This window comes from Anoplopoma fimbria, chromosome 13 (genome assembly GCF_027596085.1).
Source record: "Anoplopoma fimbria isolate UVic2021 breed Golden Eagle Sablefish chromosome 13, Afim_UVic_2022, whole genome shotgun sequence".
Classification (NCBI taxonomy): domain Eukaryota; kingdom Metazoa; phylum Chordata; class Actinopteri; order Perciformes; family Anoplopomatidae; genus Anoplopoma; species Anoplopoma fimbria.
The window spans coordinates 7765363-7909541 of record NC_072461.1 but is presented as its reverse complement, the minus strand read 5'-3'; the positions used below and the strand labels follow the sequence as shown (position 1 = coordinate 7909541).

Genomic DNA, 144179 nt, shown 5'->3' with positions numbered 1-144179 from the left:
TTTCTCTTGCTAAAAGCCTTAACAGGATCAGACTACAGCAGCTTTATATTATTGCAAAACACACATATACACAATCACAACAAATGGTAAAATGGTGATACACTCAGACAACACGAGTAGATAACAAACCTGATTATATGTTCCAAAGCTCTAAAAACTTTCCCTTTATTGCCAGCTTAGCATTAAACATGATTACATTGGCTGGTGACCTCCGTGAAGCATTTAGCAGCTAAAGAGACAAATGTTCTCCTCACAATTTGGTGAAGACCAAAAACCGAGCAAAGAAATGAAAGGAGAGTGATGTTGGATTTACATATTAAATAATCTTGGTGAAATTACTGTAAATTAGAGGTAGAAATGAACGTAAAATGATGGTTGCACACACAGACTTTATAGGCAACAATGTTAGGCATAAATCTTGATGTTAAGTTAAGTTAATAATATGAAAATGTAACATTCCTCAGAGTTTTGGCCTATATTGACATGACAGCATCACTCAGTTGCTGCAGTTGTTTTTTTTGCTACATCCCAACGGTGCTTTATTGGTTTGAGATCTGGTGACTTGGTGGCAGCAGGACATTGTCATGTTCAAGAAACCAGTTTGAGATGTTTTGAGCTCTGTGACATGACATTCTATCCTGCTGGAAGAAACCATTAGAACATTGGTACACTGTGGTCATAAAAGGATGGATTGCTAGCAACAATGCTCAGGTAGGTAGGCTGTGGTGTTTAAATCATTGCTCAAATTGTGCCAAGAAAATATCGCCCACATCATTACACCACGACCACCATCATGGATTGTTGATACGAGGGAGGATGGATCCATGCTTTCATGTTGTTAACGCCAAATTCTGACACAGGTGTACCTAATAAAGTGAAGCTTTTGGATAAAAAGATCTCCAAGGACGAAGTTCAGACACCAATGTTACATACAATACTGATGTATACACATTATAATGAGCCTCAACTGAACCACAAGGGCTTTTGGGCAAATCAGCATTGAAAGTTCTTGACATTTTCATTTTAGCATTAGGAAATTGATTGCATGTTGCTCCCTTAAGAGCAAGCTGGCATTTTCATATCATGGGAGCTGAGAACTCTCAGGAATAATTTATAGTCCGTTGAGACGCAATCTCATTATAACCAAGAGATGTTGATCTTCGGCAAAGTTCAACATGAAAAATGAATTACAATCTTTTTCCCTGCTCAGTTTTCCAGAATCAGAATATTTTCACATGGGTGACAGAACCTTTGGAAAGTGACTAAGTGACAAGGATGCAGAGAATTACTGATAACCAAATTGATTTGCAGTCACGGGGGCGGAGTAAAAGAAAAGATAAACCTGAAGTACAGTATCACTGCATGATAGACTATGGAGAGCAGTTTGAATGGGGGAGGAGGTCAGAGCTCAGATGGAGTCAGAAGAAAGCCAAATAACATCAGCCAAATATACAACTGAAAAAAGTGCAACAGGAACTGCAGTGTGAGAGGAGAAGTAAGTCACGTCTGGGCAGAGCACAGTTGTTGTTGGGAAGAGAGCAGGGTTGAATTTACTTTGTCCTCCCCAGAAAAACCACAGCATCTGCTGTTTGTTCACTTAAATGGCAAAAAACAGTCCTGACAAGCGACCTCTTGTGGACATAAAGATAATGACTGTCCTCAATCAGAAGCTAAGGCAGACATTGTGCAATAAGGTTTATTCTTCCCATTCAAGTGTGACCATTTGGAACATGTATCACTACTAGAAGTGGTCGGATGACACATTGTACAAACAGGTTTGTTTGAAGTATACTGAGACCTTCAAAGCCAACAATGTGTGGCATTGTCACAGTTTCTCTAATCATGATATCTTGCTAACATCCCTAACCAAGGAGTTTTAGTCACCTAAACTTCACCAAATCTTAACCATAAATCTTGACCAAAGATGGCAGATCAAACCATACTCTGAATACCAAATCGTTTTTATAATATTCATATGGGTTGTTTGGTTTTGTTTTTTTGTTCCAGGTGTGAGGACACGTTGGTTCAATAATGGCCTGGATGTATAAGACGACATAGCCTTGGTCACTTATAGAGTGTTTTGTAATGAATGCAAACAGGTGATGGAAGTCAGAGAATAACGTATGAAAACGTAAAGCCCAATCAACAGTTTGTGTATGGCATAGTTTCAGACCAAAAAGTCTACATGATCAGCATTCCAACAACTGCCTGTGCAGTTAAAATGTGGAGTCCATTCAAGGACACCAGTAACAAAGCAGTAACAGTTGGCCAACCAGTAATCGGTAAAAACCTTGAAGCTGGTAAAAGGTGAAGCCATAAAATATAAATCAGGATCGGATCCAAGAGGAGTTGAAGAGTGCAGCTTTAAAGGAACAAGCAGTAGCTGTAAAGTGGGCCTTGTGGGACAGTTAACAGCAAAGTTTGGGCAGATGGGGAATATTTACATTCAAATTACATTTTATAGCTGTATAAGGAGCAGGGAATATTTTATATTTCAGGCTGTAAATGGATGTGTAGAGTGTGATATATTGTGCATTGGTCCAGGGCACCGCAAGGACACTTCACTGAGTGCTATCACACTTTTGGAGTGAATTGGGAAAGTTGGCATCGACATCATATTTTTGTGGCTTAAAGTGTCATATAGTATAAGGTCTAAAGTTCACAGGGTTGTGCAGACACTGTAGCTTTTCAAGTATGGGCTCAGGTCATGATAAATAGCATGTTAATAAATGGTGACAAAACCATTTTATTACATAACAAAGAGGAATCCAGAGATTAAAAACAATGTCTAAAGGATTCTCAGCTGTCGAAATGATGTTCAGACTGAAATGACCATCTAAATGAAATTCAAGTGTGTGATTTGAAGTTGTACAATCACTTTGAGAATGTGCGAACAAAACTTAAGAAGAAGGCATTTCCTATCTCATAAAACAAAAAGAAAAGCTGAGTGCGATAACAACTTGCGAGTAGGCAGACATGGTCATATTTATTCGCGCAATTCATAACGATGAAAACATAATTCAAGAGCAAATTATGTTCAGTTATTCATCTTTTATAGTTTTATAGTGAGACTTCAAAATGAATCATTTCGCTTCAGTGCACAACAGTGATTTACATCTCTTCTTGGAGGGTTGCTGTGTTTGATATTCTAGTAAACCAGGCTATTTAGCACTGCCTTGAAATAGTTTATTATTCATCTTTGATGTTTATGTTTTGTGTGTGTGTGTGTGTGTGTGTGTGTGTGTGTGTGTGTGTGTGTGTGTGTGTGTGTGTGTGTGTGTGTGTGTGTGTGTGTGTGTGTGTGTGTGTGTCATTTTGCTGTCGGCTTTCTGGCAAAAACGTTTCAAACCGTTGTTAAAAAACGATCCATTTATGGCGGGCTCCAACAACTCCAGTGAAACAGAGGATGAAGCCCGGGAATATCAAATGTAAATGAGGCACCTGGAGAACAACTTGATAGTCACAGTGTGTGAACAAAGGCGGAGCTTATGATGTACTTTCAGTTCAGTTGGCCTCGAGTCCAGGACCGTTTTGAAATGCTGCTCAGAGGTCCAGTGTGTCTTTGAGCTCGAGTTCTGACACTACACACAAAAAGCTGCCTGTGGTGATTCATGGACCGACAGAGCTCCTGCTGCGAACCGAGTTAGAGAAGGCCGAACATTAAATAAACTGAGCATCACAGGCTATTTCTTCCAGAGGGTTGTGTGGTGTCTCTCGGTAAATTCAGGTCTAAACAATTATATCTAATCTGACAGATGTTTTGTCTCTGAATCTAATTTTAACTTGTATCTTCTATTTTATCATCATCATCATCATCATCATCATCATCATCATCATGTCAGCATCACTCTTTAACCTTCTACTTTCTCTTCTTTTTCTGGGAGGAGAATTCTAGAAAATACTCACTTTCTTAATATTTTCAATAAGACCGCTGGATTCAAACTCACTGGTTGTTCCTTTGCGAGATAAGATTGTCAACATGATTACTGGTCAGATAACTTTTTTCTTCTCCTTCTTGCGTTAACCTCTTCTGCTTCTTCATTTGCTTCTTCTTTTCCCCTGATCCATTTCTCCTCCTCCTCACCCTGATTGTCTCCTTTTCCTGTTTACTTCTTATGATGCAATTTTTCCGGCTTCTTCCTTGTAATTGTCTTTCTTCTACTCTTCTGCTGCTGCTTTATTATTCTACTGGGATTTCAAGTTGCATAATATCAAAATTGAAAAGCTGCAGGGGATGTGAGTCATTTTTATAGACACTGCACCATTGGACGGAAAGAAACACACTTGGTTATTAAAAACATTAAGACAATGAAAGATTTTGAAAATATATTCAAATATATCATACTATTATGATGTATGTTACTGCTTAGTATGAATCATTTTCAAATGCTTTTCTCCTTGCATGTTACTGTCCCCCCCCCCAGTTTCCTCCCAGTTAGAGTCCATGTCTGATTAATAATTAATGCATATAATCTCCTCTGCTGTCCAATACAGTTAACGAAAATACATTACATGTTACTGGATAATGACAATATCTGCCATGAAGCACTGATAATCCTGCAAGTGGACCGATGCTGCTTTCTAATCCTGTCGCTCTTTGATGTCTAATCCACGGCTTGTTTTCATAGTTGTAATACACACTTTTGTATTTTACGTGTGCTCGCACACGAATGCAACTAACCATCTGCTCTTGCGCCGCAACTTCATCTGGACCCCTGCTGTGTATTAAGCTCCATGTTCAGGAAAATATCATCCCACCACCTTGATAATCTTACCCACTTGCGGCAAACATAACATGTAACTAATTTGGTGCCCTCAGCATGATAATATTGTATACGTTTGTCGGATTATTCTGTAATTTATGTGAAATTTTGCTGGTTATTTTTTGTAGAAAAAAGTATTTAGAGTTAAAGGGATTAAAGTTAAATCTAGATTTGCAGAAGCACATATGAAAGAAAATCCTTTGACAGCAAGCTGTGTTCCATATCTTTAGATCTATTCTGGTGGAGAGAGTCTCAGCATACACACACGTTTAAAAATACTGTGGGAATTCTTTACCCCTTCTTATACGCAGAGGAGTACACCTGCAGATCATTGTCTATTTAGAAACAAGTTCATAAATAACTGTGGAGGGAAATGATCCACGTCCAAGGCTTATATAAACCTCAACCCTCCTTTGATAAGAAACTGTAAAGCTGAAAGCAGGGAAACTCAGACCTTGGGGGATTTTTTTACAGAGTGCTCTATATATTTCAAGTACAGTTGTTCTCCAGCTTCATACACACTAATGCATACATAATTCATACTGTAGATATGATGAAAAAAAAACATCTGCATACAATCTTCTCCCTCATAAGTACCATTCAGTAAATATTCTCCATCTAGGGATATAAGAGAACGAATAAGTGGAAAAAGTGATGGCTGTTTACTTCACCTGGATTATTGGATATTGAAAAGAATGTGTGCTTAGACACACACACACGTTTATGGTATATGGGCGATGCATGCACATAATGTACAGTACATGTATTGTATGTACCGTGTAAAGGCTCACACCCACTCACAAAATGCTGACATGTGGACTAAATAGTAGATAATCTATATACAATACCTTAACAATTAAACAAGAGACATGTTGGAGGACTTCCTTTATCACTCCTTCCTCTTGATTCTCACTCTCCTCCCATCCACCATCCCTCTCCCCGCTCCTCCCCCGTGGGAATTCTTCTTCAACAATCCTTTCATCTTATCCATGACTCAGTCGTCTTCTCCTTTTTCTCTCATCTGTAATCTTGGATTACTTTTTATATTCTTGGCCCCAGTTGCTTGTCACATTGTATCTTCTCTTCTCTTCCTCAACAGCTCAGGAAAAGAAAGAGGAAAGAGTAGGAAGAGATCTCATGCTCACGTTGCATTTCTCTCACAAACAGGCGATGGATGTTGAGGAACACACACGTCGAACTGCTCCAGAAACTGAGACACGTGGTGTGCTCCCATTTACTGTGTTATTACTCTGAGAGGATGTGTTACATCTATGAACTCATCTAAACTCATTGGTAGGACTTCAGTTTAATGCAGTTAAAGTTGTTCATGATATAAATTATTATTTGCTGTTAGTCCATCATACTAAGACTAGTTCTTGTAGTCATGATGTCACAGATTTAACCATTCTTTATCAGGCTCATTCAAAGACCTCTGCACATTTTGAAAGGAACTATGGTGCAGATGTTTCTTAAAGGTGCAGGATCTGAGACTGGGAGCATGTCTATGGCCTCTGAACAGTCGCTAAAGGCTCAGAGTGCAAACTACGGCGGAAGTGCTGACTTTAAAAGCATGCACGACCAGCCCGGCTACGTCAACAAAGTAAGGAGAAGCTCAGTTTACAACACACAGAGGGAGAGCAACTTCATTCTCTGCTCAGGGAGACATTACTCCACTATATCTTTACATATTAAATAGTTTTTTGCTGCTATGTTAATGCTCTCAATGATAAAAAATAAATATGTTTAATATAAACAGCAGTAGGTGCACATAGCTTAAACAGTTGTTAAAATTTAAGGGATGTTTGCACTCGTCCCGAGACAGATTTTGTTACGAAAGGGATACTTTGCTGATTTCCAACCAGCTCTTTGCCATTACGGTTTGTGCAGTGTGTGCAGATGAATGGCACCCAGCCTTCCCACCTTCCGGGGGGGCAGCCTGCACATACTGCACACACTGCCATGACACAGAGCTGGTTGGAAAATTGGTCGAGTTTCCCTTGAAGAATCCCCTTTCCCTGCAGGAGATCCCTAGAATCCCCAAGCTTCATTAAGTTGGACTACACAATATGTCCGAAAGCAATGTGGTTTACCAGATCATGTCAAACTTTCGTTATGTAACGCCTAGAATGAATGCCTTGCGGTTGTATGCCTCCGTCAACCAGTGTCTCAAGTGGCAGTTTGCTCCCATGTCTGTGCAAAATGTCACAAATTCATCATTTTATTCTACTAGACATTTGTGTGAAATTGTCATAGAGTGGACGTTTGTGCCAAATTTGAAGAAATTCCCTTCAGTCGTTCCTGAGATTTTGCGTTTAAGAGAATGGGACAGACGGACAAACGGACAACCTGAAAGCATAAAGCCTACGACCCCGACATAAATATAAAGTTTTTCTTCTTTCTTAATGTAACTGAAATATAATATTCCAATCTCCTGACACAATTCTATCTCATTTATTTTATGGTACGTTCTTTAGATCACACAGTGCTCCAATCTTTAATAAAAGCAGACTTCACTGTGGGGTCGTCCCTCTTCTTTGTTAAAATCATTTACTGGATGAATTAGCATAGCCGATTTCAAGAGTGGCTCACAGGCCCAGCTCATCTGATTATTCACATTATCAAAGTCCTGCCAAAATCAGAGGGGACTGAGTGAGGCAAAGTGAGCGGAGACAGGCTGGAAAGAAGCAAAAGAAATGTAAAGTATTTTTAAACCATCCCACCCACAGAGAGTCAAGCGGTTGACAGGTTTGAGGAAATGATGAAGTTCAATCAAGAATAGATTCTTTGGTCTAAAAATGTAGGTTTTATAATAAACTGATATATTATGGAATAATGATGCTACAATTAGTTTTGAAATCTTTCTTTCTACCTTCTTGACTTTTTCTGTGAGTGCTTCATAGTTGTTGTGAAACTCAGTTTAAAATTGTATGTCCTTTTAACAAAGTGCTGCAAAAGGCAAAGACACCAATACTGTACACAGCTATGAATATATGACTGTAATCTAAATGTAGGACAAATATACCATAGTAAAACAATTAAGGACTCAGCTTGTCTGTCAGTAGGTGAACAGAGGAATAGAAAGAATAGAGTGGATAATGTAATTTGGACCTGCCCTTCATAAGTCTATTCAACATTCCTCCAGAGCCATGTGCACAAAATGAGGTTAAAACACACACACATACACACGTACACACACACACACACACACACACACACACACACACACACACACACACACACACACACACACACACACACACACACACACACACACACACACACACACACACACAATTGTTTTTGATGAGTCAACCAATCAAATCGTAGTGTTTGAAAGTTGAGTTGATATTGATAGTTCATGTTTGACCTTAGAAACAGCAGACTGTTTACCCAGCATTTACCCAGCTGTCATTGATTTTTTTAAATGTTCAAATTGATATTTTTCTGAGCACCTTAAGGACTTCTTATTAATAGCGACTTGAATTTTGACATTTAAAATTCATTCTTTACCTTATTAAATGTTTTTTTTGTGTGTGCTTGTCATTTTTTATTTGTTTCAAAGACCAAGAATGAACTTTCAATCTTTAATCTTAAGCCAACCTGAATGAGAGCCTGCGTCATTTGTAATGTTAGTCACCTATCATAGCTAATGAATGCCTCACATTTCATGGTAAAATGACCTCTTTTTCTCTCTTTCCTGCTGTCGGGTTGAGGCTCTCTCTTTTCTGCTTTCTTCATATCTTTTTTCCTTTCTTTCATCTAAGAGCGTAATAGCTTTTTGACACTAGCGCCATGTCTCTGTCATGGTAGAGGAATGCATCTGTCATCTGTGATATGTCATTTTTTTTTGTGTGTGTGTGTGGCTGTGTGTCTGTGTGTGTGTGTGTGTGTGTGTGTGTGTGTGTGTGTGTGTGTGTGTGTGTGTGTGTGTGTGTGTGTGTGTGTGTGTGTGTGTGTGTGTGTGTGTGTGTGTGTGTGCCAAGACAGCATATGTTGTTACCAGCCAATTATAGAAACTGCCAAACATTGTGAACTCTTCATGTGCAATTTATAAAATGGGTTTGAGACCTCACACAAGTGTATTGAGCTTCAGGTGGCAAGCTTGAAACTAGAACCGGGCTTGTGTACATTTGCTTTTCCTTGGATTTTGCTCCCGTCCCTCATTTTTCACATCTCATGACTTTACATATTATGTCAGCACTTTATATCAATATTTATTACTGCTTTAGATTGAGAAATTGCTTCGGAGCAACAGCCTTGGATGAAACCATTTCTCCTTAAAATCCAATCACTTCGCCTAGTTATCATTTCGTGTGAGCGTATTGGAGTTTGAGTCAGGAGGGTAAACCAATTTGAAAATGGAGAGAGGCCTTGGTGGAATTGTTGATGTGTGTGAAGGTTCGGTGTGGGTGTGTGTGTGTGTGTGTGTGTGTGTGTGTGTGTGTGTGTGTGTGTGTGTGTGTGTGTGTGTGTGTGTGTGTGTGTGTGTGTGTGTGTGTGTGTGTGTGTGTGTGTGCGTGCGTGTGTGCGCCTATGCATTGTTCACCACAGTCTTTATCAGGGATTATCAGTCAGATGCGTGGCCTACTGTACCGGCAACTCTTCCAGCTGCCTGGATGGTTGGTTTGATTGTGATCAATAAGCAACCAAACCGTGGCCCCTGTGTCACTGCAGACTTTTCTGTGACTGATGAACCGAGGTGTGCGGATGTGAGTGTGAGTTGGTGGTGGACGGGGTTGGAGATTTGGCGGTGGACAGGCCTGTTAAGATCATTCTCCTGTGACAGACCACTCGCTCTCATCCTCAATGCTCTAAAAGACAACTCATAGCGCTTTCATTTCACACTTGGTGGCGAATGGAAAGGGGGGGACGAGGAGGAGTGAGGAGTGAAGAAGAGGTGGGGTAAAGATACTTTTGGACAGTGGGGAGGAAAGATGGGATGGACATGAGAGGGTCAAGAGGGGTCACAGGAGGACAAATAAGAAAGGCTGTTGGTGGTCTGGTGGGATGAAGAAAAGAAGAAATGGATCAAAACTGAAAAAAGAAACTTGAATCAGAGCAGCAGAGCATTTTTTTCTTGTTGCTTCTAAGGATGTGATTTTATCGTTCTGCATTTGTAAGCAGACATGGTAACACCAGCGTTAGTGGTTACGCTCTGTGCTGTTAGCAGAAAAGCCAGTCACTGCGATCACACTGATTAGTATGCATGGGATAATAATAAGTGTCTGTTTGAGTTTGTTGTTCCCAATGTTTTAAAAGTTTTTCCTCCAAGGTTTATTTTAGACCTGTTTCAATCTGCAGCCGAACACAAAACTGGAATTACCGCCTCACAATTTAATGCCTCCATCAACCAGTTATGTTGCAGTTTTTTCATCCATGTCAGTCCAAAATATCATCACTTCATTATTTTATTCAATTGGAGATTTGTGTGAAATGATCATTATTTTGCATTTGTATTCTTGAGTTATGGGCAGAAACGTGTTTTTGACCCTTGACCAACAAATTCTAATCAGATCATCTTGACAACTGAAATACACAATGCCTCTGTCCACAGCTGTTGCCGTGCGGTGGCATAAAAAAAAAAATCTTCATTGTGTGCACTCCCTGGGGCCTTAACTAAACATCTAACCAAATACTTCAACTACAGAGTCAAAACTTTTGCTCATTAGACATGCTATGCAGACTGGACTGTATCAATAAAGAAAAGTGCAGTCTCAGCATTTTCAAAAAAGAGTTGCTGAACTAAACTTTAGATATCACATCACACATTTATCATAATCAGGATATATGATCAAGCACAGAAAATGATTATAGCAGAGCATACCGTGTAATGGTATAATTCATTAACATCGCTCGTATAAGGGTCCTCCCCCAGGACATTTTTAAGGTAAAACACATTTCCTGCATTCTGGTGAATTTGTATGCACCAAATTGTTGCACAAATCTCTCTTTAATTATGTAAAGGAAAACAGAAAATAAGGTGTTAGGGGACAATTCAAAATATAAAAATACATTGGAATATGATGCAGTAAGGCTATCAAGCATTCTCTATTGCTTTCAAGCATTTATTCTCCTGTAGATAAACAACTATTATTTTTCTCTGATGAGTCAATACACATGCAGGAATGATTCTGTCCCTTTTTGGCTCTTTTTCAAGGGTTTCCTCTTTAAATGTGCACGTGACACCTGTTCACCTCTGTGATAGCCTACATAAATTAATTTTAATTTGTTTAATAATTACGTTTCCCACATATCTGTGTTCTCTGAATTCCCTCGAAATTGTTTGGCTTATTGTTTAAAAAATAATATTTTTACTCCCTCTGATAAAGTGTAACTCATAGCAGATTCCCCAAGTTTTTCAGTGGGAAGCACTGGGAGCAACAAAGAGCTACGAGTCAGAAGACAGCACCACACTCAGTCCAAACTGTTAACAAGTCAAAATAACTTTTTTAAGTCTTTGGACTGTCAAGTAATGCTAAATAATGCACACATGACTCAAAGTAACCTATTCTATCATGACATTATTCTCAAAATATTAGGCAACAATGTTTTTTTCACCATAATATTTGGACTAAAATCATATATTGAAATATCCTAATACAATATAACGTTGTCAAATCCCCCAAATTATGCCCCATGGTTTAGCCTGCTTCTACTTTATTAACAGTGACAGTAAAACATTTAATTTAACATGCTGAAACATTTTTCCTAGTCTCCTTGTCATCCTTAGATAGAAGGTTGACGTATGTTAAAGCTGCTTTCGTGTTTGGACATGGTGACACACAGAAATGACAAGGCGGCTGCCTCCTTTCATTTTGTAAAAGAGACAAAAAGTGTGTTGTGGCAAACTGTAAAACATCAGGATTCTTTTCCCCCCAGCGGAGCTCTTTTTTATATTGAACTTGTGTATCCGTGGAGAAAGTCAGAGATGAGAAAGAGAGGAAGGGGCAATGGGAGCAAGAGAGGGTGGATAGTGTTTGTGTGTGAGTGTGAGTGTGTGTGAGTGTGTGTCTGCAATTTTCCACCAAAAAAAGGAAGCGAGACTGTGCCAAGCTTCAAACGACAGGGCCGGTTCTTTGTTCTGTTCCGTAGTGTTTGCACTAGAAGCTTTTTATGAAAAGTCTCTCTATGACTGAAGAGCTCCCACTCTGCTCTGCGCCTCCATCCACTTCCATTTATTACAGGGTAGACTGACGCCACTCCACTTGATCAAGGGATTCAGACCGAAACAGAACAAATCAAAGAAATTAGAAAATCAGCTTTTTTTTTGAGGAGCATTAACTTCAAACTATGTGTCATCCGCAAATGCCACTTTACTTCCCGCACACCTTCCGGCTGGAAGTGCAAGATATGAAAGCTGCGTCTTTGTTGTCGAGAGATACAGACACAGACATTTAGACAGAGATGCAGAGAGGGACGGAGACGAGGAGGGGGCACTGCTGCCTTCCCTCAGCCAATGCTTTTAGTGAGTGCGCTATAATTTTCTAAAAGAGGAAGAGTGACTGCATCAAGCTTCAAACAGCAGGACCTGCTCTTTGATCCTTATCTTTTCATGAAAATACTTCTCTATCTGTGCCTTAAGAGTTTCCAATCTGCCTCCTGCCTTTATTAGGAACATTTAAATGAATAGAAAAATAGCTTCAGATTCGGCGCTTTAAAGCGCACAATTAGACTTTATGTTTATGCATTTAGATGCAATTTGCATATTTGCCTCAGGCACCAAAAATTACCTGAAAGTGTTGAACCCAAAAAGGTTCAAAGAATAGGATGAGTCATTTGCAAATCAGGGATCAGGAATGCAAGAGATAAGGACGGACACAGGACGGACACTGAGGGTGGATTCAAACTCACATGCTTTGTAGTCTCATAAAAGGTAGGGGCCGGGGAGAACCACAGATTTTCTTTTCAATTTGTAAAATCGCTTGTGATTGGCCTTTGATTTACAATGCAAAAAAAGACATCATCGCATGCCAATCACATTCACCTCACTGCGGGTAATGAGCAGACCGGGGCTCATCTGCATATCATGCCAAAGGTGATGAGAGGTAGTTGGCAAGATATGTGAATGAGTGAGTCCCAGTGAACCTTAATGAACTACTCTCCAATAAAAACAATACTGTTCCAAAGGTATCTCTAAGAGGATAATCAACCTTCAAGAATCAGGAAAGTCCTATCCTATCAGGGTTGTTTTTGTTTATTTTTTTGTGTCTGAAACTGTTGCTTGCTTGGTGGCTCAGTGTGTCCACAGACTTGAGAGGCACTGATCGAAAAACAGCTCAGTGCATCTTCACCCCTGACCATGTATCAATATCTCTAGAGTAAATCAAACATCTTGTGTCTGAAAGACTAATAAATGCACAGCACATGTTTCCCCTGTTACGCCTCTGTAATAGCGCTCTTAGCCACAGTATTATAATCAACTGCAGGACTAAATACATCATTTTTGGAAATGTTTTCATCTCTTACTCACTCCATCAGCGTAATATCTAAAAAAAAACATGCATTTCCCAAAAACATGGTTTGCATAAATGTTTAAGAGAAAATGAGTTCAGGTGGTAATCTTGATTTAGGAATTCACATGTGATCACTTTAAGCCATGATGCCTTGACTCTACATCTTATAATCTATTGTATGTATTGAATGTAAGCAACATAAAGTAGGAACAATTCCAAGTATGAGTACGTTATAATTCAAGGATGAAATTTAATTTAATCAACACAAATCCACAAATAAAATGTGCATTCTAAGAGTTTTATATGTTCAAATTAAACGTGCATGAGCAAAGTATAAATGCTCAAATGTATATGCTCCTTTACAAGGCCTGCTATAACTGGCTCTTCATCTCAATGTGTGATTTATGAGAGGTATTTAAGTGAGAATGATGACAAATCAGAAGTGTAATTTAACCTTGTCAAAGTGTGCTGCTGGATCTGTAAAGAATCGGATTGATTATTATACGACAGTCAAGAGTCTGAGACTAATAAACGTCCTTAATCATTCTGAATTACACACAAGTGACAGGGTGTAAATCCGAGGGTAGAACAGAGACGTAGTAATCACACCATGCTGTGGTAGATTTGCCAATCACTGATTGGACTGTAATTTAGAGGCGGCCAAGCCACAGTACTAATGGCACTGCGTCAGCGCTCGAGCATATGTGCTTGAAAGGCAGCCTCGGATTTAGATTTAACGTCTTGGCTGGGAGACGTCAGAATCAAGTCTCGTCTCTTTACCAGTGAGGTAATGCCACTGGTGTCAGGTTGGAGATCTTGTTATCTTTCATTATTTTTCCTTCATGTAAAGATGACTTAGATGTTACATGTTCCAAGGGGCCAAGTCAAGCCTCTAGACATGTAATTAATAATGTCAAAAAGTCTTTTATGTGTCTTGAATCCTTCTGTTATATGTGAAAATGAAAGGGTAATTGGCATGAAGAAGACACTGCACACTTTCATGTTTCTCATCTTTTGCTTGTGAAATTGCATTCATTAATTCATCCATTCGAGTGACAGAGGTCTACTGTATTGTGTATGGAAACACAGAAGATACAGAGAGGGCCATTAAAGTCAGCAGCTTCCAGCAGCCGCTGACAACTGATCCGTCATACTCCGTCATCTAGTGATGGAGTTGGAAGAGAAACCAAGCTGGTCAACAGCAATTTTCATCGCATCATTTCGGTCTCTCACTAGAAGCAATGCACATATACACGTAATAGACACAACATTGTCATACATATGTACACACGTGCATGATGGAGGACGCGTACAAATACTTGACAGACGTGCCATTCTCAGCATGAAAAAGCAAAGACAATCATCCAGTAAAAGAAAAACAGAAGGTAGCTGGTGACTGACAGGTTGGGTTCTCTTACTGATCCACTCAGCATATCATTTCACACATAGCTCACAAAACTCCACAGGGGCTACGTATCTAAATCTCCTCCACCCAGCTTCTGACTCATAACAACAACTTAGACATTAAATCTGTTTGGAAAATGGGATCTAACAGCGCAGGAAGCCTGTAAAAATCAATGGGGATAAATTGCAGTCAAGGACACACTGTGTTTCCACAGTACCTGAGGCAAACTTTTGGAGGGAAGGTTTTTCCTCTTTGCTGAATAAAAAAGGAAACGTCTATGACAAGATTTTATAATATGTGTCCCTTTGGCAGGGCGCCTGACACTGGCGCATTAGATAACTCAGCAGTTCTGGCTTAAAGCCTCGATTATAGTTTGGGGGAGCAAAGGTGAAAGTCTGAAAAAGTTCAAAAGAAGTTCATTTTAAATTTTACTAACTGGAAATAGCCCCCAGGACAAGGAGTGTTTTCATTATATAATGATTAAAATATTCCTCAGATGCAATGACTTTTCAGGGAAGCCCCACCTGATGACTGAGGCAGCATTTAGTCACAAAAATGTAACAGAGAGCCTCAAGGGTGCTTTCAGACCTGTAGATCAAGTAATCTGGTCCCAGCAAAGAGAAAAGAAAATGCATTGATGCGTTTAAGTTTTGCTCCGACTCGTGTTCACAATGTTTTAAAAACAAACCAAGAGCAGTTAAGGTTTGGCGATATGACCTGAAATTTATTTCACAGTATTTTCTTTTGGCTCGAATTATAGGCTCAAATTTTAAACTGAAATTAATTATTTCTAATACCTGAAAGCTACAACTCCCCCTTACTACTGTAGCAATGGCTCTAGCATGTGTCATTATATTGCTCAGCCGGCTATGTATATGGAAATATACTGCAGTGGTTCTAAACCCTCTAGTCTTACAGACTCAAAACATAGACGTTATGATAGGCTTCATACAAATACACACATACAAATTCACCAATTTAAAATAGTAACACATTTATTGCCAAAACAAAAGCATGGAGGAAAAAAATCATGCAGATTTATGCTGTGAATGACCATCCATTTTGTCCCCAATGTAGGTGACATCTGTCCTCAAAACAAGACATAAAGAATGTACAGACACTCACATTACATATATCTATTCATATGTGTGTTTGTGTGTCTCTCTGGGACTTTGTTCTTGATTCAATCATTTCTATGGACACAGGATCCTGCATTTGGGATCAGTTGAGTTACACATAAGAGTCCATGCTGCGAAGGGGCGGCAGCGGGTCACCAGGGAGGGACAGCAGGGGTCTGCTGCTGCATGATGGCAACAGGAATATGATCAAATGAGAGGGAAAGATCCTACAGATTCTACAAGATAATGCGGACAGTATTATCAAGAACTACCAATTCAACAATCACATCGGGAAGAAAGTGAAAAAAACATCAAAATATAAAGAGGTTTACGTTATTTTGAGACGTTTCCCTTTGCACTTTCAACATCTGAAGCTAACAAAAAATTGGGTTTGCATAAGACATGGTCTGACCAAGAAGACACAAAAATGCAATTTCTTATGCCACAACAAGATCCAAACTCTACCGTGCAGTCTGATTTCCATTAACACTTCCTCATTTGTGTCGCTCCACTCCGCTCGACACAAGTTTGGTTTGAGCTACGTGGGAAATTACCAGTCAGGCTGAAGTAGCTCTGTGAGCTCATTACCATTAATGCTGGCTTTAGAGCCTGTATCTGAAATTAGAGGCCATTGTTATCACACATAAACACACACACACACACACACACACACACACACACACACACACACACACACACACACACACACACACACACACACACACACACACACACACACACACACACACACACACACACACACACACAGACCTTACAGAGCAGCTTGTGTTAAAAGCAATCGGTCTAATGGTGTGTGTATGTGAGTGTGAGCTGAAGTTCCTATTTTTCCAAATAAGACTTTTGGACTGTTCATTTATTTGCCACCAGCTCTGTTGTATAGAAAGTAGGTGAAGATAAATACCCATATGCACAAGAAGGGACACACTTCTTTACACCCACGTACCGTGTAGAGTAGCTGGAACCTGATTCATCACTGTTGATTGATATTGAGTCTCACACACACTCAGGTCTCGGTGCATGTTGAATACAACGGATACACTTTTAATGCATGCACCTGTCTGCACCTGCCACGTGCAGCTAAACAGCAGTTCACTGTGTAACACTTAATGTCCACTGAACGGAAACTGTCAGTAGTGCTGTGTGTTTAGTTTCATCAACTGTCAACTATGTTGTCACCATAGGATAGCTGCTAACGGCTAACTAGCTCTCCTCCTACCGACATGATAAGACGCACTCCAATATAGTCATCTCTCATTTTGTTAATTGCTATGCGATATGTATCACATCATACATATAACATACATACATAAATAAGATTGTCTAACCTAAGCGTGCAAACAAAGAAAGGAACAATTCGTAAACTTTTGCTAATAATAAAACATGTTTCAAAAATGTTTAATCATAAACATCATAAATTAGCACAACATCTTATGACTGATTGGTCCAGCAGTATGCGAGATGAGCCGACAACAGACAGACAGTCAGATGCACACCGAACGAACGCTGGACTGGTTGCATAATCTCCTGGAGGAGATATTGACCAGTGCATCAGAGAGGCACCAGGCATCCCAGATAATAAATGACTGCAGGTCCTCTAAACCAGGAGAGATAAATGAGCAGTCAGCATGTTTATCTGGAAAGCTCTTGAAACTGAACACTATTAATATGCTCCTCTAGTTCAAGAAAATATCACCACCATCACCAATGCTGTTGTATGTACAGTCACAAACATCCTTGGTATTCCATAATCTTTTTTTCCCCACCAAAATAGCTCTCTACTTGACAGAAGAAAAAAACACAACACTTCATCATTTCAAGAGCAGCGACAGCCATACAAGCACCACCATCAAACCATTTAGCTCCTGCAGGTGATGGAGCATTCCCTGTGATGTACAGCTTTTCGCCACCATCTATCAGGCAGTAGTTACAATTTGGCATAACACATTGGACTGGAATTGCATCCAGCAGGACTGATTGTGAACAATCTCCTCAGTGAGTAAAGATGCTTTATGTCCCTGCTCTGACTGAAGGTCAGGTATGAGGTTCCTCCGTCTAAACTGTTGTACGATACTCCTTTCATAATGACACACCTCAGCAACATAGAGGAGGTGCAGATGGAGAATGATGCTTTGGGGATACCTGATGGACTCACATCTCATATGTTTATAATGATAATGATAGGGTCAGCTTCTCCATTACCATCAGTCACAATTACTGTGATGGTGATTAGATGTCCATGTGTGCTTCAGATTGTCTGGAGGAAGAAGACGAAGTCTAAACACAGTCTGGCCAGACTTTCAAGGCCTCTTCTGTCACTTATCTGCACCTGCTGCCTCGCAAAAGCTAAACCTATCCCCATCTTACTAAAGCAAGTGTACAATGCATTCTCAAGGGAGAAGCCAGAGAGGTAGTTGAGATTACAAAGCCAAGCCAATATTGATCTGCTTATTTTAAATGCAAATTTGCACGAAGATGGTACGACCCTGAACATTGTGCTCAGGCCTGTCAAAAGCATCAGACGCTGCAATATGCTTTGACTCTAATTCCGCCCAGTAGAGATTTAAGAGGACTGCCATGGTTCTGATTATGATGTGGGTAAGGACCTTTTAACCGAAACAGAAGGGGACGTTTGTCCAACATGGTAGTCTTTTGGAATATTTGGGTTTAAAACAATTGAAAAACTGAAGTTTACATCCCATAGATGAAAAGGTGTTTAGACTATCCACACTACTTCGTGTGAGGGTTGCATATTGTAGATTAATTTGACTAAAACACTTGTATGATATAGGTAATGTAATTCAATTTAAAAAGTCTTAAAATACTATTTTGGTGTTTCTTCAAGAGCACAAAAAACACACTCTGTTTCTAACCTACAGGTATGTGTGTCAGAGACATGGGCAGGTAATGTGAATTTTGACAGGAAAACACCAGAGTTGCCCGTGTGATCCGTAACACATTAATATGTAAAAGCCAAGTCCCCACCAGCCGTGTTCACATTACAGTAGGGAAGCATTTTTCACCTTCTGAAATTCAAGGCACAGCTGTACCAAACACATAGACAGAATAAAATATGGATGTAGTCTCTGTGAGTTCATCCATAGGTTTCTGAAGAGCCGTTGTGAAGCTCAAAGTGGATGGCTATGGGTCGTCTCCATCTTGACAGCGACGACACAGCCTAATTCCAGGCTAATCCCAAAATGGGCAAGGGGGGAGGATCATCGGTGGAGCTAAGGCAGGCACCCTGTGCTGACCTACCAGAGAAGACAGCTATCGGCCGAGAGACAGCAATACCTGTTACTCAAAGCAGCCACGCCCTTGTCTATGCATAACTTTAAGCCTTAATATAATTTAAACAGGTTAGTTTCATAAAAATTCACCCCTCATACAGTTTAAATGGGCAAATTAGCTTGAGAGATCCAAACCTTTTTTGTTCCAGGTTGTTAACAGCTAAAGAAATACTTCTGTGTGCATGCATCAGAAATACATCTGTGAATCGTATTGTTATATACCTGGATTCTGTAGACATTAACATATAATGATAAAAATAAAATTGTGCATTGAAAAATATGTTTGTTGAGAGAGTTGATATATAAATCACAAAATACATTTGTGAATCCTTCTCTGTGCATTCATAAACACTGAGACTGATCTGACCCTGTACATTATTGATGCAGTCTCTACTTGGAGCCACCATGCAACAGAGTTTTATAAAAATGAATAAAGACTTTGTGATGACGAGCAGCATTCCTGCTACAGCACTCCTATTACATTCATGTTGGTTTATTGTCAAAAGGTGTTTCTTTGTGCAAGCTGATCAAATGGGCATACACATAAACCTCAAACACATTAAAAACCACTATCCTATTGTTACAGAATATGGCCACTCTGCTCAGCCATAACAGAGTGGGGCTACAGTCACTGTAAACATACTTTAGAGAAACTAGTTATGGACAGTATTGCTTTCATTGTAGGGAGAGAGACCAGTGACTGGAATTATATTGATAACTAAAAAAACCTAGAAGGTCTTATGAAATAAACATGTCATGAGACGTAACATTTTTGCCAAAAAGCCCATATTCATAACCTGAGAACAGTGTCTGTTTATCTTGGCTTTAATACAGTCTGTGTCTGCGGATGGTCTGAAATTGTCAATTTGTCTAGTAATTTTGTCTGTATCCTCCCAAAGCACAAGTGATTATTGTCGCAGTAAAATCCCGAGGGAGAAATAATGCATCTAAAGGCCAGCAGCAAATACCAAGCCAACTAATATCAGCAAATGAGTCATCTCAAATCCCACGACGGTGCGGGTGAAATTTCTCTTCCGATCCTGTTTGTGTAAACTCATAGACCATTTTTTTGGCACATTTCACACCACACATATATGAATGTAAAAAAACGCACACACTCGAAAACCCTGCGACACATGGATGCACACATAAATCTAGTACATATAACCACCTGCATGTGGAGGCCCACATTCTGCTTGTATGGCACAAAAAAAGCTACAGACTAATTTGAAAAAATGACAAGATTATGAAATAAATAATAAAGCTGGAACCTTAGGCGGAGTCCAACCCATGAACTGTACCAAACGTGCAAAATTGAGATATAACAATTTGCAGGGCTGCCATTTCACGGCTGCAACACCAGCGCAACCACATGCAATCTCAACATGTTGTAGGCATAGGAAATATGGGATGTGTGAAATCTGATGGAGTCAAAATATAAGAGCTACTGACATTGCACCACTATCTGGTTGAACTATGAAAGTTATTTGAGAAAGATTTATTACTTATTCTGCTATCTGTATGGCTTAGTTGTTTATGGTAGTCGACAGCTCTACCTACCAAACACACTGAGGCTTCTTGCTGCGACCTAAATGCTCTGCACAACTGTCCACCGTTACACTTTGTTAGGATTTCTGGGTTTTGGATTGTGTGTGTGTGAGATTCTGTATATGTATATCTAATATAAAGCATGACAAACAGTTATTTCCATCCCTGTGAAGCATTTTGATGACGCCCACACCCTCCAAACAGGCCGAGTTCAATATCAAATTCATATTTCACACCAGGTTTACACACACACACACACACACACACACACACACACACACACACACACACACACACACACACACACACACACACACACACACACACACACACACACACACACACACACACACACACACACACACACACACACACACACACACACACACACACACAGCACAAGACCCATTGAGTGTTGTTGTTTATATAGATTATGGAGTAGCAGCTACTATGTTCTACTGTAGTAAATTGAACTACCTTTAACCAATAAAGAGATGAACACCAAACACACACGAACACGCACACACAAAAAGAGACAAGAAATTGATGGAAAGCAGTTCATGCATGTCTGTGGACTAAAGTCTTGATTTCCTCAAAGGCTTACTTTGTGATTGTTTCTTAAATCCTCTAAAGCTGATTTGACCCAAAGCTGCCCAAGAAAGACCAATTGCCACTAACCTTCCACTGTGAATGAGTGTTTTATGGAAGTATCAAAGGAGAATGTTGATGCAGGGGATTACTGTATGGTTGCCTGAGCAAAAGTAGCAACAAAAAAAAGGGAGGGAGAGTGGGAGTCTACATGCACAGTGCAGTTATAGTTTATTGTATAACCGAGACTAATACCAGAAGTCACATGGGCATAGAGCTTCTTTTCACTGTTGGTTCTGCGTCCATATTCCTGCACTTGAATGACAACTTCAACGGCTGTATCTGTAACCAGCAGCTTCTTATCATTTCACTCAAAATTGCAGCAGAGGGTCAATTACACCACTCAAAAAACACAGAAATCACTCAGCAGGAATGCATGTTGTTATCACTCGAAAAAAAGAGATGCTTCCAAATAACACCATTAACAGTCACCTTGCTTTTTGTTTATGAATCTCTTATGATAAGCAACACAAAGAGCTGCAACAGCGACTTATGCATTTCATAGCTTCTGACAACTTTCATCAAAGCGCTTCGGCTCTTAATGTATTCACTTCTGAGATTGCCTCTCCTCTTATCTCGGGCCTCCTTCTTCTTCCCTCTGCCCGCATCTTACCAGCATCACAGATGACTGTCTGTGAACTCCCTGCTAACAACTTCCTTTGCCGTCTGCCCTTGCTTTGCAAAACACTGTCAAATCATTTGAGGTTTGTTCTCTTTTTTTTTTTCTCCACCTGTCAGTCGTAGAAGAGAAGGGGGAGGAAGAGGAGTAAAGGTGTGGTGATGAATTCTTTCACAGACAATGTAATCAGAGAAAGGACTGGGCTGCTAATTGAGTGGAAGGGAAAAAGCTCAAAGGTTGCGTGGTGCGTTTAGTTTTTCGCCACACCTCTCTGCAATTAACTCCCTTGCAGTAATCCTCCGAACATGTCACGCGCACTTTTCTAGCAGGTGGGTGGCCAGGAGCCGTGTGCAGAATTAACATATCTGCTATCAAAAAAGGCTTCAAAATAAAAGACGGATACACAGAGGGATAGGATGGAAGACAATGAAAAGCGAGGCAAATGCAAGGGGGAGGTGGGAAGAACAGAAGGAGAATGATATCAGTATTCAACACATGGATACACATGGAAAATTTAAAAGATGATTAAGTAGAGGCGAGTACAAGCAGATTAAGTGGTAACAGTGACAGAGGACTCTGTGCGAGCAGCTCTCCGCTATGATCTGTTACACTATATCAGATGTCAAAAGGTGCCATTCATTTCAAACGCTTCTTTAACCTGTCGTTCTTGATAAAAATAAAAAACAGCTATATTTTATTATGTCATCCCACTTTTAAACAAGCTTGAACGGTAAAATGTTAAGAGGATTCCTGTACAGGAATAAAAGTCTCTAGAGGGTGATGATATAAAAATAATAGTCTTTTTTTCCCCTCCTCACTGCTAACCTAGGTACATACAGGTGGGGTGTCGTTTTCACAATCTTTTATCCGTCTAGTCGTTCTGTACACGCACCTCAGCATGCCATTGTTTTCAAACTAAATGGGGGACAATCCACAATTCCACAACAAAGCTGACTCCACGGCTCAGTTAATACGATGCTATAGGAGCCTTTCATACCAAATTCAAGTTGTTGCTTCTAATCTTATAATATCACTCTTAGATTTGACTATTTTTTCAGCATCCCTCTGTTGCCCTTCCTCATCCATATATTCTGGTTTATACTAGCATTAAAAATGACAGCAACGTTTTGAAATTACCACTCTAATGCACCATGACAGACTGCTGTAGCACTTCTTTTTAGTGAAAAAGGATTGTGGAGTCGTACCCAATTAACTACTTTGAATTGTGGATAGCAAGCTGAGCTGGAAGATGTATGAAATCGAAATGATCTTCATACTTCAGGAGGAAATTATCTCCATAAAAGCATGGAGAAATATTAGATTATTTCAAAAATCAGACAGAAGGTGGTTCCCAACTGTACAGCAATGCATGCATTCCACAAATATGTTGAATATTGATGTTTCTGAACATCAACATTTATAAATATTTGTGTTTCTGAACCAAAAGTGATTCACTTTTCTACATACATGCATCAACGTTAAATCATTTAAACCGCTCGTGGTGCTTTTTTCCGTTTCAAACCTGCATTCTCAATTACGTTTAGGTTATAAAACTACCTGGTTTGGTTTAGTAAAAGATCGTGTTTTGGGTTTAAATAAATACGCTACCTTTGGCCCGACGTTTGACCCACCCTCCCTGACTTCCCTACTCAGACTCCTGCAGACTTTCATTAAACGCATTTGTGATATGTCAATTCCAAACGTAATTGCACAAAACAAACCTTTCCTCACGTCATTGATAATGCAGTTCCGTTGTATAGAAACCTACTTTATAGGTCATTGACTTGTTGTGGACATGAGATATGAGCAGTTCAACCAAAAAGTGAATGTTTCATCTGCATGGTTTTGGGGGATGAAAGTATCCTGTATTTCACAAGAAAAAAGTAAATATTAGAGAGAAAAAATATAAAGTATATATATATATATTTTATTTTTTCTTTATTTTTTTTCTCTCTAATATTCTATCTTTGTAATCCCTTTAATCATCTTGTGACCCCTTAGACTAGTCTTGGGACCCTATAGGGGGTCCCAGCCTCCAGGATATCTGATGCACAGAATAAAGCCGATAACTCCCTAACTAAAGAGACTGACAGATCTAAGAAAGGAACATGATGCAAAAATGGAGCTGCATGTCAGAAACATAATCCACCACCATGTTCTAAAAAATAAGACTTACATACTGAAGTATGAATTTGCAAAGAACTTCTAACAGAGTGAATACATTCAAGATTAATCACATCCTGTGTGACATATACTGTATATCAAACAGGCAGCTGACAGAGCCATAATATCATAAGCAAATGGTGTCACTGATGAAATCCTTTTCTCAATTTGTAAATCCCCTATAAATCGAGATTGAAACCACGGGCAATCAGGTAATCCAACAAGGTGTCTGGACCTCCAGGGCACCCATAAATCTCTTGTTGAGGATTCCTCCCCGTTGTTGGGAGTCTGACAACTGACATGCGGGAGCTGGAGGCGGCACACAGTTTTTGGAGTGCTGCTAACTTCATAGAGGGGAAAATTGGACGTTTGCCATGCTGTTTCTGATATTAAAAAGGGGTGACGAAGTGAGCTTATTCTTCACTTTGAATGCTCATCTCCTCTCAAGCTGCAGTAAAAAGAGAGGAATTATAATACGTGAGTCCTACCATATTATTAGTGACATTGTGGACCTGCATTCAGATGTGGTGCCTTTGTAGAGAAATGCATGCATGCAATTCATATATGCAACCTTATGTTCTTTTTCCCTGCTGGAGGAAACAAAAAAATAATGACAGCTTTGCCATCCAATATTAATCAGCCACCAGCAGGGAGAGACAGAGATTGAGTGCGATAGAGGGTTTGAGGGGGAGAGTTCGAGGAGGGGAGGATGTGGTGAGGGGTATGTTTGTGTGGGTGATGATTTAACACTCCACTCACTCTGCTCTCTGATCACACACTCCAGTTACTCGAGTGGACCTGTAACCACGCTGTCAAACACCTGTCGAAAGGCTGACAGCGTGATTATCACAAGATAAAAAGAAATACAGTCAACATCGCTGATGCGCCGTAGTTTAACTCGCAGCCTATTGGGTGTTGGGAAATGAACCAATGACCGTTTCGTATCGGGCTTTAGTGAGAGTCGTCCAGCTAATTATGATAAACACACACATGGATAAAGAAGTGCAGATTAAAGCCGTGTTTTGGCTGCGAACACTCCCTCAGCTATGACATAGAGCTGTGCCAGCAAAGTCTGTCAGTTACAGCAGCAGCAGCTGAGCAGAAAGTAGATTATCCCTCTGCTGATCCGTTGTTTTCTACACGGGGTGGACACAATAACATGAACACCTCTGTAGTGTTAAATCAATCCAGCACAAGGGCTATGGCAGATAATACTAATAAACCTTTGCAAAGCTCACAATGTTCAACTTCTGTAGAGGCTTTGTCTGATAGGTATTGATTCAATTCTATGGGGATATTTCAAATATAAGGGTTTGATTTTATCATGTCGAGTAAGGTGTTCTAGTAACTGTGTGTGTGTGTGTCTCTAAGTTGATAACCGAACGCTCAAGGGAAATTTCCCAGTTGGTGTAAACATGGGCAGGGAATATTGCCGGTGAGATGCAACTCAGCTGCCAATGTCTGTAACAAAACACAGAAAACTGCATGAACACAGATCTTGTTTTGATGTTTATATTACTGTAGGTAACATATAATGTGTTTTCTATTTCACTGCATGTGTGATCATTCTGATACATGTTTGCGTCTGTCTGACTTTGCTCCTGAAATGATGTTTTCCTCATTGTGACAATGCTTTCATATTGACTGGGTCGACTGAAGTTGCTGCTGCGCTTGAGTTCACCTGTGTCGTGTGAAGCACAGATAGTTGAGGGGAGGAATTACATTTAAGACTGTAATTCAGGGTTCACTTAATTCATGTACCCTTTTTTCCTAATCTTTCTCTTTACTAATCGCCCCTCAGTCTTGAATTGCAAACACACACAGAAAATAGACTATGCACACACACACACACACACAATCACAGAATCAGTCTTTCTGTGTCCTTCACATTCATTGTTACAAGGAACCGGACTGCTCTAAAGTCTCTGTGCCTTTCTCCCCCTTTTATTCACCTTGCACTAAACAGTGAATAACCGATAAGAGCATGTTTTAGTTTTATAGTACCACTGATAAGGGGCCATTGCAGTCTTTTCAGATACAGGCCTTATCTACTTTACCTTTATGGCTACCGCTTATCAATGACTCCTTTCCAGACATTTCAGGGGATTAGGCCAGATTTACTTTCTTTTACGGAATTCCATCCGTTTGCGCTATCATGTAAGGGACAACATGATAACACTGAATGTCGGAAACATCTATTTGTGGGCCCAGGAACTTAAATAAATTCCCACTTAAGGTGAGCACGCATCAATTAAATTTCCCATGTGTAGAAAAAAACGTTGTTAACCCTTTAATATGTAGACAATAATGGACAGTTTCTCAATTTTTGAAGTGATTGAGTGTAATCAATGGCGTCAGTGGTGACGTACACTACGGAGCACTATCAATACGCTTTTAATTGTTTGTAGCTCTTGTTACCATTGAGTTTAAATGCACTTAATTCAACACATTGAAACTAGAGTATCTGCCAAATATTTTATAGTGAACACCTTCTTGTCTTTGCTTCTCATACAACGGCACAAAAAAAACATGAAATATAGATAAACAACATATAAGGCGGATGATGTTTTTGTCGGCAGACACTGCAGATGCTCTCCACTGACTGCAAAGTGCATGATGGGAAATGCGTGGCTATCCCCTGATCTAAGAGCTGATTGGTTTCGATGTTTGATGAACAAAATACTTTATTTTGTTGATTGTATCAGTCTGATTTTGCAATATGCAGGTTTGTTCAGTTTACTGAATAAATATCACTCCACATGTGGGATGTGAGGATTTTTGAAGATAACATCTGATGTTAAGCCTTGACAATCTAAATATCTCACAGCTCAATAATAAAAGCTAAAGTCTGCTTTCCTCTCCAAGTGTATTTTTTTTACTTTTGATTCATGTTTTGAATCTCTTTAGATTTAGAGGGACAGGCCCAGCAATTAAGTTTGTAAAAGAAACAGCGGCCAATCAACAACAGTCACACATGTGCAAGAGCATAACTAGCTACGCATTTGCATAAAATGTGCATCCATGTGCACAATATCAGCTAAAACACAGCGGAAAAAAATTATGTTATGACTTACCTGTGATGACTGCACGTCAGCAATGACATCATGTCACTGTAATCCAATGATTTAGTCAGTTGTGTTTCAGGGAAAGCATGAAGGAAGTTCACACAGTGTGTCACCACTTATGTAATGTTGCCAGGTTTTATACGTTTAACAGTAGAGTTTTCATGATGGGTGGCCCAGCTGTTTAGGACAACACTCATCTTGGGAAGTATGTCACTGGTGCTTAACTTTAGGTCAATTAGACTTTCCCAAGTCCACCGCTGAAAATCTTACAGCGGGTTGATTTGGGGCTGAATTAGCATTCACATCCACCTCCATTCTAACTGTTATCTAATGAGGTGGGTCGCGGCTCAACTTTTTCTGTTACTCGCGACGTTACTAGGTGACATAACGTTATGTTCATAATGTGCCTTGTTGGTTCTGACGTTATTTAAACCTGAGGCTAACTAAAAGCAGCTAACAATTAGCTTGTAAGGCTCCAATTTCTCTGCTCTGAACAGTAATGCATGATGAGACAGAGGAGGCTCATGGACCTGACAAGACCCATATTAAATGTTTTCTTTTCCGGCTCATCATCATGGTTGTAGTCCTGACTGTATAATGAGCGTGGGAAACAGCTGCATAATGTATGACTGCATAACCCTGATGATAGGCTTTGGACATTACACATTCTTCACAGAAAACCGGGGTCACGAACTTGGGGTTTGGAGTTTGAAATACATAAGCCTTTATCAGGTAGAAAGGGGCCCTATTCCAAACCACTTCCTACACCTCCCGATCCACTTCCACTAGGCTTGCACGTTAGATTGGAAGGCCCGCTATAAGATTGCGAAATGTCCCGCCCTTACTGACTACGTGTAACGCCGTTTTGTGGTCGTCAAGGAATACACTCCGTACAAATGTAGTTCCTTGCGACTAGCCGTAAAAAAAATGTATCTGCTTGTAAACTGCTCAAGCAAAGATATACATTTAATTGAATCATTACTATACACAAGTAAACATCTTATAGGTTATATTGTATTAAGGATAAAATATACCCTTGTCTAGTCAGGAAAACAGTAGATGTGGTCATTTGATTTGGCTTGTTTTTAAAAGGAAAATGAATAACGAATAATATAGATAATGATTTGGAAGACTGTTATTATCATTATTATGTTTGCTTTTGTGCTTAGATTTTGATGTAATGATGATAACGATCATTTATTTTTCACTGTGTGTCATGAGCAGTATTAAAAAATATTTTGCCATTGTTCACCAGTCCACCTTCACCAAATATATCTTTAGAGTCAGCTGATGAGACGAAAACTTGTATCAAGGCTAATTAAGACTGACTACTTCGTCAATATCTAATTCTGTCGAGTGAAAGCTGCATAACAGGTGTTATTACAGTGCATTACAGAGTTTGACATTAGGACAAAAGAAGAGGAACACTGTGCTCAAAGCAGATATCTTCTCAGGGACTCAAGGGAAATTAGCTTTCTCAGTTTGAAAGAAAAAAAGACGAGGCCTACTGTGAACAACAGGACAGTTCATTGGTTTCTGCTCAGGAACACACCAACAGTTTAAAGGCATCATCAGTCAGACGAAAACAAGTAATCTTATAGGTCACCAGGACCCTCTGTCCTTACGGATGATCAATAAAGTGGTCGATTCCATACATCACCTATATCCTGTTCCAGGAAAACCTTTACATATGGACCCAAAGACACACTAAAAAGTGCAATAGTACCCAGCAGAATCCAAAACTATTGATATCGTTTGAGAAAAAAAAACATGTTTTCTCCGTCAATGCAACCGTAAATAATGTGAAAATACACACAAAGCCTTGCAAGATATTTGCCTAAATGATCTACAGTGTGTGTAGAGTATGTGTGTCAGCTCTTTCACAGACAGAAGATCAGGAAAGAACCGTATTATATTCATATTTACACCTATTTTTCAGTATTTGTGTACATAACAGTCCTGTCTGTTCTTTAACTTTATCTGTCCAGCATTTTCATCCGTGTCCCTAGCTGTTATTCCTCGTGTGTGCATGCAAATTGGCAAAGAAATGTGATTACGATTTTGATTCGGTCTAAAATGCGCAATATCCTGATTTACATAAAAAGTAAAGAATAATTTTACAGGATTAAAAATCTGAAAGAGCATGTCAACGTAACTTTAGATATTTTAAATGTTATTAATATTCAATTGTTACAGACTTATTTCAGTTGGAACTGAGGGTTGATATGATGCCCTTCACCTCAAGAGGTGCTGAGTCATATTAGTGAGACAACTGACACTCTGGTGATAAAAGGGAGAAAATGCGGCAGTAATCTGATTGGGCTAAAACTCTACACTATAAGAGCAGGCGGGAGACGAGAGAGAAACAGACTACATTATTACCAGTGGAACCTAGTGCCCACCTGTCTGATTAGTATCGGCTGCACTCCCCACAGCCTGCAGCATAATAAATACTGTGATACTCTGAGATGGGAACTAGATTCAGAGGGCAACTCCATTTTCTGTGTTCCTATCTCTGTTCTCCTACAGACTATGACATTTTATTTTCCTTGTGCTCTCTCATCTCCCAGTGTTTTATTTTTCATCAAATATTAATTTGCATTTGCAAACATTTGCGATGCTGCTGATGGCCGTGCCTTGTGCAAAGAACAGGTTGTCTGGCAGCATTTTTTCACTTGCATCACGGTAATATATGAAAGCATTTACTGCTTCTGGCAATTGGATGAGTGTTAAATACCTGCCGAGGAGCCCCCAAGGACTTAAATTTTACAGCTCAGAGTACATAAAAGTAGGTTAACACTATGATTTTTTTTTTGCAGATGAATCTGCCAAATATTTTCCAAATTGGTCAATTCAACTTTTCTTCTATAAGATGTCAGAAAATAGTGTAAATGCCTTTTAAGGTTTCTTAAAGCCCAAGGTATGTTATTTCATTGCTGGTTTTGTCCAACCATCACTCCAAACCCAAATTGTATTTGTTTTACTGTCATATAACTAGGGAACGCTAAGTATATTTGTTTGTAAATGTGAATGATTAATCATTTATCAAAATAAGTTTTCTGTCCGTCGAAAAATGGAGATTTTCCCTACATTTTTGTAAAATTTTGATGTGGCAAATTAATTCTAACCCTTTTATTAACATTAAGTAATTGCTGGCTTTGTCTGTCAACATTAAACACACATACGCACACAACATGGTGCCATGTACCACCATCATCTGTCTCATTGTCAGTGCTCTTTGAATAGAGTGCCATTGGGTTAAGGAGTTTTAAAGCCATTCTTAGTTGCCGCTATACAACTCTCACCTGCTCTATTAAACTCATTAATCAGTGGACCAAAGTGTGACACTTTAATCATTGGACTTTTCACATTCCTGCAGAAGCGCTTTGCGATGAACATGGACAAAGTGCTATAGACATCAAGCTTGAATAGCCGTGATACCCAAAGACATGCTGTATGGCCACGTACAGTAATGATCGCACATGCTCTGAACCTCAGCAAGCCTGCAACAGGCAGACAAGAGCCGCCACTTCTAATCACAATCTTTGCACAGAGCCACATGGGCACTCACCCACACACTGTCACTGATACTTTCCCGCAATAGCAGCATTCAAAAGCCCTCACACAATCAGAGTGACAGGTAACTGTCAAAGCACAGGGAAGGAGGGAATCAAAGTATCCTTCAAGCATGAGCTTTTCTACAGGTTTGATCTACGAGGCATTTTACCTGTCATTATGTTTCAAGGATCAAATGAGAATGGCCTGTTTAAGCCTGGATGGCTCAATGAAAAGATCTCAGTGACTTTGAGAGATGTCAGATGTTTTGCTGATGCGTGGCAGGAGTGCAAAGGATCAATGGGGGTAAACTTGCTGATGCTGCTCATTGACCAGTGGTTGAGGAGGCAGACATTGCAGAGATGCTCTAACACGGCCAAGGACACACTATGGATTGGAGCTCAGTATGTAGAGACATCACAGATATTTGAGTGCAAGTCAACTGTTTTGACTGTACAGGATTGTTGCATTCATATACTGTATATACTTAATCCTTATACAGCCTATTCATCAAAAACAATCAATAGATCATTACTTGAAACGTGCTGTTTAAATTTACAAATTATAAGGAATTTTAATGGTGGTGAAATGGATCCGGACATTTCATGTTTCTGTTGAAAAGTCTTAAAGAAAGGAATAGTTCAACAGTTTAAGACTGACTTTCTTGCCAAGAGTTAGAAAAGATGATTGCACCATAATCATATCAGTGTCATAATTGTAAATCAAGCAGTTCTTTTAGCACAGAGACTGGAAACAGCTCTCTTGGCTCCGTCTACAGGTAACAAATTGGCAGGAAATAGAGTCTGTGTATATATCCCAAACTGTCCTTTAAATGCTTGCCTAAATAATGTAGCCAGCTATATGAAAAGTGTTTAATGTCTAGTTATTAATTACTGACTGTTGTGTCCTTGGAATTAATCAAGATATTCATTTATTGTATACTTATTGTCAAGTTAGTAGTGTCAGCATAACAACTAAGTGTACACTCCTTTATTTTGACAACTACCCTGAGCAGCTGTCTTTTTGAAGAGCGACCTCACAGCAAGGGTGACTGGACAGTTATTGGGAAGAGCATGGAAAAAGAAGTGTAACTACAAAGGGCTCCATTTACATCTTTTTGGATGGGGGTTATTGATATTTTACTTCCCACATGCCGAACACTTACATCATCCTGGAAAATGCTTTGACAAAAGTCTATAAATGCAGGTACATAAAGAAGAGAATTGACAATTACCTAAAGTTTCAGAATAAGGAACATGCTGCTGTGAAATGATTGCTTTAAAGTGAGGAACTAAACCAACGAAGGATAAAAAAGTTATAGATTAGCATTAATCCTCCTGCTCTCCTCAATCATGCATTCCACAGGATAATTAACACACAGCCTGGTCGAAAGTCTACCTGTGGCTCTTATCTGTCTCTAAAGGACTACACTGGTAGTCCGTGCAATAGCAGTGAGGATGAAAGATGAATGGCCGTGTCCCTTGGATTAATAGCGTTGGAGAGGGAGAAAAAGCCGGGCGGGAAGTGAAGAATCCTTAATCGTTTCTTTGCACTCTATAAGCTACTCAAGTGGCCGGTTGCCTGAAGTACATTTATTCTGGAGCTCTTAAAACGAGCGGGTCGATGCTGGCCACTGCTGCCTGTTTTCTTGTCCTTTAGCGGAACTGGAGCCAAACTTTGAGTTGTCAGTCTGTGTGGAGCCAGCAGGAACTGAGCAGCACCGCCGGTACAAAAGCTACATACTATGTAGCTTTTGAAAAAAAAGTCTCCCCACTTGTTTATTACTGCAACATTTGCTGACTGTTGCAGAATTTATAGAATTCCCCAGGAACAACACAATGTATGGTGAAAGCAATATATTTCGCTTTGAGGTAAAAACAAAAGGGTCATCTTTTGTTGTACAATACATTAATCTCTACTGTGTCATATCCAATGGTTGCTTATGTTATTAGTAGGGGAAAGTCCCTAAATAAGTGGGCAATATCTTTGATGGAAATAAACTTAGATCGTTCCACTAGGACAGAAAAATGGTTTTGTAATTGGTTTTAATATTGAAAGTAGCATAAGACAGATGTAAAACCTTGCCTAGCACTTTCACATGGATTTATTTTCAGTATCATTTTTTACACACACTAGGGCCGTGGCTTTAGGGATGACAATGTTGGTTGTTGGTTCCATAACTTTGATACAGACTGAAAAAGCTCAATACCTATTGAATGGATTGCCATGTAGTTTTGTACCAACATTCATGCTCTCGATTACTTTGGTGATCCCTCGACTTTTCCTCGAGTGCCACAACGAGTTTGACAGTTTTGATTCAATGGGAACTGTCATGACATTTGGTACAAACATTTATGTTCCCCAAAGGATGAGCTGTAATCACTTATGTTAACTTTTCATTTTAGGAGCATCATGAGGTCAACATATTGTCTTTGTGATTATGTTTATGACCAAATAAGTCTAAAAGTAACATCAATCCCATCAGTCTCGGCTGTACTTTACACCTGCCAGTGTTAATATAGTCATTATGTGCACGTTAGCAATCCTGATGTTGGCATTTTGCGACAGTGTATGTGTGCCCTGGTATTGCGCTCCTCCTTCCTCTTTACTCTGCGATCAAAGTTGAGTTCTCAGTGGTGCAGTAATGAGGGTAATAGTCTGTCTTCAAGACAGTTATTATGTTAGTGCCATTACATTTGCTTGAAATAAACACACTCCAAAGACGAGTACAGCGGATAATATACACTTTGAAACAGCATGAAGGATTAGGTGTTTTCAGTTGCATGCATCATTAAAGTAACAGAAATACACAGTATACCATTTACGCTGATAACTGCATTTTATTAAATGCTTTGGAAAAAGCAACAAAGATCATTTCTCATCAAAGCATAACCAACTTGATAGCCCAGAATCATCTCTCTACTGTACTTCGCGTTATGCTCTAAACTTCATAATTGCAGTCTTTAACAGAAAACGAGCTAAGAAATAATCTGCTGTTTAACTAGTCAAGATATTAACGTAATCGTAAGAAAGCTCTTCATGAGTTTCATGGATAGGTAAGGCTGAAAGCGTAAGGCCGTAACTCTGACTGCTACTCAACTCTATCAGTGTGTGAAAGGAGCTAGTGTCAGGATTATCTCCCTCCCAGGGAGGTGGACCAACCTGATGAAAGCAAATAAAATAATAGCAATCTAGGAATTTCAGATGAATAGATTATGAAGGCAGGGGGACTCCAATTAAATCACATTTTTCTCTCTTTAAGAGTTTCAAATTATAACTATAGATCCTTTTTTTTTTTTTTAACCCAACTTCAGATTTGCGTGAAACAAATCCACATGCCACTACAACCTATTGGAAAAACTAGTTCTTCTGTAAAATCAAATATAGCAAAGCCTCCTCTCTACCACTAAAATCTCATCAATGATTGGTCAAATCAGAAGGAAAAAACGGAAGAGCAGCCGCACAGCTACACGCGACACAATGTATGTCAACTCATAAAGTCACAGTGGCTCACAATAGGACTTCTTTAAAAGCCACTGAGGTCATAACTCATGAGATAATTTCTAATTGAATTTTTAAAGACCCAACCAAATGGCATGTTACGTTTGCAGTCGGTCAGTATTTTGTACAAGTTAGCACTGAGTCATGAAATATGGCAATGGTTCAAGATCAGGGACTAATTTGAACAATCCTGTTGTGGTGCTCCAAGGCCTTCTAGCCTGGTGTTAAAGAAACAATGGTGAGAGAAGATGTGCCACTGAGGAAAAAAAAGATGAAAACAGGTGAAACAGTTTTTGGTTATTAAAGTGCTCTGACACACCATCAGTTAGCAGCAGTATGTATATACATATGAATGTGGTTCAGCACAAAAAATTAAAAATCACCCATTTTACAGTCGAAAACAAAATTCCCTCTAAGCCACCTAAAAACGAAAGAAAAAGTTCTCTCAGTAGTTACTTCAACTTGACCTCTGGTTATGACAAAATTATCTTTCTTTTTTTTTTCCAAATGGAAGAGAATTTAACAAAAAGTAAAAACAAACTAAAAGGTAAAATATCATCCATACTTTACATACATACAAAATTACATATCTTTTTTTTCTCCTCTTTTTAAGAATAGATTCTGTAAACACTGCTTTAGGTCCTTTAGGTATGGTTTATCCTCATTTCTGCTACAATCTGTACCTTTCTCCGTTGAAAATAGTCCGAGGATCCTGCTCTGGCATCTGCAGGTGATTATATTTCTTCTTCTCTGACTCATCAAACCCCCAAACTTTTGTACCATCCATCGTATATTCTACCAATTCTAACTTAAAACCACAGAAAGAGAAGAAACTACAGAACAATTGAGTGGAAGCTCTGGTGTGGTCATGTTTTAGTGTGGGTAAAGGTACTTTGACATTTTTCAGTACGCACATGGACCCCCACCTTGATAAAGACGGATGTAAAGGAATCCAGATAGTGGAGAAAGGGATTCAGGATGTAAGCTGAGGACATTGGACAAGGCTAGGTCTGAATATAGATAAGGCAAAGCCTGGGTAGAGGTCGGGAAGGGTTGGATTAAGAGTCCATGCGCCGGAAAGATTATTAGCCTTTCCGGTACATTTTTAAAAAAATTGAGAGGGTGGGTGGGGGTTGTATTGGGCAAAGATGTTTGTGTAAGGTAGAGAAGGATTTATAGATGTGATTCAGAGGCCTTGGAGGAACTCCTGGAGCTGCCTGACAAGCTCTGTGTCCACGGTCTCCATCAGGACCCCGAAGCTCTGGTCCCCCATCATGGCCTGCTGCGCCTTCAGCTTCTCATACACAAACTGCTGGAGGGACACGCTGTGCACCGGGTCCTCCAGGGCCAGCTGTAGAGGGACAAAGAAAATAGAGAGGTTACAGTTAGGACGCCAACGGACGAATGTGCACTCAAGTCAACTTTTTGGTCGACGTTTTGTCAATTAAACCACGTTTAAAGCAAAATCATGTCTCTGAATATTTAGTCATCAATTAAAGGTTTGATTCTTCTTGGATATGACTGCAGTGTTGAAGCAGAGATGGATTTTGGGATTTCCTTTTCTCCGCTCATGCTTTTGTTGCAGATTTGCTTAAGCTCACCCAAGTTGGAGCATTGTGTAAAGGGATTCAGATCTGGTTTTGGCTGGGTCAGTGTGGGATTTCTACATGATTGTTCTGTCGGTGTTCCGGGCTTGATTCAGTGCTGTGCTCTCCCTGCAATGCTTCACAGTCTGGATACTATGCCCAGCTTCCCTCAAACTAACACTTTGCATGGCAGCTGAAGATTCATTCTATGTTGACAGACTCTTTGACTCATGCTGTCAAGTTTTTTTTTTTTTTTTTGTTGCAAACTCTGGTCCACTGTCAAGTGGAGTTTTCTGTTGTTGTTCTGGCACTGACTGTTGTCATCCCAGTAAGATTTCACATGTAATACTGGTGGGTCAACTGACATGAGGGCGAGAATATACTGACACCATCTTTGGGTGATGCTTACTTCATGGTCTATGAATGTACAGAGTCTTAAGCACAACTACCCACCGCATTCCCATCATGCAGCATTTGTGGTGTAAATTCAATTTATATTAAATATGAAAAGAAATGGCAGAAATAAACATATAAACTAAGCCATATCAATAAAGAGGTGTTCTATCTGAGCACGAATTAACTTAACTTAATGTTAATTAAGTTAATTTATTTTTTATAATAAACAAATAATGCATTTAAAACAATTTAGACTGCTTAATGAAAAAGGTAAATAAACCAATCATTTTTAATTCCATTCATTTCTGCTCAGGTTGGCAATACAATGTATAGGCCCTGCGAAAGAAGTTGAAAAGGACATTCACTAGTAAAGCTCTCAAACTGTTTTAAAGTTGCTTTTGACAAAAAAGGGGAGCAAATAGCAACTCAGACATGTTACCATTTCCAACTTGGACAGATTCATCAAACACAAACCTTGCGCTACAGAAAATGATTCAGTATATTCAGCCGCTGCCATTCATCTTACGCCGACGACAGAGCTGGAAAAATAATCCCTGACAATAGAGTAAAAAATGCGAGGGGGAAGTTGGATAGCTTACTAGAGCCGACACATTGCTGTGGAAAAGCGCACTGTCATTTATTTTCTGTGGACTGAAGCGAGGGCGGAAGAAAACAACACCACAGAGAAGTTTGAACGCCTGCAAATAAATAAGAGGGGCGTACCATGAACATCATTACACAATATATAAAACTTTGCCCTATTTTAACACAAATTGATGCCTAGTAACATCAATTAAAAGGGTATTTATATGATTTTATTTTTGAATAATGTAAACGGTACTTTCTGTATTCCGCGTCATGAACCTTTACGTCTTTTTTAAAGTGATATTTGTGTCATATGTGTGTGTTTATGTGCACCTGTATGCCTGAAGTTTGATGGCTCTCTCACTTGCTTGTATTTCACCACAGGATTAATTATTGCTATTATGTGATGCTGATTGACCCTCCTCCTCCAGCGGTTTGGAAGCAGTGTGCTGAACTACAAAAACACCCTTAGTGACTTAATCTTTATAATCCAGCATACACACACTTGGGCGGCTGTGGCTCAGTGGAGAGCAGGGTCGTCCCCCAATCAGAGGATCGGCGGTTCGATCCCTGGCTCCGGCAGTCCATGTCGATGTGTCCTTGGGCAAGACATTTAACCCCAAATTGCTCCCGCAGGCTGTTCCTGCGGTGTATGTATGTGTATGAATGTTAGCTAGGGTCCTGATGGGCAGGTGGCACCTTGCATAGTAGCCCCTGTCATCAGTGTATGAATGGGTGTGAAAGGGTGAATGATCAGTAATGTAAAAGGGCTTTGAGTGGTCGGAAGACTAGAAAAGCGCTATACAAGTACAGTCCATTTACCATTTTTACTTGACATTTGGGCAGGCTTGTGCACTCCTACTCACGTATATTGTAATGGAAATCCTGGTGTCTAGCCAACCAACCACTGGAGGGAATACTTGTCATGCTAATTAGTTCTTTGTCATTACAGTGCAATCAAACTAGTGAAGAGTGGCTGTTGGAGAGTGGCTTAATGGAAACGCTGTCATCTAACCCGTGTAATTACATTCAGCACAAGGACCTGCTGGATGTGTGTGTGTGTGTGTGTGTGTGTGTGTGTGTGTGTGTGTGTGTGTGTGTGTGTGTGTGTGTGTGTGTGTGTGTGTGTGTATAGGCCTGTATCCTCTGTTGTCTTGTCAGTTTAGGTGTGTTTGTGTAGAACCGTAGTACCAACAATTGATGTGAGTGAGCCAAATAAAAAGGTTTTGTAAGTATTTCTTAAACACTATAATCCTCTTAAATATCTAGAATAATAAAACACATTTGCATAAATCCAAATAAATACCAGTGGTTAAACAGGCAATTACAAGTCTGCTGTAGGTACGATGTGTTATGTCTTAACCAAAGAATTAAAGTATTAAAACAGACATAAGAAAATGTGTGCGTTGACGAGCACTTCCAGAAGTGTTGTGTAAATTGAAAAAGGATAATGCAAGATGAATATGCAACAGATTAAGAGACAGTTAAATAGAGAGAGACAGCAGAGTGTAAACAGGATTTTGTGAGTAGAAATGAGCTTAGAAGGCAGCATGTTTTAGATAGCCGACAACTCTGAGCGCTGAGCTAAAGAGCAATATACTGAGGACACCTGCTGTGCTGTGCACAAAACAGCAAAGACACAAACTAATCTGAGTGGAAGCTACCAATAAGAACAATAAGCGTGATCCTGTGTCATCCCCCGGGGAAAAACAGAGGCAGAGATGAGAAGACAAGAGAGAACAGAAGAGAACAAAGGAGGCGAGAGGCAAGAGGAGGTGAGGATGTGATTGCTAAGCAGAAAGGAAGGTGAAGAAAGAGACGACGAGGGAACACGAACACAACAAGAGACTAAGGAGTATTGTCTTGCGAGGGAAGAGGTTACCAGGAACCGGCACCATGACGTTGTGGCAGAGAACAACAGGAATATATATACTCAGAGAACAACATGAAGACAGCTGTTGAAGGTTAAACAAGGTGACGTGGGACGCTGTGAGAGTGGGCAGCTGTACCCCATTGTTCAGGACGGAGAGGAGGAGGTGGAGAGAGGAGTGGGCAACATGAGAGGAGGCAGAGAACGACGAAGAGAGACAGATGAAATGACGGGGCCTGTGAAAGCCCTCATCTCTAATGCAATCCCTGGACTACTGCTGCCCCTTTAGAAAGCAAACAAAGTAAAGGGTCCCATGCCATTACTGTAAAAACAACAGCGCTGTTCAAAATGGGCCTCTGCAGGGGGTTTCAAACATCTCCCACTACAACAGACACACACTAACAAGTGATATGGTTATTATTATTATTATAGCTGTGGGGCTGTATGATATACTGAAGTGTAAACTAAGAACTGTATTGTGCAAGGGGAAGCTGACAGCGTGGGGTTGAGAGGATTACGCTGGGGGCAGATCTTAATTTCATCAGCTAATTTATGACACATCATCGTCAGGACGTCGCCAGCCAGTCGCCCTCGGCGACGGGGACTAGACTTGCAAGTGGCTCCCAAGTGGTCAAAAATGACACAAAGCTTCATATTGTTCAGAGACAAGTTATTCTCAACACAGGTTTTAGCATCTCCATGGTTATACAAGACTGAAGGCAGAAGTGCTGCTTGAAAAATGGAAAAACTTTTCGATTTGGGTGTGAAGACTGATCGGTTGTGATCACATTGTATGCCCTTGCCATCCAGTCATGTTGCATCCATGTGTGTCTAAAACTTCATCACTTCGTCATTTTATCCTATTGGACTATATTATGGGAAAGAAGTATGCTTTGTGAGGTAACAGTGACTTCAGATCAGTGTTCAAAGTGGAAATTTGTGCTAAATTTGAAGAAATTCCTTAAAGGCGTTCCCGAGATATCGCATTCATATAAGCGGAGCCAAGTCAAGACCAAGGCGGGGCGAGACAGAGTCAAGAAAATTACCAGACCAGTGCAAAACCCAACAGCATGACGCACTGTATTTAAAAAAACAGTTGATTCCTAGACGAGAGCAAGACCTTTAAGACCAATCTCTAGTACTTCAACACTGCTTCTTGCTGTATTTCGGTACATGCCTAGAAGAGCAGTGGGTTTTCTTTCTGTTCTAACTCAGTCGATGTGTATTTGCACCTTCCTGACTGTCAAAAACTTTGGAAGTACCACACAAAGCACTAATGGAAGCAATGAGGTTTCAAAGAGTCAGAATGGCACTGTCAAGAATTTCTATTTACGTCTTGTAAAAGATGGGCTCGCTGTCTCAAACCCACATCAATTAATCAATTACCTAATTGAATGACAACATGCTCAACACAGCATACTTGCTGCTGTCACACATGGATACCATGGTTGCCATAGCGTCTGCATAGACATTTCTCTATATGTTTGTTGACACAGAACAGATACTGGAACAGGCTCTTTCCATGGGGCACAGGGTGGATAGTATGAATGAACTTTCTTGGGGTGCAAACAATGTATTAACACCCAAAAGCTTTACTTTATAGTAGGTAAATCTCTCTTTGGGATGGTTTTTGCATAACTTTGACAATTATTTATTTAATTTTATTTATTTTGTACAGGCATTAACACAATCGTGAGACTTAAAATAGCCATTACTTTACCGCTAATTAAATGCTTTGGTTGGAGTTTTGCATTTCATGATTTGTATTACTGTGAACAGTTTATTTGATTTATTTGGGCATTTTCAGAATATGTGGTTGTATTTATAAATTCTTCAAACTCACCAGTCATGTTAATTGGCAATAGAAATAGAGTTTGAAGAATTTATAAATACAACCACATATTCTGAAAATGCCCAAATAAATCAAATAAACTGTTCACAGTAATACAAATCATGAAATGCAAAACTCCAACCAAAGCATTTAATTAGCGGTAAAGTAATGGCTATTTTAAGTCTCACGATTGTGTTAATGCCTGTACAAAATAAATAAAATTAAATAAATAATTGTCAAAGTTATGCAAAAACCAGTTAGTTAACTATCATGCCCTTAAATGAAAAGTTAATACGAAAATAATTGACTATAAATCTAAACTGTATTCAATGCAAAACCAAAGAAACAGGAAACGAAGAACAGGACACCTTGGTTAGTAAGGAAGCATTAAAACATGAATCAACAACTGCTAATAGACTTATAGTCACTTTTTCTGTAATGAATAAATGTGTTTTTGAGAGCAACGGTATATTTCCACGATAAATTATCTTGGCAGCAGGTTCAGTCCTGACGGATCAACCAAAATCTGGCTAAAATATGTTGATGTTGGATGCCCACGAGGATGGAACAGGGGAGAGAGACAAAAAAAAGGTTGTAAAAATACCAATGTTTTGGGATGAAGGTGATTTTATAAACTATTTTTGTTATTTGCTCTGCAAGTTAACGGGAAGTTTTGTGTTCAGTACAGGTTATTTGAGGTAAGTTGTATAGAAGAGAAGTAACAGTTTTACATTTAATGTTTTAATGTTCCCCTTTAATGTTCGGAGTGTCAGGAAGATGAAATGGGAAAGTAATCAGGGCGTGTGGATGAACGGGGAAAAGATAAAGGCAACAGGAAGACAGTAGAAGTGCAATAAACAACATACTAAGTTGAGTGAAAGCAAGGGAGAAGGAAAAAAAGGACAGAGTGATGAATTGAAGGACAAAAGCAATCTGCATGAAGATTAAGAGCACAGCCAACCTGATGGTGCAGAGACCAAACATTCCTGTCGAGACAAAAATGAAGGCAGAGGACAGATGAGACCGGTGGAGGCTTGAGGAGGAAAATATATGAAGTGATGATGAGAGGAAAGGATGGAGGGAGAGGGACATGCCTCCTGCTGCGGCCCACTGATAAAGAACCACTGGTCCTCATGCCTCGGAGAGAGTGGAAGATAAATGAGAGGCAGGATGAAAAGAAGTGAGACAGATGAGATGTGAGGAAAGTGGAAAGGGTTTAGGTAGTTGCCAAGCAGGAGGAAAAATAAAACAGCGCAAAATAGAAAAAGTGGGCGAGATCGGCTTAGGAGAAAAAATAAACTATAATTATGAGAATGATTATAATAATGATGATGATGATGCTGTGCCCCCACAACTGTGGCCACTTTTACCTCACGTAAAATGGCCATTATAGAAAGATTCAACTTGCGCCATCTTTATTGACATGGTCAAGATGTTGAAAAACATTTCTTTTTTGATGCTTGTATTTATTCAATGACCAGGGTTGTCATGCAACAATTATCAAAATTGAGTAGAGCCTCAATTATTGTCATTAATTACACTAGACCACACTGTGGTTAGAACCAAGTGGCTTCATCACATAAGGGGACAAGTGTACCTTCCAGAGATAAATTACAACAAAAAATGAATCACAAATTAGAGTTTAAAGGATAAGTGTGGTGACATACTATATTTTTCTATTCAACAAAACCCAACAATTGATTTATAAGGTATTGTCTTTGTACCCAAAGCCTGATAGAGCTTGTTCATCTGTGCAACAGACCTCTTTTTGATGTACTGGGCGAGCAGTTCCCTCCTAACCATTTTGAGCGGATTCCACGCCATCCTACTGCCGTATACTCATGAGATCACTAAATTTGGTGGTGAAAATAGTCCCCAACGAGGGTACTATTTACTCCTGTTTGAGCAGCGCTTGCTAAAAACTACAGCGCAGCAGAGCCGTTTAGGGAAAATTATTTGGCCTTTTTTAAAAAGTGTATGCTCGCGAAGAGTTATCAAGGATATGTGTCTTCAGTAGGATTAGATTACTTTGGGAGTTGGGAAGTACTGAGAGACGGACACATTGCTAGTTTTGCTTTATTCATGGTATTTCTAGCCAATAGAAATGAAAATGTCAAACCTCACCCTTTATGTTCTCTCTAAAGCCATCACAACCTAAACATTTGAGGTGAAATATGAGCAGAACTTAACAGGCATGACTGTCTGTGATTATAAACGTCAAAGAATAAGGGATGCAAAGGACTGTTTGAATGCGTGGATGCCAGTTTTTTTAAAGGAAGCATATGTGAGAGTGTGCCTAATGGATATTATGCATGCGAGTGAAAGTCTCTCTATATGTGGGCATGTGTTGGCAGAGATGCACTGGTGGGAATGGGCCTGCTGAATATCCGAGTCTGACACTAATCCAATTACCTCAAGCTTCTCCTACTCCAACTCCTGCAGATACCAGCTATCTTACTGATATCCCCATTTACATTGCCCTGATTTAAGGACACGTATATATGTATATGCATATATATATATATATATATGAAATGCTGATTAAAAGTGCTTATCTATTATCATATCCCTTATACTTTCAATGTAAAAGATATGACATGAGTCTGGTATTCAAACTGTGTACCCCAAGTTAGTAACTTTTTCTGTTGTGGTCTCCGAGGCCTACCTAAGGTCATCCTGATGACATAACTGGGGTCATTTCTTCAGACTTGACAAAGATTCTCCAAACTCATAGATCACATTTTACAACTGTTTTCACAGGCTGTGTGATACTAATCCACATGAACTGATCTTAATCTGTGAAAGTGGTGGAGTTCCACTTCATAGTTAATCTATTTTGTTTAATTGCAATAAGCACCAGAACCATCATGACTGCGTTACAGGGCTTCGAAATTGTCCAAATTATAACTGAGATTAACATTTCTTAGTCCATGATCATTTAAATGATTGCTATTTAAACTAATTTGGCTACGCAGACCCATTTTTGGCTAATTACATTGTGTATGTGTGTGTAACCAAATCTCTGGGGCTAATTAAGACTGTCTGACTAATATGTGTTTATTTATAAAAACTGGAATCACGGTTGTATACCTCCGCCAACCAGTCAAGGTTGAAGTTTACATTGATGTTTGTCCAAAAGAGACATCACCTTATCATTTTGTCCTATTAGACATTAGTGATTAATTGTCATAATTAGCATATGAATTCTTGAGTTATGACCAAAAACATGTTTTGTGACACCAAAAACTGATCAGTTAATTTTTGAGTCCAGGTGGATGTTTGTACTAAATTTGAAGAAATTCGGACAGACAGACGTATGCCTCTGCCCTCAGCTGTCACCTGGTGGACATAGACAGCAAAATATGTGTTTTTAGCTTTAAGGTCTTGATATAATTGTCCTATCTGATCAATACAGTCAGGACCTCTAATAACTGCGTATAGACCCAATCAATGGCTTAGCGCGACTGGACATGATGAACAGGTTTAAATGTGAGGGGGCCTGACCTAAACACTAACTTAGAAAATCCTCCAAACGGGAGGCAACAACTGCAGGACTGAACTGATCCTGCATAGTTCTCACCAGAATCACAAAACAACAAGCACGGATGTCTGTCTAATTTGAAATCGGAAATGGGAAAAGTTATTCATGTCGGCGGTTGCTGCTGGTGCATCCCCCATCCTTTGAGGCTACCAACACACTGGATAGCAGAGCTACCTAAAGGAATATCAATAAAATAGGAGGTGGTCGTGGAGGAACTTCTTTCCTTGGGCAGTAAATTAAGTCCAGGATAACGAGCAGTGTTTTACTGCGGAAGTGTGTTACACTTCAGAAAAAACTCAGCATCACAGCTGGTGTGGTTAGAAGTGTGTTTTGTTGTACCTGTAACCAGAATTAACAGTAATGTCACAATGCACTAGAACACTCTGGAGTACACTTCTACATCACTGCAGCAAGGTGAGAAGTTAAACCACTTGAGGTCGGCAAAAACTATAATAAATGTTGTTTTTTTTTGTCCTCCCAATCAAATAAAACCTGCATTTAGCACCACTCATCTTAAAAACAGTAAATACATCAAAAATGCTGGTCCTGCATTGTAATGTGGACTCCAGGGTTTTAGAGAGTTTAGAGTAATGACTTTCAAAAATCCCCAAAATAATTCTGCTTTGCTGCAAAAATGATACAAAACATATCCACAATACAGGTTTTGAGTGTTTCCGTTGTCAGATGACAGCACAAGAACATGTAATAGTGATTTGCAAGTACAAACTCGTAGCCAAATAACAATTTTTATACTTAGACTTGTTTTTATAAAAAACAAAGACAGAAAAAAAACAGCCATTAAAAGACAGAATGATATGTCGGCGACAACACCTATAATTTGTGATTATACTGAAACACAGAACAGGCAATCACACAGTTGGAGGCAACAGAACAAAGCTTTATACTGCTAAGACCAAGAAGAATAACCTCCCATGTTTGTCAAAACATGCTCTTTACGAGACGGTAACAGTAACGCGAGACAAGAAGTACAGATTTAACAATGTTTCCTTTGTTGTGGTAGTGTGATGGCAAACTTTACAAAGACACCCTGAAATTGCTAGTGTGGATGCAAAGAATTTCAATGTAACAAGCGGGTCCTTAGCTGCACTGCCAAAATAGAAGCCAAACCAAACACAGCGAGACAGAACAGTGAGCTAAGAGATAAGGTCATGTACATTCGTCAGCGTTATTATATTCAGGGACAAAGATTGATCAACCGTACAGAAAATAGACAGCGCCATTAAATAGTCATCAAGAAAGACACAAGCGGAATTTAAAAAGTTTAAGACAGGAGAGGTCAGAGTGACAGTCGTAGAGAAACAAGGGCCAGGAAATAAAGAGTGTGAAAGATTGCCCCCTAAAACACAGAAAAAACACACACCTCTATCAACCTTTCCTTTTCAGAGGTTTCATTAGTTCATGGTCTCTTGATTTAGAGGGAGGATCAGGACTTGATTGCAGTAATTTCCTCACTATATGAGGCGGCACAAATGGTAATACCCTAATTAGTATTGTTCTAGAGGGCGTAAATGTAAGAGCCCTTTAGCAGTCTGTCATAAGGGTGCATATTACTAAACACATACATCTAAGTGTAGGAGTCTGCACATGTATACGCACAGTAATGTGCATAGTAAAGAGAAATTAGGAAAACATTGGAAGAGCTGTATATCTGCCTAGAGCGAGCCACTCTCAATAAGTAGGGAACGGTGTGAAGAAGGACAGTAGCGAGGTCTCGGCCACTGAGAGGTCCACAACAATTCTGATAAGCTGTGAGGTTAGTGAAAGTCGTGAGGGCAAAGTGGAAGAGGGCTCCATGGTCTGATTTGACCAAAAATTCATAGTTTCTCATAATCCTACTGAACAAACACTATGTTTTTAGGGACTGTAAATGCCCATGTTTAACAGTGCATGTGGACTAAGTGTGTGTCAACATACTGTAAAAATAATGTGTGGAGTCCTCAGCTCCATCATGTATTCTATCAAAATCCAATCAAATTGAAACAAAAAGGACTTTGCTGATGTCCTAGAATGTAAGAACATGTTGGATGGTCCTTATTGTTTGTCATAAATAAAAAGGCCTATAAATACTTTTTGTCCTTTCAGTGAGAACGTCCACGGTGCTCTGGTGGATTTGGCTGATGGATTGGCTGTGACTTGGGAGACTTTTGCAACTAGGGCTTTGGGCGACAAGCTGGGTCAAACGGTGATACGCAACATCCTGTCTGAAATCGTTTGTGCCGTCTGGCAGGCACTGAAAGACCAATTTCTGCAATTTTAAAACTCCGGAACGGAAGGATGCAGTAAGCAATTTTTGCACTGTGGAGTCTTTAAAATGTTATAACTTGGCTGTAGTTACACTTCTCTTTCCAATGAGACTCTCATGATCGGATGGGCCAGATCGGAATTTAGGTGTGTCCACACTTGACACTTGAATGCAACCTGACCGATAAATCCGATATATTTCGTGGTCAATAGAGCAGCTGTTTAACATTGAATAAACCCATTTCATATATTATAAATCCCTCACAATGAAAGTTCCCCGATATTTTTGCTGCTTACTTTTCCTACCTGCAGTATTAGTAGACTTGTTTTTTTATTGAAGATAGCTGCAAACAGAGCTCTGCTTATTTATATATAAACTCTTCACAATAATGTTACAACAATGTTATTTCAAAGCTTTTATACATTTAGATCTGCAGTAACACGATTCCTGCCTAATTTATACTTCTGCATAAAAGCTTGAACAGAGCCGCAGGGGTTCGCGGACACTGCAAGAGTTTGATTGGACATTGGAGCTGGAAGGTTGGTTTTTCAGAAAAGTACCTTACATATGTTACAGCAACAAATGAATGGTATAGGTTAGGCTATAAACAAATATATGGTAAGATCTGAACACCTAGAGCATTTGTTTTCCATTTCAGGCCAGAGTCACATCGTACTGAGGATTCCACTGAGCTGGTGTAAAACACTTCATGTCAGATAGAGAATGTGTGCAAATCCCATAGGCTGGCTCAAAAATGGACAAATCTCAAGTCATGACACAGACTGAATAAAAAAATGTAATAAATGTGACAGATTTTATGCATGAGAATCTGAAGAGGAACCAACATTAAAAAAGATAAGGTTGTTGTTGCTTTGACTTCTGGAATGTAAAAAAATGTCACCATCATGACAAATTTAAGCTTGTGCCCTAGTAGTTTGGAACTAATGGACGGACTAATTTACTGTTCACTAGTTTGGTACAATCATCAACAAGCAGCTAAACAATGCAATATTATCTACAGGCATGCGATCTTGGTTGCTTGCAAATTATTCAGAAAAAAATTGCAACATTTTGCTGGATGCCTCACACTTGGTAGGCTTTCTGTCTTAGCAGCATCTGTTGTTAAGTGCCCCTCACTATTGCAGCTCAATACTTAAATAACTTTATTAATGGGCCAGTTTATTTGCCAATCCAAGCTTCACCCATCACAGCTGGATGGTTTTGCAAACAGCATCAAGAGAACATTGAATGCTTGGAATCCCTCTTCAGACAATACTGTTAAACTGCCAGCATTATGACATTGGCTTTTCTCTCAGTCAATCATTGTTAATGCTTTATTTGATAAACTAATCAACCTGTCATGAGCAAAGACCAATAAGAAAAATCATCTTATTACTAGTCTGACAAGCCCTGGATTTGAGTGAATAGGACTTAGTGTCTAACAAAATGGGATGTGGTGTGAAGCAGACCGATTTTTCAGCTCTCTAAGCAAACAATCAAAACCAGTGGTTGGTTTCCAATGTAATGAGTCACAGAATGAATAGGATTCACACTGGTAATTTAACAGCTATGAATAGTGAGACCAAAGATCAATTATTCTCATTACTTGAATCACAATAATTAACTCCTAATAAATCCAATGAGTTGACAGTTAAAAATAATAATAAGCACACTTTTGGCTGCATCATCATCTGATCTACCTAGCTACAACTTGAACACAAAGAGCAGAGATGTAAGAGGGTAAAATGAGTCAAGCGTTCCCTGAAGTGAACAGCAAAATAAGTATAGCAACACTAACGATATATGTTTAGTACTACTCTGCATTTCATGGCAGGCATACTGACAGAGCAGGATCAGCACAGGTATATTTAATAACATGAATTAGAAAAGTGCACTCAGTAGAGTGGAGAACTCTTCCAGGTTTGTCTACCACAATGACCACTGCTGTAACGTTTGATTGAACAAATGCAAACCACAATCCCTTGTAGTCAGTGCTCGGTTGAATTTGTCGTTTGTTAGAAATAGAAAGAAAAAAAAATCAGCGATACTGCCTAGTGGTTGCTAACAGCTAACTAGCCGTCTTCCTGCCGACATTCGGAGACGCCCTCGCTCTGTTGTAGTCAGCGCTCGGTTGAGTCAGTCATTTGTCAAGTTGCAAAGTGATGAACAGTTTATCGCTCCCGGGATGCCGTTAGTCTCGAGCACTGCTTTAAACAATCACTGCTGTAATGTTTGATTGAAGAATCCAAAGACGAGTCTGAAATGAGGCCGTTGTTGATCATTTCTGACACCTTCCAGACGGTTAAGAGGAGTGAGGAGTCAGTATTCAATGAAAATATGTTGTCAAAAAGTTTGTATCACTGCAACCACAAGAGGACCTTGAGCATACAATGAGCACAAACAATGATAATGCTGATGGGAGCAGCAGAATGGGAGATTAGCTGTGGACAGACAGACAGACAGACAGACAGACAGACAGACAGACAGACAGACAGACAGACAGACAGACAGACAGACAGACAGACAGACAGACAGACAGAGGTGCACGCACACACAACCACACACTCGTGACCAAGGTCCTGGTATTGTGCATGCTTGACTGAATGGAATAGCGCACTGCTGGAGTTAACATAATGGAGCCATTGTTAATCTGATTAATTACGCCTGTTCTTTTCCTGCTATGACCAGTCAAAATGTTTTCATGTTACCATGAAGAGAAAAGAAACGGTCATGGTTGTGAGACAGCTGGAAAATACAGTGCGCTTCAATAACCAGAATTGCATTGCATTGTATTGCCTGTTCATTATCTTGCTCCCTGTTCTCCCAGGGACACTCTGTTAAGGACTTCTTGCAGATATAAAACTGTGCCATATTTTTCCAGTATTATTGGGACTGCACTTTGAACTACATGAACTATATTCACTAAATTGGAAATGTTCCTGTATCCTTCACCTAATTGGAACTGGCCACAAATTGCCAGTTACATTGCCAAAGACTATTAGTGAATACTCACACAATCAACTCATTTAGATTTTATTTGTGTATTTAATTTACACCAAACCAACGTGTAGATTTGATTCAACTTTGGTATTAAAATACATTTTCCTTTAATGACATCAGCAATCATATCATTCAAATAATAAAACATGAAAACTTTTATATTTAGTATATTATTCCCATCCCTCTAGAGGGGAATTCAATCTAACTCTACTGACACAAACTACCCACTTCACAACTTTCTAACAGAGGCTTGAGCCCCTTCAAAGTACCTCCATGTAGTATACAAGCATGCTTTACAGGCTCTACTTAATTTTCTGCTCATTAAAAAAAAAAAAAAAAAAAAAAAAAAAGGTAAACTACAACATATTTGCCATCCTGCCGCACTCTAAGAACCCACAACTCCCAGTGCTCTCATGGACAAATGGCTGTAAAGCTCAGGAGCGACAGAGATTGTTAGCTCTGTATGCCGTAGGCAGCACAAAGGAGAATCTCTATATCTTGTGGTGCAAAATAACACTGTCAGAGAGGTCTGTTATTCAACAAAACCAAATTATGCTGACACTGATGGTCTGCTTGAGACTGGAGCAATAATAAAGCTGGAATGGCAAGCCTTCATTACTACAGCTTTGTGTGGCCTGGAGTGAATTGATAACACACTGAAACTCATTTCCTATAAATATACACCTTTACCGGATCCCGGGGTCAGGTTGATTGTTCATGAAAATGAAATAATGAAAAAATGTTAAATGACAAAAACCATTTCATGATTAATGGGTACTTTATCAAAGCTTCAAAAAGCATTTTTGTTTCACTCAGCAACGACAGCCCATGGGTAAAAATAATAGATATCATTTTCTATAATTTTCTTACTCAAACATCAAAGCACTCACATTTAATGGAATTGTCATTTAGGGGGAATGTAATCAGATTTATTGCTAATCTACACAAAATAATGAAAATGAGGGAACAATTTCCTGACTAATTAATAAGTGCTGGAAAATGTTTTCTATTCACTCTGAGCAATAACAGCCATGGGGTAACAATGTCTTAGGTATTATTCTTTATCTTTCCCTTCTCAAATTTCAAGGCTCGCACGTTTAATGGGGTGCCCTTTCAAAGCCATTCCATCAGCAAAAGTTTTACTGGAGGAGGTCTTTTTACTTAAGCCCCAGTTGGATTACAGAGGGGGAGGGGGAATATTTGCCATTCTCCATACTTGGTTATTCAGATCTTAAACAATACTGTTCAAATTCCTGTCAATATTTCTACTAAAATAAAGTAAAATGTGTTGAAGTATAAGATAAGATAAGATAATCCTTTATTAGTCCCGCAGCGGGGAAATTTGCAGGCTTACAGCAGCATAGGGTAAAGTGCACACAAGAGACATAGTAAAAGAAAGACAAGATAAAAATAAAAATGAAATAAAAAAACAAGTATTATAAATAAGCAATAAAAAACAGTAGAAAATCAACAATAACTGAAATATTATATTTACAGACAGAAAAAACTATTAAAGCTATAATTGCACAGTGTATTGAATTGCACATGTGTCATGTGGTCTATTTGATAGAAGGGTAAAATAAAGCCAAAAGTTGGATATTTGCTATCTTATGCTTGATTTTGACAATTTTATTAGCTGACTCGGTAAGTATTTTTGTACAAAAAAAGCAGCTAATGTTTCTTGATTTTAGACAGACTACCTACCTACCCTTTTTTCTGACAACATTAACCTTACCAAAATGGCACAATTCAGAACGAAAAAAGTTATCAATAGCCTTTTTTGAGTATATTATTATGCCAACACATGGACGGTTCATAAGACATTCATAAATGTGGTTCAACAATTACTTGACTGAGAGGGACAAACAAAAGCTTACCGATTCCTGTAACTGTTTGTGTAAGGGCGTTTTGGTCTGAGCTGCAGTCATCTACTGCTGCTTTCAGAATCACCATATGTAAAGTATATATAAATCTGACAAGAACAGTTCTAACTGTGAGACTAATGTTTATTTTTACTATCATGTGGATCCACCATTACGAATATCAATGGCAGAAAGACGCATTTCTGAAAAACCAACTCATTAGCCTAATTGTCATCAGTTACACATCTTGAGCACATGCTATAAATGACTAAACCGAGCATTCTGTTCAAATAAATCGAAACTACATTAAACAATAAACAGAGTACACCAAATGAGGCTATGTAATTGGTCTACATCTGGGAGGCTACAATATATAAACCAAAAGAAGTAATGTGTCTGATTGACATGAGGTTTATGCCAACACGTGACACAACAGAATAAATGTAACTTTCTGGAAAAAGAACTCCATATCTAGTCTTTTGTCATTTTTGCCATGGGGGTTAGGGGTCAACATTAACCAATTAAGAAGTTTAGACTGAAGAATAATTCTGTGCAGGTACATGCATTAACATAGACGTCCTTAACAGCTGCTGCCCTTGAGAAAGGCACTTTACTTTTTTTATTTTTTAATGCCCCTTTACTGGGCAAGAATTATGGAGGTAGCGTTGGCAATTATAAAGTTACGTTTTGACAGCATTTTGCATGCAAATTAAGAAGGATCGTCTTGCTACACAGCAAGAAGACCCATTCACACAGGCACCAGAACAAGAGGTCTTTGTAAATATCATAGAAATATAGCTTTGAAAAACTTGCCACGTTTTTGTGCTGCAAAGGGTTGCTCAAAACACCTCTACAGCAATGTGTCTTCCTAGAAAGTTCTGTAAACAGTTTTCATTCATTCATTTTGACCCGTTAAGAGTCGCGGGGGTGGCTGGAGCCGTTCCCAGCTGTCATTGGTGCCCTAAACAGCTTTGAATTTTGTAATTGTATTTTCCCAGTTTCCAGTTGGAAACATTAACAAGTAGTTACGTAAATTAGACAAGGAAAGAAAACATTGACTTGGGAATTATATGCTGCTTTTGATAATTTTTTTAAAATGTCATTTTACAGTGCTTCTTTTACCACAATATCCCTTTACTACATCATAATGGGGTGGTACAAGAAGTTCTAAAGGCCAATTTCTAAAAGACAACAAAACAAACTAATGATCTAACAGTATCTGCATTGCTGCAGTAGATACCACTAAAAGTGTGAGAGACATTCGTAACTGCTCGTTTCAAATCTCCCCATTCAATCAGTTTACACTTGCCTTCAAGCTTTCATGCAAGTCATGTAAACCATGATAAATGCAGCACAATACTATGTATTTTTTGCCAGGATTCAATAAATTGTACCACCTCTGGCCTCCATCACTATTCACTACATCAGGTTTGGCAACCCACCCCCTCATTGTATCCCTGTTGCACAATTGTGTGTAAAATAGGGCACCTTTGTTTTCCATTTTCATGTTTGAGTCTAATCAGTCATTGGCCCCTTCTCACCGCACGAAAAGATAGGTATGTGTGTTGTTCATGTACATTAGTGTGTAGTCAAATAAGAATAGCTGTGTGTGTAGGTGTGTACCTCCACAGCAAAACAAAAGGAGCCCATGTCATTAGTACCCAGTGAAGATAGTCTTTGATGTCGCCTATCCCTCGTCTTGTTTGATGGCGCTGGCCTTATAGATGAAGCACAGGAATCAAATGATGCTTTATGTACCGAGGCCAAAACACAGCATCAGTTAGCCTGGTCTAGTTGCCTGGAACACTCAGATCAAAGTGAGGGGCCCTTATAAATGCCAGACAAGATAGAGTGGAACAGTCAACAGCTTCCAAGACACAAAACAAACTCCCGCTTCATGCCAAGAAAAACATGGCAAGTCAAATTCAGGGACAAATCAGAAGACAGCAGCAGCGGAGAGGCATCCTCTCCCATCACACAGACTATGAATCGTAGAGCTGCACCCATGAGGAAATCCTCTGAATGGAATGATGGATGGAGGGGATTGCTGAGCAATCCGGGACATCTTAAGATAAACCAAGCCCACATATTTAAAGGTTGACGCTTTCATTCTATGTTTATCAAATATCAAACTCACGTCATGGGATATGAATAAATGTGCAGTGAAAGAACAGGTCCTGCTATTCACATCTGACAACACAAGTCCCTTCCCTTAACACACAGATCTACAATGTCTTCCTGTTTAAAAAAAGAGTGAGATTTTTTTAAAGAAAAAACCTGCTATAGTCCAAATTTGTATTTATTTGTACGCATTTTTAGGTGTAAATTTTTAGCTTATTGAATGTTTCATGATCTGCCCAGAGCAACTTAACACACAAACTAAAAGTTGACAAGTAGAAAAAATACATGTCTCTGAGTTTTTAAATAATAACAAAGGCGTACTAACAAACGCAGCATTTAGCTATTTAAATGAAACTATAGCTAAAGCTATTAAAATATTGTACATAATAGCCAAACACTTCAGATTCAAGTCTTCATAATACAGTGTAAACAACATTTTTCTTGGTAAAGAGAAAATATATGAGTCATGATTTCCATAGACACGGTCAATAGTGGTACTTACGGACAAATGAACGCTAAAACAAATCTGACTGTTTGACAAGTGCTAAAGATACAAACTGACACCACATGAACTCAGTGGCTTTCAAAGTTAGCACCCCCACCAACAGTTAAGTGACTGTCACTTCTAGGCATGGTGCCAAAATGATCTTTTGCCCTCTACATAATGCCTAACTTTGATAAACAGAAGGGCAGCTTTGAAGGGCAGCTGTGGCGTAGTGGAGAGCAAGGTAGTTCTCCAATCAGAGGGTCGGTGGTTCGATACCCGGCTTCGGCAGTCGATGTGTCCTTGGGCAAGACACTTAACCCCAAGTTGCTCCCGAAGGCTTGCCATCGGTGTGGACTGGATGTTGCATGAATGTTAGTTAGAGTCTGATGGTGGCACCTTGCATGGTAGCCTGTCATCAGTGTGTGAATGGGTGAATGATATGTAATATACTACTGATTGTAAGTCTGCTAAATGACTGTAATGAATGTAATGTAATGTAATAAACCTTTTATTTGATTTATAGGTTTCACTTGAGTTCCAATTATCTGGGGAACATTTCAATTGGGACAATAAAGAACTTTATTGTATGAGGATCTTATAGGGTGTGTCATGTACGAATGATAATAGAATGAGTCATACATCCATTAATCTTACTTCTAATGACTATCAAAGCTCCACTGGACTCACAATTTATGGGTGAATTCACAAAGTATGGATTGAGGGCACCGATTGCACCATGAATTTAACACCACTATCTTCCCCATCTCAAGGTCCGATTCACAAAGGGTATTAATAATTAAATAAAATCATTAATAATTTGCTTACAATATTACAGCAAAAACACCCCATCAAGTTTGCAGCCGAGTGGAATTTGCCCCTTTTCTCCTTTTCCCCTGTTTTCACTCCATTCATCTTTTATGTAAGATTGCAGATGCCCGCAAGGAAGCAGCAAAATCTAATTCAACAAGACAAACCAGCACGGTCACACAAATATCACCTGCGGGCAGAGACACTGTGATGAAACTGCTTGACAAAGGGAGGCTACATGGGTAGAAAGTGACAAAGTCAGATAAGGAAAGATGAGGGAAAAGGAGGGATGGGATGGACCAGAGTTAAAAGGGATGGACCAGAGTTAAAAGAAGGAAGCAAGGATGCATAAGGTATTATTTATGGACATGTGTACTGGGTTAGAGGGTTTATATAAATTGAATCTGTCTATGCCACCTTCCACCACTTTCTACAGGGCTCAACAATAAAGCATCTCAGGGGCTGCAATGAAACAAAGGGTGAAAAAAATTTAAAGGGCAATGTCTGAAAATACTTTTTAAATCCGATTTATTCTTTGAAGAGTCACCCACTGTATATCCTGTCCATTAGAAAAATTCTGTTGTAAGTCGGAAACTTGCATTCAGGTCATCAAGACAAGTGCATGATTACAGAATTGGTTGCTTGAGGATTAAAATACTATGCATTAACAATAAAACACTTTATATATTTTCGATTAATTACATTGAACTACAGTCTTTCACTGATGGAGACTTCCAAATTTGAATCAGGCACTTCGGTATTAGTACTTGTTGGATACAGTGGGTACGGAAAGTATTCAGACCCCTTTAAATTATTCACTCTTCGTTTCATTGCAGCCATTTGCTAAAATAGATAGGTGTGTGCCTTTCCTAATCAAGTCCAATCAATGACAATAATTGGCTGCAATGAAACAAAGGGTGAAAAATTTAAAGGGGTCTGAATACTTTCGATATAACAGAAATATAATAGAATTACAGACAACAAGTAAGTAAGTGCTCCACAGTGTAACTTTATCATTAATATGCAATGCACATAAAGGGAAAACATAGTAGGGCTCAGTCTGGGAATCGTGACTATTCATACACCTGCCTGGAAAAGGAGGGAGAGTGAGTCAAGTCTATATCCAGGACTTTGGTTCTAAGACATAAAGGTGAGCCCGACTTTATCTATTTGGTATTTCTTCACTCCCCCACTCGCTCAAGTCGCTCCATTCCCAGAGGGATGACATTTCACGTAGCCAGGCTTCCTGCCTTTACCTGCTGCCTGACTGGCAATGCAGCAGACCCCGAAACCTTACAAATGGCTGAACAAAAGTTTCATGCCACTGAGTGCAAGTACACTTAGAATGCAATTAAGCGACGTGGATGCGACTGCATTTATTATAAGCACAAAAGTACGATTGATTCCTCTCAGACATGTGCATAGTTGTCTCAATAAATTCATCAAAGTGAGGCATTAAGTAAACCATTTGTCATGAGAAAGTGCTAAAAAACAAACAATATCCTATGTCTCTCTCAAGCTCTTTCATACTTGCACATACACACACATTTGTATACACATAAATGCCTCTGCACAGACATGCACACACCTGCAAAGGAAAGAAAACACAAGAAAGCCAAACTGGAGTCAGACGCTCAAAAAACGCCACGGGTCATCTTCCTCATTAACTTTCCCAAGAAGCAGAGAGAGGTGCGACTTTAAGTCTCCTCTCCTCTATTCCCTGAAGCAGAAAGTCAAGGTCTGGGCTGAGGTGATAAGTGCACTGGGATACCGCCCAGCAGATACACACAAACTCATGCACGCACACACAGAGGAAAAAAGACACTCAAAGTCACACTAGAGAATAAATAGAGCTGTATTTCTCCATTCAAACACCAATGAAATTAAATGTGTATATAAATTCAATTTTGCGCGGGCACTCATTTGGAGAAAACATACACACATCATAAATAAATGATATTTTTCACAATGTGAAGTAGTGTTTTTGGAGCTTCCACCGTGTGACATAGAGTAGCACAGGAATGCAGCGTCATAGAGAATGCATGCTCATGCATACATGCATCATTGTGCTGTTTAATTGGTATACATCCCCCACCTAGGGGCCATTTATAGGTACTCATTGGCGTCCGCGCTTACCTCAAGTGACTCAAAGCCTACTGCAAGCTGCTATGACACATTCAATGCGTGCATCCAGGGGCTGTACTTAAAAGTGATTATGTGGTGCACTGCATGAAAAGATGTAGCAGCTATTGAAGCTGAGAGGCGGTTGACTAACGAGTTTACGTGGAGAGACAACCTTGACTGGAAATTCAATATATTCCGTTTCTAAATCATGTGGAGAGACAACCTTTCTCTAGGCTAACTGGAGAATTCAATATATTCCGGTTTCTAAATCATGTGGTTTACTTTGGTTGAGTGATTTTATACTGTATTATGAGTACCAGTTTATTATAAAAGATACCGCAAGGGGTGAGGACTAGCAGAGGACAATGATATTATGTTCAATAACATAACATTATTGAAGCTATTTGTGTGAAATATCAAATGAGAATGGGACAACAGAACTAACGTTTTGTGATTGCAAATTTAGATCTTTTCTGTGTGTGTACAATCGTGTGTGTGTGTGTGTGGGTGTATTTGACTGACCAGTTTCTTCCTCTTGTCCTGCTCAGTTGGTGGCTCCTCATCATCACTCAGCTTGGGCTCCTCAAAATGGCTCATCAGCATGCAGCTGCAAACACAATAATATCCGACTCAATATTAATAACCACATATTAACCTTCACAGTAGGAGACAATTTCAATACAGTCAGCGTGTACGCACCGACACAGGCACACACAAAAAAAGGATGAACCCTCTGGCAATTGAGTACACAGCTCGGCCTCCTATTCATATTGGTTCATCGGCATTCAGAGAGAATTACAAGCAAAACCTTTGTGCTCATTCCAAAGTCTGCAAAGTCTTTTATTTCCTCTGTCCTTTTTTTTTTTTTTTTTTTTTTTTTTTTTTACTTGATCCTTTGTGTGAGTAGAGGTAAGGTAGCGGGGGGTCTCGAATGTCACATTTAGTGACTTTGACATGTGGCAATTGATAACTCGTGATCAGAAATTCAAACTAAATTCCACCTAAACTCCACCTAATGAAATTCAAATTAATAAAAGACAAAGTTTATACAGCCCAGAAACTACCATCCAGTCTCTATTCTGGAGTGAATACACCTTTAAAGTGGCTATAATCAATATTTCTATAATAATGTATCAAATGACAATGTAAAGATAATGAGACAATGTAAAAGGGGTCACTCGTACTGATCAACCTACAGATAATTATCATTTGAAGCTGCAGTCTCCCTGGGCTTCTCATAGCTTTATAGCGTGTCAGCTCGCAGCTATACTTTTTGATTTCACACTCACAATCTCATGACGCCGTTTTCGGCGGCAGCAAGCAGCCGTTTTCAGTGGGAAAAACACCAGACAGCAGACAGGTACAGTTAGCAGCTAAATAGGCAAGACATTTCCCTCAGGAGTTGGTGACCAATAACAGAGCTAAGAGAGAATGAATATTAGGCTTACATTTATCAGGTGGCCAGAGACACCACTCAGAATGAATGATAACGTTGCTCCTTGACTGTTGGATTTGTCAATAAGTTTGCCATCAAAATCTCCATTTAGACTTATGTCCATGTTTGCGATTCGTTTCTGCTGCCCCAAGGTGCCCTTTTAAAACTTATGCAGTTTAAATTTGTTGAACTAAGTACAACTTTTCTTTTCCTGTTTTTCATTCATTTGGTTTTAGTTATTAGAATCTTACACATTGATCCTGAGCAGCTCAGCTCAGTACAAAAGACATTCAAACTGTTACAGTAGTTACGTGACAAGTGACTTTTTCGACAATAACACTGGAGTACCATGCGAAATTGTCTTGCCAACTGGCATGTTGTTTTACTGAATTTATCCATGGCAGCAATGACTTTCATTGTTATTCCAGACCACAAAGGAACAATTCCAAACCACTTATGACAGAAGAATAAAAGGGAAGTCCGTTTACTTGAAACATTACTTAATGCCTGAACACAGGCAGGAAGATTACAATACCCACTGCTTTCCTTCTCCGTTGATTGCATTTACAAACAGTGAATAAAACATGCATTCACAAATATGTTTTTTGTCTGTTATGAAGCACAACAGGGAACCAAAACAATTCAACACATCACTGGCAATTAAAGAAACATTTGCACTAACCTCTCTACCCAACTGTTCAGTTTATTTCACACGGGCACATTTAAGGAGGCTGCTGAGCAATTTTTGGCAGCAGAGAAAAGGTGTCTGCATGTAGGTTAAAGTCCGGATAGATGCAAAAATAAAGAGTAAAGAGTTTGTCAAACCACAGAAAAAAGGTGTCATTAACCACCAAGCCAAATCAGAATGATTAATAAAGATCACCAGGTATATAAATAAGGGTTTTAACATTGTCAAAAAAAATACACTGCTCGGAAACACTAATCGCACAGTGTGGGTTTCTTATACAGTACAGTATGTAACTAGATGTATGTACAGATCATACGATACTTCTCTTTGTCCATCTCACCGCTGCGTGCTACTTCTGCAGACTGCTGCTGCTCTATGGACAGAGCATGGGCACCAGATAGTTTCGGTTCAGCCCGATGCTAATTTGAATGGGGATAAAATCATTGAATCCTGCGACTCTTCTAAACTTTCCAAAAAAGTGTTCTGACCGAATTTATCAAATTATGATAGTGAAAATAGTTCTTCTGCGGGGATTAAAACACTTTATCAACCGTTTTACAGTCGCAGCACATTGAGTGGGAGAACCACTGATGGTATGTGCTCAATTTTTGATATAGCATTAGGGGAGGGTTGTGCTAAAGGATGTCTCCAGTGCAACATCAAAACATGATTTCATGCCCGCCATAAAAATCCTAAACACAAAATGATGAAAACAGTTTGTATCCTGCTCAACACTGCTACTCGGTCTTCTTCTGGGCACCGTCATGCTCCATGAGCAGGGCTGCTTTTTTTTTAATCATTGATTTAGAATCTTTCTTTAGAGTTTTCTTTCTCGAAAAAGCCAAGAAACAACCCAACAGAACATCTGCTTTCAAAACATATATTTCAACATTCATTCAGCATGCATGAGCTTTGTCAAAATTACAAACATCCTTTACTTGTGCAAAGGATGTCTGGATTGTTTTCTTCTTGGTGAATAAGTGAGAAACATGCATACTTACTCTTTGAAGGTGCCTGTTTCAGTATCTTCTGTCATTACATCATGCAGGGCCTCAACGGAGATGTTGATGATGCCACAGAACTTGTCCTGGATCACACTGATGAAAAATAGAAAACACTGACTCATTACTCACAACATCATTTATTCACCAGCTGTGTATGCGTGTTTGAATGAAAAATAAAGAGAGATGCATGTATAAAGAGGGAGATGGGCATCTGTCCATAGAAGCAAATGGCATTCAAGAGCACCATAACAACAGAGAGCAACAGTCGGGGTAAAAATTCTGGCAACACTGAAAGTGATGAAGTGTCTGTCGAACGAAAGAAAAAAAACATATGGCCAACCAGAGAAAAGGGGTATCTATTCCATCTATCAACGTATTTTATAGGACACATGTCCAGATTGCTCCGTTTGTATGTTTATCACCATTTCACCATTGGCTTTTGGTAGGAACATTTTCAAAAAGACAGAAAGGCAAAGAGTAAATAATTATTTTACCTCAATTGGGTAACAGTTAAAAGGTTGAAAACATTTCTCTACTTTTATAATCCCATTTCAATGATCAGACACATATGATAAGGGTGATTCTTCCATATAAGAAGCATTGCAGAGCCTTGGCTTCCTGAATTTGAGAACTTTAAAATATGCTGGCTCACAACACCCAGCACCCAGCCTTAGAGACAAGCTGCAGTCATTGATCAATTATTTGAGACATTCTTCCAAAGCACAGGAAGGGAAGAGGTGTTTCCCATGTCAACGGGAATAAAAAAGCAGGGAGGGAAAAGAATACAAAGACACAAAGAGCGAGTGTGTGTGTGAATATGGGCACTGATGCATCAAAGTTACTGTCAGTTCAGGTGCTTGGCTTGGTAGACCCCAGGCAATGCCGCATAAAGTTCACTGAGCATGAAGTCTGGCAAAAAATTGAAAAATCAGTGCATGACAGATACATACCCAGCGAGGAAACACAGACCTCTCTCTTATTTCTTAGGACTGGGAATCGCTACTGTATATATGTTTATGTTGGTAATATTGCCATCAAGACTGAAATCACATGAAAGCTGAGCAACAGAAATAGGGGATACATCTAGTCAGCATATGACCATGCACAATAATCCTATTTTCTACACTGACATGTGAAAATGTTTTACTTCTACAATCTCAATCCAGATGAGCGTTTTAGTGCCGTTTCAGAAATAATCTCCGTATAAACTATCACACCTGATATCACATGACCATCACATCACCCCAATCCTGGCTTCTCTTCACTGGCTCCCTGTTCGTTTTAGAATTGATTTTAAGATTTTGCTGATCACTTTTATAGCACGTCTGGGTCTGGCCCCGACATACATAGGAGAAATGTTGACCCCGTATGAGCCAGCTCGCAGCCTTAGATCCTCAGGTGGGGCCCTTCTGGTTGTTCCAAAGTCGAAACTGGAAACCAAAGGCGACCGTGCTTTTGCCATAAGGGCCCCTCGGCTTTGGAATGACCTGCCGGAGGAGATAAGGCTTGCAGAATCAGTAATCTCTTTCAAATCACTTCTTAAAACACATTTTTACAGATTGGCTTTTATGTGATGTCGTCGTTTTATTGGTTCATTTTCATTTGGTCTTGGTATTTTATCTTATATTTGTTTACTATATTTTACCATTATCACTTGATTTTATTTATTTCATTATATTTTGTTTGTTTATTTGATTGTCACTTGTTATTTCATTTTGTTTCTTATGCACTGTCTTGCTGGCTGGTCTGTCAAAGCACTTTGTAAACCTTGTTTTTAAAAGGTGCTATATAAATAAAGTTATTATTATTATTATTATTATTATTATTTACTGGGAATGTGCGTGACAGTGTAAACAGGGAGCAGAATTATCCAATATACTCTGGAGTCGCCTCTTGTGTTTCATATATATTTTATATATTTTTTCAATAGAAGCTTTATAAAATGCAGAATTAAACAGCACAACAGCTGATAGCATAAACAAAAAGATCAGCAATGTCATTCTTTATCCGTTTGGAAATAAACTACTGCTAGTTGAGGCTGATAGCGTTAGTTTTCTTCCAGAAAAGGATCATGTGATAGTGGTGTGACCAATCAGGGATCAAGAAGCGAACTAGGTATCTGTGTCATCGTTTTCAAAAGGTTTCTGTTTTGGCCCATCCAGACTAAAACGCAAGCAAAGTTTCCAAACTAAAATGGTATATAGGAAGTACGAGTCATGAAAAAAAAAAAGTTAAGCCTAAGAATACTGAATGCATTTTTTGTCAGACTTGAATGGAAACGGCTCCAGGTGAATTTCAAACAGTTGTTCCTTTCAGTCATCAACATTTCATTACTAATATCCTGGGAGTGTGAAATACATCACTCAACACCTCTGCCCCCAATTACCGAATAAAAGTCTCAAATTGGCAGCCATGGCAACAACTGGATGCAGGCATGGTATCAAAGATCCCTTATCACACATTTAAACATGTCTGTCAATTCTACTTCTATCCAGCCCGGCTCCTCTCCGATGATTATTTTCTTAATGGCTGACTAGTGCTAGCTGCTTCGTGCCTGCCATTCAAATCAATGTAAGCGGTTATAGGATCTGAAAGCTGACGGGCTGTGAGCAAAGACAAACTGGTCACAGCAACTTTGTCTGTGTCCTCCTCACAGCATAAACAAGTGGAGGACAGCGACCTGTGAAGGCTGAACAAAATATGACATATTCAATGTTAAGTTCTGCCCCACAGTGGGTTAATCAAACACTGTTTTTTCAGCAGTTACATTTCATATTAGATTCAGATTTTTTTCTGTGTTCACCTGCAATTACGGATTTGAAATGTCTATGGTAAAATCTTACCTCTTTAGGAAAGCAGCGACACATGCTATGAAACTGATTAAATGCTCTTCTTCTTCTTCTATGTGTGGACAGACAGACAGAGACAGACAGACAGAGACAGAGTCTGAGACAGACACAGACACAGACAGACAGACAAACACACACACACACACACAGGATACAGTCCATCTGAGCTTGTTGTAAATGGATTTAAATTAAACATCACTGATTCAAATTGCTGCCGTTGAGCATCATTAAGTTTGAATCATTAGAGTAGACCTTTTAATAGCACAAGTGCTGGGGTTAGTGGCTAGTGCATTACTCATGACAATTACTCATAAATATTGTTCAAGTTCATCATTTTTGCTACAACTCTTGCATTAGAAAATTGAAAGCATGGGGTATATGCAGTAAAGATGTGCATATTGATTTCCGAAGGTCCTTGTTCTTGTTGCTCTACCTTCGTAAAGCAACCTGTCAGTGATGATGAACTGGTAGTGCAAAGAATTCCAACAGGTTGTGATGACTAAAGCACTCTTTGGTGAAAATGGCCTCATGGCTGTGCATGCTTAATACAAACTGAAACATTCTAGGGCCCTTAGATTGCACAAAAGTTTCTGAGTGTAAGAAGTGCATATCATCAAGGGACAACAACAGGTTTTGTTCTTTGAATGCATTAACGTGCTATCACAAAGTAGGAAAAGCAGCTGACGGATTCAATAAAAATCAATCCGTGATAACTGTTAAAATTTAAAAAAGAGACATCTGTCAAAGGCTATGACAAAGTTATCTGAAACTGGTGAACAACGGTGCAATCACCTGAAAACAGGTTGGATGCTATTTTCAATGACAGCACCTACTGTACACTGAGTAAGATAATATGCAGTAATTAACAAAATAAAATAAAAATAGCAACTACAATTCTTGGACAAATTATCCATTTTGAGTCAGTTACAAACTGCAGGTTAATTAAAGAAAGATTTTTTCCGGTGTGATATTCTCAACTGGACCACCAGACAGTAGCGCCCCATTCATAAAATGAGTAATAACATGTGCCTAACTGAATACATGCCTGCAGCTGTTTCACAGCCCTCTGGGTGCCTTTTCACTTTAAGCCTTGAAGCTGATTCCCAGTGGTGAGTTCTACTGTACAGCTACATAAAACTGATCCACATTTGATCCACCAAAAAGTAAGACGTAGAGATCAATATTCAGTGTTGCAAGTCAAATAAAACTGATATGCAAATGTCACCAGCTTATTACGACTACTAGTATTCAAATTTTGTTCCATCTCCAAATGTTGTTTCTCCAAGGAGTAAATTGGGAACCTTGCTGTTCATTCAACAGAGTCCTTAATGACAACACATTTTATTATAACACCTATTTGTTCTTAACTTAAGCAGTGACACCTATTCTTTTTTCTTAATATCTAGTTTAAAACAAAGTCATTGTCCTCTTGCTGATCCTTCATCCAGATAACATGTTTTCTAATGATATCAGAAAAATAAAAACAATAATTGCAAAACAAAGTTTGTAAATAATGAATATCAAGTGATAGGCAGCACTTATCAGGCAGCCGCATTTAATCAAGTATTTAGGCTAAACTGTTCCTTAGACAGGTTTTATGTCCCGTCTTCTAAACACAACAGCTAATTTGTGGTGCTAAATGATTGCTAGAAATGCTTAGTCACTGTTTACTTGTTTCTTGTGATTGCTGATTTTTCAATGATGCATTTTTATTAAAAAAATAAATAATAATAATTGTACCATTAGGGTACATTTGAGGCTCATTGTTCAATTCTAGTAAAACGTAGGATTTAGGCTACCCATAGTCTGACTCACCGGATGAAGTCTGGCGCCAAAGGGCTATAAGTCTCCTCCCCTTACGTTATCTGCTATCTATTTTGCACCGTGGCTGCTTCCTCTGTGTGCCGCCAAAGACGATTGTGACTGGTTTTAAGAAATACAAACAAGCCAGAGTTTTCTGGTTTCCTCTATACCAGAATAAGTATTTGTTGAGCTAGACGACACAGCGTGGTGAGGTAGGTCTAGCTACGCCAGACAAGGCTACATATGACCGTCACTTCATACTTTGCTATAGTCTTATAGACTTACAGACTTATAGACAGTCTAAAATGATCGCCTCACAATTGTAAGCCTCTGCCAACCAGTGTTGCATTTTATATCAATGTCTGTTCAAAATGTCATCATTTCATAATTTTATCCTTTCAAACATTTGTGTGAAATTGTCCGGATTAGCATTTTAATTGTTAATTAAGGCCAAAAACCCTGTTTTGTGAGGTCACAGTGCCAGTTCTGTTCATCCTTGAGTGCAAGTGGACCTTTGTGAAATGTCCCGAAATCTCACGATATCCTGAGATATCGTGTTCAGAAGAATAAACCGGAGTCATAAAAAAAAAAAAGTGTGATGTTAGGGGCAGCTATGGACACGAAATGGACCTCTTTCAATTTCAGTTCTGATTGTATGTGAGAAAGTTGATTTGTCATGCAGCACTTAACAAGCCAATGCTGTCATAACAAATAGCTGTTGGAGACCAAGGATGGGGGCGTAACAAAGGATTTCACGCCTGTCTATGTCTGTGATAACCATATCTCAATTGCAGAAAACTGAGCTTCACAAAATCTTGATAAAAAACATGCATCACCATACAGTGAGATGGGACGTCACATAAAAAGTTTATCATTAAAGCCCACAGTGACTCCTCTGAACCACTTCAAGAGAAGTTTCACTAAGAATATGAAATGGGAAAACTCTTTTGAAGGCGAGTGAAGAACTTTTTTTTGTATGTTTTGTACTCAGCCTTCCTAGTCATAGTCAGCCTACCTGACACATTTAGGTGTAGATGCCTAATTTGTGATGACTGAAGCAGGAGAATAACATGCTTTATCACATTATTTAACATGCTGGTTCAAGTCTCGTAAACAAATGTGGGGAAATGATAACATGTCTTGAAATTATGTAGGACTTAGGACAGAGCTTTTTAAATAGCCACCCTTTGGGTACATGAGTCAACCTCAGACCTAAAGATCTGCTAAGTGCTTTATTGTTAATATCCAGCAAGGAAAGTAACTTTTTTGACTGAAAAGTTCTAGCATTGCAGGCAACAGTTAAACTTTCACAATCAACCTCAGAAGATTCTGTTGTTGCTTGGCACCATAATCCACTACAATTCAACATAATTGCACATACACCGGCACAACTGGACGCAAAAACTTAACTCACAGAAACAGGCACACACAAGCAGAGATGCTTCATGCCGCTGACAACTGTAGATACAACAAAAAAAAAAAACTCATAAATTTGCTTGCCTCCCATTATAGACTGGTCCTGAGAGATGGTACCGTAGACAGAATATAAACTCATAGAACATGTTGTGGTGTGTCTAGAAGTGCCCCACAATCTGTTGGACCACACACCTCCTGTAAGCAACATGTTAAGCATGTCTGGAAACCCCACTGTCTATGTATGCCTGCATTGTGCATTTATGCGTGTGCTGCTGTCACATAATACTGGCAGCCATATGGTGTTGAGTCTGTTGATTTAGTGCAGCATATAATAGCTTTAGTGTAAAAATCTGTTATCTTTATCAAACTTTAGAACAGCAGCTAATATTCTCTGTTGTTAGCGCCACAGACATCCCAGATAAGGATGATTCCACCAGCTATACAAAAGCTGAGTAAATAATTTGTCTCTTCATTTCCCCCTTATTTGCCCTGGTGCCAGCTGTGCTGACAGGGTTGAAACTATCCACTTCCCACCAGCTCAAAGCCCCATCTGCAGACAAAATGAATGACGGATGCTTCCCACCTGTTGTCAGATGGGAGGAGGGAAAGCAGAGCCAGCGACGACAGCTTCCTCCTCTCTGGCTGAGTGATGTTGTCCATGCGGTCGACCCACATTTCTATAACACTGCCCAACAACTGGTCCATCTGATGGGGGGAGAGAGACGGGGGGAGAGGAGAAGAGGTGGACAGGAGGGAGGAGAGATACAGAGGGTTAATATATAGGAAGAACGCCAGCGAAACTGACCTTCCCTGTTTGTTCCGCCTCATTAACTTCACCGGCTTGTCCTCTATCGTCAAAAAAGGAGAGGCATGAAGAAGAGATAACTGTAGCGCTTTCATTTACTTAGATTAAGGCAACGATGTAAAAACATGACATAGTCAGTGTCGCTCTGGGTTAGACAAAAAAAAACGTCAGTTTCACAGTAAAGTGGGTACAACTCTAAACTTTAATATGTTGCCATTTGCAATTCCTTGGCTCATTAATCGTGCCTCGTTCAGAATGAATTCCCTTTTAACAGGCACTTTAACGGCTATGTCTCTCGCACACATTTCAAAGGGGACTGTGCTGAGCGGACGGAAAAGAAGGGCGGACATTGATGCCCACCTTCTGGGTGCTCTCGGAGGCCATTTGAGTGAGCAGAGAAGAGAAGAAACTGGAATTCTGGAGCAGGACGCGGCCGATGATTCCTAGGTAGGTCGACATCACCACGGGATACCTCTGTACAAAACACACACACACACACACACACAGCAATGTGAATTGTAATCACTCATGCGGCTGCAGAAACAAAATGCTTTTACATAAAGCCAATGTCATTAAGCATGTTAAGGGTAAAGAAGTTCCACTGACACAGCAGAATCCTTGAAAGGCCTGTGACCCTTAACTGAGCTGAATAATCGATAAACACCACTAAATATTCTCCGTAAGAATTATTTTTTAAGTGACAGATAAGGACAAACTGAAAGTACATGCAGGCACTTTCTATTAATAAGTGAGTATTTTACCATTCAGTAAAAGAAGATGGAAAATGAGTGACAATGTACCACAGGCAATATAAGCTCATTACAGGTTTGTCCTTTTCTATAATCACAGGCGAGACCGGCTCAAGATGTTCAGGTTAAACTCACCTCGCCGTCCACAATGCCTCTGAAGACAGCTGGCAGCAGGGGCTGGAACATGTGGGCTCCCAGTATGGGGCTAACCTTTAAAGCTATCTCTACCACCTGCCGAGACACAGGGAGAGGGAGGATGAGAGTCAAGTGAGGGGAGTTAGGAACAGTAGCAAGGAGAGACAAAAGAGGAACAGACAGGGAGAACTCGGGGCCAGGAGAGGGTGTTTGCCAACAGCGGGACGGTAAGGGTCAGGCACAGGATGATGTAAAGACAAAGAGTGGGAGGACGTACGGGGGGGGCAAAAGGGAGTTAGAAGGAGCTGGTTCTTTGAGAGATATTTAAAAGAGTGTAATAAATCCTCCTATTAATTGAGGGTCTGACCTACAGGACGTGGCAAGATCAGTCCCTCAAGTTTTAGTGTCCCAAGAAATGTAAATGAGCTCTCTGTGAGGCATTGAAGCTGAAATACAAAGAGTACTTTAGTGCTACAGCTTAAGTATGGCAAAAAAAAACAAAGCCATAACATGAAACATGTAAGAGTAAAAGGTATATTGACAAAAGGCACTGTCGGCATTCTTACATACAGTATGAAGACGTGCACTCAGCTGTCACCTTATAAGGTATACCTTGCTAAAACTAATGCAATCCACTGTAATACATCAGCAATAAATCCTTCCTTCAGAAGTGTATAATATCAGAGAGGTTCAGTTATATATGTCTTATTTACATTTATCCACAAAAAGTAATCTTAAAGGGACGGGACTGGTTTCAAACCAGTAAAAGATCATTTGATCCTCATTAGGCTTCCCATGATTAGACTATAACATAAATCCAGACCACACCAACATGATGATTTAACACTGTAACATTACAAATGGCATTTTTGCTAATTAAAGCATCAAATGAGAATATTTAACTCAAAAGGTCAGCGAGCTAACTCGAAGCACAGAGACAGTGAGAGGCTATATCCGTCCTGCATAATGAACTTTTCAAATGAAACGCATGCTGATTACTCTGATCCCTCTGTTCTCAGGGAGCCCCTGTGTGGTGAGCTGCTGTGTGCATGTGTTGTGTAGGTTGACAGGTCTATTGTCTGCTGGCTCTCTTTTCCTCAGAGCAAAGGATTAGCAGGAGCCAGATGTGCTGTAATGCCACCGAGCTTTACAGAGATAAAGCTCTATGATCTTGTGATCGTTCTGCAAACGTATACTACTGAAGCGGTGGAGACAGCGCATGTGCACACTGTCATGTACACACATATGCACCTACTGAAAGTCAGAGAGTACACCAAAAGAAATGACAATTCAAAAAGGATCATTTGTCACGTCTTCTGACATCGCTCTTGCACATGCAAAGAATACCCATAGTGTGGCTTACTGTGCGAGTTTCTGGTAATATATACATTTGCCAGTAATAGAAACAATCACAGCCAATTATCTTTTTCTGAAAATATGTTAATGTTATACAAATTGAGAATGGCTCCAGAACGATTCCTATAACTTAAACTTGAGGAACTGATATCACTACTTCAATATCTAACCAATGCAGAAGCATTCATGGTCAACAATATATAAAAAGACAGGCTAATATGTAGCGAGACCAAAACTGATCACAGTATTCAGATGATTGTCATTTAATACGCATTAAAAACCTATAATTCTGGCAGTGATGCGAGTCCCGGACCGTTGCAGCACTTTTTCAGTAAAAGGTTTTTGGGATCCTATTGACCCAGAGCAGCGTCTGTCTGAGATAAATCGTTGTATCCTAAGCTTAAGTAAGCTATTTCACAGAGTTTACTTTTATCAAAATGCTCTCGAGTGAATTTGAGTTCCCTCTGATAAACAGTTAGGCAGTATATATGGTAGGGATTTATTTAATTTAATTCAATCATTTTGTATAGGCCAATATTACAAATCACAAAATTGCCCCATAGGGCTTTAAAATCCAGAAAGGACATCCTGTTTCCTTGGTTTCTCTCATCAGAAAAGGAACTTAGTTCTGGTGGAACTTAAGAAGGGAGAATGAAAAATGAGGTAAAGAGAGTCAAAGTATAAACAGAAGTGAGATACGTAGTTCTGTGTGTGAGAGGGATGGATTAACGGTACCTTGAGCACTTGAACCTGTCCCTCATTCGTGATGTCTTTCAGCAGATTGCAGAAAGCTCGACACAAAGATTCTGCATAGTTCTGGATAGAAAAAAAAAATGATTGAGCATGGGGAAGTCCTATAAAATGTATGTGGATTATATGCCAGGGTAAAAGTGTGTGTGTGTGTGTGTGTGTGTGTGTGTGTGTGTGTGTGTGTGTGTGTGTGTGTGTGTGTGTGTGTGTGTGTGTGTGTGTGTCCCACCTGCAGGAAGTCTGTGGCGGACAAATATAAATAGGCATTAACGATCTGAAAGCAGGTGCGCAGGTTCTCGGAGCTCAACTCTGAAACAGAACATCAGATGTTACACTTTAATTAACCAAATTGGAAAAAAAGGGTTTAATTGATGGATGCAGGCAGAGACCGAAAAACACACTGAGTAGGTCAAGGCTGTTCTAAACACATTTAGACTACTGGATGGATGGTCCAACTGACTTTGTTAAATGAGAGTCATCATTTAACGGACATGTTTTACTATTTAAAATGTTCAGCATGTGGTTCGGTTGTCCAAAATCCCGAATGTAATCCATGGTTACTGTACTGTAGTTGTGCTCTTGCATGCTTTAAGGGTATAAAACCAACAAGAAAAGATAAACAAAGCCCACTCATCGTGATGGTCATAGAAACATATAATAAAAAAATAAAAACTGCTGGAGTAGTTTTTATTTTCAACCCCGGAATTCAAGTTACGCATGATGCAACAATGGAAATTGCAGCAACAGCTTTATAAGCCTTCAAAATAAACCACAAGTGGCTGCTTATCTGCCAGAATTAATGAAAGGTTATGAGACTATTAAAAAGAACTAAAGGCTAAATTATTTAGCATGTTGCTGCCTCTGCAACATCATTATCCCAGCATTAACTATTTTCTACACTGTCTCTGGAGTTTGTCTGACACAGACACAGTGAAGCCTCGCATATGAGCGCTGGATGAGACCTGTGGATTTGCTGTAGGTTATATACTACGGCAATTAAGTACTTTTGCACATTGTGGGGTCTTATAAGTATTTGAAAAACACACACACAACAATGTGTGTATACTTATACTCAACACCAGCAGTGAAGAGGTTATAACACATCAGGCTACAGTGATACAGGATTTAAAAAGTAGCATAACCTAGGGATAAAAGTAACAGTGGGTGTTGGAAAAGAGGAACAAAAGAGGCCAGAATAAGCTCAGCAAGTGGAACATCAAAAATGATTAATTCTAGAAAAAGTTGAACATGAGGTATTTTGTACAAATATAGTAATGCATTAAGGGAACACTACCAAACACATACAACTTTGGACCATTAGCACAGAAATATACACAAGAGGCTGGAGAGCAAAGAATTGACTTCTCACTGATAAGTGTTGGCGTGTGTGTGTGTGCTGGAGAGCAAAGTGTTGACTTCTCACTGATAAGTTGTGTGTGTGTGTGTGTGTGTGTGTGTGTGTGTGTGTGTGTGTGTGTGTGTGTGTGTGTGTGTGTGTGTGTGTGTACATGCCGGAGCCCGAAGCCAATCTGGTGCCATGGCTCTAACTGTTAATGGCCTCTTGGTCCACGGAGCAGTTAGAAACCAACCCTCACTGACACAATCAGGTGTGTAATGGGTCTGGTGTTACAATCAGAAGTGGACACTGAGAGCACGATTGGCCGCTCAGAATATCAAGGTCATAGTGTGTACTGTACACAGAGTACAGAGAGTTTCCTTGATCACACGTGCAAATTGTGTTGTGAAGAAGGAAAGATTTTTGGAGTATTAAAAATGGCTTTTCAGGCAACAGGGGAAAAGTAGAGTTCAATAAATAAAAGAGGAGGAGGACATCCAAAAAAACACAACAAAGAAGAGCAGTTTTAAGCTCGTTAAATACGGTCCAGTTTGCAAATAGACTGCAGGGATGATGAGAATGAGCAGGACATGAGCAGTAAGAGGTAGTCTACACAAACACGAAAAAACTAACATATACACAGTGGGATGGAGGTTTGACGGTAACATGGGCTGGCATGGCAACAGACCATAACACCTAGAAAAAAAGCATCTGCGTGGCACTTGGAAGCACAGACAAACACACAGACGGGTGAGAGGTGAGGAGGAGAGGAGAGGAGACTGAGAGACAGCTGATGGAAACACGGGAACTAATAGACCAAAACACACCCGCATACCGACACTAACTCCCCCCAAAACAGTCACCCACACAGCATCTATACATACACCGAGACTAACATCTGCATGAATCGCCTGAGAGTAATGCGGGCTGACAGTGTGGCCGACTAACACCTAGAATGGTTGTTTACTTCACACAAGTTGACGGGGTTGCTAATTCTAACACCCAGGATAGCAGTTACTTCGACCCGCATGAACACAGGGGCCAGATATTGTGGATGTATTGGCCTATGAATACATACATAAATAAAACAATGTTTTGATGTTGAGTAAAGTTATGTAAGAGCTGTTGAAACTCAGAACACTCTGTTGTGTTTTACTTTTTAATTGGGTCTTTACAGAGGTGCAGTTATTGTTTTCTTTTGTAATAACTCTCAGGTCAGAACCCGGCCAAGGAGTCCCAGGATGACTCTCAGGGGTCAACAGATGATTAAAGGGATGAAAAGAAGAAAAAAAAAAAAAAACATAACATTGTGTTTTCTGACCTTTCTACAAGTGTTGTTTTTCTTCTTGTGAAGAAATTGTGATATTGGATACTTTTACAAGCAGCCAAGTATTCTTCAAAAAAATCTCCCTTCTTGTAATGACATCGGTTCATTTAAAGGAATCACAAGCTTGGGAAACAAAACAAAAAACGAAAAGGCACTCCAACAAATGAGGCTCACAATTTGTGCGGCGAAAGGAGTGCTGTGATACATGCTCGCTACCTATGTGCCTTTAGAGTGTGTCGGTTTCAATCTTGCTTGCAATCTCCTCCTTATTTTTCTCTCATCAGCTTTTTTCCTGTCCTTCTATTATTTTTGAGTTTAGTGAGGCAGCTGCAATAACAGTAAATAAACCTCTCATGCCTACTACAGGATTTATAAAACAATATATATAGCACCACAAAAATGATTTCAAGCAATAATCATACGGCTAATTGACCAATGCACACTTGGATCTTCATTAGAGGATCTCTTTTTGCAGTTCATGAAAACATGAATTTGAACATTCAGAGACCTGAAATCTCCAAAGCATTCATTTTGTCAGTCTAATGCGTTGTTGCTCTGTTGTCTTGTTATTCTAAAGTACAGACATTTTTTGTAATGCTCTCTCCAAAGCAAAAGTATAGAACAAACTTTCTCAATCCCAGTTTTCATAAAGCATCTAAACCTCATGTAACTTTTTCTTTCACATCATGTTTGGGAGAAGAAGTCACTGGTTGAGTATTAATAGAGGAGGTCCAGTCAAACCATGCCAGTTCATACAGGTGATATGAATGTTGATGTATGCAATATGATTTCTCTAGCCATCTGCCAGCCGCAGTAAGGTAATGGCAATAATGTCTGCTGCCATCTGTGCAGGTACACAATGTATTTCAGGGGCCTAGTTAGTCAGCAAATTAGGCTACATGAATACTCAACACTGCAAATATAGTGGGGAGCAACATTACTCTAAACTCATGCCGTGTGCAGGCCAGCTACGGAAAGCACAGATCAAGAGGGGGCGATGATTGATTTCAAATCCCAAATTGATTACAAAGACAAGTCCAAAACAAGAATAAAAAGAAACAACAAAGAGTTATGGTCTACTAAAGTCAAACTGACATCAAATGTGCACTAAAGCAATTGCTCTGAAGTTTCCACTGTCAATTTATGTGCGGTATACTCGAGCATGGGTACTGAAATGTAGCGCATTGTGAGGAAACAGTCAGGGAAAAGATGAGAGCTCCACTACAACATATGCTTTCCTGTGGTCAGGCCAGGCTGCTCATTTTACTAGAGAATAAAAGCAAAGGCGACAGATTGCTAAACAGCGTGTGAACAAGGACACACAGTGTCATCAGATAAGGAAAGCATGACATGTCCTCGGTCCTTCAGAGGACTTGACTAAATCAGCACTGTTCTTTGCTGTGCCTGCTAATACGGAAGTGGGAGCATAATAGTGTGTGCAACTTTTTATGTAAAATGTATCGAGAGGTTTCATTATCAGCACCTGTAGAGTATCACGTATATATATATATATATTTTTTTTTTTTTTTTTCCTTTTCCTTAATATTACCAGGGAGACTAATAAGCTACCCTTATTTTCGGTCGATTTTTTGACATGACAACTTTTCAGCGTAAAGTTAACTCCACATATATAATTTTACAAAAAAAAAAAAAAAAACGTCATTCAGTGCCTCACTACAAACTAAAAAAAGGGCAGAGGTGACACCTCTTCTAAATGAGCTTTAGTTACCACCAATCTTCTAAAAATGATAATAATTAGCATGTGCAAAGGAAAGGGACAGTTTTTCTCTAAATAAATAAATAAATAAATATATATATATAAAATGTAAATACTTGCAAATAGGGCAGGGGCACTGAGAAGCTATTTGCTTGATGGAAAAAATGTATTAAAAACCAAACAAGCATTTAGTCAACACAAATGATTATTACTCTATTATAAATGTATCAGTTAATTACGATAATTTGCATACAAAAAATATCTGGGGAGTTTGACCCCAGCTCTTCAAAATTTGTTTTTGTTATAGAAATAAACTTATTTTGTGCATCTTGAAGCATAACAGAGGAGAAACAAATGAAAATGTATAGTGCAGGCATAAAACAAGCTTTTAGGTTTGATTTAAAAATAATACGTGTTGATGCATGTCTTCATATTATTAAACCATGGGAGCTAAAAGCATTAGTCATCTTCCCTGATCCAGACTGTGTAAGTGAAACAAATTGAGAGTCGACAAGATTATGAGGGGGATTTAAACCACTGGTGGCCTTCAGCTGCCGGCATATTCCTGAACAGCTCTCAAAGCGACCCTCCAGCGACAGCTGATCAACATCTTACATCACTGCTCTGAGCCGAGACGACACCAGTAGGACTCCACAGGGCCCAAAATGTCACAAACATGGAAGGGGATGTTTATGAGTGGGCTACACGCCAACACACCGGACACACAAGGAATGTTACTCCAGATCAGAAAGTAAGGAAACTATATGTACTGACAAATGTGACAAAAAAGTAACATTTGGAATCCAGTGTGACCTTGCGATAAAGAGCCCCGGGAGAAAACCTCTGACAAGGAGTTACTGGTGCTGTTACATAAAGAAAACAGTTTGACTGTTAAATATAACACTATACCACCTACAATAAGCTAGAGAAGAAAATAGGGCTTTATTGACTGATCTTTTCATGAGAAGATAAAAAAAAAATCTTAAAGATTAAGAGTTGAGATGATTGTTAAAATAAGAAACTTGTTTTTTTTGGTGGGTATATTTCACTTCATTTGTGCTACACCTTCATGTGCGCTACAGGCTAGTGCTGCCCTAGTTTTGAGAGTCTTATGGGTATTATTTCACTTGATTCTTCACCTGTATTTTCATGATTTACATGCATTTTACTTGTATTTCCTTAAACCCTTTTTCTTAATTTGTTTCTATTTTGTTCCTTCTACAAACAGTATTGCAGGCATTGCTGGTTAAATACAAACACATGGTTGCTGTCCAAAAGAGATGCTTATTGAAGTGTAGTATTTGTTTAGGCTTTAGTGTGATGTGGATAGGATTGAATTATATTGAAAAGTATTTTAATATTTTGTTCTCCTATGCAGGTGAACGGCCATAGACAATGTTAGAAACCCCTTGTGAATATTATTCTGAAGCCGAATAGGGTATTTTGCGAAATCAATACTATAAAAAGCAATAACATTTTCACAAAGAAAAGTGAGGACACAACAGCCCCCTCGTCACACACACAGACAAATACACATCATCATCCGCTATAATCAAATAGTCACAAAAACAGCTGCTAAAGCACTGATTAAGCTTTAGTCAGTACATCCTTCATAGCCCTGGGCATGTGTTGCACAATCCGCTCCCGTTATCAACATTAACAGGAAAATGAGCCTCACATCTGACTGTGATCACGGCCTCTGAAGTGCCTCTAATTGTTGGTGGGGACACTGCCGAAAATGTTGGTCATCTCCCAACCCAATGTTTTTGCTTTATAGTGTGTGACGGGGATGGCAATGTATGCTAAGTGAGGAAAGTTTAACAGATACCAAAGAAGTTGTGCCAAAATCAGTACTGATGCACTACAAGGACACGCAGATGTGTGTGTCGGGGAACAATCGAGCGGGACAAATACAAAGCGTTTGAGCTGAGTGAAGTCCTGGGTTGGAGGTTTAACTGCATTTTCTAGGAGGATAACAGACTATCTACTTTTTTGTTGTTTATGTTGTTGTTTTCTTAATTTAAGATCTGAAAATGAAGAAACATTGAAGAGGACTTCTCTGGAGAGAAATCAAACCATGTTTTGTAATAGAGTGCAGACAGCAAGTTTCTTTATGGTTTCAGATTAAATCTTTATAACTTGAAGACATTCTCAGTGGTAAAAAAAAGTACCCCTGGTGCACCCCAGAGACAGCTGCTTTACCAGGCTTTACTGTACACAAAGGAATCACTGCCAAAAAAACATTAAAGAAAAACAACATGGCCGACAGCTACAGTTGCAAGATGAGAAGCCAACTCCCATTGGTGCTCAAATCACTGAGTCTTTGCAAAGTCACGGGCGAGTAATCATGCATGAGAGAAGCGATAAAAGCTCAGCGAGGGACTCAACGAAGTGGCAGAAATCTACCCAATAGGTATGAGATGACAGCAGTGATGAGAAAGCAGAAACCTTACAGCACTGAAACAGCAGCTCAAGGTTGGACAGAGCAGATAGATGCAGACTACAAAGAAGAATAGTAGAGAATAATAATGAACTTTCAGAATGCACAGAAATACAATAATTCAACTGCTACATATACATAATCGAAATTAACATTTGTTATTCAAATTTCTTCCATCCTGGCAGTAAGTGTAGCGAAACATATTCCCCATCTGCGATAGCTATAATCAGTCATTACTTCTAGTTGAGAAACCTGTTATAAAACGGCTGTTCTCTGACGGGGATGTCCAGATTGATCCATGGAGGACATCAGCCTGGCCGTTAACTGCGAGATCACATTCTTTCAGAGGCAGAAAATGAGGCTGAAAGCTCTCTCAATACAGTGTCATTGATCTTCGTGGGGATTGTCTGACATGTCTTTGGCTGCACCAGTAATTGCTAACTGATGGGATGATCATGAAGCAATGTTTTGCAAGGCCCAATTTTGTTCCTGTATTACTTTGAAGCCACTTTCAGCAAGGTCAGGCTGAAATTGTCTCGTCAATTCTAATTTCTGCCTTAAACTGTGGAAAGTACCAACATGATTGATTGGAAATTAGGTTGAACGAAAAACCCAAACACTTACTGTTCCAGCTTTTTAAGTGTGAGGATTTCTTTTTTTCTTTTTTACTTCATTGTAAAGTGATTATCTTTGGTGGTCTGACACAATAAGCTATTTGTAGGCATCATAGTGGATTTCTGTAAATTGTGAAGGGTATTTTTTTCCCCATTTTCTAAAATTGTATAGACTAAACCATTAATCTATTGATTAAAAACTTGAGATAATATCAAAGACTTACGGCTATTACTAGAGACAGACCTTTGTTATTGATCTCCCATATTTTTAAGAATACTCTTTACATTTTCGGTATGAAGTCCTCATGTTTTCTAAAAGTTTACCATTAATATATTAATTAGTTGTCACTGCTTTTTGCTTTTAAAAAGGACACTCACCATTTCCTCCATCTGTTTCAGAGTGAAGCTCTCTAGCAGTTCAGTAGCCATTATCAATTCCTTTCCCAGGACAGCTTTTTACGTGAAACAGCAAGACGTGTTGTGTTTCTTAACAAGTATTATGGACATGAATGGATACTCTAGCTCCATCACTTGCTTCCACTAATCAGTGTAATGCAAATAAGAAAAGAAAAAAAAGAACGTCCTTGCTTACCATCCATTGTCACTTTTTCGATGCAGCACACACACATCTGAAATGTGTCCTAGTTCAGAGTGTGGTGGCAGTGATACAGGACATGGTGCTAGTCTCACAATTTAGCCAAGGCAAGGCTCTTGACATTCTAATTAGGGAATTTGCTGCTCCATTTTAGCAGTGATGGAGCGGGGCTCTTTATCAGGCAGGCCAGGCCACACACCTGGCAAGCTGCGACACCAAACCAAGCCAGACTCTCTCAATGGCCCGCATCCCTCAACAGACTAAACAAATGAACGGCCCAATGTCCTGGGGAAAACCAGCCAAAGATGATGACGAGCAGTTTGTCCAAAAAAGCCCCCCAAAAAGCCAAGTAAATTTCTGCTTTGAGATTTTTCATCAATATATGTTAATGAATGCATGATTGTTGAATGTAAAATTATCCTCCATTTATTTTTCGTGTTCAGTGTTAAGAGGACCCGTATTTTCAGAGGTCTGACTTGTAACTGGACCTCTGAGCTTGCATCTTTCATCACAGAAGCTTTGAATTTATCCATTTAATACTTGCATTTACAACCTGATTTGCATTCGATGTGATTAACGTGCTTTAAAACATGCTAAGGTTAAGAGAAAAAGTAGGTTTCACAATAACAGCAAAGACAGAGACACAAGGAGAGCAGACGACGGGTCCTAAGTGCTGACAAGCAGCTGCAGAGCTACATAGGTGAAAACATTTAACAAGATTATGTTAAAAATACTCACACACACAATCTTTAGTAAACAGGGTTTACTAAATATGGGAGAGTGCAAACAAGGAGAACAGAGATGTGATAAACAGGTTGAGATAAAAAAAGATTGGGTTTAATCTGTGATTCACTGAGATTTGAAGATCATACTTGACCCTGGAAGCAGCAGCCGAGAGGAGCATCACGGATTTGTTCAAAAGTCATTCTTGATATGATAGAAATCCTCAAAACAGCTGACGGATTCTGAGTTCAAATCATTTTCAAAACTGCTGTATAAGTCAAATAGTTAAAAATATCAAGAAAACCACCACTGGTAAAAAAAACCCCAAAAAAACATTAAGGATGCTAATGTCTCTTAAGGATCTTAATCAACTCTAGACACAAGAGCAATTTAAAAACGAGAAGATTACAAGTTTCTAAAGTTGACATGGTATTGTCAACGGTATCACAGCAAGTATGCATGATGTTTAATGTGGCATCAGAGCATCCACAGGATGATTAAGCACTGGAAGATACTGTAGTGAAAACTGCTTATATGGAGTTCATGTTTCTCTCATGAATGTACAAATCTGACTTGCATTAAAAAAAAGCTAAATGTTCAGAAAAGGGACAAAATACCTCCACCTATCATTTAGTGTTTTTTTTTTTTACTTTACTAATGAAATGCTGTTAGCTTGCATCTGGAGAGATGTGAAAGCTTTTTCCTTTGCTTTGCTTTAATGTGTCTCACAGCGAGAGAAAAGCATCTCCACAGAGCCAAGTAATGAAAAAAAGGAGAGAAAAGCCAGTCTGCATAGTAAACACTGATGATTATAATTATAGTAAGCAAAATCAGGTCACAAAATGAGCTATTTCCAACTCCTGAAGACCCAAACCAAGTTCCTGTGTCTTCCTTTCTACCTGCTGATTAAAGTGAAGTGGGTTAGCTCCGAAGTTAGCAACAACTTCAGTGGACTGACCTTTAATGTGGACCAGCTTTTGTCATTTCAGTGACAACAAGTTCTTCCCACTAAGCTACAGCCGCCCCCTTGCCGGGCTTCAAGTTATGTGTTTGTTCCCGGTAAGGAGAGCACAGAGAAGCGACTGTTTGTTCAAAACAACGATGGCTGCTGCTGAGGAGGTTAGCATAGATGCTGCAATAGCATCTGCTGAATCAGACCTGGAGAGAATTTCTTCATTAAAAGAGGAGCAAAGAAGGAGAAGGAGGAGCTAAAGGCTTTAGTTCTATGCATAAGAGTGATTGACAGATGGTTCATCCAATCATCTGCCAAGTATTTTTTTTTAAGTTTTCCGATGGTTCTTTGTAACAAACCATCTGCACATCAGGTTAGGTGTGATCCCTTCGCAAGATGGTCTCTAGTTTAAAATATTGTCTCATTTGGCTCCATCCAGCCACCCGTTTCCTCCTCTTACCCATTCAAAATTCCCTCTCCCCTCCTTCAATCCATCATTAAAATTGCCCCTTACACCCGTGTTTCATTAGCTGATCATTGTGCATAAAACATGTTAGTGTTGTTGTGGAGTCACAGTGCGACAACCCCTTCCTACATACCTTAAATTGAATAACATTTAGCACAATTTGCCACTGCCGGGCTTTTGCATGCCTTTATGGCGTTGGATGCTGTAGAAGTCACCTTCCAGTCCCCTCTGTGTAATTGCCTGCGATTGGTCTCAAAGTAAACACAACTGGATGTGCTGCTTTGTAAATAAAGAATGCCTCATTTCCTTTTCGTAGCCTTGGTTTACCTTTTCTGTTCAGCACTAGATAAAAGAAAAAGGACCTCTCGTCTTTTCCATCCATCCATGCCTGAAGCTCGTCAGAGTACACCTCCGCTGTGTAACCTTTACTAAAGTATCTCACTTTGGCATTACTATTCCTGTCATCACTTCCTGAATCATTACTTTTCATCCACCACCTACTTGTTACGTTTCACAAACCTTCCCAATTTCTCACTTCTCCCCTCTTCTTTTCATCCATCTGTAACGGTCTTTCTCCATCCCTTGCTTTTCTGTGTCTCATGGATTCCCTATCCACATAATATCAAATGCTCCAGTAAGCCGGGCCACACTAGTGTCCATATTAGTCTGACTCTCTCGTTATGTGCAGGAGCACCAAATCAATACTGTTCCTCATCATACTGAAGGCCACGCGGCCCCACACACACACACACACACACACACACACACACACACACACACACAACACACACACACACACACACACACACACACACACACACACACACACACACACACACACACACACACACACACACACACACACACACACACACACACACACACACCTCTACAGACTACAGTAAGTGAGGTGTCCCAACGCTTCAGGCCTGTGATAAATCATCCAGCCAGTTCCATTCAATCTGCCACCACTCACGGCTGCCTACAGACCCAGAGTAGTGGCCCTGCTGCCTCGAGGCTATCTTTGAAAAGATGCACTACCTAGAAGTGATAAAACTATGAGAGTTTGGTCCATGTCCGCAGATTGCATCAACTTCTCAGTCCTCGTTCTCTCAGCCTCTCTGTGATTTAAAAGCATTTGATCACATAATGCTGATGCGTTCTTTCAGATTGCTCAGAGTTTGTGCCTCTCGCTGTTTGAGGTGAGATGTTTTCTGTGCGTCTCTTCTGAACCGCAGACAGACTCAAATACATATCCCTACTATACAGGAAGGCATAATTTGACCTTATGCTAATCAAACTGCAAATGCAAAATGCATTATAGTAGAACAATTCTTCTGTGTAATTGTGATACCTTCCTTTCAGAGCAATAATTCAATTTATATGTTAATGTTAAACTCCATAAAGTGGTGGGGAAAAAAAATCCAAACTCATTTGCACGCACATCACACAAGCAAGTATAAACACACTCACACACATAGCGAGATAGACTAGCAAACAAAGAAGTCTCATGTGAGCTCACCCAGCAAAGCTGACATGTTCTGGAAAATTCTGAGCAGCTCCGGGGTGATTGCTGGGCTGTTCTCCAAAGTCACCAACCTGCATGATGAGAGGGAGGGAAGGAGAAGAGCAGGCAAAGAATTAAAAAAAAAAAATGACAAGAGAGAGTCAGAGAGAGGGCAAAGTAGAGAATAAAGCAGAAAATGGGGGAAGTTGGGAGAAAGCAGCACAGAAGATATAGATCAGAGGTGGCAAAAGAAAATGGGAAGAGAAGTACAGCAGGGCAAATTATAGAGGCAGAGAGAAGAAAAGAAGGCAGGCATCAGGAAGGAGGAGAGAAATAAAACATGGTGAAGTTGGTGTAAAAGAATAAAAAAAGGGAAAAAAGAAGGAGGAAGAGGAAAGCTATGTTAGTGGTTTGGCTCAGTGTAAAGAAAAATCGGATGAAAAGAAACAAATGTGATGATTGGTTGATTAATCAGATAGTATACTGACACAATGTCAAAAGTTTTACACATTCATTTCTAAAATACAAAAAAAGAAAAATCACATTTTGTACAGTCAGATAGGCTGTAGTAACGTATAAGGGTTTGGTTAAAAAAAAAACATTTAATGAACAAAATAACTAATCAGATAGTCAGAAATGATATTAACTGCTTTAAGATGATACGTTTTATTTATAGTTAAGTGTGGAATACCTCATGGAAAATTGTACATCAACATTAAAATATGATGATGAATTCACCAGGACCCTCTCCTCATCTCTACTCGTATGAAAGCCGATTGTCAATCTACTGACATATTAACAGCTGAGATGTTATATATAATACTTATAGGAAACCCTCAATGATCAAAAACCCCAAATAACGTTGATGGATTTCACCTACAACTATTCAAAAAGCAGACATGAGACACTGAAGCAGACATGAGACACTGATTGAATGCATGCTTCACAGACTAATAAGAAAAAAGAAAACACAAGATAGACAGATACTGGGAGGGCCACACAGAGCTAGAGAGCAAAACAAGCTGATACAAGATAAAAGCAACGGAAAATGACATTGACTTTGTAAACAGAACAAACAAATAGGCCATGATTGTTAATCAGGCAGAATAAAAGGTGGGACAGTGACATTAGACTGTGGCTTTGTAGTACAAGCGCATACAGCATGCTGAACACTGCAGCTCGCCACAGACAGAGAAAAAACACATTAAGCAGGAATGATAGGCAACCCGGCAAACTCTCTTCAGCTGAAGCAAACCTATTGGGGTTGTTATGAATTGCAAAAGTGAGCATGATATTAGGCAGCAGAAGATTCTTAAAAATATCTTAATATTGACCAAAACAATAATGTGAGGCACATGAATTATGAACAGCTTCATTGTGTACCTAGAGTGGTTATCTGTGAACAAATAATGAGATTTCATGGTGAGCCAATTTATCGGCAAAGAGTTTGATTTTGGTTGCCATATGTAGACTCAATGTGAGTCAGTAAATGAGCATGTCTAATATGACAAAAAAAAAAAAAAAGGACTTGAGGGAATTGAGTGACAAAAATGGAAGAGAGAGAAAGAGAGCGGGAAAGACAGCTATAGTCATGGTGGATGTCCTGTGTGTGTGTGTGTGTGTGTGTGTGTGTGTGTGTGTGTGTGTGTGTGTGTGTGTGTGTGTGTGTGTGTGTGTGTGTGTGTGTGTGTGTGTGTGTGTGTGTGTGTGCGTCCATGAGATCATTTTGCATCGGGGAGTTTTTCTTATAAATGTGTAGGGTACAATATGCAACGTGCAAGACCATACCAAAGCTCCAGTCCATCCTCCAGCAAATACACATGTGGCGGCTGGGAAACATCGGTGCTCAGCTGGATGACAGGAAGGAGGAACGGGTACAGGTTCTTACACTCTGCCCCCAGGCCCTGTGAGAACAACCAGACACAGAACGTCAATGCCAAATCAGGAAAACCTGAAAAAAGAACGATAGACTTATAGAAAACTTTGACATTCAACTGCTCTGGCTCACCATTCCCCTACTACACTACTTGACAGAGCAAACTGTCCTCATGCTACACTAACGGTGCGAGGGCATACCTTGTTCTTACAATATATAAGCTGTTTGCTGCAGGGGGTGAGCAACTGTTCCCACTTTCAATAACAAGGTGTCATAAATAATGGCTTTTTGTTTGTATCTTTGGCTGCTATATTCATGCCTTAAGGGGGAAAATCTGTTGAGGGAAATTTTTATGTACATTTTATGGCTCTTTTAAAAACAGCATGAGCCCATTGACTTCGATTGTTTGAGGAAAAAGGATCAGGTGCATGATGTAGCTCAATGTCTGTTTAGTGGTCATACCATAAGAATAGAATGGGAATAGGACAGACATTCAGCTGTTTGGATGGGAATATCTGTTCTGCCCTTATTGTACTTCTATGGGTCATACACATTTTAATGACATTTCAGGTCGCACTGGGGTGAGTAAGAGATGATGCAATGTTCCTTTGGGAAGAATTGCTAATAAAGTGTAATGCACAGGCCCGACTGCTACAAATGAACATGTATTAGACATAATGTAAGATGAGGATGAGGAAGGAGCAGCTGAGCAGTGTGTCATCTTGACCTCTACTGTGACACACATTGCTTTTAAATCATGTAGAACCACAGTCAAAGTTAGTGCAAAAACAGTTGAAAACTAAAATAATTTTGAAAGCTGATTATATCAAACACAGTGGGTAGATTTCATCACATTGGTCTCTTAAAGTACATTCAGACTAAAAAGCCAGAATAAAACCTGTCTTTAATCTCCCTTTATTATGGAGTACAGTATATAAACTCAATTACAATTGATTAGTAGAAGACTTTCTTTTAGGAATGATCTACAGTCATCCAGTATTTTGTGTTCTGGATATTATTAGCAGAAAGACTTCATCCATTTGGCTATATTCCATAACTGATAATCGAAAGCTTTATTTGGCAAAATAGCTATAAAATGACAAATGTTACTTTCTATACAACACTAGCATTCACCTTTTCCATTAAAACTTTTATGAATGATTTACCAAAAACAAATAAAAAAGCTTGCAATATACCAGTTGTTTTGTGGGTGCCTCTTAATTTGAAAAAATAAATATTTGAACTCATTTGAACCAAGTAGTAACTTTAGAACTTCAACCAGACTGTTTTATCCTTTTTCAACGTCAGCATTATATTAAAATCTACATTGGTATGTGGTTACACGAATTTCTAATCCAAGCCCCTTCGGCTGAAGACCTTCAGTGCCTCCCACGGTTTGCCAGATGTGTACTCGGGTTAGTGTTTCAAAGGGAGTGTGTCTCTCATCACTGAGCGTTTCATCTCCCACTGTGAAGTAATGTAGCAGCAGCCACACTGAGGTCCAAATCTTTCTGCAGGCGGAGACAGGCTGCTTCAATGCTCTGAGGAATGGAGCTTCTGTCTCAGGCTACTTTCTCTTAACTTCAGTGATAAAACTGATAGATATTGTAGGCAAATAATTGCAAATACAATAATATACAAGTTGCCCCACAGACACAACAGAATCATTGCACCGGACGCTTAACACTGCTAAATAGCAAACGAAAAAGAAAAAACACAGGAGTTTTATACGCCTTTATCCATGCCTCACAAATAAACATACTCCTTGTGTGAGAAACTGAGTCCGAAAATAACACAAAGCAGGAAAGCCAGACAGCGCGTGTCTCCAGGCGGCCTTATCCGGTTAAGTGACAATTTCTGGCAGGTGAAGGCAAGGTGAAAATAAATAAATAAAAAAAACTTTGTCACAGAAACAAAGCCGTTTGGGGATATGGACCTGACCCAATGTCTTCCTAGCAGACATTTTTGGAACTCAGCGTCAGCAACATGTGGTCAGACAAGTAAAAACACACATATTGCCAGATCCATAGAACAGGGCCACCTGTCATGCTGCAGAAGCTGGTAAGTCCACTCACTATGAACAATAAACTAATTAAACTTTAAATTGAAGGAGATTTCTATTCCACGGAGCCATGTTTTAAGGTAAAACTCAGTTGTTTTTACCGCAATAGCTTTTTGCTACTGTTTTGGTTATTTCGATAGTTTGTTAATGGGCTATTTTCTTGTGATCCTGGGAGAGATGAGAGCTGGCTCGCTGCAAAACAAGGTGAGCCAGCCAAATTTGTGTTGTGGATCAAATAATGCGAGTGCCAGCTGATTCAGGGAGTACATTTATAACTGACAGCAACCCTATGAAAAGACTGGCACAGACAAATGTCTAGATTTGAACTTCTCAACAACGCTGTTTCCTAGTCTAGTAAAGCCTAACATTGTGCCCCTTTCACAGATGATACATTTGTAAAATAGTTTTTCATTTATTTCCTTTCTAATCAACATGTTTTGGTGTTTCTAGCAATATGGCATTTAATTTGAGGTACTTGATATGTACTGAAGTTTATTGTGACTAGATTAGGTTTTATTGCATTATTGTTTTTTAAGCCGACAGGTGGCACAGGTGGATAGGGTAAAACACACAGACACAACACACGCACACACAGAAGAAAAGAAAAACCGCAGCTGAACATAAGACACACTGCAGCTGTAACGCTCATTGCCTGCAGGTGGTGCATAAACAAAACACACTTCCTGGATTCTGCTTGGCTGACCGGGGACGATTCAATGCAAGAACACTGAGCAGATGTGTGTCTTTTTAAAAAATGATGCACAAACAGTGGAAGTTGAGGGTGAACCATACCTGTACCAGGTGGATGAGCGTAGTGAGAATGGCACATCGAAGCATGTTGTGCTCTTCGGATTGCTTCCAAAGCAGTGGCAGGTACTGCACCAGACAGCCTACGTATGGTCGGATCTGAAGCAGAGGAAAAGGAAAAATAAGAAGCAAAAACACATTAAAACCTGCATCTTTCAACACAGTTAAATATTCAACTATAACAAACTTATGTTATAGTCTACTGTGGATAAGCAGATGATAAAAGTCTTGTTTGGGAGCTGTGACAGGGACAATTGTGTTATTGTTATTGTGTGTGTGAATTGTTCAAGTCTCAGATGCCTGAATAACTAAAGCAGCGCAGCAGAGCAAGCCTATTTGTTTTGGCCTGAAAGTGTGTTACCATTCAGTATACAGCATAAAAGAAAAGTGAGCAACTACGCAGTAAATGTATCGCTTCCCATCAAAGCTATGTAGGTTTCCCTTATCCTCTGCCCCTATCAACCAAAATCAGCTGCTTTAAAAACATGTCTCAGTGGAACAGATGTGAAAAGAAAATACTGGACAGGCTGTTGAAAATATAGAATATATTTTCAGTGAAAATAATCAGAACTCCACTGAGGTGATCTCTTGATGCCTCAAATCCACAGTCTGTGAAAGCACACATGGAAGCCAATCTGGCTTACACATGATGTAAGTGTTGGTAGATCCATGGCAGCCACAGCAACAACAATCAGAACTAAACTTGTGTGTAAAGTGACATTATGATTCTTCAGTATGCTTTTTAAAAATATACCAGCTTCAAGGAAAACGTGACATCCATGTCCACAGTTAATCTCATACCAACATATTTTATCCTGAGCTTCTATGTAAATGTCTTTATTTTGTTTTAAACACTTGAAGAATCTGGGTTTTGATGTCATCACTCATACCTGTGTGAAACGGCAAAATGTGACTGCACACTGTGTAATTCAGGTGCAGTTGCTGTGCAGTCAGTCAACGTTAGGACTTCAGAGTACAGCACTGAATTAGGGACTTCAAAAACTTTTATGCCATTTTTTGGTGCTGACTTGTGCTAACCCATTGTATTGCCTGAAGCGTCTATGTGGCCAGGCTGCAGACCCCACACTGGGATTCTTTGCTCCATTACACCTTTATAAGGAGCTGGCTGGGGGCAGAGGGAACAGTAAAAAATGAAATATCACATACAGCCTTGAGGAGAAAGATAAAAAGTGCGAAAAACAGACCCACAAACCAGCCGAGGATCACTTTAGTGACACTGACAGCAGAGAAAAGAGCTAAACCTCATCATATCTGTCATCATGTTTGTTTCAACACAAGCAGCACTCATGGTTTCACCCTCTAGTTTTCACAGCTGCTGCCACTCTCTGTGGGTTTGAAATCCCTTGACAGAAGAGTTAGAATATTAATGGGACTTCCAATGACTCTAGAAGTTTAGCCCGGGCCAATGACTGAGGCAGACTTAACCAGAGTGACAGTTCACAAGGATGAAAGACATTTCTGTGAAAGATTTAAGTCAAGGGAACGTTTAAAAGGAGGTGCTTAAACGGATCTGAAAAGAGCCTGGGGGGGTCAAGAGAAAGGTGAGCTTTTAAGGGTTGGCAGTTAAGTGGATTAGAACGACTTATTGGATGCTCAGCAAAAAATAAAAATCCATATGGCCACAAAAGCACTGCTGTGGGTGAGGAGGGACTGTATCATTGTGGTAAATGCGAGATCGCAATTCCGAACAAGGGCGGCCTCGGGCCTTGTGGTGTCGCAGCATGTGACAAATCATCAATGTTTAACAGAGGTTAATTTCATCTCGGTGGTCTGGGGCTAGTGCAGGATGACAGATGTCTTGTATCGCACTTGTGTTTTTTTACAGCTTCACATGTCCCCTGCAGAGTACGAATTGATGAACAAAATTTGTGCAGTGCTATTCTTCACAAAGCAGCTGCAGAATATATCTCCCCAGATTACCAACAATAGACTGTGTAGAAGAAGTGGAGGTATTAACCGTGAGGTCACCCATTGGTTTGAGGACTGCCCTTTATAAGCTTCAAGTTCGCCATTTTGACGGTCCCCATATTGGCTTTTGCAACCAAAAGCTACAAAATAGGGTGGAGGTAAGTACAACTGAATCCTAAATAAGAGATTTTGGGCGATGAAAATGTTATAATTAACTTTCATAAACTGGACACAAATGCGAAATAGTTTAAGTTGTATGATGAAAACACATACAACTCCCGGACGGAACAACGCTGAGGTAGCAACCTGTCAATCACAAGCTTTATTGTATTATATTATTATAGGCTTTATTGTCTATTTTACTCTAAATGGGACAATAAATTACTAAATGAACATCATGTTGTATTGCTGAAGACTGGCAACTAGCGATTTAGACCATAAACTCATTCTTATTATGTTTACTGAGGTAATAAATCAAGCGAGAAGCCTCATGCCCTAATGGCCAGTAGAGAGAATGCAAGTTTATGCCTCTTCTGGATTAAGATAAAATAAAATAATCCTTTATTAGTCCCACAGAGGGGACTATTGGCTTCTGCATTGGAGTCCAACACAAGGGCTCCATCATAGCCACTGTGAGTTTGACTCAACTTGACTTTACATTCTGCAACTGATGGTTATAAAAATATCGTAGGAAAAATAAATGTTTCCAATAGTTTTATTTTTGATATCTCAAATCTCACCTGGATGTTCACTCTCTCAATGACACAGGAGATGACATGGAGCACCTGCATTTTGGTGTCGCACTCCGTCACCTGCTGCAACAACTGGAAGAGCAGCCCAAAAATAGACTCCAGATACTAAACAAAGAAAGGAGTATTTAAGGGTTAGTAAAGGGGGAAATGTGTTTATTGAATATTGCGAAATTTTGATCCTACTTGGCACTGAATAAAAAACATATATAGTAGTTTCTACATTAGTGATGGATGTACTCACTGGGAGGAATTGCTCGGTCCGGAACTCAAAGTCATCAACAGGTGAACGTGAGTTAAGGATGAAATCACACTGCTTAGGATAGGTATGCACACAGTTCATCAGCACACACACTAAAACCTTCTTCATTTGCTTTGGCCTACCGAAGAACTGATAAACCTGGTATGCCATCAGACTCAGTGAGGTATAAACAGCAAACATGATATGAATTGCATAATCAAACTTTTTGACGCAAAAAATGACGCCCTGAAAAAATTATGTAAGTACAAGAAGGATATTGAGCTTCAGGGTTGTAGCCGTCTCAATCCGCACCTGAGAAAATAACAGAAAAAAATACAGTTAATTTTGAAAAGCATCTTGAAAGCTCTTTTAAGTGGAAAAAAAACAAAACAGAGAGAGAGCAACAGAAATATAGTAATACATAAACATGAGCAGAAGAAGATTGCCACAGCTGTGCATTATACAATTTTACCAAACATTTAAAAAAAACATAATTACACTTTACGTTAATGGCAGCCTCAGAAAGACAGCAAATTCTCACTGTAGCAAAAGCTTTTAATAGCTGAACACAACAGCCGTCCCTCCACCCTTATAGAGTCTAGCAGTGTAATCTAGCTTTGTCAGAGAGATGGAGGTGGAAATGTCCACCAGGAGAAAGTGATCAAAGAAGGGGAAGAGTGAGGAGAAAATGTGTGGTACTGAAAACTGAATTACAAAAAAGTTTTTGCTCTCTCACAACACATTGAAAGTACAAATGTAATTTATGGGTGGATAAGTGAGGGTCAGTTTGTGTGTGTGTGTGTGTGTGTGTGTGTGTGTGTGTGTGTGTGTGTGTGTGTGTGTGTGTGTGTGTGTGTGTGTGTGTGTCACATAAACTTTATCAACACTACTCAAACTATGAAAGGTCTTTGCAAGTTTTGTAATGCAATTTTAGTCCACATACCCTCGGGTGTATTTGACTTTTATCTTAATTTACTACCACAGCTACATTATTTATTAAGTGTTTAGGTCCTATGAACCATACCCTGGTCTTTTCAATGGGCGATTAAAGTTGTGTTTTTTTTTTTAATGAAGTTGCATAGCATAACCCCTTCGGCAGCAACCAGCCCTCCGCGGACAGACCCAGATCCGGCTATTTTCAATGTTTGTTTATTAAGCCCTGGTCTCCTGTCATTTTACAAAAGTGGCACACAGGCAAACCCAGTTGAGTATCCCTGCCCTAGTTCATAATGATGTTATTTTGGAGGACAGCTTACATTTGCAGAAAATAAAATGTTTGTCATTCTTTTTTTTTTTACTTTTCAGTTCATAAATCATTAACATAGCCTTATTTGTGGTTCAGTCTCTTAAAAACACACAAGCGGTCTCCACTGAAGTGGTTCGAGTTTCTCTTTTCGAACTCTCTGCTTCTCATACTTTTAATGCCAATCTATTCACTTCAAAGGTAAGTCAGCTTTCTGGAAGTGATTTATTGCTTATATTTTTGTGGATCAAACCAAAGCCTCAGTAGTATCACACTGCACTGGCTTGCACAGTTTCCTGATTTTAAAGTGACCGATTTAAATAAGCAGCAAGTTTAAAGAAGAACTCCCCAAAAAACAACTTCCACATCTTTAGTGCACAAACTGTCACAGCTGCAAAGTGCTATAATGACAAAGTTTCTGATCTCAGCTTTGAAATGTATAATGAATCCGAGGCGGCCTGTGATACCATTAGTCCAAAACATGCAATAACACTGCAATAATCATAATTTAATATGGTTTTGTAAAAGGGGATTTGTCATCAATATTTAACACTTACAACCAAAGCACTCCCTTGTAGTGACTCAATTATGAGATATGGACATCAGAAGTAGAAATACAGCAACGTTCCCATGGAATATGGTATGAAATTGAGTCATTTAAATTTTTTGTATATGACTGAAATAATTTGCATAATCCATTGGGAATCCATGTAACTCTTTTATACAACAAATGTAGCATGCTATGGGTTTGGTTACAGCTTCTCAACAAGGCCGGGACAAATTATTATCTTCCCTCTAAGATGAAGAGCATGGCAGATATTTGCTAATTTATTCATAGAGACATGAAAGCCTCCTTCAAGTCATTGATAATCTTTAAAAGAGATTTAAACTGACAAACTGGCTTAACTGTCCTCCATTCACAATCATTTCAAACACTCATCCTATGTCCAAATATGACAATGATAAAGACTACTGTAAAATGTACATTCAAGGTAATAAATAGCTTGGAGTTGAATTGACACAGAGTTTGATTAAGAGCTGTAGAAATTTCCCAAGGGTTTGAAACATAATAATAAAATACAGAATAATGTTTTAGTAATGCTGCATACATTAACAAGCAACAAAAGGAGTATGCTGATGAACGAGGCCCATCAGTTGCCATCAGCACTGGCCTTGTTGGTAATTCAAACACTAATGAGAGAAAATGCATTTCAATTCTACAGTAATGCGTAGAAGTTAATAGATTGCTAAATGAACTACACGGATGGAGCTATTAAAACACACACACACACACACACACGCTAACACAATGTCTGAAAATATTTCAGTCAAAACAGGGACTGCCTCGCATCATTATTCGGTCTCAATCTTTCTTTGAGTGTTGTTTAAGGAGCACGTCTGGCTCCTGCAGCTAAAGCTGCTTTATCACTAAAATCGTCTGAAAAAGAGAGCTATGTTAAACTAAGCTTTTTCAAAGAGAAATAAATGATTAACCAGTATTGTGTGGGATTTACTCGTCTGTCTCAGATTAAAAACAAAAGAAAAAAACTACAAAATTAATCATTTCACACTGATTTGAAGAGTTACACGGATGGCAAGGATTTATGGTTGGCATGGGGAGAAGGCCACCTGTTTAATTTGGGTATCGGACAAATTCTGATTCTAAGAAAAGCCTATTACAATTCACTTTATTCTTTGATAATAATCATAATAATAATAACAATTTCTAGTAGTTTGCGGTTCTAAACCAAGGGCAGGCAGCATAGTGCATTCACTGTACAGTACCAAAAAAATGGATTGAGTGGGATTATATTCATGAGGAATAAAATCCATATTTAGAACACCTCAAAGCCTTCCTGCAGTCAAGGAAAAGTAAGCAGTAATGGGACAAACTGTTGACTGAAACATCACAGCGTGATGTCATCAAAACTGGCTTAACAGCGAATTCTAGAAAATATTACTACCACCCTCTGGGAATGCAAATGCCCTGAAAACAGAAGGCGTTAAACTTGCCACCGAGCATATTTTTTTCAGCCTTTAATCAGAATCTGTGAGCAAAAAAATAAAAATCAGAGAAGACTGCAGCTGTTAAGAGAGAAAAGGGGAATGTATTGGAGGAAATGAGGACAGAAAAACCTGCACAATAGAAGGCTGCAAGCAACTGGCATCTGTGATCTATGATTCGGCTCATGAATGTCATTGATGGATGCCAATAAACCGTCTCACATATAAAGCTCCCACGGGCTGCGACGTTACCACAAAGACCTGATTATCTGCATTTCTCCAGAAGCAGAGTGGGGGTTTCTGGCACGACCTCACCTACTTCAAAAAGGTGCACGGACAAGGGAAAAAGTTTAAGAGGTCAGAACTCCAGGGACACTCGTAGTATATAGAACAACTTTATTGTTTAGACCAAAGCGTTTTGGCTTGTTGCCTTCTTCAGGGTCATTTAGAATGTAACGCATTGGTCTAAACAATAAAGTTGTATACGTTTTATATAGATGTTCCTGGAGTTTGACCTCTTATCAACATTTCTCCAAAGTATCTTTGGAGGTTAAGGGTTCATTTAAAGACTACACTAATCACATTTACGGAACAGGCCTGTCTTGCAGTTATGTTACACAGCTCATTACTCCCTATAAGCCTACGTGTTGCTTTAGACCTTCAGGCCAGAAACCTAAATCTAATTCATGGACGCCAGGCGATCAGGTTTTCTTAATGAAGGCACCAAAGTCTGAATCTTTCTGGAGACATCTGCTGAGTATCTTTAATAACATGTTTTAAATTAGGAATACTAAGTTTAATGTTGCTGACGTCTGGGGCAGTTACAAAATCAGAACAATGAATTAAAAACAGGCAGGCACAGAATAAGTCAGGCGAGCTGCCATAGAGTCAGGGATTGGAGTTCTCTCTTAAGCAAAAAAGTTTAAACAGCTTTTTGTCACTAAATTATGTCATTCAGGTCACCTAAACCGCAACCGAAAATCATTTAGCCCACACACAGTCAATTGACCATTTCAATAAAACTACAACTCTACAGTTTCTCTTGTTGATAACTCCTTTCAACAAGGTACAGAAACTTAAATGTCAGAGATAAATATAACTGACCCCTTGGTGGAAACACTTTCCATCTGAACAAGAAGGCTATATAAGAGCAATATAGATATTGATAATCAATTGGACTGATTGATAGATGGCAGTTTTTTCCATTAGTCCATTAAAAGTTTATGATCAATAATTTGTTCTGCCTAAGAGGTCTTATTTGGCACCGACAATATTGATCAGGAACCACAACATCATTGGTAAGCTGGTCAGTGATGTAAGCCATTGACTATGTAATTCCTAGGGAGATAACTGGCTAAATGCATAGAATGCTACATACACACGTTTATTTCCACTGTAGCAGCCTGCAGATCATTTTAAGATAAAGCCAAAGTAATGAAATGTGACCGTAGTGACCTGCTTCTGTTAACTGGAAATTCATAGCAACATAGTGTCACCATTCGTGCTACTGTACCCTTAATTTAGACAAAGTACACAAAATTGATGATGCATCATACATACCATAACTGGAGACAAACAATTATAATTAGGATGCTTCCATCCATCACATAAATAAGATCAGAGCATGGTGTTTGCGTGGGATCTGCCATATGTGTCTAATCATCTTGATTACATTATAATCGCATTCTATATGTATGAGGAATGCAAACAAAGACCCATCTAAAAGCTCCACCAAACAAAAGATGGATTATGAGGTTAGAGAGGCAATTAGACGCAGATAGATTGAACCCAGTTAGTAATGACGGTTCAATCTAATGGTGAGATTATTTTGAATTGCATTGTAAATAATGCATGGAATTTTTCACATTCCTTTATGTAAATTCTGTTAAAAAGAAAACACATCAATCAAGTGCATGGCTCATGAGGCACGAAAACCCAAGGATGGCAAAATGTGATTTGAATGGAGGATTACTAGGGTATAATAATAGCCACTTTTCCACAAATAGGATCACACAGCAGTTCATCAAGGCCAAGGCTGAATAGAAATGTTAATGAGTAAATAAAAAGTTTAGCTTATTTAATCAAAACTATTTGAAGAAATTATCTCTGTAGAAAAGACCAAAGAAAAATACAATAAAGTATGTTGAGAGATCCGATGACAAAACCTTTCCGCATTCCCCACTAACTTCTTTGTTTGGCTTTGTTTGTAAAACTTCGGCAGCGTAATAGCTGTGGCTCCATGCTGTTAAGATGAGAACTGTGTTTGTGCTGCTGACGGTGCACTTTCACCAAGGGCCCGTTTTCAGTCATTACGAATCAAACGTTTTCTGGGGGAAGCTGCCTTTCCAGTTATAATAAGCAGTTTGTCTTAAAAAAAAACCCCAAAAAAAAAACACAGACTGCCGTTTGTAGTTTCCTTACCACCAAGTCGGGATCCTGCATGAGGCTCAGGATGACCTCGTAGAGTAAAGGTCGAAGGTCGGATTTGAACTTGACAGAGATCCACTGTCCTATTAGCCAGATGACTCGTCTGCGAATCAACTTGTATCTGGAGAGGAAAGAAGGAAGGAAGGGAAGAGGAGTTAGTTCTGTTTGCAGGGAAATCCTTTAACAAACTTATTCTCTGCATTGCTATAATTTAGAGGAATGAGCCAGCTGGCTCTCTAATCTTATCTCCACAATGTGGCTACAGTACTTATGGATCCATTAAAAACAACCCGGCCAGCTATTCAAATGATGCAATCTGCCATTTCTTATGGCTCATCCTGAAATTGCTTTCATCAGTTGTTTATGTTTTGGTGGAGGCTGCAGTGTAATTTGGGCTCTGAGGGAGAGAGCCGTATCTCTGTCCTTTTATTCCACATATCCAATTTCAAGACTATGTCTATTATGGTGACACACATTCTCAATGAACTGTGCAAAAGCCAGAGTGTGGTGTTAAATAAGAGTCTGCAGAGAGGTAGAGATAGTGAGATTTACGCATAAACTAACAGAAAACAGGTCGCAAGGGACAAGGGGAAAATCTAGAACTAGATGAAGAAAGTGTTTGTTAAGAATGAGTGTGTTTTTGTGTATATTTGTTTAAATGAATGCATAAAAGCAAAGCCTGGGGGAAATGGTGACCAGTGAGAGAAAAACTAAATGAGGTTAATAGCTTCGTTCAGAAAAATAGAATGATCAAAAAATCCACTGGGGCTGAGTGGTATGTGTGATAGGAATTAAAATGCCATGCGCCGCATTCCCCAAATGTGGGGCACTGCATGTTGGGAACGGATGGTTTTTCAACAGCCGCATCGAGAAAAGTAAGGAATGTCCCACTGCATTTGCCTTTGTTCGTATCCAGGGACCGGCTTGACAGAAGAGAGCTGATTGAAGGATGAAGGAAGATAGAGGATAGGGGTTAGGAGGGGACGACTCTCCTGTTGGCTTCTTGTCAAATGTCCACAGGGAACCAAAGACCAGACTGGGCCACCATCCAGAAGATGAGAAACAGCATGACTCATGACTTGGAGATGGGAAACAACTTTATGTGCCTGTGTCTGCGTATGGGTGTGCAATCTATGTACAATGTTTGTTTATTTAATCAATTACAAAGGCATGTTTTTGTGTTTCATTTAGATAATTGGTTTAATTGATTTCCTAATACCTTTCAAATAAACCTTTGCCAAAAGGCATTTGGAAAACTAAAACTTAGCCTGTATATCACCGTTACTAACAACATTAAGCTAAATGCCATTTGGACTTTATTTCTCATTATCTTAAAAGCACAAGATAGCACTTGTACACAACAGCAGCAGACAGATCCGATTTTCTACAAGCTTTTATGGAGGCAGCAACATATGGGCTGGTTCCAACATGATGGAGCAGGTACGACGGTGCCAGTGGACGACGGCCATGGGCACATTCCCAAAGCTCTCTCTATGTCCAGGTTCCAAACAACAGCTTGGCAACAAAATACTGACACTCAGATAACAAGTTGGTGACATGGAGAATAAATAATCAAATTAGAGATTATTACTACAGGACCCTGTGCTTTTAGGTGTATTCTTAAAGACAACAAATTAAAAACATAAATGTATTCAGTAGCAGTGAACAACTATTGGCAAATATGTTTGTTTATGCGAGTTTAGACTTGATAAATACCGACAATAGTTCAGCATTATTTTGGACAACATCGTAATCCATATGCTGATTGTCAGTCATTCAATGCATCTGTTGAAGTGACAAAAAGATTAGTTTTCCCAACTCTGCCTGCTGTTACTTACTGTTTGCATGTCTGTGACTAACAAAAACAAACTATCTTCTTCGGCTGGGGAGGGCACAGCTGGCAGAGTGTATTACTGTCGTGCTGGCAAGTGGAAGAAAAGGATGGAGAGGCAGATGGACAGGCAGGCGGACAGGTTAGACATGACTCATTCACACTTAAGCTGGTTTCCTCCTCCATAACTTCACACATCGGTCAGGGACCCCGCTCATCTTTTTGGCAAACACGGGGAAAATCCATGTGGACAAAATATGAACTGAATCAAAAGCAGAATCCCAGTTTCACATTATCCTAAATCAGGTAGACACATTGTTCCTTCGCTCCTCCACATTTAGGTATTTTAGATGCATTGTGTTGTAGAATAAGTAGCTTGAAATGATTCAACTCTTATTCTATGTTCACACTACAAGTGTGGGCAGCTACTTTGTCGGCTTTGTTGAACTGTTGCCCAAGCACTCGTTGATGTAGTTATGTTGTTTAATGGCACTGGGAGCTGGCTAACAGCAATTCTTCAGATGGAATGGAGCAGCGTGAAACAAAAACATGATTGGTTGACGCTTGAACACGTCATAGGAGCTCTGACAAAAAGTTGAGATAAGCTCAACTTTGATTCGTGTCTGGCATCAGTTGTTAGCTTCATGTCACCTACTTTCATTGAAAATGACTTGTAGCCTGCTACTGTGTCGCTCGTTTCTTTGAACATAGCCTAGGTGTGTGCTAAAAACAAGACATCTGTGTGTTTACCACCACAGTAATAACGCTATTGCAAAATCCACATCGTGGCCAAATGTGACACCGGTGACCGGTGATGAAACCAGTATACCAAAGATAGCATGGCTTTGGTTGCTGTGGTAACCACACTGTTTAAATGTCAGGTAAATGGGTAAATGGATAAGTCAAACAGATCTAAGACAGAAGATATGAAGAGTCTTTGACACAGTCTAAGCTATCATCCATGAGTAAATAAAAAAAAAAAATCTGCCTCTGCACTATACTTTTGCTCTGGCTTATACTTTGAGATGCTTGTTTAAGGGGTGCAGTGCTGCTGTAAGGATTAAATGTCCACAAAGGTATTTATGTTGTTTCTACAACACTTCTGTGCAGTCTTTTTGCTACGGCACCGCAAGCAAATGTCAGTATACTCACTGGGACTTGAAGTCTATTCACTTAATGGTGTCAACACCAGGTGAAAGACCTTGCGAGGCGCAACGGGAGCAGATACAAGAGAAACAGAAGTAAACAGAATTAAACTGAAACTGGTATAACTGCAAGATTGGGGGTCACGAACCCAGCAGCGTGGAAAGTCTGATTCGTTCAGCTCGCACATAAAGTACGGCGGCAATGAAAGCCCATTGTGGTGCTTCTTTTTGCCCACATTTTACCTACCTGAACATGCCAAACTCAATTATGTTTGAAGTACAAAGCAAACAACAACAACAAAAATCCACAGTGGCAAATACTAGCAATGAGGGAGAATTAAGTTTAAGACACCCAAAGCACAGAGTCATTTTACAGCATCTATTGGTCACCCAAGAGGGGGACTGACTTTTCTAACCAAACTTCACACAAAAGGTCAAGCCACAAAAGGCAATGACAAAATGCCAGAGTGTTACACAGCCTTTTATGCTGGCCGAGTCTGGGTAGAATGATTGAACACACTCTGGATCCCGCTGTCAGTCTGGGTGACACAAAAAGCTCCTTCAAACTATTCTGGGACGTCAACATGAGTGATGCACAGGGTGTGTTTATAGCTGTTGTCCAAGTAGGAGTGATTTTTGTATGTGAGAATGTGCATTTGTGCTCAAAAAAGACTTGCTGTCATCTCTCCGCTCTCAGACATGATGACTCATCACAGGTACGACAACTTTTTTGGTTGAGGTACAGAAAGGAGGAAAAGATTGACAGCGATTTCAAGTGTATGACTGCGCATGTGTAGTCAGTGTGCCGAAAAGTTTTGGGTTTTTTGTTGTTGTTGTTGTTAAAGGAGCTTACTGGCAGCCTGAGGCTCAGACACAGGTGTTAAATCACACAATAGTTTTGCTGACAGTTGTGGTTATTAATATTTAGACTGTTGCTGCTTCATATCGAGTGATACAGACTATTTCAGGGCTCAATGACACTATCAGCCCAGTGGGGAAGAGATTACTGAACCTGCAAGCAAACAAGTAAACACAGTTTGTACATGTACAGTAAGTAATAATACACGACAAGTTGTACGCTTCATGATTGTAATGGATGACGTGTAGGCTAAGAACCACCTGACGTGAAGCAGAGGGTGATTTGCCAGTTCTTCAGTTAGTCATGAAGTTGTAATTCTGATCTAGCTTTTCAAAACATCACAAAAAAAGGTTCCTGATCCTAAGGATTTTGGGTTTTGAAATTTAGAGAGGAATTTGATTATTGCGTTCAAATTCTGAAAACACACAAACTTATAAGATTAAAGTCTGTCCTGAGGAGACGATGTGACATGGATCCCTCTCTATCACACTCTCCCACACCCACAGACAGACAGACAGAGCGAGAGAGAGAGAGAGATGTAGAGGTGTTGCTCTCTATCGTGGTCTGTCTCTCTTTCCTTCTCACCCTCTAACCTCTCCCCATCACTTTATCTTCAGCGAAGTTTTGGTCGCGTTCAAAATGCTAATTCCGTGGCCGTGGTGTAAAATAGTAGGTTACTATTTAAGAGCACGGGTTGATGTTGCTAAGAACTATTTACCTTGACTCTAAAACGCTTCGCACTGACAAAGACCATTTTAATTAGTCAAGTATGCGTCTCTACCCTTGAGGACAGGAGGAAGGACGACAGGACATCAATCAGCCTGTCAACACAGGAACTCCAGCGACAGTTGATGTCCTGCAGTGCACCTGGCTCCCCATTTAGAGTGCATAAGTCCCCGGAAGACTGAGTGTCTGGTTCAACAAGACCCAAGGCAGATGACGCTTCTTTTTTATATTTTGGTTCTTTTTCTCCCACAAGGCTTCAGGGAGGCATGAACAGTCACGCTGTGATGCACGTTTGCAGTGCGGGGCAGTGTTGCCATTTATTTGCCGAGAATGGAACAATTTGCGAGACTATTTAAATTATTTAAAAAAAAATCATAAACTGCTATCCTTGTAACCCTAGAAATGTATTATAACATGTAAAGACAAAAGAGAAAACAGAATATTTGCTACCTCTTGCCTGATTGTTGATGGAAATAAATGAGCATTTGCAACACAAGAATATCAAACAATGTCCCAGGAACTGATTCAGAACCAGGATTGATGAGCAGAGAATCTAAATGATACCCTACCAAAGGGAAACAGCGTGCTAACTGACACAGAGACGTTGCGGGCTGAGAGGCAGGCAGCAGATAATCCTGCAGGTGTGAGGACCGGTGGGTGCAGACTTCTAGTCCAAACCCCAGAGACCGTCAGGACAACATTAGTTAAACTGCTCTAATGCCACTGGTTTCTTCATGAAAACTTTCCTTTTTTTAAAACTTTCAAAGGGAACCTCTCTTGCTCAGCATATTGTTGTGAATGTTTAGTATGTTATTCCTCTCAGGCGGTGCAGCGTGATCAGAGAATCCTCTGGTAACAGCAACAAATGTGCTCTAGGCGAAGGTGTCGGCCAGAAAATCTGCTTTGAGTGTGGCTTCTGGCAGATGCCAATATAATTACTGTCCTTCTGCTTCTCGTGAGATATTGCCAAGCTGGGGGGCAATATTTCAGCCATGTCATTTCTCGCTTTTAGCCGGCCGTTCCATTTTCACAGTGTTGCAAAACTATATGAGATCAGGGCAGACTGGCAAGACTTTGAGACCCAGATGACAGAGGCAGAATGAAAACATATACCCTTGGATAATCACCTTCCAAATCTGTAAAGTACAAGTCTCTGTGCGGTTCATTCCACAGACCAGCACACATTTTTTTGTACTCATCCTTAGGGGACTTGTGGGCCATATTAGATAACACTATTTTAAAGTGAATTTACTTTGGTCAATACGGATATCAAGATTATTTAACACGATTACTCAGTGACTTTGGAAACATTATGGTTTTTAAAAGAACATTTTAAGTCTTTTTTTAAGTCTAACTTTTAAATCCTTATACATCAATCTGGTGCACTTTAACAATTCTGTGTCCTAATAAGCAATTTAATCATTACCAAATTGGTTGTATAGAAATGAATGGTGATGACACGGCAAAAAATTATAAAATAAATCACACCCACAGAGTAAATTAGACGGGGACCCGTGTTTCAGGACGGGTCAGGTGAGTTACCGCTTGCCAACCCTCCGAGAGAGAGGGAGAGAGGGAGAGAGGGAACAGCGGGAGAGAGAAGGGTACAGCTGCAGCTAGCTGAATTCGATTAATTGCACAATCCTATTTGGGGGAAATCCATAACGATTCAGCACACATACCGATATGTCCACCTTGGAGGTTGGATAATGATCATCAAAGAGTTATTCATGCCTTGGCCAAAACATGATTACACAGCTTCACTTTTATCAAAATGCTGAAAGTATGATCACATCTCCCCTATTTTAGATTTTCCCCACTGGCTGGCTGTCGTTTTTAGAATTGAATATAAATTTAAAACTTTTAAGGCCCTGCATGGCACGGAGCTACCTGGCTGAGCCAACAATTCCTTACGTTCCAACCCATAACCTGATGTCCCCGGATCAGGTCTTGTTTGCTATTCCCTATTCCCTTAAATATTTTAGTTTGGTTGATTGCTTTTGTTTTTGTACACGCAGTGATTAGAGAAAAAAAAAAACCTACCTGCACAAAAGTAGTGGGCCATTCCCATTTGCATAAAGTATATGATGTTTCATAATATGTACACGCAATGGCAACTACATTGTTTTTACACTTGTGTGCTACAGCATACATATCTGCTCTGTAGATCATGGTCCTCAGTTATCCTTTGACAAAAACAAAAAAAATACACCTGAGGTAAACATTTTCACATTTTAGGGTTTCACGATGAACCCCCTCATCCTGAATCAGTTCAACAGAATACCATTTGTTTTGCATCTATAGAGATGGACACTTTATTATGATACAGCCGGTCAAATATTGTATAGAATAGCAACGTCAGCGTTTCATCATTGGCAGAGCAGACGTCTCACTGAGCCAGACAGCAACCTCCTACACAACATGAGAGCCACAGACTCTGAACAACAACGCACATCAGCATTCCTGCTCTCCTTTTTATCCGACTTACAAACATGAATAAACTTTGATTCTTGAGGGAGCGACAAAAACAAACATTAACTTAGGAAAAGGTGCACTGCTAACATTGAACAGCATGTTCACCTACACACTTTGGTCTGGTTAGGTGCTGGTGTGTTCTTTACTCTTTATTACAACTAACCTCTCGTCTCTTGTGCCCTACAGTGTAACATCACACAATCAGACCGCCAGCAGCTTTCAATCAAACACAGACACGACCCTCCAACCAGCAAATAAAGGAGAACTTCAGATTTTTCCCCTCAAGACCTGTTTTCCTCCTTTTAATAATAAAAAAACGTAAAAATGCATTTAATAAAAAAATTAAATACATTGACATTGTTTACTACAAAAGGGACGGCTAAATGTGATTTCATTTGGATTTTAAAATGTTATCAAACATACAGAAAAGCAATTGTAAAAAAAAAAAAAAATTATCGTTTATGTGCCAGGAAAGATTATTTGAAGTCTATTTGAAGTTTCTCTGAATTTGCCAGAGCACAAAACACTTGAACGTCTGTGTTGAAGTCAGCTGGTACAGGCCATTTGAGGTAATCACAAGCTTACAATATAACACCTAATGGCCTGATACCCACAAATCCCTGATTGCAATCCACCAGAACACCTTTGGAATTAACTTGAAAGCAGCATTGGTTTATAAAAAACAAATAAATAAATAAAAATTAAAAAAGAGCCTCCACATATAAACCTAAAGCAGTCGTGCAAAGCACAGCAAAGCATAGTCAGCTTTGATACCAGGGAACTATCGGACCCATGTTGAGTCACTGCCACAAACTGTGACTGATCTTTAATCATAGTGTGGAACAGGGATTTGAAACGTTGTAGTCGCCGTGTGAATCTATAATATATACATACTAGAGCCTTGAGTTGTGTTGAAATCAATAACAGCAACACTAAAAGCCCTGGTCATGATCTCCTACGGTTTCTTCTCTGTATGATTGGGTTCCCTTTACGGACATTGATCGAGCATGTCAGAAATCTTTACAGCTTCATATATCTGCGCAGCAGGGATTCTTTTTTTGTCAAATGTCTGAGGAAGTATATTCTTGTGACTAATGCATTCCACTGGGAGTCGAGAAGGAGATATTGAATTGTGACAGGATGTTAAACACGATGACATACTTAAAGCGAGAAGACAAGCACGCTTAGGCAATGGCGAACATATGTATGCCTACACACACACACCAATTATACATAAGCCTCTGATTTACACAGAATAAAGAAACTCCACTTATCATCACTAATATTGAATAATAGCCATGCTCATCTACATTCCCCCCTGTAGAGGCCTCTTCAAAGACTGTGGGAACATCTCAAGTCTGGATAAGAAACACAGACTGATTCAGCAAACCACAACAGAGAAATCAATGGGAGTTGAAAAGTTTATCTACTGTCATTTACACAAGCAACCTCGGCTTAACTAAAAGTGAATACAATCCTCTTAGCACAAAGCACTAGGTTATCATACAAGGACCTCTCTGTTGTTTCTAAAGACGTTTGGCAGTTAATGGATAAGGATTGAGTTGAGTTATCTTTTAATGAACTTCAATGAAGAGACTAAAACCAACAATGAGATTATCCTGCAAAAATCTATTAACTGTTTAGCCACCGGCTGCCTTGAACCATAGTGGAGCCAAAGGTGTATTTTAAATCCACAACTACATTTTTGATCACTTTTGATTGTAAGCTCTTTAGTGGGAACAGTTCAGGACTGTGCTTCCATGCTTACGCTGCTTTGCTAGTTAACAAGCTTAGGAGTTAAAAAAACAACAACAATGAGACTCTTGTCACTTCGCCATCTTTAAGCCGCAGCAGCGGAAGTGAAATTGTGTGCAAAAGAGGATCAACAGGGTGTTTTATTGTGATTATTGCTTCACTTTTGTACTTTCCAATAATAATTTCCATTTGTTAAGTTCTCTATTGGGTGAGGAGAATTAATAAATGCACGTGTGCTTGCACAAGAAACAGAAAAAGCAACAGAGGTTTGGTTTTATTTCTGGAGTTGTTATAATTACGAAGCCCCTTCCCGAGGTTGAGGCCTCACTGACATTCCTAGTCACTGTGTCTGAATGAGCTTAGTTTGTTCAAACACATAAAATCAAGTGAAACTTTGATTATCAAAAAGGAAAAACATGAGTTTGGAGGTGAGGCGACCTTGAAAAAGACCAAAGCCAAAAGGACCAAAGTGGAGGTCCTGTACTGTGTGGGAGCAGAGCCACTGTGACATCAGAGCGCCCGCGCCCTGACGTCAGCAATAACCTGAGTGGCCAACCTTTTGAGTGCTGCTGGGCTTTTTGTTTTGATCGTATCGGTCCGTGTGAGCTGTGCACTTCTTTGTTCTTCATATCGCTGTCAACAGCTTCCCTCTGGCAACTCTCCCTCTTTCCCATCATTTTGGAATGCAGTCATCGGTCATCTCAATGTTTATTTTTTTACCACACCTGACTGTCTTTACACCCATGATTAGGTTTTTAGATTTTGTATTACTGTCTTTCTACTTTAATTAGCCTGTTATGATGCCGATGCTGTTGCGTCGAGGCTCCGTATGTTTGACCGCTGCTAGAGCGACTGTGTAAATATGACCAGCAGTTGCTGATTTGAACATAACAGACATCGACTCCAGGCATCAGCTTGCTTCTTATGAGCTTTTTGGCATAAATCGACTGTGCTGATGACAGTAACCAATAGTTGGACAGAAGTTAATAGTCAATTAGCCTGAGTTACAGTGACAGGAGTGTTAACCAAGCAATGCATAACACGCCACTAATGTCTGAACGTGAGCTCACGTACAGTAAAACAAACAATCGTTTAAAAAAGAACAGCCTAGGTCTCAGGATTATTGCCTCAAGCTTCAATAACATTAGTAAAAAACATACTGCATACAAAGTGGCCAGAAGAAATTAAAGAATGTCTGAACAGTCCAACTCAAATCAATAACCATACAATACAAAACTTCCCTTGGGAAGGCTATCAAGTCAAATTTTTGTTGAGATTCTTATCAGACAGGGGATGACTTAACTCGGATTATTTTTTTCGCCAAGACAGTCTCAATAAAACACAACATTAAAACGTTTTAGAAGCGTAATTGTATTTGGTGTTGGTATGGTCTTGCCCACCTTGCGATGGTTTCTGTTCTTGAGTAAATGTTTTATGATTCCTTAGTACTTGAACATAAAAATGTCATGACAAAGACAAATTAAATACAAAATGCCGAGGAGCGGCTAATACTCGGGTGGTGGAGCAGGTTGCCACAAATCAGGAGATTGGATGATCGTACGCTTGCTCCTTCCATGTTAAGGTGTCCTTGGGCAAATACTGAACCACAAATTGGTCTAGAGGACCGTGCCATCCATGTGTGAGTGTGTTTCCTAATGAGCAGTTTGGCACCTTGTATGGCAGCCTATGCCATCAGTGTAAGAATAGATGAATGTTGACATGAAGTGTAAAGTGCTTTGAGTGGTTGGATGACTAGAAATGTCTGAACGTTTCAAAGGAAATGCAACACTAACACAATACCTGTGATGGCTGACTTGAAGCTCTCCTAGAAGCTGATTCTTGAACCACTGGTCGAAGTCGACGTTGTCAAACAGCTCATAAGCTGCCAGTCCCACTGCATTGTATACTGCGGACAAAACAACCACAATAAGAGTCGGAACATTATCATCATTTTGTCACAGTATTCACAGTAGCACTGGGAATATTAAAGTTCGAATAAGTGCAGTTAACAAAAATATGAGCAGTTGAGGGAGAGATTAAAAAAGATATACAATAGCTCAGTTCAAGAGTTTTGAAATAAGCCGCAGAACACTAAAACTTGATTAATTCATGTCATTGGCTAAAAGGAAATTACAGCATTTTGTTGAGAGCCTAATGCTTTTACTCACACAATGAATCACTTGGCAGGTTTTATTTCAATAATTAAAGTCTGATCGTTTTTCTGATCAAATATCTGAATATTTGCTGTGGGATTGTTGGATGCTGAAAAGCTGAAACGAAACTGCAATGCTGGATAAACAGCCAAGAGCAAAACATCGCATTGATTGAATAGCTGGACGTTTAACTGTATTGCTTCATGTATAGCTGGGAGCTCAAGGGCTTAACTTTGTATAAAAGCATGAAAGGGATTCAGGAGGACTTGTTTCAGCTTAAGTGTACAAAGGAGTTGAGGAGTCATTCAAGTGCCTTAGTGTGAATAAGGGTAAACCATCAGGTCTCATCGTATACGCACTGCAGCCCTCACCAGAGACCCTGATTGGCTACCGTTACCTTGTGTCTACTTATATACAGCTCAGCCATCTTTTGTTCCCTCAGTTATGATACCATGGGCACACATGTATGCATGCAGAAGTTTCTATATTATAATGATGGTTATACATTATGAAATATGTGTGTGAATTTGTAAAAAACATCATTCTTTGAAGGGCCATGACGTGCTTTACGTGTGTGTGTTTGTGTGTGTGTGTGCTTATAGATAAAATAGTGTCAAAAATGTAGAGGGCACTTAAAGGACAACAGAGAAAAACAAAAGATGAGATCTGAAAAGAGTTGACAGTATGAGAACACTAAGATATGGACAGATAAAAGGGACAGAAGCCATACAAGTGGAGGAGATGCTTCCTGTTACTATTTTTATTTCATCTTTAAAAGTAATGAATTCTGTAAGAAGGACAGAAGAGAGGAGAAAATAACAAAGACAGAGAAAGGATGAGATTTAACAGAGACGATCTGAAACTTTGCTGGTACTGGACAAGCGTTTATTGGGAATTACAGTATCTCTATGCGAGTTTGTGTGATTTTGTGTATTTGAGAGACAGAGGGAAAAGCCAAAAACGTATGGAGCCACACCTTCCACACATATATTCTCTCATATATCACAGCAAAAGATGGATGGATGGATGGATGGATGGAAGGAAGGACAGGCAGAAAATATTGATCATCTACAGATGCTGAAGCGGTGGCCAAACCAAAGCTTTAAGGGGTTACTATTTATAAGTTATAAAACTGACAGGAAATTTGTAACTTTCAAGAAGACTACAAATCATTTTTCTTTTGCTTCCATCCTTTCTTGGAGAGAGTCCTGAATATATTGGTACCAACACAGTTTAACTTTCCTTAGAAGTATGTTGTTTTTTTCTGGTCTACAGCACTTTTACGAGATGTGTGTATGACTTCCATTGTGTTTTAATGGTCCAATGGGGGATAACGGTGTACTGAAATATATTTTCTCAGTTCTCATGTACAATATCTCAGAAAGAGGAAGTTAATGCTGCCGTCAGTGCAGCATTAAAATGACAAATGGGACTAATACCAGAGTTAGAAAAAATATGTAAACACCTCATGGATGTCTGCAGCAACAGAAACTAAAAGCACTGCTACAAGGGTGGTTTTTCTTTGGTTGAATGCCAGTTAGCAGCATTTGTCAGCTTTAAAAACGGGTCTAAGCAGGCGGTCTTGTTTTTGTATTTTTTAGCAAATACCGCTGTCACGTAGCAGTGTCTAATATATATGACAAATGTCTTTACAGCATAAGTTGGCTTAATGTGGTGGTCCCAGTCTGTAGCTGAGTGAAGCAAGCTCAGTTATATGCTCGGTTGTAGTTTCAGAAAAAAAAACCTGGATCTGCTTTTTACAGCAGAATAATTGAGGTCTTAGTCGATAAGTGTAAAAGCACTATTATAATTATTGACTAATTAACAAACCAGCACCTGCTGTTATTAAGTGCCCCTCTGGCGCTTCAACCAGCTTCAGCTCTCACAGCTACAATTATAGATCACTGCTGCTGCCAGAGCACAGCTTCATCATCCAGTGTTGTCTGCAGGTTTATCAGCACTGTCAGCCAACTACTGAAATCTCTGTGGGCATCCAGCTTTAACAGAGGCCCTAATAGCGGGCAATCGCAACTGTCTGTGATTTAGATGTGTATGCTATAAAACCATCAGAGAGGCAGCCCTGACCTGCCACAGAGTTTTAAATGCTAAAAGGAAGTAAAGAGCGAAAGGAGAGGGTGTAAGACAGAAAAACGACAACAACAACCACTGACATGAGAGATTAAGTGGGGGGGGAGCAGTATAGAAAAAATGGATTACATTATAAAAAATGCAACCAAAAAAGGGAATCACTTGGTACAATTATCATTGTCATGTTGCAATTCAGACGTTATATCTTAGCCTAAAATGATTGGTATGCATCCTGGAGCTCTCTTTATTCAAATCTCAGTTTACTCATCTTCATCTGTTTACATTGTTTGGGAATGTGGTTGGAGAATTTTAATAACAACCTTCACATCTTGTGTTGAAGATAAAATAGTTATTTTAGTAGAATCAGACTCTTCTTATGAGGCCTAATCCACCACTGAATCCACCTGGTAGACTTTTACTCACCTGCATCCTTCATTAGCAACTGAACCGAGTCTTCCACATTGGTTGGTCCTGCAAAGACAGACACATAATCTGGGTTACTTTATTGATTATACTAACATGCATGCAGACCAAATGTTTTTAATAAACCACATCATAAAACAGATGCGTCTACAAACGGCTATCAGTCTTGTCTCAATCATTCCCCTGGTCTGTTGGCTCCCTCTCTATTAGTCCTTGTTGTATACGCAGTTCTCGAAATCAATAGCTGCCTCCCTTCAACCATAGAATTACACCAATCTGCCTCCTTCTTTGCTCCAGCAGAGCCCATTTCCACTCTGTCACTTCGGTGCCTAAATCAGCAACAGAACAAGAACTACACACCAGTGCCGCCCGGGGGACCAGTAGTAGTGTGTGTTTGTGTTTGTGTGTGCATATATGTGACTGACTATAGAGTTGTGAGTGGTTTTAATGGTGGAGGTTGTCAACGGGGATCTTGAAGGTGCTGTCAAGCCTATAGCTTAAATGCTACTCATACTGGGACTGCCAAAAGAAACTAGAAAATATTCAGCCTTTACTTTTTCCTGATGCATGAAATATGTATCACTTTTCTGAGGCAAGGCTATATTTCATGATGGGAATGGAGTCTGACATCGAAGAAACTTTATGTATTAAAGAGAAACTGAGGCATACCATATGTGCAGTGTGAGGCAATTTGATCTGTATAGCACTTTGCATATAGTTAATTGATTAAATATTAAAGTGAGATAAAGTAGATTGAAAATTTTATGATGTCATTGGGGTGGACCAAAAATTTAAATACCACCGAGTACAACACAATAAAAATCCAACGACACCAAACAGCCTCCAAAAGGTCGACATCATAAAATCTAAACAGATTAAACATAAACTGAACTTTATGAAGGTAAGATTTAATGCAGAGCATTTGAAATCAATAGTTTTAGCTAGATATACCTAATACACTGGCAATTAGTACATGTTTTCTTGCATTCAGAGGATGTAAGAAGGTTTGCAGAAAAGAGAAGACTTTTGGCATGGAATAATATTTGAATTGACATTTAACTGACCCTGGAGATTCTGAACCATTTCCAGTAGCACCGGTATCAGTGTCTGGTTGTAGTTGTGGAAGATATCCAGGAACAATACTTCTGCACAGGGCTGAAAGGGGGGGAGAGCAGAGGGGATGGTTAATTAACAGAATTGATGGTCCACTGTATTCGGAATTCATAACAACCATTCATTTTGTATTTTCTCCCAGCTCTCCTCATTCTGAGCAGCCGGCTATAGTTTGCAGGTTCGATTTATAAAAATCACACGAACAAGCGATGTCAGTGCATACCGTCTATTTCCACAAAGGACGCTTTATACAAAGAGACTCATGCACAAACAACGGCAAACAATGTCTCTAGCTCCCGGTTCAATAAAAAGACAATGTGAAATTGTCAGGGGATTTATGTTTGTGCGTGCTCAAATAGAGAAAGGGTTGTCTACCCACCTTCAGTAGTTTATTGGTTTTAGACGTCAACAAAAAATCAATATCAAATAAAGCTGAAGGAAATCTGACAATATCGACTGAGCCGATTCATGAATACATTCCGTGTGCTGTCCAGTGTAAGTGTAGGTGACATCTCACGGTATGAACTGTAGGTATGACCTTTCCACCCGGGTGGCAATTGGTCAGATGACACTTCTAAAAAGGCCACTCCATTCTCACAGGATTAAGACAAACACAAACCCACACAAAGAATATAGACAGGTGGTAATATTGATAGGGGGAAGGTCATCTCTAATCAGCCATTAGAATTGGTGGCCATGGAAGGAATAGATGGAGAGTGACAATTGATCCATGAACCATCCTGGTGCGCTAATAAGAAGGTCAAAACAGGGCCGGCATAAAGTTAGAACATAATATAAACTAAAGTTAGCCTTTGCAACCAGTTACCCCTTCTTTGAGTTGATCCGCAGAGACATTGACATGTCTTTTCGCAAACTTGGAGCTTTAGGGAATGTGATCACTTCTACATTACAAATTCCATGCATAGTCTGAACAAAATACTTTATTTTGTGTTTAAAAGGATGTGTGAGAAAGCAACATGTACTATTAGACAGTACTATTTAAAACTCGTGGGACACTCCACTACAGATTATAAATAAAACCCTTTTAATAGGACTGCTGGTGTTTATAGCTTTGAAAGTGTTCCATCAGCTATTTTTAAGAAAAAACACCTTAACACTGACCAACAGAAAGGAACACTGATTAAAAACAGCTCAGTGTTTTCTACTGAGAATTCGAATTGTGAAGTAATTGATTAACTAACAAGCTCTCAAAGACTGTAATTTATTTTCTGCTGCAGTGTGCTTTAAAGGAACAACAACTTTTACAACAACACCTTGAGGTTCATGATCTAATGCTTTTCTGTACTTTAAAAAAAAGTGTTTGTCATCTTATGTGATGAAAGTGGTTAGATGGTGCGCAACACAAAGAGAGAAGAAGAAAGTATCCAGGGGTAGACAGACAATAATAAGACTTGAATTGGAGATTACATCATGACTCAGAATAAAAGATGAGCCACTGCGAACTAACAACACACAGCTATAGAGAACGGATCGAAAGCCCGGGCGCCACTAACTGTTTTATGATCCTGCTAGTATACAACCTGCTCTGTGCCACCACATAAAATACTTAAAATAATAAAAAAAAAACACCTCTGAAAAAAATTATATTATCGCATTCCATTAAATTGAAATATTCTGCTGTTATGGTTCTTTGAATTACATTTTTATGGTTGTAAGGGTTTTTTTTGTTCTTGCAATATTGTAACCAACTAGACATCTGAAAAACAGGTGACATATTAGGAATATTTTAAACATTCCTCTTCTCACTGTTCATAGATGCTGTCAAGCAAGTGGCACCAGAGAGGATATGCTGCTGTAATTTTCTGTTGTGGGAAAGGGTTGAGGACTCTGTGTACATCATCAATGGGACACAAAAGTACTTAAAATCATGGAGGACCTCTCTGTGTGAGTCCTTGTTTCACCCTTATAAGTGAACTAATATCATTTTGAATTGTGCATGTGTGTGTGAGTGAGTGTTTATTTACCCGTAGACTGTATTTCCAAGAGTCACCACCTGTTTCTTCAACAGCTAGAAAAACAAAAGAGAGGTTTGAGGGCTGTTGTCCCATGTAGAGTATAATCACACGGGTGGGGGTCTATGGAGGACTGTGAAGCTGTTGCTGCCACAGGCTTCCTAAACTTTATTTTAAGAAGACAAATTGTTCTCTATTAAGACATTTCCCGACTGTAGATTATAGCTGAGGCTGCGCAGCTACCATAACACTGTTGATGGTAGATGTTGGGTGAAAGTTCAAGAAATTACTATAAAGGCTATTATATATACCTCTAACCTCAACGCATGAATACAGCATCACCACTACACATAGAGTCTGGTAAAGCCTGCTTCCAGGGGGACATTGCTGACTTCATGAATTGTAGAATTGGCCAACCCTCGCTATGCTGGACTTCCCAAGCACATGCCTGTTAACTCTGCCAGCCTGCAGGTCCAGATAAGTCTGCGCTTTTGGATTCAGCCTGTGTGTGTGTGTCTGAGGATGTGCTATTACCAAAGCTCTCGGGGTCCTCTTCCCACATTGCCAGCTCTTCCTCTGTGAGAAGGAAGTAGTGTGAGACGAGCCGGCGTCCAATCTCTGTCAGCGTGGGGTGTGTGAAGAATGCTGTCTTGATCTTGTGAGCTTCCAGACTCTCTGGTTTACTGTCTGAGTGCGGCAGGGGGGGAGGTGAAAAGAAAAAATTAAGTCCACTGAGTCTACTTCAGAGCTTTAAAATCGTATTTCTGGTGGAATTCACAGCATTAACGAAATTATCAGTACAAAGTACACATAATATATAGGATATCTGAATACCAAAGTACGCTGCATACTCAAATGGCTTTATTTAAGGCTAAAGCCTTTGTTAGAAATGGGTGATTAAAATAGTAAAAAGAGCAGTTAAGTAATCTTCTATGAGCAATCTTTTGTAGTCTACATGCCAACTTAAAAAATATACATTCGATAATAGTTTGTTATTAAAAAAAAGTTCTCGCCACTGCTGCTCCATAGACTTTCAGTTAAAAAAAGTGTATAATTAAAGAACAGTATTTTTAAAAAACAAAATGCGTTATGCATTTTTAAAAGGGGAAATCGTTGATATAAAGCAAACAAGAAATTATACTTTACTTCCAGAGCCAAACCAATACCCAAACCAGTAGATTGCATTCTGTTAAACTTTCAAAACCTCCACTTTACCTGTGGCCTCTGACCTCCATGTCACTACTCTACTCGCAGTACTGAGCGTCCTGTTCTAATACCCTCAGACACACATGGGTCCTCCTGCCTGTCTTTCTGACTGACAGCATGGGCCTAATGAATAAGTCAGATGGCTGCTCTGAGCTCAGTCAGTCAAGGCTCAACTTTCCCTTTAGCTTAGACCATTGCTTTTTCAAAATACTTTGTTTTCCTGTTTGGAAATTGGAAATGGAAAGCTAACCTGAAGTCGAACTTAACTCTGATGCCACGGCACACTCGAATTCGAATGACCCCGAAGCATTAGCACTAGAACCATAAAAAAGGTGGCTCTGCTTTCTGTCAACTAACGATTGTTTAGGAGAAAGAGCTTCAATACAGGCAGACCAAAGACCATACGAGCTGGCAGAACAAAGACAGAGTGCCTTGCTCCATGGCTAATGAGGCACTGGAAGCCTCTGTCAGCTTGAAATAAACATGAGCCTTGGTGAGGCCCGCTGACCATGATGGTATTACAGCATAGTGTTTTCAAAACACAGTCAGTGATCTGATTTGAAGAGCTAGTGGCTCTTTCTGATGACGATTGTCTGGCTTTTTTCTTTATCTTTTCTTCTCATTCAAATATGAGATTCTCATCACTCATCCACCATGTACTTTACTCCCTTTTGTTATCGCTTCATTCATCCTTTATTCTCCACCCTTCATGCACCTCTTTCCCCGCAGCCCTCGTATCCTACCTTCAATGTTCTTGGAAGGTTTGTAGGCATCATTCTTTACAATTATCTTGATGAGGTTCATGCACTGAACAATGAAGCGTTCGAAGGTCACTCCTTCCCCTGCAGGTGTGAACAGGTAGCTGACGGCAAATTCCAGGGAACGCTGGATTAGGGGTATGAATGCACATGGATGGTACTCCAGGAAATCTAACAACTACGTGGAGGGGAGGAAAGGAAAGTAGAGAAGAACAAACATAGAAAAAGGAGAGGAGAAAGATGAACATTTGTTAAACTCTGTAATTGGTCTGTAACGCCCTTGATGCAAACATTTAACCTGTTCATTCACAACAAAACAGACATTTGTCATTTATTTCTATTTATTATTATATATATATAAAATATATAATATTCAAAATATGATTAATTATTATTCATTTAACCGTCAGTGACAGCCAGGTTGCTTCAACACGCAGCTCTCAACATAGTAACGGCTGAGCCGACGGCTACTAGCTACCGGTGCTAACAGAGAAATGCGAAGGACATAGGCCTACCCACATAAAGACACAGAGACAGAGATTCCTTTCTATATAATTAGATATACAAGCCAACTCACACTTTTAGTGTACAGTATGATCATCTTCTCCAGCTTTTCTCTGCATGTGCTGTCTGGACCAACCTGTCGAGCTGAAACAGAAAACAGTATTGTTATTTAACAGGAGCAGTGTCGTCAACATACAGCATCCACAGGCAATTATCATAATATGGCAATATAGCAATGGCCCCTATTTATTTAATCCCAAAAGTAATTTAATATGTCAATGATATTACTTAATAATAAGAGTAAGTAAGAGTAATAAAATCATTTAAATATATTGTTCTAACCTCGATATAAAACAAGAAACACCGCTTCACAGTTGTATGCCCCCGTAAACCAGTCAAGTTGCAGTTTACATCCACGTCTGTCCAAAATGTCACTTAATCTTTTTATTCTATTAGGGATTAGTGTTAAATTGTAATAATTAGCATACGCATTCTTCATGCTTTATGAGGTCACAGTGGCCTTTGACCTTTAACCATCGAATTCTTATCAGTCCATCACTGGCCACGATTGATGTCGGCACGGAGGCGTACAAAAAATATATTGAGCGATGTCAGTGGAAAAATCTTTTTTAACCCTTGACCTTAAAATCGTATCCTGACTAAAACACTCTCTCTATGAACCATAGAACCACAGCATATTTCCCATTTGGGGATATGTGCTGTGCTTTCTCACTTTCTTACCGAGACAATAGAAACACTTAAATTTCAAACGAAAAGAAAATCCCCTGGCTGATTTGTCCAATTACTGAGGATTCTTCAGTTAAGTGTTTTAAAGCTGACATACTGGCAGGACATCAGGACAATGTATTGAAATTCTTAACTTTCCTCTCCTGAAGTCATTTGACAATACCTTCATAAAAGGTACACTTCAGGTAGGCCACTTAAGAAATGACTGAGTCAATTGTTGACAAAGAGATTTTATGAGTCACAATTGATTCAGAGTACACCTTTTCAGAATGATATGGAACATTTGAAGAGAAATAATCTTAAGTGGTGTCTGATCTTCCCCTACCAGCACAGCCAATATGGACCATATGTAAAAGGCAAGACAAAACTTGATGGAATAAATAAGTAGGAGGAAGATTTTTAAAGACTGACAGGGGATTTGGGGGGGGGGGGGGTGCTAACAAGACTCTATAGCTGAACATGAGGTAGAGGTACACTTGTATTGTGTTTTATTGTATTTCAATGTGCTTTTGCGTTTCCTTTCTCTTTCAATCATTCAGGTTTCTGTCCTGAATGCTGCTGCAGACCATCACTCTTGTTCTTGTATAGCAGACCTAATTCCTAGCTATGACCGAACAGAGTTTAACAGCATCTCATTACATTACATTACATTACTATCAAGGGAGAGTTAAATTCACTAGTTTTTTACTGCAAAGGGCTCAATAACCCTATAAAACAAGGTATAGCGAGGCATTACATCATCTCCACCGCCTCCATGCAGATATAATCCCTTTACCTAAGAGAATCATCTTAAAGCCTCAACTCATTTAAAATTAAAGAGCAGATGAGTAGTTCAGAATCATTTCTGGGCAAGTCCAGACATGCGGCTTTTTCGCTGCATGAATCTGATAAAATTCATTATAGTTACTGGCCAGATTTATAAAACTCACATGATTTTGGCTAATGTTTATACTCCCACTAATCATGGTGAACGCTTTTTTCTTTACACTTCCTTCACCCTACTTAATATTCGGAGGAGACTAACTGCTGGCTTAATCCTCAACTGGATTGTTCTTCATCCAATATTTGTTTCTGCCAAAGTAATCCAGTTCTTCATGATGAAGTTTGCGAATTCAGACACCTTTTTGCATTCTAACCCTTCATAAAGGGAATACTTTTTCCCCAGCTAAAACTAATCTGAGTAAGGCTGTTCACCAGTCTGCTGCCAGACCCCTCGTCCAATCTCACCTGGGACTTCCCTCCAGTAGCAACCCCCCCACCCAAATATTTACAGGTCCGTAACTTCGCCCATGACATGTTCCTCATGTTTCCCAGCGTGTACAAAAATCTTTGATTTATGCTAACATGGTCTTATTTATTTTAAAGTGGTACACCATACGTACTACAGTACAATTGTAGTTTCTAAAGATCTATGACGGTGTATCATCTGCCTGTGATAGGTGTCGGCTGATTCATACACATGGCCTGGCTTTGATCATCACCATTGCGTCTTTTTAGTTCTCAGTCTTTCTAAGCTGTTGAGCAATATCTCAAATGTGCTTTTTTTAGATTGTGTTTGCATAAAAAAAAAAATACCTTTTTATAAGTGCTCTGATGACACAATTGTATGTTCTTGCAAAACCAAATAAACAAAGTTTAAAAAAAAAAGATTGCAAGAAGGACAGTAAGAGGGGGACAAGGATGCTCAAGAAACATGCAGATGGATGTATCCTCATCTACTACAAGAAACTTTGCTGCTTTCTTCAAGGTCAGATGCCCACTTCACCTCGCTGCCTTTCGTGAATCCCACGAGCCCATTACATCGGTGAATATCATAAAGAAAAGTGATAAAAAGAACTTAAAAAATGACCATGAGTGCCCCGCCTGATTTAAACTTTGGCTCCATAAAATCACTTGGGATGCTAGACCCAATAAAGATGCTCCATGTAGTTTACTTCCTTGTCAAAGGGTCATAGCTTCCTCTCCCCTTTATGCACATTCATTTCTAGCAGCCTCTTCTAATTCACAATGATACTAGATTGATTAAAAAGGTTAACTGGCTCAAAGACTCCTTTGTCTTGCTTCTTTCACATTTAACATCAAGCATTATGTAAATCCAAACGCCAGTGCATTTTATTGACTTTGTGTCTATGCCAATGTTTCCTTGTTTGCAGGTGTGCGACAGCTGGTAATGTAAGCAGATGGTGAGTAAAGTCATCAAAGTCACTGAGGTCAAACATCTGACCCAACGAAAACCTGCTAATAAAATACATAGACAGAGACAGATGAAGGAAATGAAGCTAGAAAATTAAACTATTCATTATTTCTGACAGATATGCAACCTTGGGAAAAGTTTTTCAACATTGTTGTGATTGACAGTGACTGACTCCGTTGGAGGACAAACATCTAAGAGGGAGAGTCAGACATCTGAATGGACCACGAAGACTGCCGAGAAAACACCAGTTTATATAGCTGACCTTATCAGTCAGTGCAGAGCTGATATTTCTCCCCGGCCGGGAGCTGCCTTGCTGTTTCTCCTATCTGTCATGCCCAAATACCAACAGGACCCTGACCCCGTCTCCGATGCCATCGGCAGAGTAAATATTGGAAGTGATAGTTGTAGCTGATGATATATTTTGCTAAAATCTGCTGCTATGGTAGATTGTGGGGTTGTGTCTGAGATTTATCCCTCAGCCACTGGGTGCTAACATGAAAGCCTTCCAAAAAGAAGAAGAAAAGGAACGTCGAAATCAAACTGTGAAATTGAGCCAACATATCTGCCACTTAACTTGGTAGTCACTCAGAGGGTGTTTCTACATGAGAACTTTCCAAAGGAACGAAGAAACTTCATTTTGATATTTACATTCAGAGGGATGGGTACAAAGTAACAGATGACAGGACCAAGAACCTTTAAGGAACTCATGAACTTCATATGTGTTTCAACCAGAGTTGCACAGATTGATATGCTATTTCCGTTTTTTCTGACCAGTCATATTTACGAACGTGTGCTGCATCACAGTTTTACGTCTGCACACATTGGCCCAGGCAGTAATGTCACAGCCACACGCCGTCAGTGTGGAGGTTCTTCAGTGTGAAAGATGAAGAAATAAAGCTCACAATTTGTCACAACTGCATGTCCAAAATAAGCCGGGGAGAGGAACTACCTTAATCAGACACTTATTATATTGTAATTTGAATTCTTGAATTATGGCCAGAAATGTGTTTTGTGAGGCAATGGGGACTGTTCACCACCAAATCCAATTAGTTAAAGCTTGAGTCCCGGCATTCCTGAGAAAACGTGTTCCAGATGAAAGGACAGAGGGGACATACAGTATGTAAGGACAGCAACCTGAAAACATAATGCTGACAGCCACGACTGTGTCCTGTATTTCAATAAGAATTCAGTACATTGGGCGAGTCTTTGGATTAATATCATACAGGTATGAATGTTTTTATCACTGGCCCAACCCTTATATCTTACAACCAAAATCTTTCCAGTCCATGAATTTTAATTTTATCAAATTCCCTAATGAGTTTCAAATTAGAGGTCCTTGACAAGAAGAAGTTTGGAAACCACAGCCTTAGGATGACTCTGCCTAAACTTTCACTTTGACACCTAGGTAAAGCTATGCAATCATGAGACCTGGAGTGTGTTTACCATACTGTCTCTTAAGAAGGAGCCTTTAGTATGCATTATATCAAGCACCAGTAACTGAGTTTGTATACTGAAGGGAGAAGCCTCAGATCAGAGATCCAGGAAAGAGAAAGAGACAAGTACTCACAGCATTCCAAGAACTGTTTTAGCCTCTCAAACACTGCATTCAGGAAACCCTGAAAGGGAAGAGATGAAGAGAGGGTGAGATCAAGTTTAATCTCTTTGACATTTCTGCAGTTGAATCACTCGTGATTTTTTCATCAGTATTGCTCAGAAACAGATCTATTAACAAATAAATAACTTTATGTGTGTTTTGTGTGTGTGTGTGTGTGCGTGTGCGTGTGCGTGTGCGTGTGTGTGTGTGTGTGTGCACGGGCCTCTGTACTCGGGAGTATAAATAAAAGTGTCAGCTACACAGTATGAAGGAGAATCAATTTTCTGTAGCCTGGTGTAGACACGGCTTAGCACGGGAAATTAGATGATAGATGGAGATGCAATCGGTTTAGTTCTGCGTTAATGTTCAGCCATGAGGTCAACAGTAGTGTCATTAATCACACAGCCAAGCCTGTAAGTAAAGCTCCTAACAGAGTCTAGTGGAGAAAGAGGGGGTCACAAGAGGAGCACAAAAGAGAGGGTGGATGAAGAACAACATACCCGGCAGGCATTTGTTGGGCTAACGGTGGGATTTAGAAAAAGAGGGGGAGGCAAGGTGGGTGAAATAAATCAAGAAAAATAATTAAATAGGGCATGCAGGAAATAAAAAGTTTTTAAATGAAAAAGTCAACATGAAAAAGGTTTGACAACTAAAGAGGAATAAAAAGGGAAGCTCGTGGCACTGCGGGGGAACAATACACCAGGATGAAGAGAAAAGTTAATGAATTTCAGCAAAATGGATTGAGGTGGTAAGAAAACAATAGAAATTTGAGACAGAGTGTGGTGGGCATTAAATGAGCACGTCGGCAGGAATGTGAGAAGTAGTTTGTAAAAGGTAGATGAGAGTGTCAACCGAACAACTCAGTTCAATCTGAGAGAAAATCTTAATCTTGAAATATGGTGAATGTTTTAGCTGTGTGGTCCATAAGAGTATAAATACACCGAGTATGCTTTAAGTTCAGAATTTCACACTGGATTGTTTATAACCATATCTCAATTGTAATCTATAATCTATAAAATCCTTCAGAGTTACACGAATATGTTTCTTAACGCCTGGATGTTGCAAACAGACTAACATACTTAGAATGATGAACATATGTAGAAAAAAATTATTTTGTTCCCCTATCACCTGAGATGTCTATTTTCACCTCATGCAGTGCTTGTTTGACAACCAAGCCAGGACGACAAACCAAAAGTTTTAAAATAAGTAAGTTTTAAGAAAAAAGCTTTAAATTCATCACTGTGGCAGCCTGTGTGAACACTGACAATGGTCTTCATTTTTTGGGTCAGTGTTTTCCAACTCACTGCCGCTCTCCAGCAGTGCTGTCACTGTGGTGATTAGAAAATAACCCAATCTATCCAGAATGTTTACGTTGAGTGTGAAGACACTGGCTTTCTCAGGGTATATAACTTGTTAGCAGTCTGTATTTGTCGTCCAAGGAACACAATGGAAAGGAGAACAAAACAACCTACCCAAGCATTTTCAGTGAGACTTAAGATATTCTCAAAAGTTTGTTTAGTGTTTTGTTTTTTAAATCAATAATTTGCAACTGGCAGCAACATTGGTAAACTATAGCCACAAAACAAACAACTTTGGTGCCAGTTTGCCCAGCAGTGTAGGAAGAAAGCCAACAGCATTATAAGGTAACCCAAGCACCCCAGCCTCAAACGATTCTGCTACAGCACCCACACATCACCACTTATTTCAAACACTAGTTTCCTTCAGTTGAGATTTCTTTTAAAAATGTACTTGTTTACTAATCTGTTGCTGTGTAGACGTCCCTTCCTTGTAATGCCACTGAACGAGCTGGGCATAACTGTGTAAAAGGTTCGTAGAGTGTAAAACCTGAAGTACACGCCTAAAAGGAGTTACCCTCCCCCTCAGAAACACTGCTCCTGAGCTGCCTGAAACGGCTCCATTGAATTCTCTCCTTCACTTCCGTAACTTTATGAGGTCATAATGTTACGGAAGTGACGTAAAACTCCTTCCGGCTAGTTTGGCCCACCCTCAAACAACAAAAGAGAGAGACGGAGCTGGAGTTCCGGAGGAAGAGTTTTTTGAAATGTGAAACATTGAACCATCACAACAGAGTGGGCTAGCTGACCAATCAGGGCAGACTTTGCTTTCTGGAGGGAGGAGCAAGCGCTACAACGGAGCATTTCAGAGAGAGGGTGAGAAGAGGTGCTGCAGGACAGCCAGGATGAGAAAAACAAGGCAGATTATGAGCATTAACGCATGTAAACATGTTCTAACTGTAACTTGGGATAAAAATATGCACCCGGAAAATAGCATAATAGGGCCTGTTTAAAAAATGGTATGATATGGCATGAAATTGTCCGTTTGGAACCATGTAAACCGAAAAGAAATCTCAGGAAGTAGTAAATAAGTGTCAAATTGATCTGGATGAGGATTCCCATTACCGAATTGAAAAAGCTTAACCTGTGACAGTGTTGTGAATAACTGACTTAATCAATGAGTCCTGTTCAGAAAAAGGGTTCATTTGAGCGATACCGGTAATTGCATCCGATTTATTTAAATGACATTATGCAGTCTGATTCAGCTCACCTGTTCCTATTAACAACAATTAACTTTCTTTCAGTTCCATTTGTTACAGATCATGGAAGCTGATGCCAGATAAATCAAGGTTGAGATGTGTCAAAAATGAGTCAAAAACACCCATGCTGTAAAAATTATTTTCACTTCTAGCACAAATAAAATCTTAACTCGATGCTAATGGGACTCCACTTTGAGCAGAGATGTACACAGACGACAAGAAAAATGAGTGGCAGGAAGAAAATGAAGCACAGCAATTTATGATATCAGTCTGAGATAGTTGACTAACTGGACGATGTAGCTTATTTGATTCTATACAGGAGCCAAACAGGACAAGAGAAAGCCACAAGATATCACCACCTGTTCTTATAAACAGTTGAATAGATTTTAAGAAACCATCCAGGCATGTTATAAAAACATAGAGAATACTCTGCTTGGAATAATTAACTGTTTGTACACAACAAAAAAAATGTACATCTCATTTAAGTGCGAGTTGCATGTTGGCCCATGACGCCTTCTAAACTGTCTCTAATTGGGCGTAAACATTTGTATTACATTCTTATTTTAAAGAGAGCCCTGAGAAACTGTTTAAAGTGCCTTCCATGGTTAAAGCAAAACACATTTTTGAAAAACAAACAGAAACATTATTTGATTTTGGAATAGTATGAAGTATAGACAATAACTTGAGAATTGAAAAAGGAGCAAGGTTTAAACTGAGCATATTTCTGTGTTAACACACCTCAGCTGAATAAAATGAATGAAAAGTGGTATTGACAAGTTAAAGTAGGAAGTAGTGAGTCTGAGATAATATCAGCATAAACATCTGAACATGAAATATTAACTCCAGACCATTTCTTCCGCTCACTGAGCTGTAATAACCAGGGACAGCTCGAGGCAAATTACATTATAATGTGACGGTTTCAACCATTGTACAACCTTCAGCCTGCAAGCTAAAAATTGTCTCATTAGTCGAATAATAGGACAGTAAACCCAATTACTTCCGTCGAAAAATCTCCCTTCCATCTCTCATCTGACAGAGAGAAAAAATAAAAGAAATAGACAAATAAAATAAAATAATAAGAGAGACACAACCAGATGACACAGTAGCAACTCACTGACCTTCTATGACTGTATATACTGTATGTCAAGAATTTTGATGCCTTTTAGGCAACTTATACATCTTTTCATTATCACCTATTGTGGTGTTCAATTCAATGAACACCAAAATCAATAAATGTCAATAAAATTACTTTTATCCATTTCAAACAGGGTGCCATGTATGCCTTCCATAACTTACTAGCTTTTTAATGCCTGTGAGTTAGCGGTTAGCTGTGAATCTTTAGGTAGTCTTAAATTTGATTTGATTGGGGGTTATGCTGATTCAATTCATTATTTTTTTCTACAAAGAGGGTAGAAGTGTTTTTATTTTTGTATAACAAGATGTTACCATGGGGGTGAAGGGCTGAATTGTAAGTACAGTATTTAAGTCTCTAGGTTGCAGTTACCTTGACTTTTTTTACAACCGCTTCTTATATTGATGTCTTTCCTCTTTCCCTAAATAATGACTATTTAAATCTTTAATACTATTAATATTTTTTAGATTAAAAAAAAGTATAATTCCAACACCAAATGTATTATTTACTATTTGTTCGAAAATGTTTTGAAGAATCAAATGATTAAAACCAATTGTGCTTATTCTATACTAACCCTATTTTCTATTCTGCTATTACCAGCCTGTTATGGGCTTGTTATTGTGCAAAAGACACTGAAACGGGAACTTGTTCCTAATTAAATCTGTTCACATTTTGACGCTAAGCTTCCAATTTTTTTATTTTTTTTTTATTCGATTTTTTAATAAACTGTTGCTCAGTGGGATCCGTCTCGCTTCCTGCCCTTGCATTTGTCTGTCAGGCTGAACCACTGTAGATCTTTTGTTCTCCATGTACAAAACTTTTTTTTTTGCAAGCCCTTGGTACTTTCTTAAACCTAAAAGCATAAAAGGACCATTTAAATATATAGAGTAATCCTGGAGACACAGGTGTCGCCTCAATCAAATGACTATGTTTCTTTAGTTTGTAATAAAGAATAATCTTAAAAAAGATATCTCACTTTCAAAATCACTTTGTTTCCTTTAACCGTTATTCTCTTAAAGCATGTATTGATATTCTTTCACCAAAACTTGATTTGCAAAACAGGAAGTACTCAGAATCTGCAGCTGGAGTTCACAGGGCTGGGATATTTTGTGCAAATGATTCCATTAACTCTAAGCCATGGGGCAACCAAAACCCCATCCAGGCACATGCTTAAGATTTAGTTTTTAAACCAGAGAGATTTAGACTAAATTGAATTAACAGTTTCATGGAGTTGGACTTTCTTCACACTGAAAGTGGGAGAAGAGCTCATACAGAACTCTTCACTCTTTGAACCAAGACAAGGCTTAAGGCACTTTCAATCTTCACGGCCATCCAAATATTCCACACTGTGATTGGAGTCATTTTAAACTCAAAACACCAGCAGGAAAAAAAATATTTAAAAAATATGAGAGCTTCTTAACAGCCACAGCTGAAATAACTCAAGACTCACCATCACTTCCATATTCTGTTGTGGCTCTTGAAATCCGAAGACTGTCAACTTGCGAAGCACTGAGAGGGGCAGATAGAGAATGACGGATTAGCGTGCAGGATTGACGCTAATTGCAAATTAATCTCCACTTAATTGATGTTTCACAAGTTAACAATTTGTCCTCTTAGTTACGTTTTTGTAGTGAATGCATTGCGATATGGAGTGAGTTATTAAAGGCCATTGTTATATTTTAGCGTTTTGTATTTATAGATCATTTCACATCTTTGCAGTTGTGTCGGGTCTGTATGGGCGCGAGCGCAAATGCTACTACCTTTAAGAGAGAGCAGCGTCCTCTCCAGCGAGCTGAGTGCCGCGGCCTCGTCTCTGGCGCAGATCTGCTGTAGGAAGCAGTCGGTGTGATGGCTCCAGAGGGAGCACGCAAAGCTGTAGATGCCAGCCGCCAGCTGCCAACATACACACAAAACAGCACAGTCAATCACACGCATCAAAAATGATTCTGGATCAGTGATCATGTTCATAAACAGGCATCTGAGGTCATAGGTCTGAGGTAGCTCTAAATTAACTTCCAATTACACTCACTGCCATAACATAGAGCCCAAACCAATTACATTTTCTTCAATGAATGCATTCTCCTGTAAAAAACAAAACAAAAACAAAAGGTATACAAAAGTACTCTCTGTCCCATCAACTGTGTAGTGTATAGTCTGGCTCAGTAGATCAGACAATTAAATCAATCTGCCATGGCACAACAATGAGTTTTGGATTATGCTTCGGTCTGTGTTTTCATAAAAAGAATAAACGGAACTGAAAAGAGGTAAACAGTACATCTCAGTGACTATCCAAACATAGTGCCTCAATATTCAAGCATTTCCATGTGTTGAAGCTTAAAGGAAACTACACTATCAGGTATTTTGACTGTGTTAAATTTGATATTTAAAGTAATTTATGCCTCATTGATAATAGCAAATACACTGAACATTTGTTTGTGGATAATGTATCAAAGACAGGAACTGAAAAACTCATTGACAGTACGAGTGTGAGGGGTAACGCTTTTGTGTCAAGTGGGCATCTGAGAAGCAGTGGTTAGGTTGGTGATGTGTGCCTAGTGAAAGAGAAATCCCTTCTTTGACAGCACAGCATAGGCTTTGATACATTCTTTACAGAAAACTGCAAGGCTGGCATGTTTCTTCTTTGGAGAGATTTCTCTCGAGCTTGGCACTTCCCATTCCTCGGATACAAGACTAATCCAACGCATGGAACCTTAAAGTGATGAACCAAGTTTAGGGAAACAATCTCAAATTCTTCTTTGGACTCCCACACGCTTGGTTTGCTTTGTGTCATTTTCAGACACACTGATCCTATTCTCTGCGTTTCACCAAGGGCAGGGCTCAGCTCCACACACACACACATGCACCCACGCACAAAATGTGCTTGCATTGTAAATCCAAATTAAAAAAAACTATTTTAATGGATTTCATTGGGGCTCTACCTACCTAAAGATGATACATGGGTGGGTTTTCCAAATGTTATGGGGCTTACTAATGAATGTTTGATTTCTAACCATCAATTGGTGCCAGAGGCCCCCACAAAGTGACTAAGCTTTAGCTCCGTATGCCTCATTGTGACTTGCACATTTGTGTTTACAGGACAACAGGACATACATGTAAGCAATAAATTAGGGAAAAGTAGGGATGCACTGATCCGACTGTTTCGGTCAAGTAACTGATACTTGAGCTTTGGGTATTGGCCCATACTGCATACTAATCGTATATATTGTATATTTTATAAACATAGAGGTGAATTGAATACGGTCATCGATAGCCGATCTAGCTATCCAAATCAGTATTGGCCCAATATCTGATATTGGTTTCATGCATCCCTACCGACAAGCATTATTAAACAGCTTTATTATTCAAACTTTTCTTACTTAAACTACCGTATTTTCCGCACTATAGGGCGCACCGGACTATAAGGCGCACTGTCAATGAATGGTCTATTTTCGATCTTTTTTCATATATAAGGCGCACCGGACTATAGCATTAAGCGAAACAAAACAGTCAGTCAGTCAAACTTCCTCCACTTCCGTACCATTGATTCATTAACGTTGAATTCTCTCGCAGCTGCTCTATTCCCATGTTCTCCTGCGTGACTGATAGCCTTGAGTTTGAAGTCCGCGTCGTAAGCGTGTCTCTTGACAGGTGCCATTTTGGGGTCCTTATACAAGCACACTGTAATGTGATGGTGAAGCACAGTATGTGTTACTCCGCGACGCTCCTGACTACGGTAGCCGTGATGCTGCAAGCGGTGCGGCTTTGTAGTTTACCAAAGTCGTACTAAAACATTTTGACAGAGTGCCGTGTACCACACAAAACCGCTTCGAGGTCAGTAAACACAACCAGAATTAATCCATATATAAGGCGCTCTGGATTATAAGGCGCACTGTCGTTTTTTGAGAAAATTAAAGGCTTTTGAGTGCGCCTTATAGTGCGGAAAATACGGTAATTCACTTTAAGCACAGCTTCCTGCACTTGAAAACATAACCTTGAACACAAACTACTGAAGTCGCCTGAGAGCAGATTCCATCTCCATCACTTGCAACTACATAAAGTGGATAGACAGCATCAGTCCACTCTCCTGTTAAACAAGAGTCTGTCCATTAAGGCTCCGATGTTGTATTTTTAAAGAAGTCGGCCACGCAGAGAAAGTCTGCCATTAGGCTGATTACTGGTGTTTGGGGAACCATCTGAATTCCAATTAATGAGTTTTGTGAATAGTTGCTGAATTATTCAAGAGAGAATTCCGATGCATCCAAGAATCAACTATGTTTCCCACCAATGTCCTGCCAATGTGTGTGTGTTGAAAAACCCTACACATTGAAAAAAGGTTTCTTCACAACTGCAGACAGAGACAACAAAGAGGCAAATTTCAATAAAAGCAAACAATTTTCTTCCATCTGCAAGCTGATTCCCTATTCCAGGAGGGAGAACTCGTAAAACCAAAGCCATCCAAGAAAAGCGCAGTTCATTTCATCTCTATATGAATACCCATCCAGTGGGAAATTGCCCCTCTATTGCTACTCAAAAGCACAAAGCCAGATGCTGGTTATCACCTGCTCCATTTCTCTTTTAACTTACCGCCTGTTTGAGAGTCACAAAAAGCAAACAAGCTCAACACAAAGTTGCTGTGGTTTCTTTATGACGATGCAGAGTCTTTATGGCTTCCCCAGAAGGTTTCAAATTTAGGCTGAAATGTTCTTGTAGAAAGTGGCACATTTCTTTGAAGTGGTTATTTCTATAGCAAAATCTATGTGCATTAAACATTCTGTAATGTATTACAAGAACCACTATCTCTTTTGTCTTACAAAAATGCAGTCTCATGTAAGCCTTATACTATTATACGAGAGTGAAGAGAATAGCTCTGGGTCGATTGTTCCTGTGTTAAGAGTACTATTCTGAGGGCAAAAATAAAATCTATCCAGAAGTCACAGACTTTCTCTCGCTCTCGCTCTCTCTCTCTCTCGTTTTTATTATATTAAAAGAGGGCCTTTATTTTTCTATCCAGTGTTTGATGTTTTACAAATAAAGCCAGCAGGCACTGAGCGATTCTCCTTCATCAAGTTCCCTCCTCACTTTCTCCCCTTCTTTCTAAGTTGGCAGTAGGCAGAAATCACTTCTAAAAGTGCCCCAATTCGATCCTCCTTCTCCTTGAATGCAGTCTCAACTTTATCTTTACACCAATTTTCTTAATTACTCCATAACGTCTTCTAATGTGATCCCTACTCCTGTCACCAGCAGCCCTTGGTTACTTCAATCACTTCTTCTCCTTCACACCCACACCATGCTTCCATATCACCTCCTCTTTCCCTTTTTCTCCCACTATCTGCTTCGCTCTGTGTCCGGCGAATGAGTTGAGTTCAAAGCCAAAGCATCAGCAAGAGGGCCAGGAAAACAAAGAGCTGGTTGAAGTGCTGCCGTCAGTGCATCATCTCCCATGATGCAGTCAACATGGTCTACCAACTGTTTTAGCTTGGGCGAAGTGCACAGTCTCATCAAGTACGAGAAGACACACGCTCAAACGCCCACACACACGTAACAGCACTTATGTACACATTATGTCCGGGCTAAATAGGGTGACACAAAAACAGTGTAAACATAGAGGGAAAAAGAGTGGGCTTATAAATGAAGAGATACTTGCTGTTCAACGCACATACATTTCTGTGAACAAATGGCAAAGGTAACATTCAGGACACCAGTGACTAATCACTTTGTTCTTTCAAAAACACAAACAAGTGCAACCCACTATAAAACCACATATACATCATTTCCGCTTGCAAAGTGCAATTGTGCTGTTTTTAACCAATTGGACGCAACAATGCACTTTACTGCATGTCTGCTAGAAATGAAAAGAAGAAGAGGTAAACACAATACAGACTGGGTCCATTCCTTGGCGTGTTCTAGGCAGACTAAATCACCCAAGATGTTTGACGCACCCCCTAATATCTGTATCCGTCCTCTGTCCTTTATCCATTTTGCCTGTTGTTGTTGGTGCACTTTAACATGACGCCATTGGCGCGCAAATTTGTCACTACTCCCGCTTACACAGAGTATGTCAGTTAAGTAGTAAGTCCTTCATTGTGTCCCAGGAAACATTCGCGTACACACAGCTTTAAGAATGTGACCATATGCGGCACGACCGACTTGAAATGTGGTCTGAGCCATCGGATCTCAATCCGTCCTCAATGCGTGTCGGGTGCATTAACACATGTACATAATATTGTCCACTTCTGATTGTATCACCTAAGACAAAGGGTTATGCCAGGCGTGTACAGAGCTGGAGACGTTCCTGATAGGTGTAGTGGTTGTGTACAAATAACCAACGTGAGAAAATGCATACAGCTACAAAATCTGAGGTCATTTGAGGTTCAAATCAGGCTTCGCATGAAAGATTCAGGAGGGAAGTGTGCCACTGGAGCTGCAAGTGTTGCATTGTCCTTTGTCTCCTCACCTCTTCACAATCCATGGCGTGTGCGCACACACGCACACTGGCCAACGAGTCAGTTGTAGTGACGGGAGGGGGCCCTCCATGGGCTGATCAGTGCATCATTTAGAATCTGCACTGTTTAATGGGGCTCAGAATGCCTTTGTTCCTCGTATTGCCTGAGGGCACACATTTTGGCATAGAGGATGCCTCTGCACGACATCCAACTATTTGGCCTGAGTCACTGTGTCTGATGTCCACTGGTCTCATACTCATACTGTCGCGAACATATACTCTCTTACACACACAGACATACAACTAGTAGTACAGACAAATATATTCCCAAACACGTCAATCTCGCTCCAGTCATGCATGAAAACAGACACACAGGCACGCAGAGAGAGTCTGGATGCCGTAAATCTCAGATTTGATTCATACAGCAGCTAAACAGCATCTCCTACAGGTAAAGACTGAAACTGAAACACCTGCAACGCTCAAGATAATCTTACTATTCATCTATTCATACTCAAAAGGTTTTGCGGAAAAATAGGGAGAAAAAAAAAAAAGGAACATGACAAAGTCAGAGTGGAGAACACAAGAAAAGAAAGAAGAGGGCAAAAGCCGCAGAGTCAGTAGACAGAGTTCAAGTTATATTTTTCTTTACTTTTTGCCCTTAAGTCACCCTATCTTCAGATTTGCACAGCTATTGCATCAAATGTAGAGGGGGAAAAAAAGCCAGAGAGGGATAGTGAATGACTAAGAATGACAAGCAATGGTTTACAAAAACAAAGCTTGTAATGATATAAAGCTGAGAGTGGTAACGAACAGACACAGACAAATAGCTTATAATGTAACTTACATCCTGGAAGAGCCGCCTGTCCTGAGCGAGACGTTTGGAAGCTAGGGTTTTGGTGACATGATAGAAGGTTAGCAGCGCCCTGTGCTGCTGCAGGCCGTCCTGACCCTTCACAGACTCGAGCAGAATGGGGATGAGCTCTGGCCATTGCCTGGGGCAGTCCAGACGGGCCACCTTGGCTATCAGTACTGCAATCTGGGTCGCTATCTGTTGGCAATACACAGAGAGAGAGAGAGAGAGAGAGAAAGATGACCTGAGGCAAAGCATAAACACAGCAGAAGGTGGTTATAGCAAAGTAAACTTGATGGGATATTACTCAGACATGTAATCTTAAACATTATAGATCACCCAATATAGTAAAGCATGATTTTAAATGAGCAGTTTGGATGATCATATTATATACAGCATAGTGTGCACATTTAAAAATTATCTATCTCCTTTTAAAGATGGAATCAGACACACAGATGAATCTGTTTTTAAAGAAATTGCTTGTACAGGACTGTTACATCTTTATAGTCTGTAGTTCCAGGACAGATCTGACAGCAGATTTTACATCACATAAGCATATGCTGCATTTGATTTGACAGCTGTGATTCACACATCCTGGCATTATAATTTACTGTCTGCAGCTCTGTCGAGAATCTAGTATAAGCATAAACATCCAGTTAAGTGAGCAGGCAGTTTAGTTTATTTTTATCCACATCATAGAGAGGTGGTGCTGGGTGGTAACAACAGATACACCATCCGTTGTAGGTTTGTTAGGTGCTGTACACTCAGCTTAAACTAAATCCAGTCCAATACAACAGCCCTGCAGGATGTATGATGTTGAAAATGTTTTGTGATTCACTGAGAAGCCTTCTTATATTTTGTCCAAATAACTCATATTAATAAGGGTAAGAATAATGTTGATGACCCTGTTACAACCCTAGAAATCACACGTTAACTTTATTTAAAATTATACTAACAGGGGTTGTTGTATAACAGTAGTGAAAATTCTATGACTTGCCTGAGCTGACCTAATATTTTCTGTGAAGGCAGTTCCATCTTTAATTTAAAAAAAAGAAACCTATCTAGCCCAATTATACATTTATATTACACATGTTAAAGCAGCAATGGCACTTTTTAGCTCTTTGGAACCCCATTATTGTTTTACAGAATAACACACAATCAGTTAGAGGTAAAATAATGAGAATGTATTGCATTGTCTATAGAATGCATGGTTCAATAAAAACCAGTATATGCCGTTAATCTAATTTAACAAAGTAATAAATAATCAGTATGCATGTAATATTCATTTTCAAGTATCAATAAGCCATTAGGCTTTATTACAGCAATGACTGTCCAAACTGGACACACTCACTCACAAGCCTGATTGATTCGACAAGGAGAGGCTGTGACTGGTGAGACATATGGTGTTTAAATGGCATTCATTACTTGCCATATGGACCCTATCAGTCCTGATGTTGGAGGGCTGTCCCTCAGGGATACACAAGCTGTAGGAATCAGGATGAGGGCCACCTTCACTATCCCCTCAGACAGATGTATTACACACCGCTCGAGTCTGAATTATTTGTTTGTCGCAGCGTTTCTCATGAAAACGGTTAAAAATAATGGCTTATCAACAAACTTTTTATCCTTCGAATGACGTCCCCACGTGTACAATCAGCTTTAATCATCATTATTTACTATCATCATATTTCACTGCATTAAATTTACTGATGTGTATTGCATAAGCCTATTTAGAGCATTTAAGGCAACACATTTAATAGGTCTAGCCATATTTGGCGTATAGGCATCTACTTCAAAAATCTAAAGTTTGTCTGATAAACTGTGCAACTGGATGTCGTATAATGTTCAAAATATTGGACATTATAAATAATATTGACTTGACTTTACCAACACTAATGTAACTTTTACAGCAAAGATTGCAGATCTAGTGTTCATTATGATGGATAACCCATTTCAAGAAGAAAACAAGTAGCAAGTTAATTATAAGCAAAATGGACTATTAACATGCAAAAAGATGTATGATGCTTTTAGTAAATTGCTTTGTACATTATAGGGTTTTACACGAAGTCATCTTAATCACAGTTTATTTATACCAGTTTTGTTATGCTGAATTATTTATTTTTTCTATTTCCCACTAACCTGATTGACAGGCTCATTGAAGTTTGTGATGAGACCAGCACGCAATGAGGTCTTCTCCTCTTCTGATAAAGCACTGTGAACAAAGCAACCAGAAAGATGTTCAGAAGAGGTAAGCGGGTCAAGACAGAATGAAGAAGAGCAAGAGTAACACATTATCTGGACTTAATGAAGAGAAATCAACAACAAAAAAATACAACACACACACACACATCAGTGTGTGGTTAACAAGACGAACATCTCTCAATTATCTCGATTACCAGTGGAATACCAGTAAAACGCACTTTTAAACCATTGCCTGTCTGACTAGTTAGCAGTGTCTTTAGGTGTGCACCACGTGGGGCAACTTTATTAAATGGATTTAAGATATTATTACATAAGGAGGCAGGGCAAAGCATGCAAGTCTCGAACCTTTTCACTGCAAGGTCATAACTTCACATTATGCCACATGTCGCCCTGGCATTGTTGAATACAGCTCGGGTCTCAAGAGTCTCCTTATGATTCAATTTCAAATTCTGGCCATGCAAACCTCATACTTTAATATGGGAAGATATGAATATGACATCAATCTGCCAAATTGTTATGGGATCAATTAAATCCCTTTATAACACTCTATAGTGCAGGACCTGCCAGCTGCCTGATTTAATCAGAGAGCTCGGGATAAACCCTCTGCTCTCCTCCGTCTCATATTTTGTCGTCTGCAACATGAGCCTAAGGTTTTGCAAAACAGAGTAGGGGGGGTGCAATAGAGTGCCAGTGTCAATCTGTATAGAAATAATTTTTCTACAAATTAGCCAGTTCTGCCTACTTCAACTGCTGCTAAAGCTAGACAGAGCGGGAGATTGTTGATGTTAGGAAAAGTGAGGAATGAATTTAAAAAACACATATGTTGGGAATCTGGGAGTGTTGCAAGTTTTTTGTAAGTTAGATTTCCCCACTTGAGCATTTTTTGGCAGGAAGTAGTATGCTGCTAAACTGAGGGTTTCAATACAAAATAAATCTCTATTTCTCCTGCCTTTGATTTTCCACGTCCTGCTTGTTCTGAATTGTTGTTTTTGGCCAAAAGTTTGAAAATATAGAACCATTCACACAGCAGGTAGTGCCAACTTTATAGTGTTTATTTCAAGTAAATTGGTTCGATTTATGCTTTATAACAAGCACATTACGTTTACAGGATGCATTTTTGTTTGACTTTATTAGGTATATTCACATTTCACATTTTTTTAAATTCTTTACTTTACTTGCACATTACTTTTAGTAAGTATTTCAAATTCCTTTTAAGGAAAAGGTACCACAGCAAACCGCAATAAGCATGCTTGTAAAGATTTTACTGAATTATGCAAATGCATTGCATTCTGGTTTATATAAACACATGGTGTCTTGTAGGCCTGTGTAAGTGCAGCAAACAGACAAACACACACCTGTGCGAATAAATCCGCAATCACCAGTTGATGGGCTAATGGTGGCCAGTTGGGAAATGGCGCCACCATATTAAGGCTGTTCGATTAAAGTAAGTGACTCAGTTAACTGAGCCCCGGGGTGAATCTCAATTACAAGTCACTATTTTTAAACAGATTTAAGGACACTAGAATGGATGGACAGAGATGGACAGGGAGACTGAAAAAAAGTCTGTCTCAAAACAGAGTTGGTTTTTTTTCCTCTGCTTTAAGATGAGATTTGATGACACTCCATAGGTTGTATGAAGTAAGGTATGCCTTATGAACAGCATGTAATCTATATACTTTTTAAGTTTTAAAGTTATTTTCTTAGAATATATTTGATTAGTTTTGATTTTCTTCAACAGATACTGTTGTCGTATAAAATAAATAAAATAAACTTCACTCTCATAATTCCAGCATTAAAGCCAAATGGCATGTCAGCGTACTGTCGTGGAAAGCATAAATAATAAGGCCCGAGAGGGAGTTTTTCATGTTAATAAAGTAATTGACCTTTTTCACAGCAGACCTTTTGACTTGTCACAGCAGTAAAAAGAAAAAGGTGGAACTAATAACATGAATGATGGCTCCATTACACTCAAGTGACCCATTCAGCCAGGGCTGTAAGCCAGCATGCACAATACCAGGGCTGTGGAACTGGCAAGCATAGCATGGAACGGTTATTATTTTTTTAATAACATTAGTTTAAAGTATGCTTTTCAGCTATGATGTGTCCAAATGTCTGTCAGAGGGCATTTTTAGCCAGTATCTTCAGCTACTCTTTGAATGGTTTCTTCTCTTATGACAATAATATATTGAATAAGATAAGATAAGATAAGATAATCCTTTATTAGTCCCGCAGCGGGGAAATTTACAGGATTACAGCAGCATAGAGGATAGTGCAAACAAGAGACATGGTAAAACAAAAAAACAAGATCAAAATAAGTATTATAAATAAGCAAATGAGCAATAAAAAAAAAATAAAAACAGTAAAAAACAGTAAAGAGCAGTTAAGAATTCACAGTAACTGAAATATTAGATATACAGACAGAAACTATTCTAACTATTGTATTGCAAAATTAAAAGCTAGCCAAATAAAACAGTGATACCAAAGTTGAGGGCTTGCTCGTCTGACCAAATTGTCATCACTTCATCCTTTTATCCCAATAGACATTTGTGTAAAATTTTCATAATTGGTAAATTAATTATTAAGCATTGAATGATGGCTAAAACCTTGTTTTGTGGGGTCACAATAACTTTGACATTCTTTTTTTTAGCAATTCACCCTCCTCGTGGAGCACCTGAGATATCTCATTCATGAGTATGGGACAGACAGACGGACAGACGGACAGAAAGATTAAGTTGCACACTGAACTCGGTTGCCAACTGAACTTGGTTGCGATACATTACTGTAAATAACAGAACACAAAGTTGTAGTATTGTGGCCTAAGCTTTGTATAGTGACACCACATAGTATGCAACACCTGGATTAATGTCAGTGGTCAAAAAGTAATCAAATAAATAACCCAAGAACCAAAAGACCTTGCACAGCACTTGAGAGAATGGGATCTGGTTTACTGAAGTACTGACGAGATTGAAAAAATTTAGGGAAGAGCAGAAAACTTTAGAAAGAAAGAGAATAATCTGAAGTGGTCAAAGAGTGGCCACAGACTGCTGAGGCAGAACTGATTATCTCCGAGCAACTGCTGTCCTGGAAATTTAATGGCAAATGTTCAATTCAAATCTAACAAAAGCGTGCTAGTCTGGTACCCAAAGACAGACCGTAAGCTTTGATCTACTCAAAGCCGATCTTTCACCAGACAAAATAGACAAAGGAATAAACAGAGTATAGAACCAGAGCACAATGATATGAATAATCAGGATGGAAGTAAAAAAATAAAAAAAAAAGAGAAAGAGAAAAGTGGTGGAGGCAGAACTGCAGATGTAAGCTAGAACTGTTGAAGAAAAGACAATGAGGAAAATGAAGGCAATGAGAAATAGGGACAAACCAGGACAAATCTGTTTATTCCAAATGAAACTACAAATCCGCAACAAAAAAGATCTTGGGGGGGGATACACAGCCTTTAAAAACAGATGGAGAGATTAAGACGGATGAATAGAGACTGAGTGAGTGAGAAAATTAAGGAGAGAATAAAGACAAGCCGTAGAAGAGAGAAGAAGAAAAAGACTAAGATGGAAAAGTGAGAGAGCAAGTCTGACAGTAATAGGGAACATAAGAGACAAGCAGGCACTTACTGAGGCGCTACTCTCCTCCAGTATCTGTCAATGCCATTTTTGAAGTACAGCACAGCGAGCCACCTGACGTTCACATCCAGCATGTGGTTATTGAAGATATTCTATGGAGGGAAAAAAAAATGTACATATAAATATATACACACACATATATACAGTTGCAATCAGAAATATTCAACCCCCTCACCTCAAAAGACATTATAGTGATGAAAGATAATGACAATAAATGACAAAAAAAACCTCATTAAACAACAAAAAATATTTATTGATACATATTTGAGTTATTTTGACAACAGAAGTTGACTTAACTTTGAAGTTCAAATGAAAAATGTAACTCTTTTAACACATGTGCATGTGCAGTATTATTCAACCCCCCAGCTTCAGTACTTTGTGGTGCATCCTTTAGCTTTTATAACTTCTAACAAACGTTTTCGGTAAGTGCTGACAAGCTTCTTACACCTCTCGATCGGAATCTTTGCCCATTCTTCACGTGCAAAAGCCTCTAGCTCAGTGATGCTTGATGGCTTCTGTGCTGCAACTGCCATCTTTAAATCCCACCAAAGATTTTCAATCGGATTTAAATCTGGTGACTGAGAAGGCCACTCCAGGACGTTCCAGGATATTTTTCTCAACCTAGCTTTGGTTGACTTGGAGGTGTGCTTGGGATCATTGTCTTGCTGGAGAGTCCAATGATCACCAAGGTTTAATTTGCCAACAGAAGGCATCACCTTCCTCTTTAAAATGGCCTGGTATTTCTGGGAATCCATGATGCCAGGTACACGATCAAGATTGCCAGTTCCTGCCGCAGAAAAACAGCCCCACATCATCAATGACCCACCTTCATGCTTGACCGTGGGGATGGTATTCTTCTGGTCATAAGCCTGGCCTTTCGCACGCCAGACATACCGCTGGTCCATATGTCCAAACAGTTCCAGTTTGGTTTCATCAAGTCCATAGAACTGTCTCCCAAAACTCTGTAGTCTTATCCAAATTCCTCCTGGCATATTCTAGTCGACTTGATGCTCCTTGTGGTCAAGAGTGGAGTGCGTCTTGGAGTCCGGCCATGAAGTCCTTGTTTATTCAGTGCACGTCTTATAGTTGCCACTGAAGCACTAGTTCCAGCCTTCATCAGGTCATCCTGTAGGTGTCTTGCAGTCACACAGGGGTTTCTCTTAGATGTTCTGACTAAATTGCTAAGGGCCCTTGATGAAATGTTGGGCTTTCTTCCATGGCCAGGCAGATTTGCAGCTGTTCCATAAGTATTAAACTTCCTTATAATGCTCCCAATGGTGTCTCTTGGAATATTACATTTTTGGGAAATCTTCTTATACCCAAGGTGTGATGAAATAATCTCCTCTCTCAGCTTTTGTGGAAGCTCCTTTGTCTTTCCCATGTTTGCAGCTCACCTTGAATACCTTCATGGGTGGGGTTTATATATGCATCACAGCTAAAGCAAATGAAGGATCTTTATAGAGTTCCTAAAGGCTTAATTATGTTTCAACTCCACTTTAGGCCATAAAAACTGTCAGACAGCTTTAAAAACAACAACATTATATAGGGGTTGAATAATTGTGACATGGCTATCTTAACAAAATATACTGTTACACACAAATACTACATCATGCATTTTTTGTGTTGATTTTATGTATCACTCAACTCATAAAGAAGTCATCTGAAGCAGAATCTTGCTCTTTGAAAAAACTTTAAATCCTTAAAATCTTTGGGGGGTTGAATATTTCTGATTGCAACTGTATATATTTAGCTTTTTTTCTAAATCAAAAGGTAACACCAGGCAACTTAAGGACAGACTCAGCTTAATGATGTGTGACAGCTCAGACTACTCAAGAAAACAACTCCAACCACACCCAAGAATAATGATGCGGATCTGTGATGCCATCAAGCCATACTTTATGCAGGACACACTGACATTAAAATGCAGGACACACTGACATTGAGTTCTAAAGTTGTACTTAGTTACAAGTGCTAAAACTTCTGAGCTGTAAAATGTAGCCATAACCTCAGAGATCTGGCCGAGTACTGTCACAGTGTTCTCAAAGTCATTCTACTAGTCACTGCAAAGGCAGGAGCTCTTTACAGAGCAGCACAGTAATGTAACAGATTTGAATATTGGCTCCTGTATTTTCAGGTTCAGGAGATGTAGGAACACACATGACTTAAATGGAAGAGTTTAAGTTTAAGGTTTATGCTTTATTTTTGCATTAACACATGTAAAACATCCTTCTGCTGTCTATCAAGAGATTGGAAGGCCATTAGCAGGGCTGCACAGTGTAACCATCTACTTGAATATGCAAGTAGAAATCTGCCCGCTGCTACTAAACTTACATTAAGTGCATCGGTGCAAATGGAATTCTGCTGGCTTGGGCAACATTGTATTTAGTGATGCTGTCCATCGTGATGTACAGACATAGTTCTCCTAAATTGAATGAGACAGGGTACATGGGCACCTTAGGCTTAACTCATATGAACCATGGCAGCTACACAAAATGAAACATAAACCCAATTTTGTTGAGGACATCGTCTGAAATGTCCAAGCATCTGTGCCTCCAATAACACAAACCCAGGAGTCAGACTTTAAAAACCCTTCTTAAATCATCTGAGGGCAGACACAAAAACACAAGCCCCTATGTTTATTTAAATTGCAGATATTGTTTACTGTGATTAGCTGATTAGCCAGACAAATTAAAATGCTACACAGACCGCAATCGTTTTTGGGATCTCATATTTGTGGATTGGATGGATAAAAATGTCTCTCGTACAATACACTTTGACTTAAACAGTACATTGTGTTGTCTATTGTCTCCCTTGTCCACATTGTATTCAGGAGGAAAAAAAAGAAAAGAATACATTCCTCTGCACGGAAAAGGCATTTGTGCTTATCTAGGCAGAACGCTTTCTGAGCCAATTTCTCTACTGAATGCACAGAGATGAGACTGATATCCATCTTACACCAGACTGAGACAGTAAACAAACATGTTTTCCTAAAATGCAGTATTATTTCAGGATCAACATAAGCTTTGTGATGAATATACACTAACATTTAGGTGCTGATCAGTGCAGAGAGGCTAAATGCACACTAAGCTCTGTCAATTTGTTCTATTGTCCCACTTTTCTGACTTTTCGATGAGACTTGATCTTATACATTGAAAAATGCCAAGTCTGGTTAAAACATGTGTTTATTTCAATTAAACTATTCAATGGAAGTTTAGTATTCCTTTAACACAAATCAATTCCCAGCTGCCTGTTCTACAATGGCCTCTTCCTTCCCGTTTCCCTACCTCGAACAATCTTGGGATTTGTTGCTGTGATTAGTTATTGTGTGACATTGACAGGATGAATTGTCACACAAGAACAGAATATATAGCCTCTCAATCTGCTATTGTTGTGCAGATTTCTAGATATTCCCATCCTATTAATAACTTAACGACAAAGAAACCCTCCTCTATGGTTGTTTGAATAGAATTACTTAAAAACTAAAATGCATCAGAAATGAGCTCAAACCCAACATCATCCTGCTTTTCTGTAAGATACAGCACATTCGTTTACATCTACATTAATTTAAGTTGTAAGAGTTTTCACTGCAGCAGAAGAATTTCAGTTGTTTGATATCATCCCTCACCAGAAGGACAGAGTAGAAGCCTGGCTGCGTCTCCCACTGCCGGAGCTGCTCCTCCGCTGGCTTCAGAACAGCTGTGTCCTGACTGGTAGCTTGGGTTAAGGCCTGCAGCACCACTGAACTGGCACCATCCATATCCATGGCTGGATTTACCTGCATGGGAATATGAGAGGACAGGGGCAGGGGACAATGTACAAAAGTGAATAATTGTATTCCTCCTGTTGTGAAAAGTTGAGGGGAAAAAAACTTTTTAAATAGTTTCACCGTTGGGGAAAAACAGCATAATAAAACATCAACTGAAAGCTGAGGCAATTACATCTACAAAAAAATGTGGAAGCTTCTTTTTTGCTTTGTCTGGCTTTATCTCTTTCTAACCCATTTTTAGTATAGATCAAGCATTGCTGAAATCACTGTCAAACATAGTGAGAAAGAAACAAATCCTTCTGAATACAGAGAGAAACACACCTGATAGAAACACTGCAGTCATTTCTACCACGCAAGGAGCTATTCTATGTCCCAGATAGTATTCAAGTTCAATGGTGTTTTCATGTTTCAAAGGAGGTACCTGATTCAGTCGCCTCTGTGTGTCTCTACAAATGGATTCTCAGATAAAATGATCCACCGTAACCAGACCTACTTTGGGATCATGAATCCTTCCTTATGGATACCATATCTCAACATCCCCAGAGGAGTCTGTCAATAACAGTTTATCATTAAAGAAAAATCACGTGGTTACTCTCTTTTTCTACAAAACATGGCCAACTTCTTTTTCTTCAGCTTTGAGTGCATCAAAGAATATCAGAATATATGTCTGACAAGCATGAGATGTAAAATGTGTCAAGATACTGCTAATAAGGGGCTATAAAAAGCAGGTTATTCCCCACACAAAATCTCTGTAGGCACTTATTTCTAACTGACTTTGTGAAGAAACTGTCAGCTGTTAGACGTAGTCAGCTCTCATTAGTAAGTTTCAATCAGAGTGGGAAAAATATTGAACAAGGCTGCCATCTGCAGCCCAGAAACAATTAACCAGCACCATGATCCATTGCCTGCTTCTGTAATTGCATGTAAATGAGGGCTGTCTCTCCAGCACTCTACTGACACTGTAGCATTGCTTTGGCCGAACCTGGTTACACAGTCAGATTGTTTTAATAAACAGTTCCTTAGTTATAAATTTAGAAACAGAGATTACTATTTGAAGACTGTGAAGGTTATATTCTGCTATAAGGTGAACGTAGCATTTATGTCTCTGGTACCCATCAAACAAGACAGGGATCATTTTCCACATGAAACAACATATATAGATACAAATCCACTTGCAAACCATAAAGCAGCAATAATTAAATTGAATGTGCATGCACACTAGTATTTTGATAGGTCAGGTTATCCCAGTTATGTTTTTGCACATGTAAACATCATATCTTGGTTTCAGAAGACCAGATAAACTGCAATGCACTATGTTCTTCCCTCAAAGCAACTCAAAACAGAAACTACTGCGGATAACCTCATTCTCAGCTAAGTGCTTTTTTCATGCAAAACTGCTTCACAGTGTAAGCAGTGAGCTTAGCAGAAACATCATGTTGTCATGTTAATGTGAGTGAGGAGAGTTATCTTTAGGTGTTTAGAAAACTGTATTCCCATCTGTGAGCCGCCTGGTATTTTGAGACACTGTCAAGATGAACAAACATTAGATCGACTGGTGGATGATCATTTAGGTTTCTCAATTTATGTACTTAACTCACAGTGGAAGACACCCTTGAGAAACTGACAGGCAATCAGTTTAAGGAGCCTCGAGTCAACTGCTACAGCCTGCCCAGTATTACTATGCATTATATGGGACTGTCAGTTTTACAACCGCGTCCAACCATCTTTAACTGGCAAAGGAGGATACCAATACTCGTACGACATCCATTTACAGCAGAAATGTGGTCAGTTGTTGATGGTGCTGCTCCTCTTGTACTGTAATATGATAGGCCTCTTTCACTGCCGATATGTTGACTTGTCATGGTAGGACAAGCACAGGTGTTAATAATATCATTAATACAATACATTCTTTTCAAGTGTCCCAGTAAGCCATGACAGTTTAACAGTGAGCCAGCATGCACAATATCTGGCCCCGTAAACAAAGCAGCTACATGGAGCCATTCAGCCTTTGTTATATCAATATGTGCACCTATGCTTTACACCTTTGCTAAACACTTGTACTGTGAGATAGAAAAATGTCGTCTGTGTGGGAGTGTTTTATAACTAAAGCACAATATATCCCTGCTGGGAGAGGGGGAGGTGGCAGAGGTGTAGATGGAAGGGGGAGCAGAGACTGCTGGGGTCTCTGCTCCCCTTCCATCTAAGAAGAGTCGTCCCAGCGGTCTTAATGACTACAGACCTGTGGCCCTGACATCACATGTCATGAAGACCCTGGAGAGACTGGTTCTGCGGCACCTGAGGACCCAGCTTACAGCTTTCCTGGACCCACTACAGTTCGCCTATCTGCCACACATCGGGGTGGAGGACTCCATCATCTACCTGACACACAAGGCCCTCTCTCACCTGGAGAAGCTGGGAAGCACTGTGAGAGTCATGTTCTTTGACTTCTCCAGTGCTTTCAACACCATCCAGCCCTCCCTACTGAGAGAGAAGCTGCTGGAGATGAACCTGCACCCCGACACCACTTCCTGGATCACTGACTACCTCACAGGCCGGCCACAGTACGTCAGGGTGGATGGCTGTGTCTCTGAGTCTGTGATCAGCAACACCGGCGCACCCCAAGGAACTGTACTGGCACCGTTCCTCTTCACTCTCTACACCTCGGACTTCCGCCAACTCTGGTTCCTGCCACCTCCAAAAGTTTTCCGATGACTCCTCCATTGTTGGATGTATCACCAGGGACAACGAGGAGCAGTACAGAGGACTGATTGAGAGCTTCATCACATGGTGCAGCAACAACCACCTGAAGCTCAACATCAGCAAAACCAAGGAGCTTGTGGTGGACTACCAGAGGAACAGAAGCCCCCTGTCCCTGTTTTCATTCAGGGAGGGGAAGTGGAGAGGGTTGAGTCCTACAAGTACCTTGGGGTGCAGATAAACAATAAACTGGACTGGACACACAACACTGACGCCCTATACAGGAAAGGACAGAGCAGGCTGTTCTTCCTGAGGAGGCTGAGGTCCTTCAATGTGTGCAATAAACTGCTCAAGGCATTCTACCAGTCTGTGGTAGCCAGCGCCCTCTTCTTTGCTGTGGTGTGCTGGGGTGGTGGCATCAGGACTGGAGATGCCAACAAGCTCAACAAGCTGGTGAGGAAAGCCAGCTCTGTGGTGGGTCTGGAGCTGGACAGTCTGGAGTCAGTGGGTGAGAGGAGGATGAAGGCCAAACTCGGAGCCATCCTGGACAATCCCTCTCACCCGCTCCATGAGGAACTGTGGCAGCTGGGCAGCTCTTTCAGCCATCGGCTGATTCTACCAAAGAGCAGGACGGAACGCTTCAGACGCTCATTTGTGCCCACTGCCATCAGACTGTACAACAACAGCGGAGACCACAGTCTGTCATCATGCTGACCAGCCCCCCCATGTGGATATACTGTACATTTTTTATTTGTATTCTTATTTTTTATTTTATTCTATTTTTATTTTTATTTTATTGTATAATATGTGTATTTATTATCTGTTTCTGTGTAGTTGAGCTGCTGCAACACTTGAATTTCCCCCATGGGGATCAATAAAGGAATATAATAATAATAATAATAATAATAATATGTCGCACCTGTCATCCCCACCAAATACTGTGCATTGACCCGGTGAGAAATGCATGCACTCTCACAAATATGCACTCTTTACTCGACTGCCTACTATTGACAAATTGTTATGCAAATATGCAACCTATGTAGCAGGTAGGTTAGCATGTTACCATACGACGTAGCCTGTTCAGTGTTGTTGTTGTTGTTGTTGTTGTAGTAGTGTTGTCTTATCCAACGTCGGGCAGCTACATGTCTGGTGTTTTGCATATGCATTGGCCCTCTGTCGCTAACATTAGCTTACCGCTTAACGTTAGTGGTCATATGTATGTTTGCTGAGTGGATAAGTAAGCAACAGCTAACGCCATATGCGTCCACGGGCACAGATGCATGGAAACGTCATGATAAAGATGTCAACATTATGACAGTATCACATCTGCTAGGAAGCTCGTGTGTGAAGTAGGTAAGCGCAGAGAGAACCACAACAAGCTCAGTAAGTCAGCAGGGGGCCAGGAGAGAGCAGCGACTGTAACCAACTGTCTCATCAACGTCACATGTCAAACTAGTTTGATTCGCCATCGACTTAGTTAAGTCTGAGACGTTTGCATTATAGCACAGTTTGCATGAGTATCATATTAAATGGAGATAAACCAATCGTGCATTCACCACTGAGAGGGTCGACACTGACAGGTACCCATAACACCAGAGCTAACTTTGCTAGCAAGCTAAACTTATTCAATGAGAAACCAAGGGCCGACAGTGTCCGTCATGTTGAATAACGTCTTTCTTCAAGCAAACACCTCAAAATACAAACATGAAAACGGGACTCACCTTAAGATTGACGGTGGGGAAACAGAATGCGTGTGCTGTAGCAGTTGCTGCTAAAGCTCTGCCAGTGGTAATGTAACGGGAGATGGAAACACACGCTTGTAGGAATGGCGCGAGCAACACAGCCGGCGCACGCTGATGACGTGCGAGGTTCACACGTTGTCCTTCGTCATGAATGAACAGAGTCAGCTGCTGTTGTGTGCTGCAGAGAAACATCATCGTTACTCCCTCTCACAAGTCCTGCAAGGTATCTCATCTTGCATAACTTGATTAGCCAGAAGCTCTGTTTTCTTCACCAACCACACATTTACTTTGGCTCTCCACAAATTATTTCCAGTTTACCACACATAGTCTTCCATACAAACATATGTTAACTCGTTAGTCTCACTACTGATACTGATTACGTAAGTACAATCAAATGTGGGGTTTTTTTGCATACAAGATATGCTGTATCATGAGTGTGTGTTTAATCTGACCTCAAAGGTAAGTCTTATCAGTATTGATGCATGTATAGCCATTTATATGGACAAAGTCACTCTGTTCTGTAGGGGCAAGGAGTGTCAACTAAGTAAGTAGATTGAAATAGACAAACAGAGAAACTATACAGTTCACAAGTGGAAAACTGTCTGCTCAATTTTCAGTACTTCTATAATTCAATCTTTCAAATTATTTTGATGGCAAATGTTTTTGTTTGTATAAAATTGGACAATTCAGTTTAAACCACTTAATTTTGAATTTTTCACACCCTGCATATAGGAGCTTTAACGTGTTTGGGGCATTTACCACACTCATCAACATATCCTCATACAACGATTTGTATGACATCTTACAAATGTCATTTGAAGAGTTGTAATTACAAAGGGCAACAACTTTGTGTATTTCCACAGAACCAAAGTACAAGTACAGCAGGCAGGCAAATATTCAGCTACAGAGCTCAATGTCAGGCAGGTACAAGTCAGGAGATCAACTTTGAAGATAAGACTAGCTATAGTCATGAACTGCTTTAAAGTGATTA

At 39.5% G+C, this 144179-nt stretch overlaps 1 protein-coding gene across 1 annotated transcript; it reads right to left on the bottom strand.

Moving 5' to 3' along the window:
• Positions 1 to 32708: 32708 nt before the first annotated feature.
• Positions 32709 to 143330, bottom strand: ipo11 (importin 11). The gene is made up of 30 exons (XM_054611057.1): positions 143168 to 143330; positions 138609 to 138758; positions 134975 to 135075; positions 131286 to 131358; positions 129141 to 129344; positions 123615 to 123747; positions 123305 to 123363; positions 118142 to 118190; positions 113707 to 113777; positions 113115 to 113307; positions 111700 to 111852; positions 111178 to 111221; positions 109144 to 109234; positions 108080 to 108127; positions 105216 to 105321; positions 94619 to 94745; positions 89229 to 89262; positions 88954 to 88994; positions 88701 to 88817; positions 86017 to 86130; positions 83075 to 83190; positions 81302 to 81378; positions 69839 to 69918; positions 69595 to 69675; positions 67504 to 67599; positions 66980 to 67093; positions 66398 to 66519; positions 59744 to 59839; positions 57142 to 57226; positions 32709 to 35497 (listed from the first exon to the last, which is right to left on the bottom strand). Exons 2-30 carry the CDS (start codon positions 138744 to 138746, stop codon positions 35333 to 35335), a joined length of 2928 nt encoding a protein of 975 aa, XP_054467032.1. The 5' UTR covers positions 138747 to 138758; positions 143168 to 143330; the 3' UTR covers positions 32709 to 35332.
• Between the last annotated feature and the right edge of the window lie 849 nt (positions 143331 to 144179).

Coding starts and splice junctions, on each gene's coding strand:
- ipo11 (XM_054611057.1), bottom strand. CDS start 138,746: ATGGATATGGATGGTGCCAGTTCAGTGGTGCTGCAGGCCTTAACCCAA. Junction 69,676..69,838: donor CCGCCACAGACTTCCTGCAG/GTGGGACACACA, acceptor TTTTCTATCCAG/AACTATGCAGAATCTTTGTG. Junction 66,520..66,979: donor CCTCCGAGAGCACCCAGAAG/GTGGGCATCAAT, acceptor TCCCCCCATCAG/ATGGACCAGTTGTTGGGCAG.